Raw genomic sequence first — 142,867 nt, forward strand, 5'->3', positions numbered from 1 at the left:
ACTCTAACCTCTCCATTTCCACTTATGCTGTACAGTAAGTCGCTGCCTGCCAACACAGCAACCTCAACTAAACTAAAAAGTCTAAAAATTCCTCGGGCGGAGCGCCAGCTGTCAACAAAAGACATCATTTGGACTGAATGAGGCTGCTAACATTTCAAGGAGAAGTATAAATAGCTATGTGCTTAACATTCATTGTAGCAACCTGAAAAACATCAGTTTGAACAAAAGAGGATCAAACATTACTATTTACTAATACTATTTCTCCTGATTGTGGACAATGGGACAAATCTAAGCACATTTCCCAGAACATGGACACACCATCTCTGTTAATGTACTTGGCTCAGTAGGTCACCCATCACTGCCATCGGAGTACGGCAGATGTATCCCTAAACAATTCAAATGACAGCTGGTGTACAACATCTATCCTGTCTGACCTGACCTTTGGAGTCCTCAGTCACTCTGAGGAAAAAAAACATCCTGTTGTTAAACTCTATAAAAATGAGAGGGCGCGATCTTTACCGGAGTTTGACAAGTAAATCAGTTTTAAGGGGGATAGAAGTGGTGGGGAAATATTTCATCATCGTGACTTATGCTTCTACATCTGACAGGCATCTGTGAGTACACATGGACGTGCATGCATAATCGATTTCACTGCAGGAGCAAAACTTGCCACATGGAAAAGTGCACTTTAGAAATAGCACTCTAATATCACAAACAAGTAGATCCTGATCAAAAATCAGGTTGAGGTCACAAACCAAACACATTAGATTAACAAAAGCATATTTGGTGCAGTGTTTCATATAGGTGATCATACGAAACATGGACTCAATTAGTCAGTAGTTGTGTTTCAAAGCTAAATTGCTATGATATAAAGTGAAACTCCCCCAGTTTTACAAGTTAAAGTCAGTTTACTCGTCATAAGCGAATGTCTAACAAAAGATGTTGCATTATAGAGGGATACAGTATTTTGTTTTGTTTTTTAGCTTAACTAGAGATGCAACGATTAGTTGATCAGTAGAAAAGTAACCGCCAGCTGTTTTGATAATCAATTAAGCGTTTTGAGTAATTTTTTTAAGAAAAAAATGCTGTGGTTCCAGCTTCTTAATGCGCATTTTTTCTGGATTTCTTCATCTTCTATGACAGTAAATTGAATATCTAATCGTAATATGTCTAATATGAATATGGGTTGTGGACTGTTGGTTGGGACAAAATAAGACATTTAAGGTTGCATCTTGGACTTGGGAAAACAGTGATTGACATTTTTCACCATTTTCTGACATTTTATAGACCAAACAATTAATCGATTAAAAGAGGAAATTGTGTACAGTTTAATTGATAATGAAAATAATCATTAGTTGCAGCTATAAACTTAACGAGCAGGACTAAAACCAAGGATATCTTGGCCTCTGCTGCTTCAGTTTTGACCACATGCAGGTTTTTTTTTCCTGTCTCTTGCTAACAAATAGTAAACATTTTACTCAGAAAGCAGCTTTTTAAAAAATATTTTCTCAGTTTGGACTTATCAGACTAATATTTATGTTTAAATTCCAAACACAGCATTTTTCTTGGCTACGTGGTTAGTCAATTACAACTGACCAAAAGTGAATCTTAGGTTTAACCTTTCATCTTTGAGGTTTTATTTAAGCTTTTATTCAGACCTGGATAATCCTCTATAATATTTGAATATTAGAGGCTTAAAAAGCCTCTTTGACCTAGTCCACCTTTAAAATGTCTTTTAAATTTAGCCGTGGCTTAACACACATGAAGACAAATTGCATTTTTATCTGATGTTTTCAACTAAACAGGTTTGTCAAAAGTGCTGTAGTGAGCAGAAAACGTCAGAATCGCAGAATACATGAGAAAGGAACACACATACCAGAACTGCTATGTGTTCCTGTATGTCATTAGTCATTAGCAAGATAGATTTAGAATTAATGTATGTGTGTGTGTGTGCGCGCGCGTGTGCAGGCACATATGTCAGCCTGCAGGAACCAAGTAATGACAGACTAGCAACAACAGGCACAAAAGCCCCTCAGGCAGGGAAAGAAAGGAGCAGCTGGTGTGGTGGAAGTTGAAGTATAAACACCACGAACTGGATTTAAATAGTAAGACTGAGTCAGTTTCCAGGAACTGAGCTGATAGTTTGCTCCAGAGGCAGCTCAATGAATTAGAAAACGGAACTCATAATCAACTTGTACATTTAGAAAGCAGTAAGGAGTGAGTAAGACTGCAGCGAAGTGATGATGCTTTCTGATTCATATAAGTATTCAGGCTGTTACATTAATACATAATAAACTGTATATAAATCATGACTGCGAGGGGATATATGGTGAAAAATGTATTGTGGTAATCAATTCTCAGGCAAACAATTTCCTTAATAAAGTTTTCTAGGTCAGCAAAGGAGGAAATGTCTTTATCACGAAGACAGAGCTATCTGGGGTGAAACATGTTTTGGATGTTGACGTGACTGTCACAAGAGTCTGGATCAAAGAGGTTTGAACAGCCTTTCTGTTGGTACATGTGCAGCTACTGACAATTAAAGGAATGGAAAGAAAAGCTTGTTTTTTGAAGATAAACTGAGAATTTCAGCTTCTGTGTAATGAAGGACAGAAAGTGGCTTCATAGACAGTTTTAAGGTGTAAAATAAAGGATTCAAGTTTTGTAAAACTGGATATTGTCACCATATTTATCATATTCATCAATACACATGTGTTGCTGCATCATGATCAGAGCTGGAACAAATTGTTGATTAAAGGATTATTCCATCAACGGAAAATTAATCAGCAACTATTTAGATATTTGGTTAATTGTTTTAATTATTTTTAAGTAAAGGCGCCAAAAATGTGCAGGTTAAGTTTCTCATATGTGATGATTTAATACTTTTCTTTGTCATACATGTTAGTAAACTGATTATCTTTCAGTTTGGGGCTGTTGGTTGGACTAAACAAGACATTTGGGCCTTTTTCACTATCATCTGACATTTCATAGACAAAGCGATTAATGGATTAACTGAGAAAATAATCAACAGATTAATTTATAATGAAGATGATCGTTAGTTGCAGCTTTGAAACTAAAAGTATATGAAAAATTAGGGCCACCTCTGTGACTAAAAGTATGTAGCACAATTCAGTCCTTAAGCATTTAACTGGTTTCTAGTGGGAGGGGACCATAAATGCACCGCTGAGGCACAACTACCAATTTAACACAATCTGTTTACAAAAATCACTAATGGAAACCCGCAGTGATGAGGAACACACCTTTGCGATATAGCAGTCACAACTAAACACTTACATTATTTAACATCAAGGAAAGTTTGTACAAGGAAGAGGTGAAAAAGCTGAGTTTATGAATGGAATAATTTACACAAGTATTAGAGTAAAAGGTGTGGAGGCACAAGGAGAAAAGAATGAATGTGATACTCTCATGGAAACGTATGCTTTCTAATTTATAAACAGCTACTGGGAACCGTCTGCATGGGAAATGAAAATGCTTCCGTTAGGCATTGAAATATGGTAATGATGTCTGTGCATTTCTATCATCCCTCATAAAGAAAGGTTTACAATGAGACATCTGAAGGGGGTGAGACATTTTACTGTTGGGCTATTTCAATGACTGATACTCCTCTGGGACTTGTAAGTGCTAAACATACCAACAAGGCTGATGAATATACCTTAGCTAATCCAACTTTTAATGCAAAAGATAAAATCCTGGTGCCTCACCCAAATGTAATATCTTTCTGATTCATAAATGGACCATATTCTACATCTTGGATCCAAGAGCAGATGAAAACAGCTGGATCAGCTCGTATAATTTAGCTAACGGCACTTTTTAAAAATCACCATCTCGTTTAAAAGTAAGAAAAACCATTAACATGATTAAACATGGCGTCATTCAAGATTCAGGAAAATGCTTGAGCAGTGTTTCTTTTCAAGTCAAGTTTTTTTTTTTTTTCCTTTTGAGTTGATTCAAAAAAAAAAAAAAAAAAAAAAAAAAAAACAGTCCTGGACACATGAAAATGTTCTGGCAAACATACATCCACCCTGCTGAAAGTGATACCATTAATTTTGTGGCTGTTCAACAAAGACGCAAGTGCTGAAGCGCAATTGTAAGTAATGCAACAATGCTCCCAGGCAAGGTCATAAAGCTGACCAAGTGTTGGAAGGTCTCTGGGGAGGCTAACAATCTATATTCATTCACTGACCACTGTGAGGAGTCCTTAAATCTTATCAGAATGTATAATTAGCTGTTAATGTGGGTTCAAATGATGATGGCACCCACTTCAATCAACAGTCCAAAAACCTGTACTGACATTCGTGCAATCAAAGGGTTGTGTAGATTTTTTGGTGTTAAAAACATTCATAGTTATGTGACAAATATAAAAAATGGATGTTATCTTTGGAAATTAAAAAAAGAAAATAAATAAAGTTGCAACATGCTCATGTTTTCATTGAAAAAGTCCCACTCTGCAGAGAAACTCAAATTTAACACTTCACTTGCTTCTACAAGAAGTTATTTGCTTTGATAAATCAATAATTTTATCTAATGTGCCAATACTCAGGAGGATTTCCTGCTAGCAAACTAATTTGTGTGGACATATTAAATCAAATTGAGCATTTAATTGTGAGAAGACATTTGCTGTTATGGCAGTCCCTTCCCATTCAGTCACATCAACATTAAAAAGAGTGAGAAAAAAAGTGTTTCCACATTACCTGGATCTCTCTTGCATGGTATATGATAATCAGCCCCAGGAGAATGATTGTAGAAAGGCTTATCAGGCATTTTAGAGCTAATGAATACAGGGACTCCTGGAAAAGAGCGACAACACTAAAGCCAAACAACACACAACATCACAGCATAAAATCACATTCTTACATGTCAAACCAACTGTTACATGTGTGACCAAAATATACATAAATAATACACTATAATTCATCTTCTGCTGACATGTGATATCTTCTTCTATCTTCTATGGGATTCCCCTTCATGGTTGGACAGCAGTGGGCCTTTTGGCCTGTATGTGACAGGACAATGTGACTACATGGGACACTTGATAGTGAGCCCACACTTTTCTCGCCTTCTATTTAAACAGACTGCTTTAACTGAACACTTCTGGCCAAAGTTGTTTAATGTAAAGGGCTCGCTCTGTCAGCCACATGCCACCTAAATTAACTCTAGATACGCACCTTTCCATAGGCTCCCCATGAGAGTTCAGTCTCTATAACCATAACAACGATCCCAAACATCCCAAAGATTAAAGCATAGTCGCTGAGCCGCTTCCTTTTCTCAAACAAGGCCCTCCTGTGTCCGAGCTTTTCCCCAATGTTCTGGTTCTTCTTTTTACCCGATTTACCGCTGCTGTGGCTGCAGCCTCCCCCTCCGTCTCCCGATGCGTAAGGCATCAGGGTGGTGGAATTATTCTCCGGCTTAGATACTAAAGTGTCCGACGCATCTGCGGCGGAGATGGGCTGCAAAGGCTGGGACTCGGAATCAAACTCGTGTATGTTTCTGCGGGACGAGCTCAAGTTGCTCAGCGGCCGCATTACGCCGCCGTTGTATCTGCAGCTGCTCATGGCTATTTCATTGTAGGAGTTACTGTCTTTGTGGCTGCTGCCCAGGCTGCCCCGCTGCCGATCGCGGCAATGCTGCTGCTGATGGTGAGGATGATGATGTCTGGATGAACTACCATGACTAGAGGGTGTGAACTCGCAGACGCTGTACTGGCAACCTTGCCTCGAAGACGTTTCGGAAGGTGTCCTTAAAGTTCCCACAGTGGTCGGCGACGTCCCGCGAAAGACGAGGCTTTTTCTCGCATCACAGGTGCAGTTATTGCAGGTGCAGCATTGGTCGTGCTGCTTGCTGAGCCGATCCTCCCGCCCGCAGTAGTGCTGGTACTTACAGTGCTGGAACTGCTGCTCTGGAAAGAAATCGTTCTGCAGCTGCAATGGGGTTTCCATGTCAGTGCTGCTGTTTAAAGCAGCAGTCGGGTACCACAGAGCACCCGACGAAGGGCGTTATGGTACTTACGGGAGGACAGAGCCGCTGCATGAACAGACCCATTTCGGCTCCGGTAGAATGTGAGAGGAGCCTCCGATTGGGCAGAGGGGACCAAAACAACTGGCTCGACGTCATGAAAAGGTTGCAACCATGGTATAAGAGGCCCAGCCTTTTTTCATCAGGACTAACAAAAACTAAAAAAAAATAATTTTTTTTTTAATTTTGGGAGATCTAGCTGCACTTTTACACCTTTACATATTTTCTCACAAAGACCTGAGCTTCTAATAAAAACACTTCTAAAACTGCAGCCAAAAAGAGAGTAAAGAAAAGTATAAGAGGTGTGTTTTTCCTCTTTGTCTTGCTAAATATCACTTAAACCTCCAATACACCTCTGCATTTCAACAGATGTAATTTAGGTATTGCACACAACACCCGTCAGCCAGGCCTATTCATAAATTTCCTGACTGATCCCTCATTTATTGACTTCATAGGAAACACACGTATCACGCTGTCACCTCTGATTTACAAGATGCTGATTTCATTCAGCTCATTGGCCGTTGACCATGTGACCATGCAGGCCTGTAGCACCTATGGCCGGGGCCTGTGTCTGCAGCCACAGATTGATGTGACCGCTGGTGGCTGCGTTATTAATGGAGTAGAAGAGTTATATCACCCCGAGGAAATACAGCCAACTGCCCGAGATTGAGCAGCTGTGGAGGCATAAACCAAAGGCTGAAACCCAATCATCCACACGTCCTGGCGTTGCAGCAGCAACAAATTTAGTCTTAGTGCTGTTGGATATTGGAGTTATGTTTTTTTTTTATTTGCAGTGGGATTTTAGTCAGAGCTTGCACAGTTTGCTCATAAGGCTTTCTCTGCTTCAGTCGCATTGGAGATGTAAAGTTGTCTCTCGCTATATATTTCATCCTAACATCCTCCATGGAACCAGCAAACACCAACAGAATCTAAATACATGCAAAGTTGGACAGGACACATCATAACTGGAGTTTATAATATAGAAATGTTATATCATAGTGGTCTATTTGTGCTATTAGGAAACGTGGGAGCGGAGCTGTCCGTGGTCCTGAAACTCAGTCCATCCTGAACTAACTTTCAGCACCGTGGACAGCTCCACTCGCTCATTGATCACCACCAACCCTTTAATAAAACAATCTCTCTGCACAGGATCGCAATGCGCACTTACTCCTGATAGGCTGGATACACGTACCACGTGACACCTCCCACCGTCTTGAGGCGGAAGCCTCGTCTTCTCTCTCTGTGTGTAGAGTCCAATGAATGAAGGCAGCCCACATCAATTCAAGCCACATATCGCCAACAGGATAGACGCGCTCATCATATCCAGGCAGTCTCTGAGCCGTGTCAGTATGCTCCGGGACACGGTCACAGGACGCACTGCTGGAGAGGTTTTAAGAGTCATTTAAGCGCGAATTGTCATCTTTCTGGTAGCTATTACCTTGATGCATACATCCCAGTTATGTCGTTATTTTCCAGTCATCTTCCACCCATATCAGCCTGTATTTTTCCCACATGTACTGTGTGTGATGAGTTCCCCCGTGCCTTTGTTTGCCAGTAATTTAGTTAAAGGAACTATACAATAAAAATTATCTATCTATCTATCTATCTTCTATCTATCTATCTATCTATCTATCTATCTTTCTATCTATCTGTCTGTCTGTCTATCTATAGAATAAACTCATACTGACAATAATTGTTCCATTACAGAAGATCAAGATCAAAAATGATTGCAAAACAGTTCATATTCTAAAATGTTCATTAAAAATGTTATTATGTAAAATCAGTTTACCACTTTTGATATCTTTCAGAATTCTAAAAACTTGGAGCTGGATTAATCTTGTTTGATAGTCAGTATTACTGCTGCTGCTGCTGAGCCTTTAAAAATTGCATTCATAAGTCAAATTTCTCACATAAACTTTATTCAATCTGGTAAATCCCATTGAAATTGACCTCACATATTTAGAGGATACCCAACTTCATGTGGAAAATAATACATGATACTGAAGAACAATAACATACATCAGTGTACATCAGAGTATGGGAAAAGTAGAAAGGTATAAAAACATTAAAAAATTATGCCCTCAAACATGCTCAGGGGGAGCTGTGATGATCGTCAAAGCTTCTCATGAAGTCCCATGAGACTCTTAAAGGCAGGTTGTTCCATCCAAGTAATTTTTTCTCATCGGAGATTTATGATCAAAGTGCAGTTATTGGTAGAAGTGCATTCATACTGGTCATACACACACAATAATATTTTCTGAGGTTCAAGTTGATGCTCCCCCTAGTGGTAAAAAGGACTGAGGGGACCACTAACCTGGTGTCCTTTAGAAGGGACAAGTGAAAACAAACATCTAAAGGAAAACATCAGGAGGAGGGAGGAGACAACTTGTTATTCATAAATTTACAATCTGTCATTTTGGTATATCTAGTCTGTTTTCAGGATAGAATACCCATTTCATCAAGTTAAGTCAAGTTTATTTGTAGAGCACAGTATCATATAGAGTGATAAAAATGTAAAAAAAAAAAAAAGTAAAAAAACAAACAAAAACAAAACAAAACTGTAAAATTATGTTTATATTCGTATATTGGTTGTTGTCATTGGTTCAAGTGTGGTTTCTATCCTGCAGAAGGCAGTATGTACAGAAACAGACTTTCAGGTTTATGAATAAATACGTAGTTTGCATCAGAGCTGTGAGTGTGCAGCTCTCTCTGCTCTCCTTCTGATGTGTCTTGAAAGGGAAACATAATGCTGTCTCACACAATTACAGAGTCAGCACCACTTTACTCCCCACCTCCATGTGTTTACCTACTGGACTGTGTTTTGATCGTACTGACAAGTAGGTAGAAAAATGTGAAATGAGGGAAGTAGCAAAGCGAGCAGCCTGCTTAGTTGACAGAAACAGCCACTCAGGTGCTCAGGAGACATTTTCCTTTGGGTGAAGGTGGTGGTCCATTATAACCACAAACACTTAGAACACCCTTGATGTCATGAATGAGGACAGACAGGTGGAGGACCCAGATGCAGACACAGGGCAGCATGGGTTGGAGGAAAAAAGGCTTTAAAAAATCAAAACTCAAAAACAGGCTTACATGTCCAAAAAGCTGGCTGGTCAAAAACAGACAGACGGTGACTGAGACCCCTAAATGTAATACGGAGCGAATGAGGGCATAGGGAAAACACTGAGAGCAGAGCAGGGCTAATGCAGGGCAGGTGTGGCGATCAAAGTAGGCTGGGGAAGGAGTACAGGAACACAGAAGGGAAACACAGCGCAAACAGGCAGCAAAAACCCAGAAAACACAACAAAACCAGACAGGACTGCAACAGGACCTTGACAATCTTGATAGCTCCATCCCGAGAGTTGTGACCATTCTTTACCATCCTTCTTACTGTGAGTCTCTAGTATAAAAAAGCCTGTTTTACATGACACTTAAACATGAATCACATTGCTTGAAGTCTTATCATCCATAGTGTACAGTATGGTTTCCTTGCACTCTTGCATCTGCACCTCAGATGCACTGTGGCTCTGAAAGTTATTAATATGTCTTTTCAGCAATGTCACCACAACATTTCTTATTAGAAGAAACTTTAGTTGTTCGAAGAGCATTGATCGCTTTTAAATTCCCATGATGGTAAGGGGAGAAATTGCTTTTGTTAGGTTACTGTTATGCACAGAGGTTTCATTTTGCTTCAGAACTTGTTTTTTATAACTTCAAGGTCCCAGATGATCGAAACCACAGATGAGACTGTGGATGAGGGGGTCAAAACCACGATTGAAATTAAGAATGTAAATCATGCTAAAATGCTAAATGATGGTTTTGTCTTACACAATAAATGAGAGGACAGCAAAGCATATTGTCAACTGAGTCTCTGTTTAAGCAGGATGGTGAATAATTAATTGAACAGTTTAAATGATATGCGTTCATATGACTTTTGAGATCAACATTTCTCACTGGTCCTTTGACATCTGTCCACATCCTTGTCTTCCTAATAAAGAGAAAAGCAGCAGATATCACACTGATTTTCTTCCTCCTCTTTTGTGAATACATTTTCTGTATGGCTGTCAGGTGATCACTGGACCCTTAAATGATCATCAGTGCTATAAGATTGAACAACATGAGGCTTAATGAGGTGGCTGATGATGTCAAGAAACATCTGCAGCAAATTACAGCTGTGCGTTGTCTAAATGCTGTCCATTCGACCATCTATCTGTGTACTTTTACAGCACTTTAAAGCACTTCCAGTTGTTTTTGCTTAACTCTGTCAACAGCTGTTCTTCAGCCACATTGTTTTTCACTGCATCTGCTTTATGATCTGTACAGTTTACTGCCTCTGCCAATAGACTTGGATGGTTGTTTTGTTTTTGGTCCATTCTGGTGGTTGTGGAAGTGATTGAGTCCTCTTTAAAAACAACAAATATAACTCCTGAATGAATATATGTGCCACTCAACAGGTATGGGAGCAACTCTGTTGATGATGTTGAATATTAGGAGGAAAGCATAAATTTGTTATTTTTAAATTAAATGAAATTTTTATCTTAGTTGTTACCTAAAGACCGATTTTTATCTCTTATGTTTTGGTTTAAATTTTTTCTGACTGGTGAGATTGACCTCTTGACCTAAAAGACAAATACAGACACCATCTTGACTGCTGTTGTCAGCAGTGAGGGATCGTAACTCAAATACTGCACTTATGTACAACTCTGAGGTACTTGTTCTTTACTTGAGTATTTCCATTCTAATGATGGAATAAGAATGGAAATAGATATAGTTTTATTCCACTACATTTGCTTGATAACTATATTTACTAGTTATTTTTCAGATTAAGATTTTACATGAACAAAATAAGCTTATAAAATGCAATGTGTTGTTAAAGATTAAGTCAGTGGTGCCCAACCTTTTTGGCGTGACTCCTACAATAAAGCATTATCTAGTTGGGACTTCTTGTCACATTCCAGACGTCTCTGAGTAGTTGTTATTGTAGCAGCTCCACCAGAGGTGATTTCCTCTCTAAACTTCTCAGATGATTTTATCCAGATAACTGTTTAAAGCCCAGAACATAACAAAAGCAAAAACTGAAAGTGAAAAGTCCAAAAAATGAAAACAAAATTTGTTTTACAGAACTTAGTTTATTCTTCTTTCCTCTTTCATTAATCATCTCACAACCCCTTAGACTTATCTTGGGACCCTGTGGAGGGGGGCGACCCCTAGGTTGGGAACCATGAACTAAAGTAAAGTACATTTTGCTTTTAATACTTCTATACTTTTACTTAGTAGGATTTTGAATACAGGACTTTTCATTGTAACAGAGTATTATTATACTGTTGTTTTGACACTTTTACTCACATGTGAATACTTCAGGTTGTCAGACAACACAGCAGCCAACATTCATGGTCATGTGTGATGCCCATAAGTAGTGAAACTCCTTGAAAACAAATATCTGTGGCTGCCTTTTTGTTTTCTAATCGATGATTTTAGAAAGGCCTCAACTTCATGACCTGTGCTTCATCTACTGAGGGTCTTAAGAAGCTAGGAAAACTTTCTGCTCACAGATACTGTAGATCTTTTTTTGAATCTATTGACTACAGTCAAAACTTTAATGGTCACATAGTTGTTTGACAGTTTGAAAATTCTATAGCCAAATATTCACACCATGTACTCACAAAATAAATTATTAAAACACAGGAAAAGCACCTGAAAATGTTGAACTTTCGTTCTGCTGAAGTTCATGTCATAGCAGAAACTTATTGTTTATTTAGTGTTCTCAGTGTTGTGTGGTTCAGTACACTAATAGGGCTTTTTTGTTTTGTTATTATGTTTGTTTATGGCTGTTAAAAGGCTATCCACATAGCTATATTGCTATATATATAGCTATATTATATATAATCATTATATTTCTGTAAGCCTATAAGGATTTCATATCTGAACATCAGTAGGGATGAGCAGTTAAGGGATTTCTATACCTCAGTATTTATTTGCGTAACTTTTGTCACAAAAATACCTTGAAGGGAAAACTAGAATTTTGTTTGGGACTGTTATCTGGGTGTAAGTTATCTGAGGATATAATATAATATTAAAGTTTGTAAATATCTTTGCAGGCTTCCTTGCAGCTCAGTTGCTCTAGCAACACTGAACTTCTTTTTTTAATGTTTGCTCAACTTTAAAAAAAAATAGAGATAATGATTTACATAAAAACAAATTTCAAGTGGAATCAACATGATTCAGATCATCTAACTTAAACTAATTTTAAAAGACAAGACAAACCATTTTACAATTGTTAGACAAACTATTCATTTGAACTGTAATAGACAATTTCCTTATTTTATATATGACCACATGTAGGAGTGTGTTGTTTTCACATTATTATACTTTTAAGATTCAGTGTTTTGACTGAGGAAAACTGGAAGAACCAGAGTTTCTTGCATTGATGACTAATTCACTACCTGAGTAAGTCTACTTTATGCACTCACAATGGGGAGAAGCTCCCCAGATCATGCACAACAAACCATGGTCTAACCAATGCTCTAATGCTCTCACAGTAAATACAACATGACAACAATTGTGAGTCTCTTGCTGGGAGGTTTCCCCTCATGCCTATGTTGATGCCACAAAATAAACTTAAAACTTAAAACTTAAACTTTATCCATTCCTAAATCTATTAAGAAAAAAAATATTTGGTCAAACTCAAAACTTTAAAATCTTAAACTACAAACATAATAATTTCAGGCTTCTCCCAAGTTTCACCAAAAATCCAATGTGACTCGCCTCTGTTTGTGCTGGAAATTAATTGAACATGATTTATTTAGCTGAGAGTCATATGGACATCGGATACCTGACTTGAGTGGGAAACTTGCCCTCCAGCAGCATTCTGCACCTGTTTTCACTCCAATTCTTCCTCTAATGTCTCTGATACCTGAATCCAGAGGGCTTTTAGTCGCGTCACACCTGACAGAAGAGCCATTTGTGTTGAGCTGGAGATTTACTGGCAATCTGGTTTAAGTGCCACGCTCAAGGGCATGATGGCACGATATACAACGTGGGATTTTGACTCTCAAGTTTCAAGTTTATTTCCATGAGCCCACTGATATATTACTGCTGTGCTGGTTCATTTGTAAATATATCATTGGGAATGGGCAGCAAGCCTGCATACATGGGCAGGGATATGCAGCCCAACAGGTCAGTCTGTCTTGTTACGTCATACACAAGTGCTTTATGGCCAGAAGACTCTGAGGATGAATGTATCTTATAAAGTGAGACGTGTGTTTTCTGTCTGTTCACAGTGTGAGACTGCTACTCCACAAAAACATATTTGATATTTATAACATTTATTTTTATGAGCATCAATACTTTAAATGAATTCTTTTATGAAACTTGTTTTTCCTACAGTTGTTGCACCTTGTTTCCTTTCACTGGAGATTAGAAAATTGATCCGTTATGACTGGCACTTTGAGGACAGCTTTGAGAAGCTCTGCATGTGGAAGCTTTGTCTGTGTGTGTCTGTGTGTGTGTGTGTGTGTGTGTGTGTGTGTGTGTGTGTGTGTGTGTTTGTGTGTGTGTGTGTGTGTGTGTGTGTATGTGTGTGAGAGAGAGAGAGAGAGAGAGTCATTTTGGAAAGGTACAAATTATGGTTACATAAGCGTCTGTTACTGACATACATTCATACTCTTTGAACACTGGTTTGGTTTACTCCAAAGTCTGATATTTGTTACCTTTCCTTCCACTTTGAGCTCTTCTATTAGCCCATCACATCATCCAGTTACAGATGAAACTGCTTTTTCAACACACTTTAACAGACTCTTGCAGCTGGATGCAGTTGGGTCAAATAAGACGTCTGTCCCCAACATCTGTCAAGAGTTGGATAAAACCCAGAATGTTAAAGTAAGCTTTTCCAGGCTTGTTATCATGTGGGTAATTCCTCTTCAGTGGTTATGTTTAGCTATGAGCTTTATATTAAGAGATAGGTTCACACCTCGTGTCTCATAACAATACTGACATGACTATATGTAATTTCAAAGAGCAGTTGGTTACTAAAATCATTTTTTCTGAATTCCAAACTTATATGAGGCTTTGGTTATATGATTTGGTAACATCTCAATAAGGAGAAAGGAATTTTATGTTATAGTCTAACAGAGATCAGATAGAGTTTACTGCACTTCATGTGAAACTGCTCAAGACTGATTATAAAACAGAACTCTGGATTGAAAATGAATTACATTTCGATCAATGTTTTCAGCTCTAGAGAGATTCAGATGCAGATAACTAATCAGGTTTTTAGTGAGCAACAGGGCTCGGGTATGATCCACTTAAAAAAAAAAAGTTAATCAGCCATTTTGACTTGTCCTGGTGGACCTTTTGAAAACACACAGTTTAGTTTCTAAGAGCTAAAAAGTGAACTTCGAGAAGAATTCTGAAATAAGATTGTCTTGTCCATATAAGTGTAATGGAAGAGTTGATACAGAAGTCATGATTTGTTGAATCCACATGGCTTTCATCTTATCTTAACTAAATCTACATTTGAAAAATCTTTCAAATTAAACAGAACTTGAGTCCTGTCAAGCTGGAAACACTTAGTGTTTTTGTAAATGTTCAGCAGAGTTAGAGGAGAAGTTGTGAGGGAAACAGTTGGTACAAGTCACCCTACCTTGACTGGAGTTCACACTCACATAATGAGAATATAGTGAGTGTGTGCCTGAACCTGAAAAGCTCCTTGTAAAGTGAACCTGTGAGTCATTCATTATTCATCGTGATCAAGCGTTACCATGACTCTATGTCTACTTGGGAGGACCTTACGAGTTTGGCACGACTTCTTCAGTGTCTGTTTCTGCTGCCAAGTGTTTCTCTGATGGGCTGAAACAAAGAGTCCAGCCTCTGAGAAACATGCAGTGTTTGATGAGAGACACATGCTGAGAATATCAACTGTGCTACTGCCACCTCATGGCAAATTTTAAGTCAATGCAACAGACTCTGAGAGTGTTTTTTGGATGATAATGTGCTTTACTGACTAGTCACAGAAACAACTTTGGTGCATTAGTGTTGACTAGAAAAGTACTGACTAACCTTATTTATTGTCACATCCAAAAAAAATTCATTTCATCAAAGAAAATTTCATTTTGTTACACAAATTTTCACTTTTAGACAAAGTCTCAGCTTCCTTATCAACCTGTTTGAGATCATCATTCATGCAGAACTTTGTCTAGACTTGACTGAATACTCTTACTAACACTGAAACAGCATAATAAAGAAGTCAATTCATGTTGATATATAGAAAATATTGCTTTGTTACCAAAAGATAAAAATGACAAATCCAAGATTGACACTTTTCCAAGGTGTTGTTAACTTTTACTACATTTTATTTAACTGTGTTGGACATAAATATATATATATATTAAAATAAAAAGTTTGCAGAAATGGTGTTTAACACAAGACTTAATAAATGCTGGGATAACAATAAATGTCATTATGATAATTGTAATGGAAAAATAAATAACAGCTCCCATGAAAATGCTGAGGTGACATTTAGCATTTGTCTGTCTGTCTAAAAGAAAGTTTTGAAACAGTTTAGCAGGCTGACTTTATTAAAGTCATAGTCAGTGATTATTGTTGCACTTCCATTAAGCTAGGGGACTCTCAAGAGAGAGCCTCAAGTCTTGAGTTTACAGCCATTCAAGCCTCTGTGAGGCTGTGCTAAATGCTAACGGCAGGATGCTAACATGCTGATGTTTAGCAGGGACAATGTTTTCCATGGTTGCCCAACTGGTCAAAGCAGATGGCTGCCCACCTAGAGCTGGGTTCTGCTTGAGGTTTCTACCCGTTAAAGGGGGGTTTTTCCTTACCACTGCCACCAAGTGCTTGCTCATGGGGAAATGTTGGGTCTCTGTAAATTAAAGAGTATGGTCTAGACCTGCTCTATGTGAAAAGTGCCCTGAGATGACTTTTGTTGTGATTTGACGCTATATGAATAAAAAATGATTGACTGATTGATTGCCATCTTAGTTTAGGCATGCCAAAATTTGGTAAACACAAAGTTCATCTGAGGCTGATGGGAATGTCATGAGTTTTACATCTGCTCATGAACTTAAAGCAGCTGTAATCAATATTTTTCATAATAACTAGTATTATTTAATAATAACTAGCTGGTGAACATAGTGGAGCATTTAGCAGCTAAAGAGCCAGATATTTCCCTCAAGAGTTGATAGAGTCAAAAAACAGCTAAAAGAGAGTGAATATTGGACTTACATTCACCAGGTGGACAGAAACAGCTGGATGTGTAAATAAGCAACTGTTAGCTAACAAGTTCGACATATTGATGATGATATGACAGTGTTGTGTTCATGACTTATTTCCCCCTTGACCCCCAAGAGGCCAAAATAAAAGTTAATGCAGGTTTAAATATTAGACCTGATGGCACATTTCACTAAAACCCACCAGTGTAAACCTCATGGTGGTGCTAGATGAAAAGGCTGGTGATCACCAAAGTCAGTAGGTTTCATTATCTGGGGACCGGAGAATGGTTTATCTGGGGTCTTGCAGACTTACAGGACACACAGCCCTGACCCTTAACCCTAAACCTAACCATCCCCCTCCTAAACCAAGTGGGTGTATCATGTAGTAAAGTGGGTGTGTTGTGTAGATACTGGAGTCCGCGGAGTCCTACTTGGGGGACCCTGAATGTTTGTATGAAATTTAATGGCAACCCATCTGGACCAAAGTGTTGGACCAAACAACTGACAAACTGACCTTACCATCCCTAGAGTCACGCTGCTAACATGACTTCTAACTTTTAGTCCCTACGGTCAACCTTCAAAAACGCTGCATCCTACAATTCCCCACTGAGACCGTCTTTTCTTTAGACGCTTTCCTGCTTGGTAAACACTCATATCTTTCAATCTCCACCTCTACAGTTTGTGACGCAGGTTTTCTCTTGTAAATTTGTAGTGTCCAACCCTGAGTTTTTTCTCAGACTGCCTGCCCATTTGGAGCTGGGTGTGGTCTGCAGAGATATATACTTGTTAGATAGGGCTGTAGTCAAGAAAGCTCACGTAAATTGAGTCCTAGACAAGTCTAAGCAGTACAAGTCACAATAAAAAAAAAGTGCCAATTTTGTCTGAGAAAAATCATATTTCTTTTAATATTGTTTTAAAAATCATATTTCTAAAATCATATTATAAATAAAATGCTATTGCACATTGTTGCAAGCTAACCTTGAAAGTTTGAGGGGTTTTGTATTCAGGCTGTAGCTACCACTGACAATAGGAAGGTTATATTCTTGGGTTCATGTTCTACACTTGCACGCACATTACACATGGTCTTTTTACACTGATTATGATAATAATTAGACTCAACAGCTTAAACTTTGACTTTTCTCTGTCATTTCTTAGTAAATTGATTTTTTTTAAATGCCTTATGTTTACATGGAAGAAATAAAAACAGACTTTTTTGATGATCTGATACAAAAACAATAAAGCTCAGCTTAGATAAGATTTTTTAAGCATTGAATTTAAAGTGTCCTGAATCATTTTGCAACATCAGAAGGCTCCATAATATTAAACATTGGCAGTGATACAAACGTACAGGCCAGTCCCCACTAAGGAGGGATTTTTCACTGAAAAGCTGACTGTTTATTGTTTACCTCAGTTCTCAGGTCAGTGTCACACATCCATGGTATAAATTTAAAATAAGCTGTAGCTGTTGTGCAACAGCATATAATTGCTTTTTACTTCAAATTCTCATTTGAATAGCAGGAATGTGTCATTAATCTCCACAGTTCTTACTGTGTTATTACTGGGTTACCACAATGTAAGGCAGTCCACCTTTTGATCCGCACACTGGAGCACTGTGATGGACAGGTGGCCGGAGCTGCGGTCGCTGGTTTACAGGGAGCATTAAAGAGACGAACACACACAACTCTGTGTTTTGCTCACAGTGGGTGGTCTAACAAATAGACTCCCAGCTGCTCAAAATAACTTCCATCCAACAATAAAGTTGATAATGTTCAGCTGATTCGCAGTTGAACAGCTGGTCTTTGTTTACATTGTTGTTACTGAGGAGATCTTTGTTAAATGTGCAATGTAAGGAGTTTGGCACCACTGGTGTCATTTTGGCCTGCATTAACTGGCTGAATCTGCTTCGTCTAGGGACAGTTCTGTTTTTGAAAAGAAGGATAGAGGTTTTTATACGTTTTTACACTTTCACAACCGAGGATTTGGCTCTGCTTTTTCCTTCCCCTCTCTCTGTTCTATGTGGCTGTAAAACCAGTCATGCTTCTCATCTGCCTTCGTCAGGTGCAGCATATCCCCCAGTTCCCATTTACAATCAGTATCTAGCCATACTTTTCCCTCCTCAAACACAATGAAGCGCATCTTTATATTTCTCTCTCACATCTCAGTGCCCTAAATTTCCTCTCTTCCTTCTCTATTGTCTCTCTCACTGTGGCTCTGAAAGACTTTTAGCTCGTTCACCAGGATGTCTTTCACCTGCCTCATCAGACGCCTGAGGGAATTCAACCAACCAAGCACTTACGCGTAGTTTACACAGCGTGAGAAAGTCAGTCTTAGAGTTTAATTAATCAAGAACATCCAAAGGTAAAAGACAAACACAATAGTTCCTGATGTAATGCTGGGTCCTAAAAAATCAATAAATAATCTAAGTAAACAGTTTTACAACCTTTCAGATTTTGTCTTTTCTTTGACCCACAAAGAATCAGTCATATATATGACCAGGATGGTTCTTACATGCCTTTTTTTATCCTTCTTTCTATGAATCTCTTTCTGGAATGATCTGAATCATTCAGGAGTGGCTCTTAATGATTTTGCATGTTTTGTCCTCTGCTCAGCTCTTGTGGATGCCTCGGCGATCACTCATTATTGCAGCAAGTTTGCATAGTGCAGCAGCGTTGGTGTAGCATCAGCCCTTTTTATTTGAGTCAGGTTTACTTTTGTGTATAAATTGATACAGATGATATGTAAAATGGCTTACAATGCCTCTGTTTTTACGCAGTATCAGCCATTACTGCTTGTGTCAAGCTGTAAATAGAGCCTCTCTGGCAGCTGCAAGGGCTTTTCATCTCAGCAGGAGAAAAAAACAGCCCTCCTGACAGCTTTTTAGAAGTTTCAGTCTCTCAGTGGTCTGTCTGGAGTGTGTTGTCATCCGAAGCCGCCGCCTCCCGGAGACGATGCAAGACAAGCCGTCACCAGCTCCTTCCTGGAGGTCAGCTATGTGGCATCTGCCTGACGCAGAGTGATACTGCAGGAGGTTTCCGATTTGAGTTTGTGTGTGCCTCATTAGAAGCAGGTTTGGAGGATTTAGCCCTCACAGGCTGCAGATGAAGGGACGTGTCTGATTGCAGCAATTTGGTATCACACCAAATCCACCAAAAAGTTTTCAGCTAGTGATGATGTGTGCACAGTTATCAGAATAATTCAAGTGTTTTAGGACTGTGGATCCGTCTCCATAATTTGGCCTCGAAGGCTCCATGAATTTAAGTCTTTAATTTCTTTTGTAGACTGTAAAGAAAAGAGGTCAGTTAACAAGTAAAAGGCTGTTAAATTTTAAGGGGGTGTTGGAGAGGGCCAGCCCGACCTCTTTGTTCACACCTACTAGAATGACATAATCATCACAGATTCACAGTCCACAGGAACTTGACGTCACATTTTGGGGGGTCTATAAGAACGCCTGCAAGCTAAAATATTTAAATATGGATGCTTTATTTGGTTGATTGGAACATTAGAAAAAAATTTTCTAGTCATGTTTCAGGTTTTCATAGTCATGTCTGTGTTTCACTCAGTGCAAGTTTCCCAAGCTTTCGGACAGATTGCAAGACAATAAATAACTTTTTCAGTATCTGTCTGTCCAAAGTCTCTTAAAGTCATTGTGCAAAATCCTTAAGAAAACACAATGAATCCATGCAGCTCATCTACTTGCACTGATGCACATACACACAAAGTCCTATTGCATTCCCTCTTTGGCCTGAATAGAAAGTTAATAATTTCAGTGCAAAGTTATATGACTGCAGCACCGTTTTAAGATGTGAATGATTTCTAAAGACTCCAGACACAACAACAGCCTGGCTCCAGCTATGACACAGTACTTAACACTCTTGGTAGGTAATATTTCAGATTATTTTGTGTCCACCTCACATTTTTTAATTTATACATACAGTATGTGAATGTCAAGTTTAGGAATAAATAAAAATGCCCTGAGTGATTGCTGTAGCCTGCAGAACCAAGATGAGCATTCAGCATTAATAATTTAACATAGATGCTGACAAATGTAACCTCTGGAACATGTATTAATGAAGTTGAATTTGATGATCCAAGTTCTTCGATATCAAACAAAATACAATGTGATTAAAACTGTCCATATGTTCAATCTCTGCAGCTAGACTGTCCTGTTGTAATTGCCACCATTTTTATCTCTGGCATCGGTGGGACATTTCAGTATGGATTCGCTATATCTGTGATGACCTCCCCCTCTGCTGTAAGTACAACTGCTTCACAAAATTGTGAAAATGTCAAGAAACTTGTGGAACTATGCAAAAAGAAAACATCATCGCGTACATCATGACTAAATTGAAAATTAAAATTGAAAACTGTACTTGTGATACTTGCAGTTTATAAAGGAGCTGGTGAACCAAACATGTCTGCAGAGATACGGAGTCTCCTTGCAGCAGTGGCAGGTCTCTCTCATCTGGTCCTTCACTGTGTCCATTTTCTGCATTGGGGGGTTAGTGGGATCACTGGTGGCTGGTTTACTGATCTCAAAATTTGGCAGGTCAGTGCACATGAACAGAAAAGAAACAATTAATTTAGCACCTTCAAAGAAAAGCAAAATAAACCTTTCAGCTTTTTTTTTTTTTTTTCAAAATGATGGCTTCAGGCTCTAAAACAGAAGTCTCTGTTTCCTTATCCCACAGAAAAAAATGCCTTTTGTTAAACAATTTTGTGGCTATAATTGGAGCGGTGTTGATGCTCTTGAGCCAAACAGCCATGTCCTTTGAGATGATCATGGTGGGACGATTTCTTTATGGCATCAATTCAGGTGAACCTACAGCATGAGGAAACCCATTTCATCTCTCTTTCTTTTTTCCATTTCTTTTTAGACAGCTGCTCCATCACTCTTGGCTCCACCATTAACCCTACAGACAATCGATTTCTATTTATACTTGTGACTATTATATTTCAAAGTTCTTCAGGTCATTTGTCACCCTGTTATTGATCACTATTGACTCTCAAAATGTATGATCCCCTTGTGTATGCCTCTAGGAGTCAATCTCTCAGCTCATACACTGTACCTCGTCGAATGCACCCCCAAGAGGCTGCGAGGGATGGTGGGAGTTACAGTCGCTACCTTCATCTCGATGGGGAAGTTCTTTGGTCAGCTGCTGGGGATCAGGTGAAGTGTCCAGTGTCATATACAAGTAAAGGGTCAGGTGATGGTAGGTTCAAATGACAGCTCACATGTGTGGTGTCTTCTTTATAGGGGTGGGTGATATGGATAAAATCTTTAATCAAGGTATGTGTAAAATACCACAGTATCAATATATATCATGAAAGTGTAATGATGTAGTTTGATATAGTACATATTCTGGAAACTCAATCAATAGACAAACCATTTGTAGTTAGAGAACGTCTGTTTTGGGGTAATCCAGTGAGTTAGATACCTGAAACATTAAAGCTACACTCTCATGCAATAATGCTGTATTTCCAATATCACCACAAAGTGATCCTGGTCATAGATTGCTACATTGCAAGCACCTTACAGCCACCTCTGTAACAGTTATACAATATCTGACTGATACCTTTCGACTGTCTTTTGTGGAAACAAGTCAGGTTTATATGACAGTCACTGCAAAATCTCAAACAGGAAATCAACATTAGTTATTCCTGAAGACTTTATTTTGTAGATCCAATTCTCTGGAGTCCCAATTAAATAACATGTATGTTAAAGGACAGTTCAGATTTTTAGCCACGGTCAGTCAGGCCACCAGATTGGTCCAGACTGAAATATCACAACTATTGGATAGATTGCCATGAAATCTGGTACAAATATTCATGGTTCTCAGAAGATCAAGCCTACTGACTTTGTTGATCTCCTGACTTTTCCCTCCTAACCTTTAGCACCAGCATGATGTTGACAGTTTTTGTTTTCTCAGTGAAAAGTCTCAACAACTTTTGGGTAGGTTGCCATAAGATTTGGTACATGCATGTCCCTCTAAGGATGAATTGTAATCACGTTGGTGATCTTAACTTTTAGCACCATCTCTAGCACCATCATCAGGGTCAGGGTCAAATTTCAGATGTCTATGAGTTGTTAACAGCTCCAATAAATAGTGATTTTCCCCTCTAAACTTCTCACATGGTTTCATTTCAATAAATGTTCAACTGATCCAATATTTAACCAAAAATAAAATTCCAAAAACTGAAAACAGATTTGTGTATCAGAACTTTGTTTTTTCTTCTTTCCTCTCCCATTAATCATCTCACAACCCCTCAGATTTATCTGTTGACCCTTTGGAGGGGCCCGACCCCTTGGTTGGGAACCACTGGACTAGCTCCACCTCCAGCAGCTACAACAGTAACATACTGCTTACACACTAATGCTTCAGTACTAATAATTTAATGATGTCACATGTAATAATATATCAGTCAGAGGGGCTGGAATACTTTTACTTTAATACTTTAAGTACATTTTGCTGCTAATACTTATGTACTTTTACTTAAGTAGTATTTTTCATGTAGGACTTTTACTTGTAATGGAGTATTCTTACATTGCTGTATTGGTACTTTTATTAAGTAAAGGATCTGAATACTTCTTCCACCACTGGTTATTATCACTGATAAAAAAAAATGATGGCCCAAACTGCAAAAATAAGATCCCAGATAAAACCTTACAACTTGGTATCACTTTAAAACTAGACAAAACACTTTACCAGTTAGTGTTTGTCTGCATGCCATTATATTGTATTATAACAGCTACACTGCTGCATGATGTTAACTTGATTTTGTCCTTGCAGTGAGTTACTTGGTACAGAAGAGAGGTGGCCTTGGCTGCTTGGTTTCAACGGTTTCACTGCGTTACTTCAGCTTGTCACCCTGCCCTTCCTGCCAGAGTCTCCCCGCTTCCTGCTGCTGGACAGAGGAGACCGCCAGGCCTGTGAGAAAGGTCAGAGAAAACATCTTTGGCTTCAGGGGAAGTTTGTAATCTTATGCTTGTTGTGATGTTCAGTGGTTTTATCACCACTTAAATCCGCTGCTTTGTCATGCTCCCCTATAGCTTTAAAGAGGCTGTGGGGTGACAAGGACTACAGCAGAGAGGTGGAGGAGATGCTGGAGGAGAAAGCTGCCCTGCAGAGCGTTCGCAGCCACTCAGTTATGGAGCTGATTCAGAACCAAACAATCCGCTGGCAGCTCTTTACCATCATCGTTGCCTTCGTCACACTGCAGCTCTGCGGCATCAACGCCGTGAGTGATTTGTCATACACTCAATGTTCTTTTGCAGTTTGGTAAAATGTTAATTTCACTTTGGGATGCAGTGCATTCCTTTGCATAATCTGACATTTCACCTCTTTTTTTAGACAATGACGTGCAGAATCAATGGTCAGCACGAGGCCTGAATGTTCAAAACATGAGACTTATTGATTGTGTCCAACTAGTTCAAGTGTTGAATAATTTTGAGGCTATAAGTCTCCACAGATGTGTCAATATATTAGAAGTGTAGATACAAGTTATGAGAACATATACATGTAGGGCTGTATGGATGTATTTTACAATATTTAAAGTACATAATATTTATTTACTTTTGTAAACATTAAAGGTTCAGTGTGTAGAATTTAGTGGCATCTAGTGGAATGGACTTGGCAGAAATGGAATATAATATTCACCTGAAAATAAGAATCGTTGTGTTTTCGTTACCTGAGATTGAGCCCTTTGTATCTACATAGGGAGCGGGTCCTCTTCCACGGAGCCCGCCATGTCATAGAGCCATGTTTCTGCAGTAGCCTGGAACAGACAAACCAAACACTGGCTCTAGAGAGGGCCTTTGGAGTTTTTTGCAAGATTCTCCTACATGTTTGGAAAGTGAGGGGGAGGGGGGAAGGGGTATTTAGTTGGTTGGAATCTGCAACCTCACCACTAGATGCCACTAAATCCTACACAATGAACCTTTCAAGCCAAATGGATGTGTCTAAGTAGTGTGCTCAAAGGGAAAGTTTTAGGATGCACTCAAGAAACAAATGCTGGTGCTCTTGAAGAAATAAGGGTTAAAATCTTCAAACAAAAAAAGGAAATTTTGGATGAATGAATGAATGTAGGAGCAGGAGCAACATGGACGTTATAATATAAGGTTTTTATTAATTACTGGGCTTTTTCATAAAACAGAAAAAATGACCTTTCAGCCTTTTGATCTTTGAACCCTGATGAAGACCTAGCCTGCTGTACGTGAATGCCAAAAGTTCACTTTTACATTTTGGATGTGTATTTAAGAAGTAGTGTAAGTTTTTTATTTGTCTCTAGAGGGGCAGTTCATGAGTTTAGATTGGTGACATTTAGTAACGGTCAAACAAAACAGCAACAAAAAAATTTTCCTTAAAAGTCCCCTTTTCCAGCCAAATCACACCAGACATTTAAACATGCCTGAATGTTAAAACACTGCATATATTTACTTTCAAAATGAAAAAATGAACGCAATATCAATAACCCATTTCCCACTCTGCACTCAAGCCAATTAAAAAATGTGTGCATGTACAGTATATATTTAAAAATCTCTTTAATTTGGGGGCTTTACGAATAGACATGTAATATGGCTTGTTATCTCTCTACATTCAAATGCTTCTCCCCAGGTGTACTTTTATTCTTTTGATGTGTTTCGTGCGGCAGGAATCCAAGAGCACCAGTTACGTTATGCCGCCTTGGGAACAGGGCTGTGTGAGCTGTGCACCTCTGTAGCCTGTGTAAGTCCCATTTGACTCATATCCCATCATGTTTTATATCTGTTTTATGGCCTGTTAGCATCAGTGAATATTGAGAATAATATACTTAACACATCCTATAATAAATAACATAAAATAAATAATAACATAACAAAAAACATAAATGTTTGTTGTTTCTGGTGGATTTAGGAAAACAGTTGTGAAAAAAAAAAATTCCTCATGCTCTTTAAAAATGGTCCCCTTCACAGTTATATGAACCATCTGTGACACCTGTCCCAATGCACAGTTATAGCTCCCCCATGTGGTTGCGTAATTTTGTGCAATTGTTGCTGAATATCCTTTTGATGTTGCAGTTCATGATAATTGAGAGTACAGGCAAAAAAATGCTGCTGTGCAGAGGATACATGGCAATGTCTGCTACACTGGTTCTCCTCATCATCAGTCTGTACCTGCAAGTGAGTCAACACACCCCCAGCAGATGCTGTTCAAAGCATATTTCTGAATATTTTGATACCTAAAACATGTCATGTGTTGAGAGACAGCAACTCAAGTGACTCATAAACTCATGTAATCCAACAGATATTTTTGTTTTCCTCAGAGTCAGGTCTCCTGGATGCCGTACTGCAGCATGGTCCTCATTTTCATCTTCATATCATGTTTTTCTGGTGGACCTGGTAGGTTTATTACTCCAGATCTTGTCAGATATTTCAGTTTAAATAATATTTCTTTTTGAATAAACAGTGGTGATACCCCTATGTGTTCTTGACCCTCAGCTGGAGTTACAGCTCCTCTTCCAGGGGAATTGTTTACTCAGTCATTCAAATCAGCCGGCTACACCATTGCCTGCACCATCAACTGGACAGGCCTGTTTGTGCTGGGGATGATCTTCCCTATCTTAGTGGTAAGCACATTATCTTGATCAGATTTAGCATATTTTAAACTACAGGACAGTAGACAGACAGAATAGGTGAGACTTTGGTGATTTTATTCATTTGGAATGAAATTAAATGCATCACTCACACTGACTCACACATGCGCCTAAAATGCTTCCTTTCCAGGAGAATCTGGATTACTTTTGCTTTCTCATATTCCTGTTTTTTTGCACCATCTGTGGGCTGTACGTGTGGTTCAACGTCCCTGAGACCAAGAATCTGACGGCGCTGGAGATCGCTGCAGAGTTTCAGAGGATGCACTGCAAATCCGGAAAGTCACAGAGGAAACAATCCACTGAACAGACACCTGACAGCATCAAACCAGGCGAGACCAAATTGTGATATGTACAGATAGAGTATACAAGTTCAAATACACTATATACACTGGCAAAGATGAGTTTATATCAGTTTATATCACACTGAGGAGATTAAAGTGATTAAATGTGACTCAAGCTGAAAATATACAATATAACTGATATGGTCATACAATTTAATTATATCATTACTATCTCTCAGAAAACAATGTAGTAGTATTAGTAGCTATTGTTCTTGTCTATGTTTGACAAATGCTTCACCACTGCAACTGTATTTTAGTGTTTTGTAAGTCCATGTGCATGACACAATAACTGACTAACTTCTGTATATAAATGTGGACATGAGGCTGTTTTATGAAGTCAGCTGTGTGGACTATGCAATACTGCACCATGTTATTAATAAATGTGGCTTTACTGTATGGCTGTGTTCATCCTTGTAGTTTTAGACGAGGTTTGGTCATTGAGGTTAGGCCCCAGGCTAAACAGATAGGCATCACAACATCCAGGGTCCAGCTGCATAAACTGGTGGGGGGAGTCACATCAGTCATTCAAACATGTTAAAGTTCTGTTTTGCTTTGATGAGCTGTTCGGGTCACAGCAGGACTGCCATCAGAAAACTCCCACCAAACACGCAGGCTTGCAGCCCCGCCACATGTGCGCGCCTCTGATAACACAATCTGCATGTTCAAAGCTGAATGACTCGCAGGACGAATGTGTGACAAATGCGTAAAGCGAGAGGCTGGATGCGCGGAGGGAGGAGTTTCAGCCTGCAAATAGAAAAAAAAAAAGTCCACGCCTGCAAAATTTGGGTAAATTTGGCAATTTAAATGTTTGTCCGATAACTGACGGCCAAAAAAAAGTGCTGAATTGCAGACCGCTGAGCAGTTGCATGATAACTCACAGGAGAGATGGACATGAGCAGCCTAAACACAGCGGACGTAATGGACACAGATCCCAGCATCTCCTCTGGTGAGCCCAAGGTGAAGAGAGGCTTTGACCAAAAGTGAGTCAATTTGTTTCACTGTAATATCACACTCACACACACAAATATACTTCAGAGTTTACAACAGTGATATGCTGCTTTTTTGTGTAATTCCTTCATCAGTCACAACAGCCAGTCCAGCTCTGTATTTATTTCTACATTATTAACACACTGTTATTATTAATATATCATTATTTTAATTATGTTGACAAAGTAATTACAATTTAGACAATTAATAATTGTCATGTCCCACAAGACTCAACTACCTGAACTGTCTGACACGGGTTTTGCACCCTGTCACTTAAATATTTTAATCAGTTGCTCCCCTCTACAGTAAGCGCTTCTACATCAGACACACTCATTGCTCACCAGGTTTTATTTGCCAGAATGATCTCAGGAGAAAGACCCTCAATGCTCAGCAGAAACATGCTTAAAAAAAAACAAGAGCTTGCAGGTAAATTATTTACAGCAACCCTATATGTATGAACTGTCAGGGAGGGTTGAGACTGGATGGGCTGCAGATAGGCCTCACTGTCAGGGTGTCACTGATAAAGAGCATCTGGGAGCATGTGACACAGGAAACCATATTCAGTTTACAACAGTGAACACAACAGCCTGTTAGAATGACATCATGGATGCTTTTTTTGAGACTCTGATAATAATTGGCACTCAATCAACAAAGAAGAACAAAGTTGAGGGTGTGATAACATCTCTAGCCACCACCCAGCTCCAGCCCTGCCGAAGGCACTTGGGTGCAAGTAAAACCCCTGAAATGTTCCTGTGATGGAAATGAGACATTGAGCGACCATAAGCATACTTAGAATGTCATGGAAAAGCAATAACTCTTTGCTTTATGTCAAACCACAACAAACCATTCTCTTAGATGATTCAGATTATCTTAGATGACTTCTTCCCTCCAAGCCTTCATGAATGTAATGTCTTGGTAGGACTGATGCAAACAAGCTGATAAGCAAAGACCTGAGGGTCTCCTACAACATGCTGAACCGTAAGAAACCTCACTCACACAATCCACAGACATGGACTGTGCAACACAACAGCTCAGAGGTCTCGTACTCCAACATCTTTTCTTTTGTAGTCATGAGTCTGCACACTTCAGCTCTGTTGTTGTATTGTGTTCGATCACAGGGTGTTCGTCAATAGAAGTCTGACACTGGAAAACATCAAATGCTATGGCTTCGACATGGACTACACGCTTGCAAGTACGTAAAGCTGTCGCCACAACAAGAAGACTTTTGTGTGCAAAGTGTTGTGTCACCCTGAGGAATCTATTTGTGGTTCCTGCTTATATATGTGAAGTATGATTGTTATCATTTTATTATTATAGCTTCTGAACTGTCTCCTGAACCAGCTACACAGGATTAACTGGCTGTATGCTAATGATTTACTGTGTGCTTGTGTGTGTGTGTGTTTGTGTGTGTGTTTGTTTACAGTATATAAGTCTCCTGACTATGAGAGCATGGGCTTTGAGCTGATAAGAGACAGAGTGGTGTCTATTGGTTACCCTCATGAGCTTCTACGCTACACGTATGACCCCAGCTTCCCCACACGGTTAGTTCTTCACTCAGCAGCTGAGGATCAATGACACAATAAAGAAATCAATTCATCTGACGTTCTGTGGAAAGAGAAGTTAAAGTTCAAGCTAAAGTTTGGTGGAGCAAACCAAACATTTTTCCAGGTTTAGTGCTCCTATATTTTAGTTTATGTTATGCAGTTGGTGTCATTTATTAAATTTATTGTATTTACATTTAATAAAAATGAAATGATAACATAATAATAAACTTTATTTGTATAGAACCTTTCATACATGAAATGCAGCTCAAGGTACTTCACATAGATTTCATAAAAACATTTAAGGCACTTGACAAATCAAAGGTTGAAAACACACAATAAAATATAATAAAAAAACGAGATTCAATTAAATAGGCAAGGCACTAAAAATGTTATAGATGAGATTTAAAAGGTCTGAAGATGTTTTGTAAAGGAATTCACTGAAGCTGCATGTTGGATATTTATGGGCAGGCCGTTTTGGTCTTTAATAAGAGAAAGTTTATCTGAAGATTCAAGGTATAACCTCTTGAGATGAGGAGGCCCTTAGACACATAATACATAACCGTTCTGTAACACAAAAATAATAGTTCAGTTAAAGGAAGGTTAAAACAGTTATGATAAGTACAAAAACAGATATTGCTTCACATCTATCTATATATACCTATATATTCTTTTATATCTGCTTCAACTCTCAGTTCATTTCATGTCTGAATGACCTCTTCTTCTTCCTTCTCCCACCCTCAGCGGTTTAGTAATTGACACCAGATACGGGAACCTCCTGAAGGTGGATTCAAATGGGAATGTTTTGGTCTGCAGTCACGGCTTCCACTTCCTCAAAGGGTAAATGACCTTTTTTTTCCTTTACAGGATACAGTATAAATATATTGGCACATACTCTGTTACATTGCTATTTTATTATGGACAGCTACAACACCTGTGAGCTCATAAGGTGAGACAGACTGAATGAAGAAGGTACAGAAACAGCTCCCCAGGCGTGTTTGTTTGACAGTGATAAAATGATAATTAAAAAAAACGTCATGTTTAAAAGACAAAAAGCATTATAAAAAGTTTGCTTGCTGTCTCAGCAAACCCAGACAAGATATGCAGGATAAAAATGGTTGAATAAGTAGATTTAATAGAAAAAATATGTATATATAAATATATAAATACATTTAAAATACATTTACTATTTACATCTTCCTATGTGTAGTTCATTTATGATGCTGATTCAACCAACACACAAATATTTATTCATCACCTGACACTGTGAGGATTTTGGAGCAATTATCTGTGTGTATAACGAAATTGAAAATTGAAAAATGGTCCAATAAACAATTTACACAAGTGTCATGTGGAAACTTGAAGCCTCCAGTCCACAAACGCTGAGACTTTACAGTGAAGTAGGAAGGAAACATCTTGTGTTCAGCAATTCAACTTTGAAAATGACCAAAATTTACATATTTATAGGTTCTGTAATTTTTTAATGAGGGAGAAGGAGTAGATGGCATTTTAAGGATTTTAAAGTGGTAATTACACTTTTTGTTGAGGAAAAACCTTATCAGACACACATTATTGTTCCAAGCAAAGTATTTTTATATGTCTTAATACATGTCTGGAGGGAAATTAAAATGAAATACTTCTTCAACCACTGGTTATATCTCAAGAAAAAAATCAGAAGTGTATCATTCATTTTTCAAAAGTCAGATATACTGAGTGTTATACATTCAGTGGAAATGTATACGTTTTCACTTACAGGTTAAACTGACTGAAGTTACAATATCTTGGATCCAACAGTAAAAAGGGGACCTCTTTTTGTAATTTGACAGTTTCTATTTTGTGAAAAACAGCTGCAATCTACAGTTTCTGACTCTCACATTTTGATGCCATTCATACTTATTTATTGACAAGGGAAACATAAACAGCTAACAATGACTGCAGCATGACGGTCAGCTGAGATGAGCTGGCTGAATGTGGTTAAAAAAGCACAGCAGCAGATGAACAGAAATGCATCTAATCTGCATGTTTGTAGATTATCACAAGATTTCACACAGACATTTTTTTTTTTTTTTAATATTCACTGAAATGTAAAATCATTCACATTTGTTTAGGACTTTGGGATATTGGAGTCTGTAAGCTTGTGTGTCTGGATATGTGATATTCACCTGTATGTTTGTGTTTCACAGGGAAGACATTCACAGCTACTACCCCAACAAGTTCATTCAAAGAGATGACACCGACCGTTTCTACATTCTTAACACTCTCTTCAATCTCTCAGGTTAACATTTACTTCTACTTTTTGTCATTTATTCTATAATTTGTAAAATTAACATAATCAGAAATGTCAGATTTGACAATTACATTTATATATATTAATTAGTTCTTCATTTGTGTGAATTAAAACTAAATAAAAAGAAATATAAGTGTATAATCTTATATATGACATAAGCAGCTTAAAAGTGCTCATTAACTGTGTTTCCATGCATTCTGCAGAGACTTATCTATACGCTTGCCTTGTGGACTTCTTCACCAGATGCACCAGATACAAAAAGTGAGCCATAGTTTGACCGTTCCTCTCTGCTCTGAACCATTATAAATTAACATCCTAATTCTCTTTCTCTGCTGTTCATTTTCTTCCAGCGTCCTGAATGGTCACCACCACGGCGACTTGTTTATGTCTTACAGAAGCATGTACCAGGATGTCCGAGATGCAATGGACTTTATTCACGATACGGTGAATTGACAAAACATTTCTAATTGTGGCTTTTTGCAATAAGAAATACCGCAGATGTGTGTCTGTCTTGATGCAGGGAACCATACTTTGTCTGTAACGTATAGTAACTGTTACACACTTATCTGTGTGCTGTTTAGGGTACCTTGAAAGAACGAACAATCAAGAATTTGGAGAAATACGTCGTAAGAGATGTGAGTGGTAAACTGAACGTATTGTGCACCAAAATGTCTTTTAGCAAAAAAAGCTTGAATTTAGAGTAAATAAATGTTTTCTTTACAGCCAAATATCGATGCACTCTTGACTCGGGTTAAAGAAGTGGCTAAAGTCTTTCTTGCCACCAACAGTGACTACACCTACACTGAGGTGAGCTTCCAAACTTGTGTTTTGACATGACTTAACACTCAAACAATTTACATTTACAAATTGCATGAAAATGAAGAAACATGACATTCAAAATGACCAATTATTCTAACAACTTGTATTTTGCCTTTTTCATCAAGGCCATTATGAAATACCTGCTTGAAAATGGCACTAAGGTAAGCCAATTTTATTCAGAAAGTTTACGCTTAAAGGTGGCCTATGGAGTTTTATTGTAAACAAACAAAAGTGATGTTTACATTCATACTCACCAAAACTCATTGTACGTATCCTTGTGATCTAACAAATGTGTTGAATCCATTTCCTTCCTCATAAAATGTTGGCAAAACTAATTTTTCTAAGTATTTTAAATCCTGCATTGTTTACATCCATGTCTACTGGCTTGCAGTCTTCCTTTTCATTGCCTCTGCCAGCCACATGTAGATCAGTGGAGTAGTATGAAATGATTGATAGGACTGTATGTGCATGCACTCCATAGCGCAACTAGAGGTCACAAACTCCACAGGAAACCTTTAAGAGAGTCATGAGAACTTAACTTTGTTCTTAATTCCAGTCTGGAAATCAGAAAAAGTCCTGGCGTTCCTTCTTCGACCTTGTAGTTGTGGACACCAGGAAGCCGCTGTTCTTTGCAGAGGGGACTGTGTTGAGACAAGTAGACACGGTATGAGAAAGTTTTGGACGCTGTCACTTTACATATTCATGTTGAATCGCAGCAGGTTTCATTCATGTGTGGTGTATTTTTGACACAGGACACAGGGAAGCTGCGGATTGGGACTTACACAGGCGCCCTCCAGCATGGAACAGTCTACTCTGGAGGTGAGATTCACAATTACTAGTTATGTGTTTTTATTTAGATGTTGTTGGGTTGTTTTTACTAATTGTCACAGAATATTTACTGAATTAATAAGAACAGAACAAGAAGTTTGGAGGTTCTTTTACTATGATTAAAGGATAAGAGGATATCTACCCTAGTACAGTTATTTAACACACTAGGTGATTGTTGATATGTTCAATTTTGCCCTATTTTGACCATTATTAGGGTTTGGCTGTGATTTGGGTAAAGTTTTAGGACTAAATTGAGATTATGTTGAAAGAAATGTAATTAGACCTCCAAACAAATGCTCTCTCTCTTCACAAGGATAGATTAAAAAGATGTGCATGTGTTTTTATGTGTGCTCGTGGTGTTGATGTGTTTGTATTTTCAGGCAATTTTTAGTTTTATTTGCTTAGTTTCTTTTATGTGTATTGTGAATCAACGTCTGGTTGCAGGATCCTCGGACACTGTCTGTGATCTGCTGGATGTCAAAGGTAAGGACATCCTGTATGTTGGAGACCACATCTTCGGCGACATCCTCAAATCTAAGAAACGCCAGGGCTGGAAGACGTTCCTGGTTGTACCGGAGCTCACCAAAGAGCTGCAAGTGTGGGATGATAAGAAAAGTAAGAACAGGAGTTGATCTTGTCTTTATGTTACTGTGGTCATTTCTTGTGGATTCCAAAGTTTTGATGTCTGTCTTGATTTTTCAGGTCTGTTTGAGGAGATAAAACGTCTGGATGACATCTTAACTGAGCTTTACAAGTGAGTTTGTGTACATCTGTACCTTTTTCTTGCATTATGCTTATGCAGTGTTTTAAAGCCCTTAGTAAACAGTTAACTCATTTATTCTAAAATACTTGGAATATTATATATCTGTTAAATGATTCTTGATATTTTGCTGCTTCAGTTCATTAAACATTTACTAGTTTAGTTGTCATCACATGACCATTTCATTGTTCAGGCTCTACATGAATTATGAGTTAGTTTAACTAGTTACATGAAACAGTAAAGTATCTGATAATTGTCTTCTGTGTTTGTGGCCTGAAGACACCTGGGCAGCGGCAGTCGAGACTGTCCTGACATCAGGGCTATTCAGTCCAGAATGAAGGTGAGCTCCACATATTAAATATAATATAATATATAATTTGTTTTTTTAAGCTAGTTTAAGTAGTTTAAAGGGGAGGTATCATGCACATTTCCAGGTCTATATTTAAATTCTGGGGCACTACTTATATATCTTTGTATGATTTACAGTTCAGAAAACTTCTTATTTATCTTATACTGGCCTTTTATGCAGCCCCTCAGTTCAGTCTCTGTCTGAAACAGGCCGTTTTAGCTCCTGTCTCTTTAAGGTCCCCCGCCCCATGAGCCTGCTCTGTTCTGATTGGCCAGTTTCTGGCAGTAGTAGTAGAACTTCTTTTTCTCATTCTTTACTGGACATGTCAATTTCTCAAATACATCCATATATGTTTGAGCCCGCATCTGGTCTGAAATATACAAATGGACAGTGTAAAAAAAAACATGGAACAACCCTAGCAACAAAGGCTGTGGGCATGCGCTGATGATCTGATGTCATCATGAGAAGGAAGTAGAGGTAACTTTACAAAAGAAGCGTTCATAGCAGGCTGAAGCCCTGACTTATGACTTTCAGGCAGCATTTTTCATACGTTCATCTCAAGTTTTGGAACTCTGACCATGTTTAACATAGATATCCAACATTATAAATGACAGAAAATCACAAAAAACATGTTTTTTCATTTGGTTGCAATCTGCAACCTTACGGCTAGATGCCACTAAATCCTACAAAGTGGTCCTTTAAGAAATGGATGCATCAAATTTTGTTGCCGCTTTAACTACACTAGAGGCTCTATCTTTCTTGTTGCTGGGAACATTCAAACTCCTTCAGGAGCTTAACACACAACCTCACCACTCATCAAAACCTCACTTGAATGAAGGTGAAGGTTTGATTGTCCATTCAAAATCTACCTATTTCCCTTCATGTTAACAGCGCAGCAGTACAAAGAGAACTTAAATAACACATAAAATTATGGGAAATATATTACTAGGAAGCTGTTGGTATAATGCCAAATAATATTATAAAACTTTGAGAAAGCCTTATTTCAACAGAAACAGAAAGCATTAACCTGTAGGGCTTCAGATTGTTTTCTTGTCTTATTTTCATCTGTCCAGGCTTTTTTCTTGCTAATGTGGTTGTTTGTTTCTGCAGGTGCTGACTTACAGAATGGACATGTCTTACGGCCAGATGGGCAGCCTCCTGCGCAGCGGCTCCAGACAGACGCTGTTTGCCAGCCAGCTGATGCGTTATGCAGATCTATACTCTTCCACCTGCATCAACCTGCTGCACTACCCCTTCAATTATCTTTTCACGTCTCCTCCAGTGCTGGTCAGTTCTCTCTCAAAAGAAATCTGTGTGCCTTCATTGTTTATCACGACAGCCATTGTTCATCTGACTATCACTGACAACTCTTTCAGATGCCCCACGAGGCATTGTCTCAAAACACCGCCGACTTCACTTCAACAGAGCTCACTGTCAACCATACTGTCAAGACGAACATAAACTAAGGTTGCATAACTATCATGTTGAAATATTGAAACAAAACTGGATCTTTACTCTGAATCACAGTGTTAAATTAACATTTCTCTGTCTTGCAGTGCTGAAGACAAGATGAGACAGATGAGATGTGCTTCTATTTGACAGTTTTCACCTTTCCACAGCTGCCCATGTATGAGGGGTTTGTTGCAGTTATGATGTGCCTCCTTTATAACAAATGTGACTTATTGCTCCACCTGCTGGATGTGAATTGCTGTGCCATGTAACGTTTACTAAAAAAAAAAAAAAAAAAACCCAAAAAATATGAAGTTGAGAGTTTAGGATTGAAAGCAAAAGCAGACTCAGGGTTACTGTATATATGTGTGAGAATGTGTCTTAATCTGCTTTTACATTTAGTGCTGAATATGCACTTTAGGTTTTAAACTTTTACAAGAAGTCACATTACTTATTTGTTGTTTGTGAAAGTAACTTCTGTTGAATCGTTTCAATAAATCATTCATGTTATTTGTTGAGTTTTCATTGAAGTACACAACTAAACATGCTGGTGTATGTATCTGGCATTAGAGGATCCCAGCTAATATTCAAAGGCATGCTCATGTAGTATTAGTGGCTTTTTAGACTCTCCAGTAGATTACACAAACAGTTTTCATAATTACTATTCCTTTTGTAGAAAGTATTTCTTTTGTTCCAATAAAAACTGTTCACAATGAAGTCTGTGAATCATCCAGAGTAGCCAGGACACATTGATGCTGGATTTTTAAACTCTGTGAGCACCAGACACTAAATTAAACTCACCTCTGTTTTATTTGGATTGAGGCAGAAATATCAGAGACAGATATTGCAAAACTTGGTCAAATAAAACCAGAACTAGAAATACAAGAATTACTTTCTAATGTGTATTTGTGTCATTTGGGTGACTCAACCCATGAAGGTTTTCCTTCTGTACTACATCTGTAATCCACTGGATGGCAGTGAATCACCTCTGCAACAAACCTGCAAATAGATCATTGTGTGTGTGACCAGAAATGAGTCTAGATTGTGTTTTATTCACTTTCAAAACGTTTATTTGACTTCATTTTTGCGAAAGCTTTAAGAACAGTTTTAACAGTAAAATATGTGCTTTGAAACTTATTGGTTAATAATTGGTTATTAATGGTAAATACATCAGATCTGCTGGTAAAACTGATGCATGTTTTTGTTGATCTCCTAATGTAACAAATCTCATTTTGCACATGTCATGGTTGCAACAGATGTCAATATCAGGAGCTTTTAGCAGGATCTTCGCTCATCAACAAAAGCATTTAAATAATCAACTCTAACATGTACTCATACACTATGAAACAGACACAAACAGTAGTGATATGTTACTACAAACTCTGCATATCTTTCTTGTTCTTACTTTGGTTCAGACAGTCCTCTTCCCTTGATAAACCTTTATCAAGACAAAGCTGAGAGGGATACGGACTCTTCCTCAATGTATGATAACAGTGCTCATTTTAAGAGCTTTTTTTTCTCACATGAAATGATTGTCTTTCAGGGTTGAAATGTGCAGTACAGTTTGTTTGTGGGGCATCTCCTACATGTCACTTGGCAGAAACACTTTCAGTTTACAGAACTGCTCATATGTCTCTGATACTGATATCGGCACAGAGGAAGAGATATGAGAATGAGTAGAGGGGAGGAAGATGAAAAGTGTCACTAATCATTATGAAGCTTCCACTAATATTCACAACTAGTTTATAAAGTTTGGCCTTAAGTCACAGGAAGGAAAAAAAAACATAGTGTTATCAGCAGGATCAAGTGCTCAATTTGACTTTTGTACAGTTGTGGAATTGCTATCAAACCCTAAAAACATCTGGTTAGTATAGATATCTGCTCTAATGTGGGCCATCCCAACTTTGATAAGGACATACAGACATGATTCATATAAGTGTGTAAGAATCTATTATTTTCTGTCAGTGAAGTGTCTTTTGATTTCAAGACGCTCACTGTGTGCTGCTGCGTTGCGTTGCTCTCTCAAATTAAACATGGGAGGCAAGAACAAATTAGGGTACACCCACTGCATTTATTGACACCGCCTCCTTGTAAACACACAGACACAACCCACACACACTGGTTTCCTAGATGATTTCATTTCCTGTATCGGAGCTATTTCAGTTTATTTGGATTTCCTTCATCATTGTCTGCTTGTCACCTGGATTTATTGTTTTTTGTTTCCTTTTTTTTTTTTCATTTTAGTCATTTGGCTAGGATTTATTTTCTCACCACCTGCATAAATTCACAGCGTTTATCTCCCCTTCCTACTATTTAATCTGTTGTTTTTGAAATGTTTTTTTCTAACTAACTTAAAAGTTGTCTCCATCCTTAATTTGATACAATGCTTCTTTAAATAATCTTTCCTTGCTTATCTTCATTTTTCATAGTATTAATATAATAAACAATGAATGATTATGTCAGAGTCAGTCACCAGAGCTTCGATTCTGCACTGCAGCTCCTGTCCTTTGGATGGCATTAAACTGCCAGTCGGCAGCAGACTTGAATGAAAAAGAAAAAGCACATGTGGAGCAAAATGATCAGCCAGACTTTAACTGCTACCTATTTGTTTGAACATAGTCAGGACATTTATACTGAGGGCTCTGAATCTTCCACTACTCTTTTTTTCTTAGTCTTTATGTCTTTGGCTTTGATTGAGTGTTGAACCTTTGACAAGAGAAAGCTGAAATGGACTTTTGGTCACACACTTATCCTGACAAACATACAAGCACTCACACACCTTTTTTTCACTCTATGACCCCCCTACTTCCTTACAACACAATAAACACCACACTACATTGTGATATAAGAGCTGTCCTCTCACACAGAGGGACAGAGAGGTGTGAAAAGTATCGGTTTCTCTGTACTGTGGTTTCGAGCTTCAACCACATGTCACACTGCAGAAATATCCGTTGAAATATTTGATTATACCTTTAATCATGATATGAACATGGAGGAAATGAGAGGAGGTTGTTGAAGATGTCCCTGAACATGATTTCAATTTGATTATATCACAAAACATTTTTGGCAAAGGACATCAGAGTGATCCAAAGTGTAAATATGAACCCAAATACTGTGTGTTCCTAAGAGAGAAACTAGGTGCTCCACATCAAAAATATAAATCAGCTATCAAATTAGAAAAAAGGTGGCATGCCATCAAAGCAGTCAGCGTCTGTTGGGCTTCATATTTTATTAAAATATCAGCGCTGATGCCTCGGTCAGAGGCCTCCCTCAGTAACTTTTATAGACGTTTGCTATTTAAATGTAAAACCTATACATTTTCACAGAAGACACCATTAATCTCTCTTAACCTTTTCAACTTTTAGCTTTAAATTTCACTTTATGCTCCTATAAAAGTAGAAAAAATTCTTCACACTATATGACAGTATGTTCTGTATCTGCTTTTTTCCCAGCAACTTGACTCTCTACGCTGAGTGAAAATGAAAACCTAAGACATTTTTTATAGCTGTGCCATAACAACAAACGGACAATTTCTAGATGCATTAAGCATCATTTTTCCACAGTATTTGGTGCCTTTGGAAACTTCAGGACGTTCACTCTAACTTTGAACCAATCTTGCCTGCACATCATGAGTTTACAAGAGTTAATAAATGTATTATGAGTTGGTTATGAGGTTAAAAAAAGAGTATTACTGAATTATTTGTGTGAAGAGTTCGTTACTGAGTCAAAACGTATTTATGTATTTATGTATTTATTGAAAATGCAACAAAATCCACACCTTTTCCTACATTTGAAACAAGCAGGCTGGTATTAGGCTTTAATTATTTATATATTTTAATGTTTCAATGTAAACCTTTTTTATGGTGGAATATCATTCTTGTTTTTCCTCTTTTTTGTTTATTTTTCTTTGTTGTCTCATTCTTTAATACACCAGACTGTCTGGCATCAAGGTGTCAGAATGGCTATTTATCAGATTTTTACATCTGACAACCCATCAACTGATTTCTTTTAAACGTTATAATTTTCTTTTTTTGAATTTGTTTTACAAAGAAAATAATGACGAACAACTGAAAAGATTAATATAATTGTCTTTATTCAGCAAGAAGGCGACAGAGACAAAAAAAAACAGCAGTTTCTTTCATCAGAAACATTTTTATAAACCACAAAAAACAGTGAAATAAAAACAAATAGATTTAAATGTGTTTATTCCATGTTAATGTCACAGCTTTTCTTTTCTTTCCAACACTCTTTTCCAACAAATAATCTAGTACAGTGATTTAAAAAAAAAAAAGAAAAGCTTTATCAGCAGCAGTATAATGCAAACACACCCACTCATGAGCAGTAAAAGGAAAAAAAAACAGCAAAAACCGTTTATTTTATGTGCAGCAGTTAGAGTTAGTTGTGTTTTGGTTGTATTTAATGAAATGCAGATGGCATTAACTCATTGGCTTGTATTCTCTGTAGTTTAATCTGCACTGTGGCTTCTCGACCTCACGTTAAAAGCTGCTCAAAAAGCACCGCTGACATGTTGGGTTTCATTGCAGGATACTTGCTGCTCTATGCAGTCAGATAACTGCAGAAGCACCACCGTCCCCCATTCCACACATTCCAGGATTTCCCAGCAAGCATTGCAAGCAAGCCTAAACAAGTCACGTTCTTTACTCAGGGAGAATTTCACACAGTCAAGTGACTGAGGTCTCCTTTTGCTTCACAAATCCTGCCTTCCCTTCAATGTGCAATCACCAAAACACACTTTTACATCTCGTTCACTTCTCCTACAATTCAAAACTAGTTTTTTTTTCAGCCAGACATACATGATAAAGCTTTACAAACAGGCACAACACTGATGCTTTCACCTGAAATAGTGTACTGCAGTAGGGTGTGTCCCCAAAAAAAAAAAAAAAACCCAAAAGAAAAAACACATTTCCTTTCTATTTTAATAATGACTTGTGTCCTTGTGTGGCAGCTTGTAGCAGCAACCGCACTGTTTTTAAACATTTCCACCCAGAGAGGTCTGCTGACAGTCATCAAAACAAACAAACCTCTTTACTGTCTTACTTTAGGGTTCAAACATGAGGCACGCACCAGAGCAGTGACACCTAATCTCAACACAACTAGAAAGAGAGGAGAAGGCAAAACGCGAGGGGGGAGAGACAGAGAGAGAGAGAGAGAGAGAGAGAGAGAGAGAGAGAGAGAGAGAGAGAGAGAGACAGAGAGAGAGAGAGAGAGAGAGAGGAGAAGGCCCTACATTCCTCCCCAAACGTCCCCTCCCCCCATCGACCTGCTACCACTGAGGATGCTCAAAAACACACATCAACCTCTCCACCCTCCCCCTCCCTCTATTTTTTTTTTTTTTTTTTTCTTCATCTGCTAATTTTACCATCAGCACACTGATACTCTGTCACAGTGTTTGGTGTGATGACAAAACGACACACAGGTAAAGGAAAAAAAAAACATCAGGTTGAACTCCATTGAAAAAACTCTGGATTTAACAAAGAATTCATAGACGGTTAAATCTAGAAAAACTGAAAAATCCAGTTCAGACGACAGAAAAATATTCATTATAAATATATTTTGTTCACACTTCCTGCTTTTTTTGATGTAATTTAAGGCACCAGTGTTTTTACACTTCAATTTACATAATTAGCCACTTTTTTCATGGCATCTGTAATGTAAATTAAAAGGTGGGTGAATGAGGACTTCTAATCAATTAACTGTCACACAAGATGGGTAAAAATCTATATTATAGTTTTGGAAAAAAGCATTTTATCCTTATTTCTATAAAACTAAATATTACACAAGTGTGACTGCACTTCCTATACTTTAAATTTAGGTCACAAGGACTCATTTCGGCCTTCAAATGTAGGTAAACTCTCTTCTGTAAATACAGTACTGGGTAAACAGTTTTAGGAGGCTCTGCTCTCCGCCACCACCTGCTACCAGACATCAGTCCACTTCTACACAAACCCATTTGAAACGAGCCCTTTAGCACCAGTTTAGTGTGAGCTGAGGCCAAATGCTATGACAATACTATTGCACTGCTAGAATGGATGGTACAGTAGTGCAACATTGTCAAAGCAGCTGACCTCAGCATGTGTCAGCACGTGGACATGGGGACAGCCATTCTTCACTGCCAAACTCAAATTACATTTAAATAAGCAACAATGCTGTTTGTCTGGATGGACTGTTGGGTGTTTAAAAAAAAAAAAAAAAAAGAAAAGAAAAGAAAAGAAAAAGGCGGCAGTGAAATGCTCAAATTAGAATTTATCTGATTTCTTTGTTGTTTGAGTGATAATGGCTGTTTAGTGTGAGCTATAAACTCAATGCAAAGTTCATCTTTGCACCTATAATTTTTTTTTTTTTTCTAGGGAGTAGAGACATAGTTGTTCAAACACACACACACACACACACACATACACACACAATCACATTTAAGGACACCCTCATAGCTCCATGTGCAGGTTAAGAGTTAAGGCAGTAAAGGGAGGTGTGGGTCTCTGTTTCATCAGCCAATGCCCTTTTAATATTGCACTGCTCATCTCAATGTCCAGTAGTGCAACAGAAAAAGGGCAGTGGACAACAACATGGACACCATCAGCCTCCACTGCACATACTGACTCAACTATTCACCTTCCCCCCACCCCAAAAGATCATTAAAAGTACATTGATAGTCCTAATATCTGGATTATAATCTTATGCTCCTTTATTCTAAAATATAAGTCTAGTAAAAACTCATGTTAGATTAGAAAAGTACTCAAATCAAGCAAACTGGATTATAAAGTTTGTAACATTATAGTTTCTGCACAAAATCAGCTTTTTAGAGTTAAATTATTTACTACTTATCAGGCATCTGTGGGAAACAAAAGTTAGGATATTACAGTTTTGACAAAATAACTTTTCTGATTAGTGGAGTTAAATGAGCTTCCTAAATTAAACAGCATTGGTTACTCTCACCCTGGGAGAATGGGAATTTCCCAGCATGTGGGCCCATACTATTCTCTCCAGTGAATGACATGCATTCTAATTTTGGGGGAGAAATGGGAGGTTGGAGATAGAGGGGTGACACACTCCCAAAGCTTTCAGAGAGCTACAGGCTGCTAAACTCCACACCTAAACTACCAAAATGCATTTAGTCATTTCAGTATTTTTAATAATTCTTTCTTTAGTGTCCAATTAGAAAATAAACATAAAGGAGGATCCAACGAAATTAATTAATTTGCTTCTTCAACAGAAAGAACGAGAAACTTTACCAAAAAAAAAAAAAAAAGTTGCTTTACTCCATTACAGTGAAATTATTTAACCTTAAACTGTAGCAAATTCTACCACAAAAGCAAAGTAGGTCCTGCAAGTTTGCACAATTAATGCGTTGTTACACAATATACAGGATCTATACCATTAAAGGAAAAGGACGCTGGAAATATCTCGAACACCGTGAAGCCTTTCCCAGGCCGAATCCGTCTGATTATTCCGATCAAACACATCAATGTGTTCTTGTTGGTTTTTTACCTGTTCTTGAAAGCTTTACGTTTTCTCCGCCATACATCTGTGTGAGCGGCCTATAGGCCTCCTTAACGTTACTGGATCTGCTCTGCAAGCCATTCCTGCCAGCTCACAAGCCCACAGTACAATACTGACGACTTGTTAGATTGCACAACAGCCTATAGGCTGCACACGCACGCCAGCGCCGTGAAAATGTCCCCCTCAGAGACCTATTACACTACGATAACAGCCCAATAAGGTGCAGGACGCGTTTATCTGTCTGCAAGGCGTTAAATCGCGTCCTGATCAAGTTTTGAAGCGAGCCTCCAGATGCGCAGCGCACGGGATTGACTCAACTCTTATTGGTGTTTTCCTCCCTTAAAGTCGCATAGGCCTAAAGAAACACTCAATCTTCGCATCTCGGCCTTTGCAACTTCCAAGTTTGCACTCAGCTTCTGACAATTTACGCAAAATCGGCTACAACTCACAGTGGACACCCCTCCACCACCACCACCACCACCACCACCTCCTCCTCCTCCTCTCTCCACAACCACCTCCTCCTCCAAAATCATGAATAGTATCTAGCCAAGGGAGGGACAATCCGTTATAGGCAAGAAGAGAAGGAAAAAAAGTTGTCCATAAAACAAAGAAAAGCAACCCTCTCCACAAACCACACTTCACGGTCCGCCGCTTTGTGAATTCACGCCGTCGTGTCCTAAAAGAGGGACCGGGAGCGAATAAAGATCAAATCTGCGGAGCTTGAAGATTCAGAAAAAAAAATCGCAAGTCTTCCATGCACAAGCACACGGCCTCGCAGATCCGGACTCCATCTTTGACTACTTGACATTCACAGCCTGCCGGAGCAAATTCCTCGTTTGCATGCCTCCCACTGATTGGCCTCTTCTTGCGCTAGTCTTTGCTATATGATGAGCCATTGGTTTGGTTTCGGCGTGTTCAACATTTCCAGCGCGCACGGGATTGGCTGCGCGCGGGGAAGCGTCACGGCGCACAACGAATACCTGATTAAATGTGTCCCATTCACAAATTTCACATCATCTCTCCTCACTGTATCAGGATACGTGATCACTAATTATTTTATTTACTTTTTGGCGCAAAACCCCTTTTGTGCAATCACAAAGAGGATTATAATTAGCCTTTAATTGGCCTCTGGAGGGACAGTAATGCTATTCATTAGTTCAAATATGGACTAAGCCCGGTTTATCCATGCAGCGCGGACCAGGCCTACACTATTGATTAATTTGAAATAATCGATTTTTGTACAAAAATAGACATAAATTTCACTCTTAATTCCATTCTGTACGCCTTTAATTGCGCACTATAAGCAAACTTTATGAAAACTACAATGAAAGTAAACTAATAAAAGCCCAAAATAATTATACATGTTGCTCAGATATCACCGTTTGGGAAAGAATATGCGAAATGAGCATGTATCATGTAGTTTGTGAGAGATCAATTGTTGGATCAGATGTGGCTGCGGACTCGCACGCTGCTGGAGGCGGACCCAGTGGGCGCCTCGGCCCCTCGCGAAGCTTTGATTGACGCACAGAGAGGAGTAGCGGGCTGTGAAATTTGGCATTCCTGGCCAGAGGAGCTGAAATAATGGCATTATCCAGTGGGAGAGGGCCCACTTTTTACTCCCCACACACCCACCCGACCCCAGCCCACTCAGAAGGGATCTGATTGTGCAGCCAGTCGGCAAAAAAATGTTTGATGTAAGGCGGGGCATGATGGATCCGGTGAAGGTTTGGAGCAGTGATGCCCCCTCTGCCTCTCTGAGAGGCTTTCCGGTGACTCTCCTCAAACTGGACTGAAAGTGTCCTGTCAGAGGTTCTCACACAAAAGTGAAGCTCATTTCTGCAACTGAACACAGGGAGTCATTTTGTTGTTGATCTAATTATAACTTCTGATTTCATAACTCCTGCTAAAACTAAGTTCAAGCCTCCCTTTTATTATTCATAAACTAAATATAAAAGAAATACAGAAAACGCATGCTCAACAATTGCCTGATTAATTGATGAAGTAGGCTATGAATGTAAAATATAGATATGATGAACATCTAATGAAAATACACTGAAGATCATTATTTAGCAAAGAGGATAATGAGATGCTCTAATGTGGAAATAAAGTGAATTCAAATGTTCAATCTGAGTGAAAATAAAAAGCAGCTGTTCAGAGATGAAGTTCATATAAGTGCAAATTGAAATGCAACAATTTAAAAAAGCATTTAAATGAAGGAAATGATTCAGTGTGAATTTAGGACTGGGTTAAATATTTGAAATCTGATTTTACAGAAGCAAAAAAGAATCACAGTCTGCTTCAATATCTTTCCCAGTTTCCTCATGAAACTCCAAAATGTTTAACAGCAGAACTCGTATTACTTGATCTGCTTTTCCCTTCAGCAACACCTGTTTGTTCAAATCATCCCACCATAGAAAAGACACCGCAGGCAACAAAACTACTGTTGTACCAAAAGATACTCAAAGATTTCCCACCAGAATTGTGCAATTAAAGTGTCAGTTCATTTATATGTTCACATTTTTAACAAAAACATAATCTAATGAAAGCAGATAAAAAGATGATTTACTTATTTGACAAATTTTCCTTCATCTAATTTACAGAAATCCTCAAATCAGTCTCCAGTACTGTTATTATCTAGTGCTTTATATGTATTTAAGGATGTGTTAATACATGAAGTTCAATTGTTTTTAATTCAAATTTAATGTTAATCATTCTTTAAATAAGAAAAACCTCACTGATTTTGAACAAGTAGAAATTAATTGATGGCAAAACATTGAAAATGATTAATGATTAATTCTGAAATGTGCAGAAATCCACACTGGAAAGACACTAAAACAATTTAATGTGATTATTTCAAACACATGTTTTCTGGCTTAAATGCCACATTTGGCTTTTTTAAAAAGGAGTTTCCCAAATTCAAACATAGTGCACAACTGAAACAATTTAGAAATAATCAAATAATCATCACAGTAATTGCAAAAGTTATGACATTAAGTGTATTTTCCTGTTGTTAAAAATGCAACTTTAGCTGAAAACAGGCCTACAATCTGAATATTTATTTACATAAGTAGTAATACAATTCCTGAGATATCTGCTCATGAAATACTGTGAGTGCTTTCTTACCACATTTCATGTATATTCCTGTAGCATAAAGAACTAATGTTAAACCAACAAATGAGCAAATTTGAACATATATTTAAAATAAATTGTAATGAAGGGATTGAACAATTATATTTTGCAAAAGTGTTTCTTTTTGGTTGCATTTAAAGGTTTTTCTGCAAATCAAAAAAAAAAAAGACAGCAGCAGCTCAGACATGTAGGTTTAATCTGTAGGAAAATATAGGAGGAGCTATACAGTTCTGAAAAAAAAAAACATTTTCAGTACATGGAGGATTATGAAGTGTACCTTGTTGGAAGTAGATGAGGTAAACAGAGAAAAGAAAAAAAAAAACAGAGGCAAAAAAATTCATGCTTTGGAAAATGGTTCTTCTAAAAATGAGCCTGAGGGGTAAAGTGCCACAAACAACCACTCCCTGCTGCACGGTCTGACTTTAAACTGCTGCCTGTGTGAGGTGTCATGGGGGCTGAGAAAAAGCCTTTTAAACATGGGAGTTATTGTTCCCTCTTTTTTTTTTTCCAACCTCCCATCCTCCGAAAATGTACCTCCTTTCTTCCTCTGCCCTTTAACCTCTCCCAACCCCCATCCCTCCATCTCACGTCTCTCTTCAGATTTCCCCTCTCTCATCGGCCGGAGACCAAACAACCGTGATGGATCGTCATTGATAATTTCCCACCCAAGAAAAAAAAAAAAAAAGGTTAATGGAGAAGTTTTGGCAGTGTGTGGAAGTGGAGGGGGGGTGGTGGGAAATGTGTTTTCTGCTTCATCTTTTTCATGAAGTAGTAGTAGTAGTGGTAGTAGTAGTAGGAGTAGTAGACCCCACCTCGAGCACCAAGCCCCTGTGCACCATGTCTCTTCCAAACAGGGCTCCCCTCCCCTCCTCTCCTCCCCCCCCCAGCCCCCCCTCCCTCCCCCACCCCCCCCCCTCCTGCCTCCCTCTTGAAACAGATTCTATGGACTGCATGCATGACATTCCAGCTGTGTGGGTGGCACAGTCTTTTACTGCGTCTCCAACAGTACACAGGGCTCCTAAAGCACAACAGCAGAGGAACCTCGTCCCATGATCCATCTCCACATCTTCATTCGGGCGCTTTGGGATGTGCTCTCGATTCTACCTGTGAGACTTAGAAAAATGTTCGTGTTTTGTTATTTAAGGGAGCAGAGGATGTGTAAAACAAGAAGTCACCAAACGAGACATTTCTTTACTTCTTTGACTTGAAGCGTAACATCTTTAACACCTCAAAAAAATATTAGTGTTGCTTTGATGCTTCAAGACTTTTCCCAATTTTACAAGAATTGCTTATGGACTGATGAGATGTTTCAAAAGTCTCAGAGCTGTAAAAATAGTTATTTACAATAGATTTGAATATGCTCTATATCTGTGATTAGTGTTGACTATACCTTTTATGCAGCACAACTCCTCCCAAATCCCACATTAGTCTATTCTGATTTCTGTTATTGAAGTTTTATTAGAGTTTGTTCATAGGAGGTTCAACCTGAAACATATTAAGCAACACTAACACATAACATACTGTACATTTCTTTGTCTGTGAATTACGTTTTGGTAAACAAAACAGGAATATTGTTCATACATATCTCATACAACATATTAATCATGAAATAATTTCTTATTTGGTGTAACAGTAACTGTAAAAAAGGGTGATTAGACAGTTATGTCCGTATTTTGTCACCTTTCAAATGTGCAAACTCAGTTTGTAGGTTGTGACACAGGAAATTGTTGCCACTTCAATACTTTGCTACATACTGAGTTTAAATGAGGCCAGAAAGTCACATCAACAACTCAATTCGCTTTACAAAAAAACAGTTAAAACAACAGCGGAACTAACAAACAGTACAACTGGTGCATTATATGAAAGACAATTTTCAATAAATGGCATAGATAAAACATTTAGAACAAAACCAAGAGAGTGCAAAAAGGGGATTCAAACAAACACAAGTGTTGAACCAACCGGACGATTACTGTAAGTTATATATTGTAGGACAGAGAGGACAGGTGAGTTTTAAGTCTGGACTGACAAGGAAGGAGCTGCTCTGATATAAGTGGGAAGACACCAAGAAGGAGACAGAAAAATATTTTAAGGAAGAAAAGTGGTTGATTTCACTGTTATAATTTTGTTTTTACACATGCAGCAGTGTGGTTTAACAATAAGTAACAAATACAACGATTAAAATGTGTATTTTTACAAAATCAAGTTATGGAAATTGTTTAAATTTTAATCCCTCTGTTTTTAATCTTTTTTTTTTGCATTAGTTTAATCTTTAAACTGCACATACTAACTTGTGATTTCAATCTTGTTTACACGTGTCCTACTCATATGTATTTACCACGGTGTGCAGTGATAATTTAACTGATATTTTTTGTCACTGTATTCCTCCACCAAAAAGAAGACCCGAGCAGCAACCAATAAAAGAAGTGAACAAACTCCACTTCCTCAAATCGACACACTTCCACTCCACAACATCCACCATTAAATCAATTAGTCATGATCCCAGAGGATCACTGCAGAAGTTTATTGAAGCTCCAAATGCTGATCTCCTGTTGGGAGACATTGATTTTTAACCACCGACGATAAACAACAAACCTCATCTATAACTCACAGCCCCCCGGTGAAGTGTACACCGAGATTGTTTTTCCCCCTTTCCACCGGGCGAGTGCCTGAGCAGAGTCCAAAGGATGAAAAAAAAAAAAAAAAAGTCAACCCCATTAACTGAACTTCAGAGGAATTCCTCACTTTACATATGGAATGCACTTTAGGTCAAAGGGCAAAGGGCCAGAGGGGAATCCACCCGCGCCCAGGCAGGCAGGCCTTATTTAAACAAGCCTGGAATGCCTGGTTGGAAGAGAGCAGAAGAAGAAGGGGAAGGAACCTCTCTGCCATTAACATGAGCAGGGGCCACCGCCAGTAAATACCAGCACATTTTAAATTACCTGCACTGGCTGACTTCATGTGCTACTGACTCTGAAATTTATTATGAGCTTTTCCCAGTTATACCTTCACTGGGAATAAATGTCTGCCACTTTCATAAGATGTAATATCACTGTATGTGTTAAAATGTGTTGTGCAGGTACGGGATCCTGCAAGTGCAGGCGACCTCTTAAACATACACTTTCCCCGTTTTTTTTTTCTTATGTAGCTTTAAGATCGAACAAATGCATCATGATTTGAATCATATATATTCTCTAATGGTTTATTCTGACTCCTCGTTGATGTTTTATGAGGTTTATTCAAAGTGAAATATTCATAAAGAAGAGGCTGCACCATTCTGTAAAATGGAAATATTCTAGATATCTTTTGCATCATTTTATACAAATTTTCCCCCAAATTTACACCATATTTGGTATATTTAGCAACTTTGGGAACTCCACTAAAATTTAAGATAATAACATGCAGGTTTTAACTGTGTTTGGCTGCACAGCACAAATTTGTACTGACTGACCCACCTTTTATGCTGATGGGAATAAACAGTAAAAAAAACAAAAGCACACAGGATTAATGCTCTTTTTTTTGTTTGTTTATTTCATGTTCAGTTTCACGTAATATTAGAAAAATGCTCTCCAAAATGCAAATCAAAAATCTTGCTCTGAAACTGTTAATTGTGGAGTTCCTATCCCTCTAAATTTAAGCCGAATAGATCATTCCTGCAGCAGTTGTGATGGCTAATTGCAGCTTCCCTATCACCTGCCTGCCTAATTTCAGGATCAATACTAGTGGACCTTTTGAGCTCCTCTAAATACAAAACCCTGCATTCCAAGCGTGGGCCAACCTCTCCGTTTTTAGGACCATCTCGCCAGAATTTCCTACAAATGACATGCTACAATCCCCATGGCCGTGGTGGAATTCTGTCCACTTCAGGGCTTCAAAGCTGCAGAGGACTCGTCGGCCGGTCTGGCCAATAGGTGAAGAGGGGTGGACCCTGCCTGCCTTGACCTCACCGACCTTCCCCAACCCCAACCCCCCTCTAACCATCCCACCCAGTGTCCTGCTCCTCATCCCCCCACCTTCCACCTCATCCATCCATCCAGCCAGTGAGACGGCCAGTCAGTCAGTAGGTCAGGCTGTCCGTCTGTCTGTCTCTTAAAGTTTCTCTTTGCAGTTACAAGAACAAAATATTGAAATTTGGAGTCGAAGCTTTTCCTTTGAGCACAGAATGCACCTCAGTTGAACTTCACAATAGGAAACAATCATCAAAATTGAGATCAGTATTCATGGCGTCTTTTCATTTAACTGGCTGCTCATTTTAGCGTCCTTCTTTATGCTTTCCTCCATTCCTGTGTCTGCTCGTACACAAGCATTTATCCTACATTTGTCATTCTAATACACCTATTGTCCACAGACCTGTTATCACTGAGCAACTGAAGTGGATCAGACAGACAAAAGCCTTCATATCCACTACAGACGAGTACAACACAAGCGCAGAGAGAAGAACTCAGCATTTCTGGATGGTATCCCCGTTCTGCAGCAGCATCTCTATAAACTCTTGACTCAGCGTCTTTGGTCTGTCATTGAGGCAGCCATTTTCCCATGAATGCTCACGAGATCTCTCCCCGGTGGCCTGCAGGAACCAATTACCTCACTTTGATGAGAGCATGCCTTTCATTTCAGTTAACTGCCCAATCAAGGAATGATTTCTTTCTTTTATTGTTCTGATTCTGCAACTTCCTAAAGTCTCAATGTAAAAATATGAACTTTATACAGTTGTGGTTTGTCTGTGTTCGGGTACATTTAGCTGTAAAGACACAGCAGTGATGTTTAAAGATGGTTATTCTGGAAGATGAGTTCGTAATGTTGACTGTGATGTCTATATATAAAGTCAAAACATATTAATTGTGGTGTGTTTGAGTCCAAAAACTACACCAGGCCTTTCATAACTGTGATTTCCCTGAGTGTTTTCAGATATTTGTACTGTGTCGCCATCTGCTGGAGAAGACTGAACACTGATTTATGCAAATTGCCAGCTCATAGCATTACCCTCAAATACCACATTAAGGCTGCTAGGTAATGTTATTTGGTTTCTACAAATTCTTTAAGAGCATAATATTTCTCCCACAAAATTACACGAGACAAATTGGTTCCAATTTCAAATGCACACAATCCTGGCTGGTTTAAATGAGATATAACAAATTTATTTAATTTGAAAGTAGAACAAACAATAGATTCAAAACAACCCATTGGCTGTGGTTTTGTAAGAAATTATTTCTTCCTTTTAAACCAGACTTGACTCAGGAATTACTTTTTGTACATTTTGTGCAGTTTTGACATTATCTTTCCTTGCACAGTTGTCTCTAATGAGATGTCATAGTGACAAAAAATAAGAATACATGCTCATTTCAAACCACTTTAGAAGAGCCTACTATTTACTACATATTTTAAATTTAAAATTCCTTTCAGCCAATGAAGCTTCTTGAAAGTTAATTAAAGCTTGTAAGAGCCACAAGTGAAAAATTCCGGTTACTATATACTGAGTTTTTGGCAGCTCTGTGGATATTACAGAGAGCACTATAAAATAAAATGCCACTATTCTGTTCTTGTAGTCAGATGAAGATGCAGGTTTTGGGGAAAGATTTAGAAGAGAAGAAGAGTTTCATTCACTGGAATTAACTCACTTTATTGTGTAACTTTGTAAGGTGCCCAAACTTTTTGACACGCCTCAATTACTGTTTAATTTTTACTGTTTAAGTTCATAAAATAAAAAGTAAAAGTTTAACATTTGGCTAACTTTAATGTCTGTTTGCTGCAGGCGTTTTATTTTTGTCTTTTCACTTTTAAGTGTGAGATTCAGTATACAGGCTCTTCAACAAGTTTCTTACTTTTGGGAGCAAAATACTGATTTTAAGAACCTCCTGAACAGATGCAAATAAACCTTGAAAGGGCCACCTCACTTGATTTACACATTAAGTTCAGTTTATTGATCATGATCAGTACTTCTCAGGTTGTAAAAACTGTTGTATGATGTCTTCTTTTTTTACAAAGTTTGAAAATATAACCTGCTCTGGACACTTAAAATTTTAAAACAGAAAGCCTTCATTGCAAACTGGAAGTTTAGAATTCCAAAGATGCCATTCAGGTGCATTATGGGAAATGTAGGATCCAGCATTTCTGGAGCTTGATGCTTACTAGAGACTAAAAGTCAGGATATCTCAACCTTTGCTGCTCCCATTTTGACCATATTTTAAAAATCTGCATCTTGTATTCCCCCCCAATGCTGTACATGAAAGTACAATTCCAAATCACTGGATTAACCCCTTTAATAAACACCAAAAGAAGTGTGGACACACCGGTGTTACAGTTAGAGTCATGTTTATTTACAGCAGAATCCTGAACGAGGAGGGAAAGAACGGGAGAGGGCGGAGGGGAGGGGGGTTAAAAGGAGACAAAGTGTTTTAGATCGAGCGCTTCAGGATTCATGTTTCACTACACAGTTCTTAATTTATTTATTCACCATTTTTCTATACAGAATCCATTCAGCCGTAATATCGATGCACCAACAGAGCTGGAATCCTCTGCTGGAGGGGAGAAGAGGTGGAAAGAAAATTAAAAAAAAACTAAAGCACTAAAGAAAAAAAAAACTTTACAAAGAAGGGGGTAAAAAGAAATCCATTTTCTATAAAAAAAAATGAAACTTTTTTTTGTTGTTACCACCATGATCTTCATCAGTTATTTATATATGTATATATACACATATACGTATATATATGTATATAAATCTATGTATTTTCTCGCCATGTCCATGAAGAGGTGAAGGGAGTCTGTGGTTCCATTAAGTCCGAGTTTGGACGAGAGGCAGGCCGGATGTCCCAACCTGAATTCAGGTCCTAAAATTCAGCCTTTGTGAATCAGTCAGAGCTGACCAATCGCAGTCTTTCTGACCTGACGCCTTAGTCCCACCTGCTGACACTGCTCAGTGTAGGCCAGCTCATAGGTCCAGTGCCTTGGTGTCGGCCAGCAGAGATTCAAAACTGCAGTAGCCCTGTTAATGCAGTCTGAGAAATGATACACTTTACACTTAACATGCACGTCCAGATAGTAAAAAACCAACAGAACAAAAATAAAAAGCCAGCAAACCGAGTCGTCCGTATATCTCTCCGACTTCCTGCCGTGCGATTACTCTCACTTTTTCCAGTATACATTAGATATTAACTGACAAGCACCACAAAACAGTGGAAGGACAAAAGAAAAAAAAAGACTGTAAGACTGTCGGGTACCAAACTGTGACAGTAAAAACATCCTATGGGTTAGCTTTAATTTCTAATTTCCATTTTTCGTTTTCTGAAGGGCATAAAGTGATTTTCTCCCCTCCCCGGGTCCAAACAGACTATGTTATCTGATCACTCACACACACACACACACTTAACCATCCACCCAGACAACCCTATATCTGTAATTACACGTGGCTCTAACCACAGAACGTCTTCATATCCTACTGACCCTCATCTCTTAGGCTTTGAGTCCAAAATTTCACAATAGTCAGGTCTTCATCGACCAAGGTGAAACACTGACATTTATAAAGTTCAGACGAAGTAAAGATGTGCTGTTTGTTTCCATTGACTTGTCTTTTGTCAAAATATATAAAAACTGATCTAATATCAACCTTCTCAGACATTTATGGACTCGTGGAAGCTAAAAAGTTTAGTGATTCCATGAACATAATTTTGGGTGCACAACAGAAATTCAGTAGAAAACCCAGCATGATGCATGACGTGGTTTCATGATGAAAGTAACATAGCATACCTTCAAATTAATTCAACATTCATTTATTTGAAAAAAAAAAAAAAAAACACTGTGTACATTTCCACCTATCAGCAGAAAGACTGATAAAAAGATGAACTGACGCTTGTTTGTTTTCAGCAAATTATTTTACAAGATTAGACACAAACTGTTTCCATTAGACAGGTCATGTGTTTACGACAGTTTGATCCAACACGCCCAGGTCAATGGAAACCTGACTATTGTCACTGTTTTCAACATGTTCATGATGTCAAATTAAAACCAAGTAAAACAAAACAACTGTTCACTCATCTGTCTCGCTCTCACTCGCACACACACACACACACACACACACACACACACACACACACACGCGCACGCACGCATACTTTAACACTAGAGCAGGAAACTAACTTTTTCATCAACCAGCCACTTATGTTTTTTTTTTGTTTTTATTTTTTTCCAAAAGTCCACCAGCTATGTTTCCATCACACAAGCTAACAAACTTTAGAAAACAACCTCCGAATGATGGATGCTCGCCGGTCGACTCGCCACAACTGGCAGCCGAAATTTACCAAAGTTCGGCTGCTGGCTGGCGTTAGTTTCCCACCCTATTCAACATACTCCCAAACACAAATACAAACTCAAGATACCGCAAATACATGTGTACACATATATACAAATAGAAGCTGCCCCTTTGCAACATCAGGGGCGGCTTAACAATTTATAATGCATCATTTCTGTATATGCCAAGAATAAAACTTTTCTAAATAAAATACATAGTTATCTGTGGAGGGTGGGGAATGGGGACAGCAGATGAACAGAGAGGAGGAGGGTGGGGCTCGCAGGGAGTGTCCGAGGAGGGCGGGAGCGCTGGGGAGAAGACATTGTGGTGGGATGATGGACAGATGAAGAAAGCAGGGGGCAGGGGTGGTGGGGTGGGGGGGAGAGGGAGACGGATGGAAGGGGAAGACTCTTCTCCTTTTCTGTGTCGCTGTCGCTCCCGAGCACTGTCCTGTGCCTCTGCAACACTCCGCCTCTTCTCCGTTTGTTTAACTCGTTCCATAATAATAATATTAATAATAATAATGACCACGACAATGCTAAAAAAATATATATAAACCCCAGCCATGTCTCACAACCGTAAGTCCACAAAAAGGGGGGAGGCCTGGCTCTCGAGTTCATCTGAGTCGGTGACAAACAGAGATGCAAGAGGAAATTAAAGACGCAGAGAAAGAAGGAAAACGCAGAGAGAAGAGGCCTGACGAAATGGAACGGGCCATGGGAGGGGGAGTGGCACATGAGACCAACTATAGAAGAGGGATGAAGTGGGGGGAAAAAGGAAAAAAAAAAAAAAGGGGGGGGGGGGGGGGGATGTGGAACAAAAACAGCACAGGCAGGATGTGCTATAATGAAGAGGAAATAAACAGAAAAGAGGAAGCGGAGATGAAACGGGGAGGATGTAGGGACCAAAGATGAGTCGTGTTGGGGCGTTGTGATCCACACACTGGTGTCCTTCTGAGGGTTTTCACAGAAGATTGGCGGAAAGCATGAACAAGTGATGACAACATGGCCTCACTGTGAGTGCGCCCTCTCTCCTTCCCTCTAATTAAGGGTAAGGATCTGCAGTCCTCCCCCGCGCTGGTCGGTTATTCCCAGGGAGCATCATACCTCCAGGAAGCGGGAGCTGCTGGTCTTGGCGTGGAAGGGCTCGGACCACATGCGTCGCAAATCCCCCTGTGAACCACAAAACAATAAGAATCTCTCTCATTTGTACTCCTTTGTAGATATTCTTTCATACTACTTGCTGCAAACTTTGTTTTTAGGTCTATAAACTTGAAATTTGAATAATTATTTCCCAGACAATCTATATAGGTCATTGATAGGACATCAACTAACTTATTATAATTATTTTCATTACAGATTAATCTGCAGATTATGTTCTCGATCAACCGGTTAATCATTTGGACATAAAAATTATATATAAATAATGAAAAATGTCCTAAAGCCCAAGGTGACATCTTCAAATTGATTGTTTTCCTTCACTAACAGTCCAAATATATCACATAAGACAAAGAAACGCTGCAAATCTTCACAATCCAGATGCTGGAACTAGGAAATATTTGGCATTTTTGCTTGAAAAATGGTAAACAATTTCTCAATTGTCAAAATTGTGGCCAATTCTTTTTCTGCTGATCAACTAATCATTGCATCAGTTGTCATTGATGACTGGCTATGTACTGATTAAACTGCCTAATCTAAAATTAAGAGGGAAAAAAAGGCAACAACAAAAATCTTATACACTTTTAGTGGGAGGTTTCCATTTGTAGATTGTATGAGTAGATTACATCATTTGAATCAAGAATTAGATCAGCTGCACTGGTGAACCAAAATGTAAAAAAAAAAAAAATATAGAAACTGCAGGTGAAATTTTACTGAGGGAATCGGATCAGTCGACCTGAAATATTTATCCTTCTCTCCTTTTGAGAAAAGAACTATACAATGGTCTTTGGTTCAATTATAGCATTCAAGGAAACTGCTAAATTATGCAAAACTGCCTCAGCTGAACTTTCATCTCTTGCAAATACGTGACTGTTTGTGTCCCTCGCGCTCAGTGTACCTTCAGGTAGGCCATAGTGAGCAGAGGCAGCAGGGTGAAGGGCACCAGGTAGAGCAGAGCTGGCTGAGCAGCACGATGGATCCTGGAGGCCACAGTGGCAGTCAGCAGACCTGAAGAGACACATCAACCACATGTTAATGTTATAACAAGCTACTGAAAAGGAAAAAAGATGGGAAACCTGAGATTCAACATCGACATTCTGAAAGATTATACCTAAAAAATTCTGTTTAGATGCTTAGAAGTTTAGAAAATAAACATCTAAAACCACCTCACACTGAAATAAAACACATCTCGACCTTTAACATCCATCCATTCATCGATTCCTTGCTTACCCACAAAGTATCCGATGAGAGTGCAGTGGAAATAGGAGACGCGCTGCATGCGTCCGGACATGTTACCAGGGCCTGGGACTTCCCCGTTTGCTTGCTTCTTGTAGTTGTCATAACGCAGAACAAAGCATAACAGTAGCCCCGGCATCACGATATCTCCTATTCCCAGCATTGAGAAGTGACTTCCTGTGGAACTGCAAGAAGAGGAAAAGACATTGAAATGAGTTTGTAACTACCATGTAGTGTACAACATGTATGTCATTTGTATTTCAATACTTACTATGCAAACCTACGTCCTGATGAGGAGTCAAATTTTAATTAATTTGAGGTTAATGACAACTTTTAATTGTATTTAGGGGGGTTTACAGATATTTAGAAGGATGAACAAATGGAATTTTGTCTTGTTTGTTGCACTAAATAAAAAGTTAGGGGATCACAAAGAAAAACGTTAGGATTAATCTTCTGCTGACCTTAAATATCTGAATCAAATTTCATGATATGTCAAAAGTGGTCACTCTGTACCGAAGAGATGGACTGATTTCAAGAGCCATGTCAATAGAGGTGCTAAAAACTCAATTACAGACACCAGAGCAGAGAGTGATGAAGTGAGCAGCTGCAATGACTTAATAAAGGAAGAGTTCAGTGTGGAAGTGAAAGCTCAGGTTTCACAGCACAAAAACGCATAAAACAGGTTGGTCAATAGCCTCTGAGTGAAAGATCCTTGATGTAAAGATCAGGAACACAAACACACACACACTTCTTTCATGGTTAGGGTCAGTCTTACCTGGGAAAGACCAGTTTGCCGGGTAAGGAGAGGCGGGGGACGTCACGGCCCATCCCTGGCCCCAGGTGGAGCTTCCTGGACAGAACGTCTATGGGATTTTCAGCAGGTTGGGTGGCAACTTTGACCATCACATTACTATTGAAGATGTAAGCTGAGAAGAACACCTGGTGGGAAATGCAAAAGAGTAATTTAACCGGCCAGGTTATTACTTATTTTATCTGCTGTAAAACATGTATTCAATTTAAAATCATATGAAGGAAAGCAGGAAAATTCTCACTTTTGAGAAGCTGTGAAAAGTTTGGTATTTAAATGGTTCTGCTGCTGCTTTATCTAATTTCACAGTAAACTCACTCACTGCTTCAAACAACTTATGTTATAAAAAGCATGTAATCCCAACAAATAATTATGCATCTAATATTTGTCTATTATAGTATTATTCTGATTATAAATGGTCAGATGGTGGTTGGAAAGCAAAAAGTGTGCTATCAGGTTGCTTGACACCAAATATGTTGTAGATGAGAGCAGAAAATGTACCGTACTAGCCCGAATACAAGATGATATTTTATTCCAGAAATTACATTTGAACAAGTAGGGATTGACTTCTATCTGAGGAATAGACAATTTCATGTCCAGAAGATCAGAGATCATGTCTGAATGGAGAGAGGACTGGTGTAGGACCATTATGGACTGTTTGTAGCCTTAATGTTGCTAGGCTAGCAAGTGTAGTTAAGTCTGTTTAGAGTGTGTATTTTAGAGTCCGTCAGCCCTTAAAGTGTTTCATCAGCTCAGTTTAACTTACAGGAGCACCTGAAGGCTTGTGTAATATGTTTTCTGCCATGGGAGAAATAAATTCATGACGAGTGAAAATGAGTCTTTACTGCAGAAACGGATTGGGGTCCAAATCGTCTGTCAAGCAGCCAAGAATTACTGCTGTCACAGATGATGAGGAGCTCAAACAGACAGTCTGAAAAATGCTAACCAGAGAAAATAATGTTGACTGCTTCCAAGAGCCTGACGAGAGAGAGTGTGAGTATGTGACTGATAAACGAGATACACAAATGTGGGATTTATATTCTGCTTTAATGGAAGTATTTCACTTTTATGAGAGAAGAGGCTTCAAGGATGAGGACTCTCTTCTCCTTGGATTAATAGTATCTCAGGGAAACTTTCCCAACAGGACGAGTGTGAAAGTGTGTTGTATTTTTCCGAGAACAGGTGTTGGAAAAGTGAGGGTCGTCTTATTGTGCGGTGTCAGTTATGATTTGCTTTTGTTTTAATTTGTATGTGTGTGTTATAAATTGCTTTTGTTCAGTTTTAACATTATTGGTGACATTTCTTTGTGAAAGGAAAACCTCACAGAAATCTGTTTTTTTCAACATGTGGATGAAGATGTTTGAATCTGGAGTGAAACATATTTCGTAGAAGATGACAATTTTACCCATATGTATTACTCTTTATAAAAAGTAATACAAGCAACTTATTATTATATGAATGAAACAGATAATACATCTGAAGTAGCCATGTGCTCTAGATTCTCCCTGAGGGGAACCACAGATTGAGATCTAAACTGATCATCATTGTTCAGTGGTTTCATTAAAAAAAATCAAGCATTCCTTCCTGTCTCACTCACTAACCAACTGATACACACCCACATATTAAAATGATCATTCATGAGACACTGGTTCTCCTCGACTGTGGTGACACTTTTATTGCTAAGTGACCGTTGCTTTTGTGTTTTGTGCTGATCCAAAGTAATGACAATGGCAGCTGAGACTAATAAACCGCAGCTAAATCCACCGGTGGCAGAGAAGGACAACTAGCTTTATAAGTTTTCTCAACGGAAATTATGACATTCATAGTTTGGGCTCAGGGTGACAGCTGCAGTCCATTCTAGCGTGCTTGCCTTCTTCTTGGTGTTTAATCTGATTAATTTCCTTGAATTTCCTGTTTATGAAGGTTGTGTTTTTGTAGGTAGTTCTCTTTGATTTCTTCAGCGACAGCGGCAATCACAGCTATCAGTGCTAACTACCCACTTTCTTCCAAACAAGCTGCTGCAGTTAAATGTGAAATGAATCACTTCCTCGGCAGCAAATTACTTAAGCTGGCATGGAGGTACCAGCTCAGGGGTGTTAAGAACAAATGTAAAGGCTTTCATGAGTAGAAGGATATTATTAGTGGTTTTTAAGCTCATGGCAGTGTGTGTGTGTGTGTGTGTGTGTGTGTCAGTGGTGATGCTGGTGAAATTTGGGATGGTGTCATTTCTCACCCAGAACACATCATAAATGAGCAGTCCTGACAGCAGCAGGCAAGACACCTTCAGACTGGGAAGCCGTACGAAGGCTATCATGGCGACACACAAGCCCATGGCTAAAGCTGCGGGGAGGAAAAAAAAAAAACACAATAGTTAAAAACACACTTCCACATTTCAGCAGAAAAGGGCAGAAATAGCAATAGTTTATTTAAGAAACATTAATTACTGTGCACACAGGGTTAATTAATTAGACTTTTCTGAAGGAATTTCCCTGCTTGTGTCCTACTTCACTTTTGGGTGTGCGAGGTACGACCTGATGCGACACAAGATGGTGTTGAGATTAGAGTATATCAGACTATACATTATGTTTATTATAATGGTTGCACTGTGCACAGTAAAAGTACTGTGGATACTGTTGCATTTATTCTAACATTATTTTACTGGTTCCACAGCATGGACACAGAGTCAAGCATGTGTGGAAATCTTTTATGATTTTTACCATCTAATTTTGATTCTTGGGATCAATTCTAAATCAATTTTCCATTCAAAATCAATTCTCAATTTAATGCAGCTGCTACCAGTTTTATCTGTGCAAGTGTTTTTTTTTTCCATTTTTGATGATAAAATGCTACATTGTTCACATCATAGAAGACGCTAGTAACATGTTTAAAATGACTGAAGTCAACTGGGTCAAATAAAAAGAACTGCACACACCCACACACGCTCCTCTGCTTTGTCAATGTTTCACTAGAGACACCAACTTTGATGAAGAGCAGTTTGCTTAAATGCCAGTTTTATTTTCTACAGCAGTTGACTAACAACGTGAGAATATTTTTCCTGTGTTAGTATGCAGTGCTCTCCAGTAAAAGCCTGAAAATAGTGTTGCTAAAAGCTTCAGACTGTATGAGTCATGTTAAGTTCCTTCTTCCCCAGGAGAAGGTTAAAGCTGAATTTTGTCCAGACTCTTTTATAGATGATTGGAATGGTATTTTTCCTACAAGTAGCACAGTTAGCAGCTATGCTAACAGCACTCCACCCCACAGACGTCAATTAATTGTCATGAACACACAAATACGAACATATTACACCAGTTCTTAAATCTATTTACCAGATCCCAGTAAAGCACAGGATCAACTTCAAAAATCTGCTAATAGACTATAAAGCACTTAATGGTTTGGCCCCCCAGTATATCACTGACCTGCTCACTGACTACAGTCCAACCAGACCCCTAAGGTCAACTGGTAGATGTCGTCTAACTGTACCCAGAATAAGATCCAGGTCCTCAGAGGAAGCTTTTATATACTTTGGTCCTGCTGGTTGGTACAAACTACCAGATGACCTGAGATCAGTCACTACTGTTCCAACATTTCAAAGAAAACTTAAAACCTTTCTGTTTTCTCAGGTTTATGACAAGCCGATTTCTTACCTGAGTGTATGCGGCTGGATAACTGTTTTTCAACTTTTTATCATTTTTTATTTTTTCCATTTTTATTATTATAATGTGTGTGTGTGCTTGATTTGATGATCATTTTTAATTGTTGTATTCTGTATTTTTAAACTTTGCTTTAAACAATTTTATCATGTTAATCAATTGCTTTTACGCTGATATTAAGCAGTAAATGAAAAGTGCTATACAAATAAAAGTGACTTGACTTGACCTACTTTCATGATTAGGAGATGATTCTGGGCAGATTTTTTTTGATATTCCTAATTATTGCGACGTAAGTAATGTGAACCACAAACTGCTCTACCATTCAGAGAAATTTTTATCATGTGTACTGAACTCTGGTGAATGAAAAACCTTTGCTGCAGACACACTGACACAACAGTCATGACAGAGTGACGCACCGTCCATGAGAAGCCAGTGTCCAGTCAGCACCCAGATGAGCACCAACATAACAGAGAGGGAGAAGGACAGGAGCTCGGCCAGAGTGAAACGCCCACAGCAGCCAAACGAAATCCTGTAATAAGACAAAGTTGAGATGCAGTGACAAAAAATAATCATAAGAAAAAGTGACACACACACACAAACATTTATATTTTAGATTTAGATACATAGATGTAGCCTGTACAGCCTTTATCTGTGCACATGTCAAGATACACAAATTAACAACAACCAAACTGAGCAGGAAAGGGGATTTGGGTTGGAGGTGGAGTTATTACTGGCTCTGTAAAGCAGACAAAGGTTTACTGAAACTGGATAGGAATTTGTAACTAGAGAGGAGGTGTTCATATTGGTTATTGAGTGGGTGGGTTGTGTTTTCAGTGACTCCTTGTGTTTTATTATTGTGATGTGAAGTCCAGACATCTGAGTCAAACGGCTTTCACTCGACAAAATCCAAAGTATTAAACACAGCAAACAGCTGCACAACTTCCAACTTCATTGGAGAAAATGAGTTAAATCAAACTGAATGTGTTGGACACATCTAACAATTTAAAAAAAAAACAAAGTCTGACCCATTTTTCATTTATCAAAAATGCTGTAACCTTCAACAGCATGTAACCTGTAACATAAACCAATAAATATAAAACAGGTAGCCCCAATCTCCCCACAACTCAATTTCAGTCTTACTGGTGTTAAAAAATAAAAAGTTAAAGGGCTATTTCACCCAAAGCACACATATATTTTCCTTCTTACCCCTAATGGAAGTGAGCTATGCAGATAATTTTTGGTTTTAATGTTCAAAGTCAAGTGAAATCCACATTTTACTGAGACGTGACCATTATTGAACAATTCTTCTAGGCTGAATCACAGAGTGCAATTGATATTTATTAAAAGACACACAGAAAGAGAAGCATGCAGCAGGTTGACCAACAGACAGGATTTAAAAGACACAAAGAATCCACATGACTTTCTTACTTGTTCTGTGGGGAGCAGGGTCTGGTCAGATACTGGCACATTGGCAACAAGAGGAATGCAAATGCAATTGTTGCAAGAACTGAGGACAAGAGAAAAAAGAAATGCACGAAAAGACCAAAAGATTAGTACACCTAGACGGCTTGTTCCAGTCGTTTTCCGTCAGCTTTAATGGGGCAGCTAATGATCTTTACAGTTTAAATCATCGATGCAGCAAAGAGGCCTTCTCCCCCGTGTTTAATTACTGAATAAACATGTGAAAGCCTTATAACACTAACTCGTAAAAACTAATTTAATGTTATGTTCAATCGCAATAGTTACCTGCAGTGCAGATGGTGAAGACCACCTGAACTGAGTCAAAGAAGAAGAACATGACTAGCAGAGACACAGAGGCCCCTATGGGCAGGAACAGTGCCTGTGTGGAGTCTATAGTTTGAATACCTGCGAAACAAGAAACAATCAATTCAGAAGTTATCGCTTTAAAAACATGGGTAAAAGTAAAAATAGTGAGTGAAAAGTGCTTTGAGTAGACTTGCCATGTGAGTAACACTCACTGTTGTTTGTGTTGCTGTTATTGAAAGACCCCGTCGTGGGGTTACCATCTTTATCCTTCTCCTGGTTCTCACAATCCATGTTTAATGACCTGCAGGAGGGAGGGAAGAAAGAGCAGGAGGGGGCAAAGAGCAGGAGAGTGGGTTGGGTGTTAGACATCAGTAATCAGGATCTCAAAAGCATGCACACAGTAAAATTAGGCTGCCTCATATCAACAGTGACTGAACTACAGACAAAAACTCCTGAAAAGTAACGTCTCTTGGGCATGAGATGACTCATTTTTTTCCCTTTGAAGTCTGATAAAACATAAAAAAAAAACCTCTTTCTTTCTTCTAAGTTGAAATCGCAGCGTAGAATTGAGTTTAATTAATTTGTTAACAAGGAAAATAAACAGCGGGAAAAGCCACATTTGGGTGAAATGGTGAAAGAAAGGCTAAACTTTGCAGAGAGGTGGAGGTCTGTGAACTTCAGCTGAACTGTGGCTATATAATGAAACCTGAAAGTGTCTCACTCATGTGCGCTCACACAATATTTCCATTTACTCGCAGTTTTTTTCCTGCTCATATCTGACATCAACGGTGCTGAAAGTCGTCATAAAATCTGTCGTAAAAATAAAATATGCTTATAAAAAGTTAGGCGACGTGCATATTTCCATCTTACGGGCTTTTTTCATGCGTTTTGACATGTCACAGTAGGAAAAACACAAGTTTAAATAATAAAGTTAATTAGGCTGAATTCCATTTAGCTGCTTCAGTTTCAGTGTCTGGTATTATGTGTACTGGCTCACTGTCACGGCTTACTGGGAAACTTGGACTATGTCCACACTAATACACTTTCATTTTAAAACGATCTCTATTAACACAGGAGTTTTAGCACCATTTCAGAAATAATTTCCATCCATACTAACTATGCCTGAAAACGCATATCACATGACCATTCACGTACACTAGGAATACATGTGCTAGTTTCAACAGGAAGCAGATTGTCTACTCTGCTGTTGGTTGCTTAGTTGTAGAAAATACTACGGAGGAAGAACAGCGATGGCAAAAAGTAAGACCAGAAATTTCTTTGTTTGGATCGATGACAAGGTGGAACTGTTACTGAAAGTGACACAGGCGGCAGAAAACATAGATTGGGAGTCATCACATGATAAGGGCGTGACGAATCAGGGAAGGACATGTTGTGACCGATAAAACCAAATCAGAAAGTGAACGTGGGCATCTGCGTCAGCGTTTTCATAAGTCTCCGTTTCCGCCCGTCCAGACTAAAATGCATTCCTGGAGTTTTCAAACTAATACAAGGTCAGCAGTGTTTTCAAAAGTCTCCATTTTAGGGTTTCGAAAACAACTGAGTAGTGTGCACGCTAGGCATAAATGAAGCAAAAGTTATGCGCTTTAAAACAAAAACGTATTAGCGTGGATGTAGCCTTGAATAGTATTAGTAACACCTGTGCTTTTCCTGCTATTAAAAGTCAAAATGTCTGCTGTTAAAAGGCCTGTGACTGGTGATGTCTTGTTTAGAGTGCAAAGACTAGAATCCTTCAACATTACACTGTAAATGATTTTATCTCCTGACAGCAGCAGCTACAGACTACAATGATCTCAGTGCAATTTGATCTGATTGGTCTTGACTTCCAAATAATAACTACAATCCACCCAACAACCATAATGTGCTCCAGCCCTGATGGGTTTTCTCCTGCTATCACAGTTTGCCTGCATCATGAAGTGAGGACGGAGCATCGTACTGGCACTCGCCTCTCTACCTCTTATATCTGGATGACAGATTTGTGTCAACACAGATAGGTACAGTACAGTTTTTCTGAAAGAGAGTAACTTGATTGATTATATATCTTAATCAATAACAAATGGATGTGCAAAACATCAATTCAGCCTGAGGGGAAAAAAAACTACATTGAGCCATTTACTTGCTAATAAGGCTCCTCTAGAACAAATGCTTTTTGGCCAATTTCCTAATGCAACTAAATCCATCAAAACACCATTAGGCGTAGGGCTGGAGATTTTTTCGGTGCACATAATGCACCAAAATCAGGTTACACCCACTGCTCATGGGGTACACTTGGGCTGTGAGAGCGCTTAACACTGCAGAAACGTAAGTATTTCTCACTCACATTTACCAGAAGATGTACATTTGCACTAGATTGAATCCTGGGAAATGGGTATATAAATCAACTGAATGGCTTTCTGACATATTAACCATAACATACCAAACAAAAGATGTTTTCTTTAGGTTCTTTAAATTCTTGCAGACTTAGACCAAAATGAGAAAATGTAACTTGACCCTACAGGGCCAAGGCTTGTTATTATTATGGGGCAGAAGAGTTTGCAGTATAAACTATTATTTAAGAAAGTATGCTTTAGGCTATAGGTCTTGTTTATGCGACAAGCAAGATGTGTTCTGCAAGTCACTGTCCGCTATCCCTCTTGACAGATAATTACTTATTTAGTGACACTCACCTGAAGCTGCCATAGACGATGAGAAGGATGGAGATGAGGAAGGTGGACACCTGGCTGGAGTCAACTAGGGAGTACGCCCTAAAGAGGAGAGAGAGAGAAAAACACAAACATGTAAACATATAAAATTAGTTTTTTAAAAAATGCAACCACCTTTTGTTTCATACAGGAGACACGAGTGTGTGGCAGGTTTTTTTATCTGCTACGCAAAAAAACACAGTTCCCATTATGACTGTAATTTTTTACCATATTGCTGATTCATTACAAGTTGACGTGAATAAAAACACATTTGTTGTTTGAGTTCAAACCCAATCTGATGTGATCAGATTTCCTGTTATCCATCAGATAACATCTTTATTTTTCTCTGCGTGATTTTTTGGTAAGCTTCTTTGACTTTAATTTTTGTAATGAGGTTTTTAAACAAAGGATACAGGATACTGCTGTATGATTATGGACTGCACATTAATGATTTCTAACTGTGAACAAAATACAGTGACTCAGGATGGACCTGATGCTACATAAATCTATTTAAACTTGGATTATGAAACAAGAAATCTGAGCAGCAAACAACCTTGGAATTATTTAACAGTGGAGAACTGTGCAAATATCCCTTTCTCTGGGAATAAAGGTGATCCTCCTCTTTCTCTTTCTCCTTTATAATCCATTCAGCTGAAGAGTGCACAGCCATAGAGGCATACAAACCATCGGTCTGAAATCAAAATCCACATTTTATACCACCATACTGTGGAAAATGACAAATGGAGAGAAGTATGCAGCTGTAATTTCAGTCAATCATTTCTCCACTTTCGACAATCTCACATTGGTTATGGTGATTTTATCGCCACCAATTTGAATCTCTGCAGGCACACAAGTCACATCTCCCCTCCCAAAGTAGACAGGCAAAAGTATTTTGGCCCTGTTTACACCTGGTATTAACATCCGTCTCGGGTGATCGGATCACAAGTGGACAGATGTAAATACAGGTGTAAACGCACCCAAGACGCATTGAAATCTGATCACTCAGACCACATTCGGAGGTGGTCTGGACCGCATGTGGCCACATTTATTTAGTAGTGTAAACGCAATGCGTCCTGGGCCACATTGAAGGACCGCCTACTCAGCTGACGTCCTCTATTTTCCGGCAGACTAAACACAGGACCCTCCGTTCAAAGCTGTTAGACTTGTCCCGTAACAGGATAAATAAATTATTTTGTTTTTCATGTGAATTAAAAACGTAATCCACCTCTCGTTTTTTCCTGTTTTTCCCGGTTTCCCTCTTCAAATCGACAGTTAGAATAGAAATTAAACCATTAATTTTTCGCTTGTCTGTCTAAAAAAATATTTCAGAAGCTTAATGTAGCTGGATAGTTTCTTCTGTCCTGTCAAATCACGACAGTTTTTAGTTTTGCTGCGCTGCTCGACATAATGGAGCTCAGGATTTATCAGGAGGACGGTGCTTTACGCCAAATAGTCTCACTGTATGAACCGGACTGTGTGTGTAACAGATGCAGTTAATATAAATAAATAGACCTATTGCATGTGTAGAAGAACACAGAAAATTAATTAAAACTAAATCCTGACCAACCCTGTCGGTGTGTCAGAGATATAAATAATCAATGAAGTTATGCTGCTGTGTCTTGCGCGTAAATGCACACGCAGCTGCGGGGAGATCGCTGCATCTCTCTCTCTCTCACGACGTGGAATATTTATATATATCCTGAATATTTATCCTTTTTAATCAAACAAGTTGAACACAGCTTTGGACGAATAATGAACGAATTTGGTCTTTGAAAAACGGAAATGATGTCCGTCTTTATTTGCATGTAGAGCAGGGAAGTGAGATCCAATCACAAGTGGTCACTCAGGTGTAAACAGACATACTTCAAGCTGTCCACTTGTGATCGGATCACCCGAGACGCATGTTAATGCCAGGTGTAAACAGGGCCTTTGACAATCACAATTGTGGGGTGACGCAAATTTCAAGAAATCTTAAAATTTAAAAGCATGTATACCACAGCAAATGTTAACAAACAAGGCAGTAGATCCATTTTATACAAAGGTCAACTGACCTGTGCATCATATACAGGAACTGGGTCAGCACAGTTCAATATAACTGATGCACTATAATCACAATGGTCTAAATTATGAGATTTGAAGGATTTAAAATCCCTCTTGTTGACCATCTAAGAGAACACTTAATATAATGTGAGAAACATCTGGAATAAATGTATTTGTATCACCGCACAACATACTGTTACTGCACGCTACATAAAATGCTGCTGTGTAGCAGAGAGTTGAACATATTCTGCTCCCCTGAGAACACCGGCCCTTATAATTACACACAACAAAGCAAGTAGAAATGAGGGTGAAACAACTCGATAGTAAAATACGCATTGCAAATTTTGTTGTGTTTAAAAAAAGAACTGAGGACAAACAAGCTATTGATTATGAAAATCAATAAGGCAAATGTGATCCATACGGCTCACAACTGTGGTAAGGTTGTGATCTTTTGGTTTCTTCTGAATTTTAACTGAGCCTATCGATGTAATTTGGGAGCACAGGACTCACCCACAGTTTGAAAACAAGCATCAAATTGCCTTAGTTTTAAAAAGGTTTTAAAAACTTTTAATACAAGCAAGAGCACTTTGGTAAAATGTGTTTCTAATTGTTCTATTACATATTGTAGTAGGCTTTGTTATACACATTGTTTTACATGTCTTTTGCACAGCACCTTGCTTCTTTTATTCTTTTAAAGGCACTTCATAAAGTTCAGCTACTTACTCAAAGTGAGTACTAGTTATTATAAATTAGACTTTGTACTAGAATGTATATGATGATATGCATTAGTTGTGTAATACAATATACTCAAGACAACACAAGATCCTATCCTGAAACAACACACAGATGCACACAATAGCTAACAACAGCTAAAATTTCAACATAAGCATTATAATGCCTGAGCAATGCATCTGCCAAGATTCAAAATAGAAACCATGCAAACAGCATTCCTGCAAAAAGATCTGTCTCTTCTATACTACCTAGAATAGCAAACAAATATTTAACATTACAAAATACAGCAAACCAGTCTGGGCCTTCAGCAAGAAATTACTGAGATGATGCCACTAGAATAACACTGCAAAAAAAGGTTACTGAATGTTCCCTGTAAAAATCTAAATACCTCTCGGCCTGATAAATTTAAGAGGAGCTGATCAAGGACAACACAATGAAAGTCTTGTGTTCAGAGCTGCTGTTTAAGAGTATCCCTACACTTCGTATTAACCTGAAGATATATCAAATCATATACATAAGACGGTTGGCATCTAACTTCCTGTCTAAGAAAGAGAAACTGCGCTGTCTTGATGAACGATGAGTATGACTGAATCACTTTCCACATCAACCTCCTGAGTGTTTCTAATGCTATAATTTCAACATAAAGCAGCAGTGTCTCCGTCTCAGACAAATGTGTGACCAGGCTTCTAGTTTGCAGACCAATGCTGCATTTGAGCACCAAATTGTTTCCATATCAGTGATCTGGGGCTTTCACATAGTCTAGACATGACATGCAACCTTATAATGCAGGCTTTTTTTTTTTCTGGGGCAAACACAAAGCTGGTACTGTGAAGAGCCACCTTCAGTTGAGAGGTGCAGATTTGACCCCAATCCTGACCTGCCTGTCTCCTGTCAAACTCTCTGGCCATGGGAGAGGAATGCAGCCTGGAGTTACAAAAACATGCTCTGTCCCCAATAATGTCATCATCATCAATGCTTTACAGAGGTAATGGCATCAGAAGCTGCGTTTAAGTTCCCCCAAATGTCATCAGTGTCTTAAAACGCACCGATGCAACTATCACTGTCTGGAATCTATTAGCTATCAGTATATCAATCTCTTTGGCTAATTAGTTTTATTATCTCCGCTGGGTGTATGCCTAGAGGAGATCATGCGTTTGGTCGTGTGTGTGTGTGTGTGTGTGTTTGTCTGCAGCTAATCTCATATACTGCTGGACCCATCAGCCTAATATTTTTTTTGTGCACATTTATGACTGTATGCTCAAGGACCTCTCGTGGTTACAGTGATTCACAATGTCTGAAAAGCCTATTTTACAACACCATTCACCATGCTAAAAACAAGGTTACCTAGTCTGTTGCAGGCCACATTTATGGCCTTTGTCGTGGCTCAAAAACTGACATCCATAGAAAAGTTTGGTCTCATGTTGAACCGGAGCATCTGCAGATTAATTCCATACCCGATATGTCATGATCCACTCAAGTAAGGCATGATACTAGATGAATGATGTTTTGTTATCTTCACTGCCATCGTGACTGTAAGGTAGACACAGCTGGCGGAGATCTGCACTCTTCTTGTTTAACATACTTATGTGCAGATGCTCTTAATATTGCCTTTCAGCGGTATGAAAACAATCATGGGCTGCATCCAAAAATCGCTCCCTATATGCTACCTACTGCACTACATTTACCCACCTGAATTCTCTATAGTGCTCTCAAAAAAACCCACACACAATTCAATGAAAAAACATATTGTGCATGGCAAGTGTACTACATGTTCTAACAATCCCACTGCGCAATGTGTCGCATGTGATAAATGCGAAATTGGTCGTGTGACACTTTAACTGGCTGATATTTGCTTATTGGAGATATGTTGTACCAATACACTGTGTCATTGTTTTTCAAACTCTCATATTGATATCGGCCTCGAAAATCCAACATTGGTCGTGCTTTACTCATGCATGTCTGAAATCTGAATTTACAGTTCACTATAGAGTCAAAAGTTTGGACACACCTTCCAATTCCCTTGAATGAGAAAGTGTGACCAAACATTTGACTGGTAATATCTATATAGTATAGGTAGTAGTGAATTAGTGGAGGAGAAACACAGCTATGGTATACTGAGGATGTCAACACACAGAAAAGAGGAACAATGGTCACAAGTAGAGCCTGCCAACACTGACTGAATGACACTCAACAGGACACTTGTTACGTTTAAAGCTAAAAAAACAACAAATATTCACTGAAAGCAACTCTATTCTTAATCAGTAACTGCGAAGCAAAAGCTCCATGTTTTTGCTGAAACTACCAACACAAACTGAAATTTGAAATACAGTGTTTGATACATGTTTATTTATATTAACTACTATGTTGCTGTTACTTCCCCTTTAGCCAGGGCCGTAACAGCAACATACAGTTAATATAAACAATCCTTTCCAACATGAATCATGCAGACTGTATTTCAAATTTCAGTTTGTGTTGGCTATGCCAGCAAAACTTATTCACTGAAATTTATGTTTAGTCTAGTATACTGATATGAACAGATTTGAATGTCTATGTGATCACTGGTACAGTTCAAGATATAAATGGTATAATACCTTTACAGGTAAGCCTTGGCTGTGGGGCATGAACACAGAGGATGACATGTTATCACCATCGTGGTATGAATAGGGCTCATAAAGTAATGGATTTGGTTTAGTCAAAACAGATTAATTCATGTTGATAAGATACACTAACAAGGCACTAAAGAAAGTAATATGTATAATTATGTATCGAGTGCCCTGCTGAAATATCAGGCCCTGCAACTGAAAACTGTCCTGTTCTGCTGGCATTCAGTGAATACTAGTTTTCTTCCGAGTACTGGCAGAGAAAACAGCCCTCGCATAAAAAGACTCAGCGCTTCAAATCATTATTCATTCTGATGTACATGTGACACAGGAATTCACAGGCTTCATTGTGATGTTTAGGGAGGAAAAAAAAAAAAGAAGCAAGAATCTCCTGTCTCTTTCATTCATTCAGTAGTAGGGGAATGACTACAGGGAGTCTATGAGGGGAGGGGTAACATGTAGTTCACTGTGGAAACAGGACACCGGGACAATGCTGCAACTTGTAGCTTTGCCCTGTTCTTGTTTGTCCAATACAGGGCTCTACTTAATGACTGAAAAACACTCTCCGCAGGCATCGTCTTTACAGATGCGTCAAACTACAATAGGGCCGGGTTTACTTGACCCAAGATGTAGGTCATAATAAATGCCTAACATTGTAGCCAATCCAAATATGACACCCTACTCATATGAGTTTCTCTCCTTTGACCTAAATGGGTTAAATGTATAACCAACAGTTCAGCTTCAAGTGTTGAGAAAGTGATTAAGAAACTGACCTTGTTCTTCTACACACAGACACTAATGATGTCACTGCCTCACTGTCAACACAGCACGCAGATAGACAGCTAGTTGAATTTACCACGGACCTAATTCATATTCTAGTATCGAACTGGTTCGTCTGAATTCTGCGCACAGAAGCCTGTAGAACATGGGTGAGATAGATGAATGGAACATTTAAAAACAAAATACAATCCCGGACTGTTGAGGGCTGGATGGCAGCCCAAAGTGCCATAAGACGTCCTTGTTCGCTGACAGACTAGGTTTTCAAATAACACAATTCCAATACCGACTTCCATCAAGCCAACTGCATGCATGACTTGACCACTAAGGGCTAGGTCACCAAGTGACAATGAAGACTTTTGCAAATGCTGCCTCTGCCTGTGAGGCGTGGCTGTTTGAGAGACCAGACATAATTACTCGGGTCTGTCCTCGTACACACACACGCAGATACATCACTCCAAATGAGAAAATGTGAGCCCCTAGCACATAGCTATCACACATGTATTTGTATTGTGTTTACTTGTGCTGTAGTATACACAAGCTTGCAGTTGCCACTGGGTGGAGTTGCCTCTGGACCTCCAAGAGGGAATTATCATTTATCTCTTTCCATTTTCTGATCCAATTATGAATGTTATGGGCTAAATCCTTCAGGAACAAGAATGTAATTTTTGGTCAACTGTGACCTTTTTGCCTCCATTGAAATAAGTGCACCTCCCCCGCATTTCTGCTCTGGTGTGTGTTTACACCCTTCTATGGAATTTATTTTGTTTGAATTTGTGTTGATAAGGGATCAACATTGAAAAGATTGATGTGGAGAGTGTGTGAGGTCCTGCTTTGGGTTTGTCTGTGATGTTACCATTACATGGTCCACGTCTCAGCTCACAACCTGCAGCATGATGTTGTTAGAATTTAGGTGACTGAAAGCCTCGGCTTCAATATTCAAGACAAGTTAGGCTATTGTCTCTCCATATGAGAAAGATTCAGGCCTTTATGTTCTGAAGGCTAATCTTTGGACGCAGGCAACAGGTGCTTCAGTAATCCGTCAGATTCAGACAGGTCAACGTGTGCTCTAATGCTGATAGTGCAGCATTAGTTGTGTCAATAGTCATACTATAATATCAGGAGACCTAAATGTGCATGTGGGACAGTGTTTACTGTCATTTTTGTTCTTACCACATTAATCAAATGCTGCTTAACACTAGATATTACTGTCAATTAAGTAAACAGAAGTCAACATTTTAAACATCCCGTAGTTAATGAGATGTGTGAATGATTTGTTGATTAGTCTGTGTCTACAAAGGCAGAGCTTAACTCGGATTTATATTGCAGATAGTCTAAATAATAGGATTTTTGGATTAGATCTTAATAACAGAAAAGCATTAAACCTTATTTCTAGAGGTAGAATACCATTTTTAAAAAAAACATTAATAAAAAGGCCAAAGAGAAAATAAAAAGACACTTTTGGACTTGTGGATGTAGTCGATGGATATGCAGCCAATGTTTGATATATATTTCTTTATTATTATCTGATAGTTATTTATTTGATAGTTACATTAATAGCGCATATCGAAGTGATTTAGAAACTTCTGTGGTACCAGAAAATAATTTCTGGATGATATCCTACAGTAATCTTAGAAATAGTTGGTTATACACTACAGCAGGTGACTTCAGAGAAGGGGACAACACCATGGTGTCAGTATGTAAAAAAAAAAAAGGTCAATTTGATATGGGACAACAGAAATAAAACAATAAAATCTCTTATTGTTGTTGGCAAATACAGAAGAACGTAAACAAAACATACAACTTCAGCCACATTTGTAAGAACCACAATACACTGCGAACATTTTGCAAGGCACCTAAATTAAACTGCAGTGATGTGTGTAAAAGGTAGCCTCAATGAGGCGTCACAAAGACACTACAAAAAACTGTTGAAATGTGCTCAGATTATCCTTGAATCCCAGAGTGAACAGGGATTACTGAGTGTTACTGAATATAAATAAGACTTTCTTCACACATGGACAGCATCACCTACAAATCATTCTTCCATACAATCAAAAGAATTAACTGTGAAACATTTATGCTAAAACAAGCTATTTAATGATCAGTCAAATTACTGAAAATGAATCCACTTTGATGAACAATTAACCATATAAGTCATTCATCAGGTAAAAATACCACAAGAAACACTGCTGGTTACAGCTTCCTGTGGGTATTTGCCATTATATTTGATATTCTTTAGTATATTATAGACTAAAAACTATTTGCCAAGAATAAACTAAAATATGTCTAGGAAACACTGTGCATATCACCAAGCCACATTCTCGACTTTTGGTTTGATATACGGGGTTGCTGCTGCATTAACACAGGAAAACACGACCTACACCTACACTCTACAATCATCACAATCAAAAATCTCTGTGTATAGGAAAATGTTTGGTTGAAAGGTTTAAATGTTACACCAATACAAGCTGAGCAATATCAGACCCATACTGAACTGAGAGCTGAAAGCCAGTTGATGCCTTTGTTCACATATGTTTTATAGATAAGTGTTATCCTCTACTTTACTTCTATGATTGTTTGCTTGTGTTTCAAGACCTTGCAGGTAACATCTCTTTATTTGAATTCTACTAGACGTGATTATACTAGAGCTACACCAGTATTATAAGTCACCATGCAAAGGACGGTCTCTGATTCACAGTAAAGGGATGAGAGAGCCTCATACTTTGGCGAAGCCAGCATTCTCCTGATAGTCATTCCTTGTTATTCTTCAGGAGACCATTTCAATTTGACACTTCCTGTAAACAGACAAGTTTGCATACCCATCATTATGCCCTCAAGCATTTCTATATTACTGCGCCACTCAAAAAACTAAAGTTGTGGTGTAGTTTGACCACAGCACACCAGTAATTTTCTCACAAGGAATAGCATAAGACATCATATTTACCTTTGTTTGCTGTCATAGTTGTAATGCTTCCCTCTTTCCTGCCTTGCCACATCAGAAAGTCCTCTCTTTCTCAATCATAGTCTAAACGTTCCTCGGACATCTGTTATATGAACTTGCCACATAATCACACTCTTATAATGTCCCCTGAAGATGATATAGATGGGACGCTTTGGCTGTTCAACAATCATACAAAAAGGCACATGGCAATCTGGGCGAAAACAATGGCTTCAGCGAAAGTTACCATAAAAATTACACAGAACGAGGGCCAATATTTGATAATGTCTCCTTGTGATGGCAAAATTTAAAAAGGTTAAAGACATTTTTTTCCATTCCTTAAAACTATGCAAGATATAATAGGTAGATAGAAAAGTGGCACACAGTTTTTAACATGTGCCTGGACAGACAAGAAAAATGAAATACTATATGACACACATATAGGTCTGCTCTCACCTAACACGTCTGTGTGACTGTATATCACTGTGTGTAGTTCAGGAGGCACAATTTCACCTAAAATGTGATGGTTGGTAAGTGCTGAATTACACAGTATGCCCTGTGATAAACCCCAAAACTGAAAGTGAGGAAGAGAAACTAGGAGAGAAAAACTCCAGTGACACATGGATGCACCAGTGTGATGGTAACAGAGTAATGTACTGACGGTTATCGATCAAGCCAGCAAAGCTAGCTGCTGCTGCTGTAATGGCTGTTAAAAGTAGCATCAAACTACAACTTGCCAGCTTTCAAACAAGACATCTTCAGAAGTTTATATTGGCCGGTTGGCTATCACAAGGCTAAACAAGGCGCACTGGTGCTTACATATTAGTAATTTATCTAGTACAGTACAGACAACAATATAACAACTGTAAAACTAATGGCAAACAATGGAACATACAAGTGTGCCAACGCTGCTGAGCACAGCACCTTATCCAAATGCCTGTATACACATATATCATTTCAGGTCTGTGTCTTCAAATACCTGCTTTAGTCATAATACAATTAAGTACATTAATGACACCTGTGGGTGCTTTATGTAATGGCTTCAGTACTGAAATGCAAAATTGGTGGGTTTTTTTGTTTGTTTTTTTTAAATGCTCATAGAGCAGAACTGGTCTTTGATTATGTGAGAGGTGACATAAGTCTCCGTAGGTGTTTGTATTTCTGATGGGAGTTGGGGTTGCATTCAGGATCCGAAATAAACACCTGCCAAGCGCCACATGCAGCTAGTTTTTCTGATTGACGAGTAAATCTCAGAAAGCTATCAGCCGCACTGGCGGGTAAATGTTTATACCAAAATAGTCATGTAATGAAATATCTGGCATGATGGCTCAGAGGAAATTACTCATGTTTGTCCCTATACAGTGTAGACACATGCACCATACACGTTTTTTACGCATGTCTAAACAGTGCCGCAAAACTGCTGGAGCACTCGAGACAGTCTGAGGTGAAGGAGCGCCAGCCACAGACCGTCTCGAGCACTCCTAGCTCTCCGCTAAACTGTCACTTGCCACAGGTCTACTGCTAGCTACAGTTAATTAAATAGATATTATGTGGGGAGGAGTAGGTATATGTGACACAAAAAATATATACTTCGCCGGTGGATTTTTTTCATTTAACAGTCCCCTTGGCAGGTAAGACAAAAGGTTAATTTCGGTGTATTCAACAGTTCAGGATGTAATGTAGTATGGAGTTAGTCTAGCTGCTCCTCTCCTGCTGAACAGCGACAGAGGCAAAGGCAGAATAACAAAAACAGACAAAACTGGCAGAAATAACATTTTCAAATGATTCTTATGTTTGTTGAAGATTGACTGTGCTTGTGCTATTGGGTTTAGCCTGATTGAAAGCTGCAATATGTACATTTAAATTACAGAAAACATAGCAGAGCATCAAGTATAATTTTTGTAGTTTTTTTACTTCATTACAGCACTGTCAACCCAACAGAAACGACACAATCCACATTTCTCAACCAAGCCAAATTCTGTGTTTCTAGAGTTTCACTCCGGCATACACATGGAATAAAATAATATCATTTTGAAGATTTCAGCTTCAGTCTTGTCTTACAGCCTGCACAGCTATAAAGGCACATAATTGCTCACAACTTCATGTCTCACCTGAAACAGATTCAAATTTACGGGCAAATATGGAAAAGTAACTAGTCATGTGACACCACTGTAAAATTGCAGATGACTGTATGTTAAAATGCAGCGTAAAAACGTGTGTGAAAATTTTTACCACACTGTTTGTCTGAGTGAATGCACGCTGTAGTGATAAAAGCAAATGTGACTTATCAGTTTGGTTGCAAAGTAAAACTGTTGCCAACGTAAACAAACTATATGACTGCTTTTACTTATTACATTAACACAAGCAACTACACACTCAAATTTCATTCAAATAGGATTTTTTTTCTCTAGGTTGGCATTGGGCGATTTTGAAGGAAAGAACAACATTTTGGGAAATAAGCATGTTGGTTGTCCTAACAGGCGATTAAACAATTGATCTTAATTTTATGTCAATGTACTCAATGCGAAAAATGGTCCAAGACATGTTAAGCCTAATGTAACACATAAGACTAGGAGCTAAAATGATACAATACATACATAAGACAATTTTGAACCTGCTGGAAGATGCAGTTATTTTTTTTATCATGTATCCAGATATAGATCACATGTCGATACTAGATGTAAATGAGGCCTTAAAGTGCATCTTTAAAGTTTTTGTGTCCATAGAGCTGGTTTCCTGTAACTGAGTTCTATCAGCTTAGCACAAGCAGTTTGATTTCAATGTAACAATGGTCACAACCATCTCGTTGTACGTCCTTATCCATCAACAAGCTTAGTTACCAACAAGCATGGCAAACATTTGATTACCAATCATCCTTTGTAAAATATTTTCATCTGAATAGGACTCAAGCAAACATACAAAGATAGAAGCCGTCCTGTAAGAAAGGTACTGCCTGCACACTTTTGCAATGAAAAACAGAGAACATCAAATTCAGTTTTGATCAACTCTGTTGTGAATTTTAGACATAGCCCTCTTATTTCAAATTTGAATTGCAAAACAAACACATGTACGAAAAGATTTCCATCACATATTATTCCCAATAAATTCATTCACAATACATTACAACGTAAGCAGGCACCAGGTCATTGTTTTTCAGTGACTACCTCAGACAAGCCACTGAGCCTCTCTTGGGATAAAACTCTTAAAAATCAACATTACTAAACTACTATTAACTAAACTTCATAAATATTAAAGGAGAACTCTGGGAGGAAACATCTAAACCTACTAGCTCCTAAACAATGGTTATCAGATTAAAATTCCAGATTAAACTACTTGTTTTCTACATGCTTAATATTCATAGTTATAAAGAAAATCATAACAGTTCCTGACCTTACAGAACAAACTCCTGTATCAATATGCCAGATTAATTAGATATAAGATATAAGAATAATAAGTGAATCAATAATCAATGAATTGACTGTGCTGATAATAAAAGTTTTGGCCTAATCCTACATTTAAATGGAAATTTTGTAGTGGTTGGCCTTCTCCTCCCTAAATATATAGCTTTGTGACAGGATGTTTATTAAAACAACAATGACACAAAGTCACTCAGCTGACACAATTTAAACACAGCATTTCCTTCAATGAACCTAGTCTGCTCTTAGAGTCATTAGTGCTGAATATTCATACAAGAAGAGGATGCTGTTCTAATAATTTATCATTACAGACACTCAGCCCGTGTTGCTGGGATCAAACAAGCATAATTTAGCTCAAATTAATTAGCTAGGCCTCAACAAAGTCAGGTCATTTTCATTCATGGGAACAACGCATTTCAGTGATCACATCATCTGTTGTCTGGTTTCGTTTTTATCTTACCATGTACTAACATGCAATTATAATGTTAACCCGGCTTCTGCAACGATGATATAACGATGATTTATGACAACCTGTCGTGTGTCACAATGCCAAGCTCAACCTGAAACTGGCATTTTAGGAACATGACTGCGATGCCAGTTAGCTAGCTTAGCTCCACGGCAGAGCCTTTGTTATTGTGTGCAGCAGCGGCTCGACGATGAATGCTAGCCATTTTATATCAGCTAACGCTAATTTGTTGGCACAGCTAACCCCCACTAATCAGCTTGACGCCGTCGTACAACGTTGTCCTCACTGTGCAAAAAAATACTATGTTTTTTTTCATACAGTCAGCGCTGATAATATGAACGACAGAATCAATCACCAACTGGCTAACCCAATAAGCTTAGCACGGTTAGCACAGCATCAGCTGGTGGAGCTGATTAGCCGCTGCTAGCTGAAGTTAGCTGTTAGCATTATCAGAGCTGCAGGGGGTGGGGGGGTATACTGTCTGAGTGACATTTTGCTCTCTAGACTGTGATAAATGCACCAGAAAACGTCGACGTGAAAAGCAAAGTGTGTCTGTGAATTGCCAGACATGTAAATTCATTGATTTAGCGTCATGTATGAACCAGACTTGTCAGTAGCGGCAGCTAACGTTGGGTAGCTGCTGCTGGTAGGTAGCGCGACGTCTGTGCGCACTCACCAGGATGAGTAGCCCTGCTCCGCCATATCGCCGAAAACAGTGGGCTCCGCGACAGATTCAGGTCCCAGTGACAACCCGTTGGGACCTCGGGAGACGTTTTCTGCTTTTCCTTCACAATCCGACGTCCTAGCAGTTACTTTTAGGTGACAACATGGTGACACATCCCGGCGGCAGCAGCTAGTAACCACCAGCTGAATATCTTGCAATTGAAATGGGAATGATGGTTTGCTATCGTTAGGTGGACAAGACAAAGCACCCCGAGAAAAAAAACACACTGATGTTATTTTCGTCGTTTTTTGCTAATGTCCTCCCGTCACCCCAGCCGAGAAGGCTCGGTCTTCCAACGATGCTACACCCACTGTAAATCCATATTCAGCACGATGTGTCCAGTATAAAGTCGGATATTCCTCAGGTCTGCACCCCTAGCTGTTATGGAAGACGTTCAGCTTTGTTTTCTATAGCGAGAGTCGCGGGAGCGCGCACAGTCGCCCTGCTGTAGAGGTTTACAAGTAGGACGCGCGCCGAGACGCTTCTGTGCACATAAAACGCTTGCAACGGTTTCTCCATTATAGCATGTAAGTTATGTAGGCTGTAAACATGACGACATTTCATTCACTGCCAAATTATTTCATATCATCACGAAACATAATTTGAAACGTTGACAAGACTAAATACTGAAAAAACCTACAAAATCAGACTAATTACATTAATTGTTAAAATGAGAAACGGGCTGCAAAAATATCATTTTGTGAACAAATTAAAAGTGAATACTAGGGTTTACAAAAATGTGCTTTCGGTCTTTTCAAATATTATCTTGCCAAAAAAAAAAAAACAATCGGTGATGAATAGACTCAGGGGGCTCTATCATAAAAGGTGGTTTGCAGATTCTTCTGGATAATTTATTGATTAAAATCTGTAACACGTCGTTTTAAATTAGTTCATGCTCCAGGGTCTGAAATGGGGATTTCATCGTCTATTGCTGGCAATAAGATACAGTAAGACACAATTAAACAGGAAAACACAGTAAGACCAAAAAAAAAAAAAAAAAAAAGTAAATAGAAGATATTATTGTTTTGCAATAAGCCAATCAATTAAAACCAAATGTTAAGCCTACCTATTTTTTTTCCTTTTTAATATTTTGATTGATATACGTATGAATAAATGTTTGATCAGTGTGCTAACAAAAATGCTGGATCCAGCAAATGATGGACTCTGGAGATGATGGATAGAAAGGTAAACAAGTGTTCCAGTGCTGCCATTAGTCAAACAGAGCAGAGCCCTCATTAGCCTGGTAATGGCAATTGGCAGTGATCGCACAAATTGCTGGATTGAGCAATGAGACACATTCTTGTACAGGACACACACACCAAGTTAAGATAAAGATAAAATGTTGGCTGTTGTGTAGAATTTTTTGATCACTCGAAATTCCAGTTCCCTCATTTTCTCTTGCACTTCTAAAGCTTTAAGTGAGAGCTCTTTTTGCCAATCACTGTGCTGTTATTGCATCTACACACACCTCACAAACTTCAGAGACAGGACATGTCCTGATTGTTAACATAATGTACATACGACCAATTATGCAGCTGTGCCTACAACTTTATTTGAAATAAGTATACAAACATGATTCCTCTATACGCCAATTGAACTAAATCCCCACTGGCACCCCTAGAGGCTACACTACAACCCGGAAGAAATAACATAATGATTTTTAGCCATGCTAGCGGTATGGCTCCAGGGATGGTAATGTGAGTTGATCAGTTGGTCGGTTCACCGCTTTAGTCCAAATTTAAATATCTTAAATAACAACATGACATTTACCATGAAATTTGGTATATTCATGGTCCCAGGAGGGTAGATCGTAGTGACACTGGTGATCAGCTGGCTTCTCCTCTAGTTCCAGTATGAGGTTGACATTTGTGGGTTTGAGTGACATGTCTCAATGACAGTTGGACTGATTCCCATTAAATTTTGTACAGACATTGATGTCCCCATCAGGTTGAATTATATCAACCTTGGTGATCAGAGCAAAATGTGCCTATTTGAGTTTGGTGATTGTTAAAAAAAGGAAAGGTCAGGGGGTCGCCACAAGCATTAGGGTTCATCCTCCAGGGACTATGAAAACCTACAGAAAATTTCAGCCAAATTTAGCCATTAGTTTTTATTTTATGTTTATATAATTGACAATTTAACCTGGAGGTGGGGTTAAATGAGCAGTGTCCAAAGGACTGGTCAATACATTTAATGGCTATCTGCCAACTAGCTTTAAATGTTTCTTGTGTTCAAGTGGAAATGTTGGCATGATAGTGAACAATAGGATACATTGTCATGGGCTAAAGCGTTGGTCAGGGGGAAATTTTTATCTAACAGCAACATTGGACAAAAGATCATGTCTACAAAATCATTTTGAATCACCCACTTGAGGCTCTTAATATGGTATTCATGCAGAATTTGATGGAACTGTGGCTAGTATACTGAAATATCTTCCTCTGGACTTAAGTGTGGGATGAATGAACTTACTACTTACTTTGGTGTGTCAAATAAAAACCATGGCGCAGTGTAAATAAAAAGAAGCCTTGGGTTGCAGTGATGCATGCTTGACAGTAGCGGAGCATGAGCCCATATGGAGTTGGTCAAAATGACATAGTTAAGGCCACAAAGGCCAGACAACTAAAAACCACAGCTGCATCGCATATGGAAACAAAGTCAGGACTTGACCTGACATGAGATTTGTGAAAATATACCCTCATTTTACAATGTGTGCAGAGACTTGTGACATAAATGTGGAGAGATGCTGATTTGAGAGTATGTTGGGGCATGAACATAGAATTTTATGAAAATTGAGTTACTACACATTTAAACACCAGATTAAATGTTGACAAGTCTCAGCACTTACTTTCAAATCTAGGTACAGATTCACATATTTTACTACACATTTTCAATATTGAAGTCCTCCATTTTATGATATAGTCATGTGTGGTATAAAGAAAGCTAATTGTCAGCTAATCATGTGCAATCATTTTCCTTTTTAGATCTCTTTGTATAATACACATATACTAGTCTTGTCAATACACGGGGCTGTGGGCATAAAACTGATTTTATAAGAAAGATTTTATAGTAATTTACCATCTGTCTAACTCACAAAGAAAAACCCTTGCTTTTCCTTTACTTAATTTCCACAGTTAAATATGTGTATTGATCTGAGGTAAGTTTTACATACCTTTAAGTCCAGTGGAATAAATAATCGTGCTTGACAATAGAAAACTTTCCTGTTAGGGCTTAGCTGATGCCAGACGAGACAGTGTCTTTCCTGTAGATAGAGATGGCATTAGGGTTTAGAAAGGGGTCAACAGGATTCCCTCTAGCCAAAGAATGCAGGGATTACAAGAGTCTCCAAAGAGCTGCGTTTCTTACAGATTATGTACAATCTGTCCTCAACAAAAGAGCCACATTTTCAGATACAGGAGCAGAAGTAGCCAAAAGCCATTCAAGGGCAGCAAAGATTTTTTTGTGTAGCATCCATTAACCTGCACTCAGCTTGTGACACAAAACTGGTGTTACCTGATGTCAGTGACAGTTTAGCCTTCTACAAATAAAAAAAATGGCTCGTCTGTACTTTCTGTACATTCTGCTTCAGGGTCCATTTGAAAACACTCTTTGCCCTATCAAATCTTTATAGATTCCTGCTGGAGAGATTTTTTTTTATCAGGAGAAGCATGGGTGTTTGCACATATGTCCATGGTTATGCATATGTGTATGTTTTTGAGGTTTGTGGTTTGTTTGTTTGTTTTGTTCTTTTTTTGTCTTCTTGTCCTTTGTCCTCCTTTTCTTATCTTGTGTTTCTATGTTAGTTGATTACTTTCTGGCATGAATTCTCAGTATGAATTGTTAATGTGCTATGAATTATTACTATTTGTTACCAGTAGTTTGTATTGTTTTTCCTGGAGGAGTCTGAGGAGAGGGTCGGAGTGGGTGGGGTTAAGAGAATATTTCATTTTTTTTCTTTGTCCCATGTCTATCTATGTTTAAAAATAATTTAAAAATATTCTCAAAAAAGAGATGCAAAGAGGCAAAATAACACTTGAGGAAATTAGCCACCTGACACTGCAGCATCTATCACACTGAGCTGATCTAAACAGGAATGAACGACTTGCTAACCTGCTGCCCACTATTAGCAACATTCAGTAAGCCAATGAGCAGTTAAATGTTCTGTGATTTTGTAGTAAAAAGTGCCAGGAAAGTAACACTACTTCAGATTTCACAGAACCCCTTAATTATGTAATTTAGTGCACATGATAATCATGTGTGTCACTTTATGAACTGAAGTAAAACCTCTGAATAGAGCATAGGCCTCTTTTACTGTACATATATCTGTGGAGAGTCTTTGTGTACATTCTTAGAAGTCACAACTTCACAACAAGGAATATCAAAGATGCCAGCAGGGACATTTAATTGTGGCTGTGGCCACATATTTCAGATGGATCCAAAAGAAGTTCGTGGAAGTAGCTGAGTAGATAGCTACACAAAATAGAAAGCCACAAATTGGATTTCACTGGTGGTTTAAACATCAGCTGATAGTCTCAACCAAATACTGAAGACAGAGGGTATGCAGTTGAAAAACATATTCACTATTCTGGCTCCCACCATGTCTTCAACTATGACTTAGATTCCTGTACAAAGAATATTAAGACATAGTGTAAAGATGATAAAGGATGTTTAGAAAGTAGATAGATAATTATATTTATCCTTTCTTGCGTTACAGCAATTACATGCGTTACAGAAATATTTTCCTTGAATCAGTTAGGGATTGCTGGCCTGAATTTTGGTATTATTATTATTTATACAAATGCAATATGATGACATACATTTTAAAAACTCAGCTAGTTGTGCACAAGTCTTATATTGATGTCAGCTACATAACGACTCCAGAAAGATCCTGCCTCTAATGTAAATATCCGTATATGGCATATAAAAAAGTAGATAAGGGGATGACTCACTACTGTGTATTAAGCGCACCAAAGATAAGCATGGGGTTTAGCCATCACTAAGTAAATATACTGTATGACTGACCTAAAAATCAGTCATCAATTGGCAAGGCAGTACATAGGGTTGGCCACTAGATGTCAGTCTTTATTTTGAGAACAGCAGAGGAGACACACACACCAGAGCCAGTCATGCAAGACCAGGCACTTGTAAAAAATGAAAAAAACATTTATATTCATTACCAATTTGTTCAGGTATTTCCACTTTTCCACTCTTGCCACATTTGATTTTCATGTTCAACTTCGTATTCACCATTATTCAGTGATGTAAGAAGTCTTGTTTGGATAATTTGAAGAGCCTGGTAACAGCCGGGGTGTACAAAGATCCTCACTGATAAAACTTAGAAGATTGAAATAGTTATAATAGTTAACATGATTTTATGTTAGCAAGTTGCATCATAGTAGCAAGCACTTACTTTTAGGGCTGGATTTATTTTGTGGAGGACTTGCTAAGTGATGGTGGTGGGATGCAGGAGGATTTTCCCAAGACTGGGGTGCTGTTTCTGGTTTTGGACTGAAATAACGTTGGCATAACTTCAATTCAAAACTTAAGCTTCTACACGTTTATCTAGGTCAACAGGAGGAGTATATTTATCTACTACTTCACGCATAAGCATGTTGCGGGTATAATAGGAAATACACACACTTCACTTTAACATTTTATAGTTCAGAATAATGACCGCAGTGATATTATCGCAAAAGAGAGTCCTTTACTATCTTCAGTTGAGGAATGGAGCTCATATCTCATATCAGTGGTTGCACATCCTGTACACAGAGCAGCCCTGCTAAATGCTTCATTTCTCTAGCTGATTTAAAGCACCTGATTACACTTCTGAACTGATTAAATGGGTAGACTGAGTACACTGTCAGTATTGTTGTAGATCTGCAGAGAGCTCCAACCTCCAGGTCATGTGGTTGTGAGAAGGGAAAACCTTTATGTACTGTACTATTTCTGTTAGTTTTGCAAGGCCATTGCTCTGTAAATTACTCTTTACAAGGATCCTAATCTAACAACCTTAACACTAAGAGTACAATCTGCACACACTGTGTGTTTTGGTGGGAATGAAATATTAAGAGAATGCAGCGATTAATTAATTGGGTATTTTGATATTTGCAGTGTTGCTCTTATAACTTTTCATCACTGCTGTACCTCATGGCACTCAATCCAGTCAGTAATGCACTTCTTTTTTTTTTTTTCTTTTTTTTTTTTTTTTACAAAGGTTGCCACTTCAAACACCAGCCTGAAGTAAAAGCAGCATGTTTGTTTTTATTGTATTGCAGTGACCACTCCAAACATATCCTCAGGGTCGGATGTTTGGACTAAAACATGGGCTTGAAGCAGAAATCGCTTTGGCAGAATACAGTTTGTGGTTCTTTTTTCTGAGATTGTTAGATGCTCTGTGCAAAGCTGACCTTTGAGGAAGGCTAATTTTCCTCCTGCATGATGCACTTATGCCACAAGATTGCCAGGTGTTTTGTGACATGCCTCCCACTCAGCCAGGTATTATCCCTGGACGTGGATCACAATAATAAAAACACCAGTGACACAGATTCCATGCTTGCTGTCAAGGACACCACTGACAAAAGCAGAAGCAACTTTCACTTTTCTGTACGATACGCTGTTCTCAGCCGCGAATGGCTTTATGCTGGCCTCTTTTCCTGCAGCAAGTTTTAGTTCAAGTCTATCCAAAAGTTGTCATTGCAGATAAACATTGTTAAATGATGATGCAAATGTTTGATAAATTAAAAAAAAAAAAAAAGAAACGTGTTGGAGTTTGTAGATGGTGGTTGAGACAGGAACTCCGCAGCCTCTCTTTCCCCTTCCTCTCAAGCAGAGTCAGGGGGTGAACGCCTGTTTGAAGCTCTCCCCCTGGGCTCCAGGGTTCTGTGGGATCCGGGTGTGCTGACACTGTTAGCACGCCTGATATGAGAGCCTGATCAAAGCTAGCTCATTCTGCCTGACCGATTTCCACAGGATTAAGGATTAGGGAGACAGGAAGCTGGGAGAGGCACAGAGACAATCTGGGAGAGACAAAAAGGGATGGTGAGGGTTATGGAGAGTGAAAGGGATGGAGATATGTTGAAGGAGACAGAAGGGTCATAAGGCACTGGCAGGGAACATCATGAGAAACAAAAGACATGGAATAAGGGCATATTGGCGTAGTAATTTACAAAACAAAGAAACCAGTACATCAATAAGTAGAACAAAAAGAACAAATTCTACAAATCACATTACAAAGAACAATATAAAATGCTTTACTGAGAGTGATTTAAAAGAGTCTTTCAGATGTAACGTGTCTCAGCAGATCTTGTGGGATCTCAGACAGCAAAAACTTGGTCACCTCCAGGACCAGGTTGTGCTGCAGCTCATGAGGTGTTAAGTATGATACTGTGTGTAACCAGGAGACCAAAACTGCTGTGCTTTGATAGTGAAATCTTGAAATCAATTCTGAAACTAACAGGCAACCAGTGTGCATCTGCTTAATGGGGTAAAATGATCCTCTGGTCTTTATTTGGCAAAAAGCCTCGTTGCTGCAGTTTTGCAAACAGGAATCTGATTTAAATGGGAATAGAGGGAACAACAGTACTTTAAATGTAACAAGATGAAGGCGTGGATCATGTTTCTTACAGTCCAAATCATAAAAAAAGGTTATTTTGGAAATAGCTTCCACCTGAAGGAAGCGAAGACTGAGCTGCTGGCTCACTTTTATCAGCAAACATCAGATTCAAAGGTCACATCATGACATCACAATCTCACAAAAAATATTCTAGTCATGTCAAGTCAGCCTTGTTTAAAGGGTCTGTAATTGCTGAGGGAAAACCTTTCAAGAAAGAAACTGGTTGTTATTTGACAATATGGAATATCATCATCATCACCTACTGTATCAGAAACTTGATTAATATCTACTTTGTATTTCTATCAGCCAACTTGATGCGTGATGATACAAGAGAGGACAGATTGAATTCTTTTTAATTACATTGAAACACACATTGTGGTAATTCCTCTTTCACACCTGATATCATCAGCGTTTATAGTCACAGGTTTGACGTTTTTCATGTGAAACGTCAACAACAGCTATTGAGCCTCAGTGGAAACACTGACATATTTCAGGACCAAAACTTATGTATGCGCTGTCTCCTCTGAACTGGCACTTTCTTTGTATCTTGTTTTCTGTGTCCTGTTGACTGTCAGTTATTTATATTTGATTGATGCAGAAGGGACGTCCCAGTGTGGGGTTTTGGTGGTTTTGTGGCAGGTGTTTTAACAGTTTGTTATTGCACTATTGACTGTAGTGTCTGTTATTTCCTCAGTTTTATTTTTAAGAAGATCAAACATTTCCATCTGCACTAACGTTGAAACTGAGAGCTGATACATTTCTGCAGAATTAAATGACAGTTAAAGAGGAAGAGACTGTTTGTTAAGATGAGTGGATGTTCAAAGATAATTAATGATATACGTTGAATGGGGATAAAGAGACGCGGTGAGAGAGAGAAAGTGACGGAGAAAGAATGGGGACAATACACCACCTGCCTGCCTGACTGGATTAAAAGGGCCAGATGACAGGTCAGGCAGAGGCAAAGTTGTTCACCCCCACCAGATGTGCTCTTCCACTGGCCTATAGCCGATTAATTATCTCACAGTTCATGACACCGGGGTTGGTGTCCTGGCAATTACATTATACTACACACCCTGAGCAACCTGATCTGGGGATTTTTTCCTGCTGGACAGTGTGTGTTTGTGTATGTGTGTGTGTGTCAGGAGGAAGGGTGGAGTCTTTTAACACACTGGTGGCATCCATAATGACAAAGCGATACTTCGCATCATGCGGCGCTGCGATCATTATGTTTCAGTGTGCTCATGCATGTGTTCTCTGTAGCTGCAATCAAGCAAAACACATTCTTTTTTTTTTCTTTTTTTGGATCTTCCCAGAGATTATCAAGAAGGGGAAGAAACACATAAAAAGAACCACCCATTCACACCCCGTGGCATGCTGCCTCATTTGCCTGAGCCTCTATCAATTCTTGCTTATAGCCAATAGCAATAAAGGAAGTGGTCCCACTGTCACAGAAACAGTTGGCACGGAAACAGCACATTACACCATCGTCCAATCCCCCTCCCATTCCTTTGTCGTCATTTCTCCCCTCCCCTCCCTTCCTCTCCTCTCCTCTTTGGTGCCCTCCTCCTCCTTCCCTCTCTCTCTATCTTGTATGTTTTTTCAGTCATCAATGAAATCACAACCAATCCTGCTGCTGGCCTGTCAGCAAGCACACAATACCTCAAGAAACACATCTACTCACTGTATCACCTCCATTCTAGCCAGTAGGGCTCGGATGCTTTAATAGTCAAAGGATATTTTATCATTATAGCATGAAATAAAGATACACTGGATGCTGTAGCTCCTCCATCAAAGCCTGTTTTTCCCCCCTCTCTCTCTCTCTCTCTCTCTCTCTCTCTGTTCCTCTCATGATTTAATCCTGACCATTTCCCCCTTCTCTCTCTATCCCTGCTGACTCCTCCCTCTATTTCTGTCCTGCACTCCCTCTCTCTGCCTCTCTGTCTCTGACACACTCAAACACACACACACATATATACACGCCCTCCACCCCCATCGCTGCAGTGTCTCAACTGCCTTGGAGCAAACAAGAGAGGATATAGAACACAGACGTTAATAAGAAAAGAGAAAGAGGGGCGAAGAAAGAGAGAGAGAGAGAGAGAGATGTACGTGTATGTGTGAGAGAGACCCTGTGAATATGAAGAAGATATGAAGATGAAGCAGCAGGACTAAAGGTGGATTGCTCAGAGCCTTTCTCTCCCTGCAAGGGCTTGTCTGCAGTATCCTTTGTAAATGGATGCTGGCTTGTGAACACGGTAAGCCTGACTACTCTCAAACAGACACACAGCTTCTTCTTTTTTTTTTTTTTTTTTTTGTAATCACAAGGCTGGCCTGCTTTGGACACAGAGGAGGAGCAGGACGCTATTTCATTATAAGCATTCTGTTCTTCTGTTCTATGTGGTACGAGTGTGTTTTCCTGATGAAATGGGGAAGGTGATGTTCAGAGATGGCACCAAGGCAGGCAGCTTGTCCAGTCCCCTCCTCCACCCTGCTAGCTCTGTGCCAACAGACGGTGCTATCTTATGCTTGCTTATATTTGACTCATCATCTCCCCAGAGCATCCTCGGTCCTTACAGAACGCTTTTATCTGAACGCAGTGCTTAGTTTGTGTAATTACTGTTTGTAGGACAAGTGGATGATGCATCAAAGATGTATGTGTGTGTGTGTGTGTGTGTGTGTGTGTGTGTGTGTATGTTTGCATGTATGTCTCTGTGCTCTGTCCAGGCCATAAGCTATGAAATGGAAAGAGGGATACGAGAGAGTAAAAGCAGCATCACACACAATCAGGTGTTCAGTACTTACGGCTGGCTTTACGAGACATTGAATGTGAATGTGCAGTGGGAGGTGTACAAATCCCACTGAGCTTGGCTCTGCAGGCACTGGGATAAGCGGGCAAATTGTGGCCCGACAGCAGCACAGTAACGTTGTAGGATTTGCCAGTGAAGCTTGCTGTCTGCTGTTCTATGGGGAAATTTACATTGACGTTAATTAATAATGTCAAACTGGATTTATTTGTGTCTGGCTGTTTATGTGTGTTTATGAATGTAAATTTTAACAGGGAGAGGGGCAAAGAGGGAGAGAGAGAGAGAGAGAGAGAGAGAGAGAGAGAGAGAGAGGGAGAGAGAGAGAGGGAGAGAGAGCGGAGCACGTTCATTACTCAGCAGGCAAAACAGGATGATTTGTGACATTTTCTGTTTCAACAATCTGATATTTTTTAACAGGGCATTATTGTAGTTTTTTTTTTCAATGGGGGTTGGGAACAGTTGTGTAGCATCAGGAGAGCATGTGTACTTGCGTGCACTGTATGTGTGTTTGTGGTACATGCCTGAGAAAGAGAGAGAGAGAGAGAGAGAGAGAGAGAGAGAGAGAGAGAGAGAGAGAGAGAGAGAGAGAGAGAAAGAGAGAAAACCAGTGCAGGGAGGGGTCGAGGGGCTAGGGGGGTTTAACAGTAGGGAGGCAGATGGGGCAGAGGGGCGGAGGTTGATGCAGTAGAGAGCAAGAGAGAGAAAGAAGGAAAGAGAAGATTTGGAACAGATTGGATGAAAAAGAGGGGGAAAAGACCGTGATAATTTCACGGCAGTAGAAAGACAGCGCTTTTCGGAGCATGTGACACAGAAAGAATGCTGGATGTGTCTGTGATAGTTCCACCGGCAGCAGCAGCTCACACAGAGGCCATCAGACATCAGTGTATCAGGGCAAAAATGGTGGATAAATCCAACCATACCTTGATATCTTGAGCTCTACTGATTCCAAAATGGATCAGGATAATAAGATTGATACTTTTGCTGACCCCCCCCCCCCCTGTAATGTAATGCCTGGTTGGGGGTGGTGAGAAAAAGCAAAAACTGGATCGGAATATTGATCGCTGTCGTAGTGTGACGCTGATAGATTGCAATAAGCCTTTATGGGTAGCTGTATCTACTGTAAGTGTATCCTATTCAAATAAATGTTTAACATTTAGGAATGCAGATTAAGTCATTTTTGCAGCATATATGCCATGTTTTTTCATTATGAGTATTGATGACAAATAAAATGAATATCTGTATTTTTCAAGTAGCAGATGAGTAAAAACACTGTAAATTGAAATTGATTTAAGTCAGGGCAATACTGGTTTCATTAAGGCTTTAAGATGATAAGTGATTTAAGGTGGTCACCAAAGTCTGCAGATTCTTCATTCTTCATGATACTATCACAAGAGAGGATGCATGCCATGTTGTTGCTATATAGGTTACTGTGGGCAATAATATCTCAGCCTGAATCAGAACTGGGTGTACGACAGTAAATGTTTTGCATGTATGCAATATTTTCAGGGATGCAAATAGGTAAGGGGTAAAAAAAGGTGAAAACATTGCAAGGATAGAAAAAAGCTGCCACAACTACAGTCACAAGACTGTCTCTCAGTCAGAGAGAAAAATTTGAATTATGCTCGCTTTACTTGCTCATTTCTAGTTATTTTTCCGTATATTTGCATCTGTCTGAAAACTAATTCTGACAGCCATTATGAGGTAAAACAACCCTTCATGAAACACATACAAGCAGGAGCTGATAACATCAACAAGACAAAAACAAGAAGAGGATGTTGGGAGTTTGCTCATAGTTCTTTCTTTATTAACGCCCTTCCACTATCAGGCATGTTAGTAAAATTCATAAAAAGCTTGTATCTAGTCTATATGCATAATAACATATGACAAGTAACATAAATGCAAACGTGAATTCAAACATTTGTCTTTGTTATCTATAATAGAATTACAAAACTGAAAAGATAATGCTATCACCAAAGAGGAAATATGTATCAAATAAACTAAAGAGTCCGTTATTGCTGTGTAACACTTCATCTTACCCATATTCTGGTGTGAGTTTTGAGGTAAACAGATATGCAGCGACATGAGAACTACTGACTTAGCACTTATAGAAATCAAACTGTTTGTCATTTTGCTGTTGTTTGTTGTTTTGCTGTTGTCATGGTCACGCATGAGACGCCCTGCAAGACGCGCATTAGAGGTTCTCAGGGTTTACATGATAGAAGGCTCCAAACCACATAATTGGAATGATGTGCTCCAAACCAAGGATTTGTATTGCTGGAGTTAAAATGAACCAATTCTCCTCAGATCTGCATGAGTCTCGTAGGTGACCTATTTTGATCTCAAAACGGCCAATTTCACCAAAAGGTGAGGAGCTTGCATCTTTGATTTTGCAGACAGAGTGTCTTTGATGATTCTCTCAATATCAACTACTACAGTCTCTTTGGTTGGACACCTTTAGAACACAAACCAAGGTCACATCCACTGTGAGAAAAGCTCTAATCAGCTCTGGAAACTGCACCAACATCAGATTCCTTTTTCACTTCAGCTGTAAAATTTTCACTTCTCCTCTGCAACATGTTAAGAAATGTCAGCGATGACTTTAATTTTAAAGGATGGACAATGAGGTCCAGTGTGAAATATATAGACTAATCACATGCTTATGTAATGTTGTCGTCATCAAGTTTCACACACAAACACACACTGAAAAATGTCGCCATTACCTTCATGCAGAAGGTTTGATTATAATGTTGGAAGAAATAGGATTTGCTTCCGTTGTGTTGTGAAGTGTGAAGTATTTTTACTAAGCGAAATACACAACCCTCAACATGAATTCATAAATCAGAATACACATTGCATAAATGAAGCACAAGGCCTCCTCCACGCAGCACCGATGCTTTCATTTCTCTCTTTTTCTTGAAATGGTAGTATGCAATGTGCTGCCACTCAAGTGACCTTTCTGTATATAAAAACGGGAGCAATAGTGTGACAAAACCTATGCTGAGTTGACCTCCTTCCACCTCTTTTGTTACTTGCTACATCCACTCCACTGGGTGACATAATGGCAGGGGACAGCAGGAACAGACTTGGTTTTAAAGTGACAGTGGCTGTTAAGGTGGCTGCTCTTGCTCTGAGGAGGCCAATGTCACCATCCGGTGCACTTTTAGCCATCTTTAACCTTGTAGGTGAGCACACCGCCGACGCGGACAATTAAACTCAGCTCTATTACAATTTAGTACTGAAGGGGCCAAGAGTAGTTCCCTGGGCAGCCTACTTAATAAAATGATTAATCTAAGATGTCATTTATGTCCTGGAGAGGGAGCAGCAGAATTATCACATAACTCTTATGCATTTGCTTTAGTAGTTGTGAGAATTCACATGGAAATTTTTATCTTTAACACTATGTATAGGCAATGAATCATCCTATGAATCTGTAGAGGGAATATGTCTCCCTAAGGTGCAGGTCTCTCAGTTGCTTTGTCACTCTGTATTTTCAGACAGGGCATTGCTCTGATTCAGCTGGCTCAGCGTTTGTGTTTGTTTTGGGTCTTTAATCCTTGCCAGGTACTGGGACAAAGTGTCATCTCCACACAAACGGCTGTAAGTAACTGTTTGGCAGCCATTTCTCTTGCTGATGTATGTAGAGAGGACTAATAAATTACTTAAAGCCTCTGTAAATTTGGTTTGAATAGTAAAGACGCATATATGATGTCAAAGTTGAGTGTATCATTAAGCATCCATAAAAATCTGACTGAAAATATACGTTCATAACTATTAGAAAATCTAGTTTCAAAAACAGCTCAATTTGCGGTTTAGACCATTTCTCAAGACTGTGTTGGCATGGCAGATCACATTTTGATTGACATCTCCCTGGCTGCTGGCAGGTACTGCGAGTTGGTCAGTGGTTGGTTTTGGCTTGCCCGTTTTCAACATGGCGGCCAGGTCACAAACTTTCTCATATTACAGCTAAACAGCACACTAAAATGTGTTTCTGAAAACATTTGAGGCGAGAAATAGGCAATGCAGTAACAGAATCTTGATTCATATCTGATCAGCACTGCTTGGTTTCACGGTTTGATCTGAGTTTCGTGAGCTGTGTGTTATGGGGCTGCTTTCTCTCTGTTTCACAGCACATTACTGAGAACACAAAGGGAGGGGGGAGGAACATGAAATGATTGGTTCACTGAATTAATTACGTAATTCTCGTAATAAATGTCCGAGCTTAACCACGCCCAATTCAAACCCGATAGCAGGAAAGTTTACAAAAACTTAAATGACACTATATCGAATTTGGATTGAAACTAATCTCCAATATGTTTTAGATACTTGTGTGTACATAAGACCCTAAATTACATAGTTAGAAGGTTATTGTGGATTTGGGTTTCCAGTGGCAGTAAAGCATCCTCAAGAAAGGCTGTCAGTTGGATCAAACACAATCTCAGGGCGGGGCTCAATGAATGAGTAAGGATTAAGTTATCTTTTGGTGTTACATAAAACAACATCAGCTCAATTCATCCCTCTTTTTCTCTTTGCCCTCCTTTCTAATCTTTGCTGGTAGTCACACACAGGAGCCTGTCTGTTTTCCTGAGGCCAGCGAGTGAGAGGGCCTTACTTCCAGCACTCAAATCTGAGAGGGCAGAGCAGAGGGGACTAACAGAGCAACTTTGTGTTCCATTGCACACACATAACAGCGGTCATATGACAACAAGGAGGTGGTAGAGAAGGAGGGAGGGGGGAGGGTGGGGGGGGAGATGATGAGGGAGTGCTATGGCCTGCTTACCCACTGGTGAGGGATGTTGGTCTGTACTGAGAGAAATGAAAGGGGCGTGTGTGTGTGTGTGTGTGTGTGTGTGTGTGTGTGTGTGTATGCATGGATGGACGCACGTATGCATTTTGTGATATTATTGCAGGCCTTTTGGAATACAACCAAAAATAAAGCGTGAGCGCAGAGCAATTAGCTTGTTTTGATAAGGGTGTGCAGGTCTGCAGTTCCAAGAAAATACCTGAAAGTGGAATGAATGAAGCTGGTGGTGTACGTAGGAGACTTATACAGTCCACTGGCATCCTTCATATCTGCTTTTACCAGTACGTTTTTACAATAAATAATAGATTATGATATTGTTTGCGCTGTGGTCTTGTAGAGAAGTCAATTCTGATTTCCATTCAGATTTTCAGTGTTTAACATGCAGTACAGATTGTCTTTCTGTTTGAACAGGTGACACTTTCTCATAATTTTTCTCATATCGCTGCTGTGCCCACACATTCATCCTGTCAACACAATACAAACTGCACTGGTATTGTTATGTGATAAGGGCTTGGTAATAAACCAAGAATATATATTTAAAAAATAGATTTAGCTTTATTGGAAAATGATTACATCATTTGCTGTAAATCTTGCGTAGTCTCTGCAGGTGCAACCACCCCGCTGCAACAGATGGGATATTTCACTTTTTAATATTTCTTTAAGTAGTTTATTTCACTGATATATTGTCCCTTTAGTTTTTATTTTGTATGGTTCATCAGGTGTTCATTATATTGTTGCATCAACAGCAGCATGAAGTATTTTCCTTTTCCTGTCTCAGTTATCAAATCACCAACTGCAGATAATGTCTGTGGGCTGTAGAAGCCTGAAAGTGTCTGTTACCCACAATTTCCTTCTGTTGCAGAAAGCGTTTATCTTATCTGTCATGACCCAAATGAATATTACGCTGGAGTAAGTGTTTGAATGCAGATTAGAGTGCTTATATTACTAACCTGAATTGCGTTGATCTATGTGATATACGCTACTGTGAGAGAAATTCTTTTTGCGGAAAAAATATCTGTTAACTATGCACCAGCAGCAAAACTATGTAACAGACACATATCCAGTGGCTGACATATGCATAGATATACACTACCACACACACGCGCAAGACTCTAGTGTCCACCTTGTGCCATCTTATCCCTTCACATCAGACAGCCTTCCCCTAGCTCAGCCTGTGCACAAACATGCCATTGTCATCACTGGCTGGCCTTGTGACTCAGTGTGACCCACTGGATTGGAGAAGGGGGAACACAGCCATCGAGATCAGGAACGTTAAACAGAGCATTATCGCGAAAAAGCATCTAGCATACAGAGACCCCTCTCCTCCTCCTCCTCCTCCTCCTCCTCCTCCCCTGCCCCTACCCCTACCCCGTCTCCACCCACTAAACGGCCCACTGTTTTGGAGGAGTAGAAAGGAGAACACTGCCCATCATTGTTTTCCATAATGAATGAGTAGTGTCCTCACATGTGTACAGTATACAGGCATCTTTCTCTGAAGTCCGCATTCAGTACAGCATAACAGGAAGTGATAACACGAAATGTTGAACAAACAATTGTGAGAACTAAATTAAGAACTGCATGTACCAGGTTTGAATATTATATTATATATAGACCTTTTGACGCACTATTCAGTTTACCAGCTTATGTTGGATTTAGCTTCAACTCCCAGATGATTTGGTAAATTCATAATGAATATATCACGGGAAAATATGGCATGCTTTCATGCATGTTATAGGACATATGTATGAGCTAAAATCACATCCAGCAGACATGGAGCAACAGTAGCAAGCATTTGAAGTTGTGTTTCTGGCCACTTGACAAATTTTCTGTATGTCCAATATTTATTCTCCTTTTAGCTCCGCTTTGATGTCCACCAACTCTTGAGATAAATATCTGGCTGTTTAGCTGATTAATGTTCAACTTTCCTCTCCAGCTAGTTGCTAACTTTGTCTGTCCGCCATTTGGTGCTGAGCACGTAGCATACATTGTGTTTATCAGAACATGTTTGCCCAATAAAAAGACTTTGTACTGATGAGAGTGTCTGTAGCTCAAATGTACAGTCCATGTGTGGGCATTAAACCAAAACAATGAGCTAAAAGAAGCTCAAACACTCTGTAGGGCTGCAGACTTGGATGATAATTCTCCCTAATTTAAGCACAAGGAGCAGCTTTTTCACATTAGACAAAAAATCAATTCATTTTTGATTCCGTGCAAATATAAAAAATGATTGATTCCAGCATTTTCACTGAGGTACGGAACAGATCTGGGAAGTTTCTGAGTTAATCTAATTGCATTTCATTATTATTATTATTATCAACAGCTGTACTCTAAGCACAAAGAACCTTTTGAACTGATTATATGTATACCTCAAGAGCTTTGATCATAATACAGTAAATGCTTCAATTTTAATGACTGAACAAAAGGGCGCTGATTTACCTCAAAACAATCAAACAAAACCTCACTGCTTCACCTCTTGTTACAAGAATCCTGGGTAACCCTGTAGATACAGCATCACCTGACACAATTTGAAGCAAAGCTGCAATCTTCCATTAGAGGCTCTCAGACACCTCCGCCCAGGAGTCGTCTGGTAAAGAAATCCCAAGCGTGCAGTTGCTGACAGGCTCATTCTTGAGACTCTTTGACAGCCCATTTAAATGTGTCTTCAGTAAATGCGGTCAACCAGCTATCCTTGTTCTTGCTTGCTCAGTTTTCACTCAACAGTCCAATCAATTCTCAGGAACAGATGACATACAAGTGGTCATAATTAGTGTGGGATTATGGATTGGATTATTACAAGAAAATGAAGGCTAGTCTGACATATTTACACAAGGATCAGAAAGTAAATGTTGTATAAAGTATTGAGAATGGTGCTCAATATCGTGCTGCCTGCGTCCTATATCTCATATGATTCTGACGTAGAATTGGACAACCACAAAGCTCTGACTCATCACAGAGAAGAGGCCCCTCTAGGTTTGAGTACTTCATTTATCCCATTCCACTGAGATATGCACAGCAAAGCATGCGTTTTGCTTTTTACTAGCAACAATACACACAGTATATTTTTTCAGGAGAATCACATGATATAGCATTATCTACAGGATCTGTGCTAGCAACTGGCATTGGGGTGACATTGATCTATCATTCTGCTGCTAGAAGCATGAAATTGACTGTCTGCTTTTTGTCCCAGATTCCACAATGTTATAGCTGCAGCATATCCAGTGTATGAATTGCACACAAACACCATTCAGTGTTGTGCCATACATATAACCCATCCATATCTCACAGCTTCCGCTTGTCCTCCGGCAAGTCACAAATCTCTCTCTTAACACATTCATGTTCATGATCTGTGTTGTGTGGCTGGATTTTCTTTTTAGCGTGTACCACTTCACTTTACATGTGATTCAATACTAATTACAGTAAAGAGTTACTGTCGTTTTATGTCAGTCTCACTTTATATCTTTGGCTTTTGGAACTGGAACGAAACATCTAACCTGTTTGCTACTATTACTAATCAGCTCAAAACGTCATTACCCATTTGTGAGCATCTAGTCATACAGTACAGTAAATTCGGTGTGGTAAAAAGATTATCAGACGTATTGGAAGTCGTAAAAGAACAACATCCCTATTTTATTTGTTTAAGATTCCCCCGTTTAAGGGTGGAAAAAGGATTTTGACAGATTAAGATTATGATCGTTGAAGTAGCCAGTTCCATTTTATCAGGAACTCTTACTGTAACTCTCTTGTATTAGCTGAGAAATGTAAAAATTCTTGGAAACCTTGCCAAACTGGTAACATCTCCAGCAGGCCTTCAATGAGCTCTAGCAGAACTGATTCAAGACTCCTCTCGGCTCTACTCTGACGCAGTAGTCCTGCTGTATGCACAATGCAGAGCACACAAAGAAGCAAGTATATTTAAAAAACATACTTATATGAAAAAAGTAAGGTTTTATAACTTTTTCTCCTGGCTATTTTGTCAATAGTGCTGTCTGTAAAGTATTTTCTTTGTTTCCGCAGGGCCAATTTCAATATATTTTTTCAGATTCACATAACCCACTTTAAGTTTAGAGTTGACTGAGAAGTTTTAATATCATGTCATCAACTTTTTTGAGTGATGAGAAATATCCTGGTTTGTCTGGATCAAAGCGGCAGCCCTTAAAAAAAGCTGTTTACTGTTCTATCTATTTTAATTCTTCATTATTTAGCCAATGCTCTGTCAAATTGGTCAATATTGACACCGACAACCAATCAAATACAATAACCTTGCCACAAATCCTTCCGTTGTCAAGTTTATAATGGATTTAATAACTTTTATAATATAACTTTTGTTGACACTGTCACAGAGATGTTGATTCAACTCTATGGTCAGTTTCTCAGCTGTACCTAGTTGTGTTGCTAATATAATGTAACAGATTTTGTATGAAATGCGTCTCATACACTAACCATATAGATGTATGGTGATAAATTAGTATGAGGATGACTGTCAGTGACCCTTATCATGTGCACACATGGTAGTTATTACAACATACCGTATAATTCTAAGATTTCTTTCATATGGGTATTTACCTTGCACCAAGACTTTCTTGGCATCTAAAACTAGAGTAGCTAAAAGTGAGTTTGAGCTTTAAAGACTTGATTTGAGTCATGTGTAGTCTATCAACCACAAATATGCTGTGGTCCACAGTATTTAGCATAATACTGCAAAGATTGAAACCTCATGTCTTCAATCTAAAATTACAAGAGTAAAAGTAAAATACAAGATTTCTTGTTCATAGAGACTTGTACTTTTACGTATGTCAGGCTGTAATTTCTTGATTTCAGCTGATGTTACTGACCCACTGTGTCCATTTTATGATAGCCTGATGACTTTTTTATAAGACTTAAATTTTTGTCATTTTGCTCCTTATTCGGTTGGTTTTATTTATTTCAAAACATGAAATTGTTTCAGTTCAAGCAAACTGTAAAATTGTTTGATGAATCTGTCAGTTGTTTCATTTGCTTCAGTTTTCAGTCACAGAGCAATGAAGAATGCTTTTGTGGAGTTTTATTTCTTTCAAAATATTCAAATTGAAAATGAGAAGTCATGGGAATATTTATGGTTGCAGAGCTTTATTGAGAAGGCCAGAGCAGCTAGAACATATCTGCTCCTGATTAAATATTTACAAACCTCCCGTGATTACAGCCTCAAGACTATGATTGCTTTATCACTGACCAACCATGCAGCACTAATATATATCAATATTCAATATTTTACCCTCACAAAGACATCATTTTGTGATTTTTTTTTTTGTTGGCAGCACACTGAAATGAAACTTAGAGCTGCACTTTCAAAAGGACTGCTGTCCTTGTGTTTACCGTTTTTGCAGTTGCGAATGATATTCTCATGTGTTTCAACTGTCAACAGTGTCATTACCAGAGTTTAAAATTCCCATCCCTTTTCAGAGAAATGCTAACGTCCATGGAAATCGTGTGTGTAGCACCGATGCTCCGCTGTAACATCAACAGTTTCATCAGCAATGATCTATAAAAACTGTGAATGTCACCCTTCCCTCCACCTCAGGATCAGGTTACAGGTGTGCAAATCCACTTCAGTGCATTTTTTTTTTTTTATCATTTCACTTCATCATAATGCAAATTCACAGTCATGCTGTTTCTCTGTAAGTCTTCTGTCTTTTTTTCCCTGTTACATTTCAAATCACTGCCCTGTGTGGGAAAAATGCCAACAATCATGTCTACCTGAAAGAGGATTAGTCTGCCCGAACATCCGTTTAGCAGATTTTCAGTTATATATGCCTTCATTTGGGAATTAAACCTTCCATGCATTCCTCTTTGTTTTGTTATCCACTGCTGGTCAAAATCCCTTCTTTTACTTAAACTCTTAAACTAAGCCCTGTCTATACCGAACTGTCTCATCTGTAACCTTGTGGTTGTATAAATTGTGGAAGACAACAGTAGTTGAAGAAAGCATGCACATTGATCACTCCACTAATGCATTGCTTATTCACAGCCTGTGCGCCAACAAATAAATTAATAATGTCTCTCCAGTAGAGCGTCTTGTCTCGCTTAGAGGCCCTCTCTGCTCGGCTAGGCAACTTTCTGTCCCAGTGATCTCACAAGGCTGTATTTTCATTTTTTTTTATTTTACTACAACATATTTTTATCCGCTGATTTCTATACACCTCTTAGTCACTCACAGCACAGTTGGTATTTCCTCAAAACAAAGAATCCAGAACTGAAAAATCGCATACGGTTAGTCTTGACAACCGCCACAGAGCTAATAAATATCCGACACGGCCCAAAGGTTTGATCACAGTTTCACTCTAACTGCTTAATCTTGACACAATAGCAGGACTTAGTACAGATCTGGGGATTAGCTACTGTTTCACTCCTGGGGTTTTGGATATTATTGTTAAAAATCACTTTGCTAGATTCCAGTAAGACTCTGACACTGTATATGGATACTGACCAGACAGCCTTAAGTCTCTCAATAGCCTCTTCTTGTCATGCAGCCAGGGGAAAACTAGTCAGATGCAAGAGGCTACCTTCCAGCTACTTAAACAGCTGCCTTTGGATGAGAATGCATAAGCACTGTGCAGCTGATCATTAGGCATGTGAGCATTTTTTTTTCTGTGTGCATGTACTATAATGTTAGTTAGCTGGAGGGACTCTTGGTGCTGCTGGAATGCTTCTTTATGTAATGCAAGCATCCATCATTAAGATCAGTTAGACTGAGATAACATTGCACTTTTTATTAGTATTTATACATATTATTTATTACACAGTGCAAGGCCTGTTGTGAAAATGCATGAATGATGGTGACACACAAAATTCAATAGGCCGGCTAACCCGTTGGGCATATGGATATGAATTACCGTACGGTCATCAGAGAGTCACATTTCCTTAGCACCATACTGTTCTGAATAGTCACACTTAAATTGACCATACATGTGTCTTTTTGTATAATCCTAATGAGAATAATGAATGTAGCAGCAGCAGTGTTTTCAGTCTCTTTCTCAACGCAGGTGCCAGTCCCCAGGTTGCTGCTCAAAAGTCCTTGGCCTTGCTTAGCTGTGATGAATGGGCTATTTTCTCGATTTAGTTAGTTTTGATGTAAATGCGTAGTGGTTAAGTGGTTGATAAATGGAAATATGATTGCTTTCTGGTCCCCTGCTGAAGACAACAATTTATTTATGACACAGATGTTGTAAAGTACAATATTCCTCCCGCTGCCTGTCCACCGCAGGTTTACTCTAACTGGAACATCTCATCCGATCCCCTCATGAAACGCAAGCCTGCTGACCACAGCACTGACACACACACCTGCACACCTCATTCATAAACCATTGAAAGATGACTAAAAAGCGCACCTGTGCCTTTCACCTTTTCTTTTTTAGCATCACACATTTTTGCTTTTCATTCATAAAAGTAAAACATTTCCCTGCATCTGTTCTTCTTCGCACACCTGAGCACAAGCGGGCCTCGAACACATCTATCAATCCCATCGTTACACATTACACCAAAGCGCCAAAGCATCACCTGGTTTTCCCATTCTTCTACTGACATCATAGGCAGTTTAATTTAATTTGATTTAAATCATGCGTCTTCAGTGGCACAGTGAGATTGATTTCACACCAACACATAATGGATTTAACATGCTTGCTTGGCTTTTTCAAATGGCTGCTATGAGATAAAGTTGAATGTTATATGCTTTTACAATAGCTCTACTGACCTGGAACTCTCAGTTTATTGTCACCATTCACCGGGCGATGTGTTCACTGAGCCTACAAACAGATGAGACTACACCAGCCAATCTTTTATTTCCTCTTTTTTTAAAGTTATATTTTTAAGGGTTGTTTGAATAAAATCATTATGACACTTGATTATTAACCACCTAAATGATTTAACTGGTCTCTCATCTTCTTGGACTAGAAAGCTAGAAATAATCCACACCATTTAAACACACATACTTCCTGTGTGTGTTTAATTTTCAGTTTCATATTTCTATCTGTGTGTGTGTGTGTGTATTCACAGTTTGTCCAAACTATTATGGCATCTGTAAATACAGTGTAACACATTTGTCTTTTAACAAATTTTGTGCCTGAGCAGTAACATTGAGCCTCTGATGGATTAAAATCACCACTCAATCTAATGTGATTGACCCTAATTTTAATAGCATTTTTGTGGCCTCAACAGCTGCAGCAGGAAAGAGAACGTTACACAATAGAAACACATTGTGGCTACATGTAATCATCTCTAATAAAAAGGCATGATTGTAATTATTTGCACCATGGTAAATTAATAATAGGAGGTAAGCACCTGGGAGAGTGATGGAGGGAGAGCTGAGGGGCCGTGTACAGCAGGAGCTGTGAAGGAAAGACAGCAGAGTGAAAGGGTTCGGTCTCATCTTGTCTATCACATTACCTCAGCTCTCATGATACATCAAGATACTGGCCTCTCTCCATGGCCCCCATGGCTCTGCCTCCGCTCACTTACTCTTAAAGTGACACGCCTCTTCTTTGTACCAGAGCCAGCACAGTGTGTGATAGCACAGGTGTCATCGAACTGAAACACTTTTTTTTGAAAGATGGTTGGAAGTATATATGGATAGATATGAGTTACCATAGGAGGTAAGCTGGGAAATGTGTCCTTATTGAGTAAAGATGGTGACACTGCAGGCATCATGTGGAACCTTGTTTTGTTAGACTTATCAGTGATTATATATAAGTCAGGAATCCATTTGTTGTTGCTTGCATTCAGGGCTATTTCAACTTTGAATTAGACTATGTAATTTGTTATAAAAAAAAAATTATGCATGTCTTCATTCTGTAGGCGCTTGCTTAATTAATTTTTGTTTATTTTTTGTTGAAAATTTTCAAAGTTCCAGGCATTTCATCCTGCTGTGTTATGCTCTAGTTGTTAGGATGTAGGTAAGCAACAGACTGCTTCTTTGTATGCAGTGTAATAGCATGGGGAATATTATTAATAAGAATTTAATGTGATAATAATATACACTGATTTTCCACTGCCGGCACACTACTTCCTTCGCAATTATCTAAAGTGGCATAACTTCAAAAAGTGAAGAAATGCGGGTGCTGCATATTTTCTGAAATAGCAAATTGAAAAGACTTCACACGCAGCTTTAATGTGTTTCATAGGCTCTCGAAATCAGTGATGTGCATTAACCGGTTTGGCTGGCTATGCCATTTTGAGAGGGTAGTCAGGTGCCTGAAGCCAGGAAACAATGCTCTCCACTCTGTTTGTGTTGTGATGCTTTGTTATGGCTTTGTTCTGCTCTGTTTGTCCTTTCAGTCTTTTGAAGAGTGGACCTCACTCACTGAGCTTTGACAAATGCTCTCTCGCCCTCTCTCTCTCTCTCTCCGCGCTCTCTCTCTCTATCTGACAGGTCTGCAGAGTATAGTTTCGCCAACAAAACTAGGCCACAGTATGATTTCACATTTGTTACTCAGCCAATAGCATGCAGTCTGTTTCAATGTGCATCTATTTATCACAGAATCCCACAGGCATTCACTGCACCAAATTCCTTTTGCTTTAAATCTATCACATACTTTAAGACAGTATTTTATTAATGTCCCAAAACTTATTAGAATTCAGTATTTGTTTTAATAAAGTATAAGTGCTACCTCCTGAAGAGATAATATATAAAAGTAGGAGCAGAATAAAATCAAATATTCCCAGATATATCTTTATTCTGTTTCTGATCACAGTGTAGCATTTGAAGGATATCAACGCAGATGTCTGGTTAAGGAGAAGAGGCTTTACAGCGGTATGAAAGCATGAGAGGCACCTGCTGGCTTGAGCCTGTTATTTTCCACTGAGATAGTAAATAAGCATTTCACCTGATGTTGTTTTGCTGAACAGCTCTAAGAGAGAAAGGCAGACTAAAATGAGGACGACCAGAAGTACTGGGCTGTAGCGTGAAGAGCGGAAGATGCTATTGGTTACAAGGAAACGCATTTATCTTGTTTATCCTGCATCGGCTTCCTTTCAAATTGTGGAGTTTGTTTTCCTAAGCCTGTTTCAATGAGTATGTTTGACCTTGATTGTGTATGTAATGACTGTATGTGTGTGTGCGGTGGTGTTAAATGGGTAGGCGTGGTGAGCTGAGATCTACCTTGGCTCAGTCTATGGTAACACAGGACTGCAGATGGAGAGGGTTGGGGTGTGTGACTGTTAGGAGCAGAAAACTGTGTACACAATATAAAGGTAGCATGGCAATGGTTGAATGGGAAGTGTGCAGGTTCGTATGCATGCGACTGTATATGCTTTTATGGCCAGTCAGTCATTTTCCATTTGATGAAGAAAGGTAAAGTATTTCATTTGGTATTTTTATGTAATAGTTCAACAGTTTGCTTATTAGTTTTCTTTCCAAGTGTGAAATAAGAAGATTGATATCACTGTCATGTCTGTGTGTTCATGTGGTGCTAGAGCCAGGAGGTAATTAGCCTAGCTTAGCATAAAAACTGGAAGCAGGAACAAACAGCTAACTTGCCTCTCTCCAGAGTTCAAAAATACACCTACAAGCACCTCTGAGGCTCATTAATTTACACATTGTATCTTGTTTGTTTAATCTGTACACAAATAGAATTGAAAAAACGACAATTTGTGGTGCACAGTTCCTATGGCTATACCGTGGGTTGCTAGATTCAATTGATGAGCACAGGTTCTGGTACAGGTCTTTATACAGGCACAATAGTAACACACCAGGCAACCTGTGGCAACAAGACTCCAGGAAGTGACTACATTCAGGTATTGTTAGCCAGGCTAGCTGTTTCCTCTTGCTTCCAGTCTTTATGCTAAGGTAGGCTAATTTCCTTCCTGGCCCCAGGTCCATACTTAACACACCCACGAAAGTGGTATCATTCTTCACATCCCACTCTCACAGAGAAAGCAAATAGGTATATTTTCCAACTGTTGAACTATTCATTTAACATACAGATTAATGATGGGACTGAAAGGGATGAAACTGGTCTTTTTTCTCTTGAAACTGCTATTCATTTCTCTCTTCTGTTTATGTGTTGGCAGGCTCAGAGGCCTTCAGTTGTCTGGGAGAAATCACACCGCAGAAGAAACAGAAAAGAATTTATCAGGAAGAGCAAGCGAAACAGGCCAAATATCGAACTGAGGTGGATGGTTGCAGTAGCCAAACAAGGGCGACGCACCACAAGAGCCATGTGGGAGGAGAGTGAGGGGGTTTTCCTATTCGCACTCATCAAGCCCAAACACTTTCTCTGCTGACATACGTGAACGTTCCTCAGCCTTCCTCCAGAGCTCTTCCTCAGGGGGAGCCCCTGCTATGAACCCCAGCTCCCTTGGCTTCAGCAGGCAGTCCAACCTCAGTGCCAGGCGCTGTGTGGGCATCCCACAAGTCTGGGTTCTGCCCACACAGGACTCACAGACTGCCCCTGAACAAAAAGAATGAAATACTCCTGAGTCACTCCTCTGCGAGGTGGCTCTCCTGTCTAGTGTTAAATTGAGCTGTTGTGAAGTTTTGTCTGCCTTTTCCCCAACAAGCTCCTGTCTTTAGTGATAACCCTCTCCACCAACTCTTCCACCAGCTCCTTTTGCTGTCACCACTTCATTATAATTTGCTTTCCCATCAAGCAGCAGCACGAGTTCCTTTGTGCTTACCACGTGGTGGAGGACCATGGGATGCCGTCAGAGCTCGGAGGAGAAGGAAGCAGCGCGGCGCTCGCGGCGAATCGACCGCCACTTGCGCTCAGAAAGTCAGCGGCAGCGGCGTGAGATCAAACTATTGTTGCTGGGCACCAGCAACTCTGGCAAGAGCACCATTGTCAAACAGATGAAGATCATTCACAGCGGAGGCTTCAACCTGGAGGCCTGCAAGGAGTACAAGCCCCTCATCCTGTACAATGCCATCGACTCGCTCACGCGCATCATCCGTGCCCTCACCACCCTTAAGATCGACTTTCACAATGCTGATCGCGCCTATGACGCTGTGCAGCTCTTTGCCCTCACAGGGCCAGCTGAGAGCAAGGGAGAGATCACTCCAGAGTTGCTGGGGGTCATGAAACGTCTGTGGGCTGACTCAGGGGTCCAGGAGTGCTTTCAACGATCCAATGAGTACCACTTAGAGGACAACACTGCCTACTACCTGAATGACCTGGACCGCATCTCCGCACCTGAGTATATCCCTACTGTAGAGGACATCCTACGATCCCGCGACATGACCACCGGCATTGTAGAGAACAAGTTCACCTTCAAGGAGCTCACCTTCAAGATGGTAGACGTGGGTGGGCAGCGTTCAGAGAGAAAGAAGTGGATCCACTGTTTCGAGGGCGTGACCGCAATCATTTTCTGTGTCGAGCTAAGTGGCTATGACCTCAAACTCTACGAGGACAACCAGACGGTAAGAAAAGTCTGTTTTAAAGTGCCTTCACACTCATTTTTCATATTTTCACTCACAATGAATGTACGCATATGCACACATACGTATGTGCACACTAACATGTTTGAAGAAGGACAAGGCAGATATCAATCCAATTCACAGAAAATCTATAAATATTCTCTCTTATTAAGTTTTTACACCATTTATGAGAAGGGATGCAATATTTATTTCCTAGCGTGGGATTAGATAATCTAAGTGGTGACAATATCTCTCCCTGTGAAATAGATATTACTGATAATCTGACTAACTTGGTAAATAGATTATGTTCTATGCAATTACTTTCAAATTATAACTGTTCAAAGGAAAAGACAGTACATTTAAAAATATATATATTTTAAAATATTCACCATATCTGTTGTTTTTCATATAGTGAATAAAGGCAAATGCTAAGAGGTATTAAAACTATCAAACAAGTGAATCACATGATATACAAGTATCACTTCAAGTGATTTTCTATACAATGGCTGTGAGAACACAAGCCTGTTCTGCAGTGTCACTTCCTCTCTGTATATCCTGTCTTCAACACAACCACCACACTGTGGTTACACATATACATGGATTACATTTGCCCTTGTCAACATTTTTTTTAAGAAAGCAGCTGTTTGAAAGAAATAATTTTTGGAAACTGTGTTAATACTTCTGATTGAGGTGATAGTTTGGTATTTTTAACAAAGGGAACTGCTGAATATTTTATTCCAGCTGCAAAAATTAGGAGTTAAAAATATAATTGTTTTCCAAGGTTTATATTGCCAAGGTTAGTAAATCCAGTATGTCCATTATGTCCAACTTTTTCATTTTAAATTACTTATGTTTACTTTCAAATATGATCAAATTAATGACAGCAACTTGCTCAACACATGGACACACAGCTGTCTAATGGAGACAACTTGGTGGGAACAATTGCACAGTCTTTAGCTCACTGATAGATTACTTAACCACCAAGTTGCTATACAGCTTATCACTTCAAGTAGGAACACAGAACTTGAACAAATACGTGCAGAGTAAAGTTCATTCTTGACCTTGGAAACAGTAGTCTGACAAAATAATCTTGACTCAAAGTCCACTTACTAGCTTTTTTTTTGAGAGAGAAAGAGAGAGAGAGATTGAGAAAAAGCTACAAAGGTCAGGTCTTAAAGTGCAGGATGCAAATATGTAAAACTTATAAAGGTCTACCCAAATTTAGGTCAGAGATTGTATGTATGAGTATGAGCTTTTCTGTGTGGAGAGCAGGCTCTTTGAATTGAAGGATTGGTAATGGAAATTTAACAGAAAGCCAACCATGTTTGTCTTCTTATCATCTCATTTTCCCACTGCAACAAGCTCAAGTTTTTAAGATAGAATTGCAAAGGACAATAAAATCCCTACACAGCATCCGAGACCATTCTGTGCGTTCTTTTCATCCTTTTACTCTCATTCTAAATGATATGACTAAATGACATACCACAATTCTTCTACAATCCATTCAGTTTTGTTTAATAAACAATTTGGAAGGCCTTATCCAAATTTTATGGTCCTTATCCAAAGTTCTTTAGCTGGGGGCATGAGTGGACTGACTTTGTAGAAATGGATGAAATGCATTCACTCTGCCTTAATGTCTTAACAAACAAAGCTATTTTTAATCTGTCTGAATGAAAAGAGCAGTCAGTGTTAGTTATCTCCTCTTCATGGTTTTGGAATTTGAACGATTTCCTATCCATAGCATGTCCATTTCCTTATCAGAGTGTTTTGGAATGGTTGGGTCGTTATTGCTTGTTTAACTGCCTATTTGATAATGGAAGGTCAACAATAGATACTATTTTACTTTCTTGGTCTAGATCAGTTATGAGGGGCCAGTTATTTTCTGTTTCCACAAGCATTACATTTTTTCCCGAAGACGCTCCAGTATCCATGTTCACCTTCATGTCTTCATACAGTCTTGACGAGAAATAACTCCACTTCATTCTTTTAGCTGAATTGGCCTGATAATTCATGGGTTACCCTGATAAAACAGGTTGTACACTGTGCCAGGTTGGAACATGAAATCAATTAGTTTTATAGGTTAAAAATAAAGTCTGAGGAGAAAGATGCAGTATGGTGTTAATTGAGTTCACAGAATGAAGTGTGAGGCTGTACCTGTGAGAATTAGCAGGTTGTGAAGGCACTGTGTAGCAATGGGAGTTCACAGGTGCCAGAAAAAAACAACTTTTATGATTTCCACATAGGGGGGAGGAAGAACAAAGCAAAGGTTCAAAAGTACCAGAAAGACGTCCTGAAATGAGAGCAACCATCCTTTATCAAAGAGGCATGCAGCACACTCCTTGGTGCAAGATGCATGATGCAAGATGCTAATACTGATATTTTTGAGGTTGGTTTGCTGCCTTTATGTTTTCAAGCTAAGTTAAAGATCTGTTTGAACATACCAACAGGGTGTTTTCAGTTGGTCCATGTTCAACTTGTGAATTAGATTAGAATAAATCAATCACATTTACTGACATTAATGCTAGCTGGCTGTGACATGCTGCCTTATGTGATTCAGATGAAACTCTTTCAAAAAGCCTGTCTTTGTGTTCCCCTTAGCTGCACTGACACAGAGATTCATCAAACATCAACTGATCTGATACATTCTGTTCAGTTTATATACATATATATATATATATATATATATATATATGTATGTATATATGTATATTATTTTAGATATGTCATCATTGTCTGTATGTTGAAGTCACAGCTGGTGTGTTTGAGATGAGCACACATGCTCCGTGTTGTTCTTCATCACAAGATCAATGCTGTTCACATGTAGACATGCTCTTTCATTTCCTTGCATCTAAGCCACTTAACCTTTTCATTATGAGGGCTTTTAGAGCCTATCCCTGCATGCAATCAGCGAGAGGCCAGGCCTATCACTTAACCATCTTTCTGAGAGGTGACAACCACTGTTAGATCATGCAACTGAAAGAGTACCATAAATGACTCAACCTTTGACTGTAACCATTTCTAAACGGTTACAGTCAAAGTTATGGCCATGTGCATGTTCATTAAAGGATATGGCTGCTGATTTTCTATATTTTTCTTATTGTCAACAAATCTCATGTGCAGAACCAAACCAACAATGAATTGATCCTACTTAAAAGTATTGCGTGTGTGTCCAAAAACTATTAAAAACATGTCAATGAGCTACACTATTGCACTGGGTGACATGTAGAAAATTTCCAGCAATATCCTTTAATGGGCAGTTCAGTTGCCAAAGTTGTGTGCCAACAATTTTCCTTAGCTAAATTATTTTTCCATGGTCTACCATCTATCTGTCTCTCTCAATTGCATATTGTTAGAAAAGCTTCACATAAGTTTACAAGAAAATTACACAGGGCACCATTAACACAAACATGTCTGTAGTTAAATTAGCATCAAATCCAAGATGCAGGAAAAATGAACATTTTATAGGTGAAGCCAGAACTGTAGTAAGCTGAACCTTATGTAATTAGCTATTTCATTATTAAGTAGGTGGTCTTATAACAGATGCAACAGTGTATGTGTGTCCCCATTTTCTTATTCATATTTCTCTACTAAAGTATGGTTATATTCATGCACAATATTTAATGGATGAGTAGAACATAAATATGGCAGAAATTTGCAGAAGTGTGTCAGAACTCAGGGCTGGTAAAGCATGACCTACAGGGAGAATCCACACACACATATTTTAAACTGAATATCACAGTATCCATCAGCTGTGTATTTAGTTTGATGCAATCACACCACAATAATGCCGAATGAATTTGTAAATTTGAACCCGTCATTAAAAGGGTATTCATACACTAACATGGAAACAGTGAACTTATCTCATTAGGATGAGATGTTGCAGTTATGATGCACGAGCATACGAATGGTGGCCATGCAAGAAATCAGGCATCACCCTCATAAATCTACAGGACCATCTGGCAGACAGAATGATGCAATAGCAACTCAAAATATCATGTTCACTGTACACCTTGTCTAAATGTTACTGGATTGAGTGCAGGTATGTCTCTGTGGTTCCTTCAACATCTATAGAAGGCTCTACAGCAGATTCCTGCAACCTGGAGCCGCCCACTTCCATAACCACTGCCAACTGAAACAACACTGCTGAACAGCTGTTACCTAACACATAGTCTAGCCTTTACATGCTCAATGCATCTGCAATGTGAGAAAGAGAAGAATGTTTCTATCTGTGTCTCTGGTTACAATTTTTATATCACAAACCAGCTGACGGATATAACTGCAGTGAAACCCAAATTGATTTCTGTTACATTGAGTTATGCATCAGTTATGATTAAGGTTAGGTGCTCCATGAAATGAAGGTCAGTACAATGAGAGGGTGAAGGATGGGTTAATTAAGCTGACCCCGAATGAGATGCAAAGAGATAATTAATTATTCTGACACGCTACTCTAGAAGAGAAAATAAAAGTAAAATATGTGCAAAAATACTATTAGTAACCAGGCAAATATACCAACAACATATCAACCGTTTAGAACAGGGGTTTTTAAGATCTGAGACTGTGGGCCTCCCCTCAGACAAAACTCGGAAAAAGTCCCCCCTTAGTTTACTTGCTTAGTTTTGCTCAATTCCTGGATGCCTATGGGATCATGATTGTGTTATTTGATCCCATAGACACTCAACAATTGAGCCAAGATAGCCTGATATTGCTGTTTGACATACTTCAGACTACATCAAATACATAAAAAAGGTCTGTCTGAAGGCATTTATTTGTTTCTGACTATAGGAAAGTGGAAAAAAACAGTAAAAATCTCCAAAACTACTGTATCTCTGAACTATCTCTTTAACCAAATCACACACATGTGGGCTATTCTATGTGATCTCTTTTTGTGATCTCCTAATGTAATATTTTTTCACTTCTCTTCACTGAGCCTCCCCTGAAACTGTTTGGAGCCCCCCTGGGGAGGCCTGCCTCCCACTTTGAAAACATCTGGCTTAGAATAAACAAGTCACTATATAATACTTACAGACTACTACACAAAATATGCTACTAACACTCAGACAGTTGTGCTGATAGCAAAAAAAAAACAGTCAGCTAGCATGCTCCAATTAAAGACAAGGCAACAAGTTGACATGCGCCAGAAAACAGACACTGATGATCAACTAGAGAAAAAAGGCGTCTAGTACACAACAGAATATTAGGCAGACTGATCTCAAGGGAAATGTACATATTTCTGAGAAAACAACGTCATATTTTTCATCTAATCAGTAAGAAAACAAGACAGCTGTGTAGATTCTTGATAAAGAACAAAACATTTGACCACATCCTTGCCTCAAAATTTTGCAAAATACATTACTATAATGTATTATGCATTACTATACCCTCAAATACCTACTAAAAGGCCACAATTTTGTATTTATTAGGTAGTACAGTAGAAAAACTAGATTTAACAGCTGGATGCACAGTGAATGCATGACCTATGCAGAGGAAAAGTGTACATGTATTGGTTCTAGCCTCCCATGAAGTAACATCTTAGAAATCTCAATTAGCAGTAAAGCTTCTATTCAGTATATATAATTATTGCTAATTAATGATGCTTTTACAATTAAATGTTAAGGGGAGCTGTGATTTTAATTAGTTTTAACTGTCTAGCAGTAGAGGTCATTTCCCTCCAGCATCAGTAATTTTTATTCTTTGTCTCAGTGAAAACTGACTTCTGGTAAAGAGACTTCAACCCAAATAAAAAAAAAACTTCTTATGAAAACAAAACTGTGACATGAAACAATCCTTAATCACAACACAGTCACTGACTCAACTTTACGGACAAAAGGTGACTCATCAATTTCAGTTCAAGTGCAACTCTGACTCATCTGTTTCTTAGTCTAACTTGCAAGTACTGCATTTCTGTGAATCAATGCTGCGTAATGCTTGATGATGAGCATTTTTGAATAGAGGCTCTATGAATTATGTCTTATCTAATGAAAGGAAGTTGAATCACACAGCCAAAGGTGATGAACCAAAGCTTGCTGTTTGTTGGAAAATTCAGTTTCAACTTTAAATTTTTGCATCAGATTTTAAGTGCGCACATAAACTGTATGGTGATCTCTGATTAATGGCTCTGAAAACAGTCTGTATACATGTACAAAACCGTTTGATTTGCTTTGAAGGTCCTCATTAGAGGAAAGCGTGTTGTTTTTATAATGATGGCTTGTCGTGTCCAGTGTTCATCTTAGTGATATTAACCTTCAAAGCCTTGATTCAGTGTCACAAAAGCAGAAAACAAACTTCGTCCAACCAGAATGACACCAGTTCAGTTTCAACGCACCAGCTCACACAAGACAGAAAATACACCATAATAATTACAGTACAACATTTACCCATCAACCCATTCCCTGATGCATTTTCCCCTGTCCCATCCCTGTCTTCATAATGAATCAGTTGCCATGGTTACTGTTGCTTAGCAACAGGCCAGTCAAATGCTCCTAATCCTGCGCTGTTGACAGTGAGCTGTGACTAGGGAAGGGAAGGGGAGAGGAAGGGAGGGGAAGGGAGGGGGAGTTGTACAGCAAACAGCAGCGCTGGAGAGAATAGATATGAGGCGTATATGTGAATGCATGCATGTATTGTGCGCCTGTGTGTGTGCTATGAATGTGTAGTGCAGTTTTATATGTAATAGCTGAGGCTGAGCAACTGCAGTGAATTCTGTGCGCATGTGAGGTGAAAATGAAGAGCGTAGATGAGAGGTTAGCTCTTGTTTAAGCTTGTGTTGGCCAAACATCAAGGCGGACACTGAATGCAGTGTCAGCTCTATGTCTATTGTTTCAATTATTATTTTATTAATCTTTCAAACAGGATTTAATGACCTGTCACATGAAAGAAGACTGGAAATGAATTAATGTAAGGTGTTTCATGTTTTTATGTCAGAGTTTGTCATGTGCACTTTTCCTTTTGAGCCACAGCGAAGATGACGCATGAACTGAACTGAATGTAAAATTACATTTTCCCTGAACAGTGACTTTCTAAATCACACCGACAGTCCCTTCACAAACACACAGGCAGGTGTCAGGCTGCTACATGTATTCAGGAATATTCCCTCGCTCAGCCGCAGAATCTTAACCGACTAATGGGTTATCAAAGGCATTACTATCATGTAATTGATTCGCTTCATATGACATAATGGTGTTTTGAAAAATAGCTTTCTAGGAAACAGAATGAGACTCTTCAAGGACACACAAATTGAAAAAAAAAATCATATCATGTTTTTTTGCCAATATTTTCCTTACCAGGCTATACACGCTTACGTAGGTTTCAATGTATCCCCTATACTATAGCTATTGTATTACTAAATGGTAATAGCAATGCACTGTGGTGTGCAAGTGTATTGACTCAATGTTGAGTGTTACAAGAATGATCCACGGTGACCTCCACTTCACAATCTGAAGGTTTAGTGCTGCACACAACTATCCAGGTCACATGTATTAAGTTAGCCCATCCATACAAGTCTCTCTTTATGCATCATGGTATAACAAAGCTTTTATTTGTGATCGTTTTAGGACGGCAGACATTGCATTACTCATGTCATAACCAGACAAATACACAAAATAGTTTAGTTAGTTTATATGTGATTAGCACATAATGAAAAATGTGATCCCGATGAGAATCTAGCACAAGAAAGATATGTAGAGCTGTAAAGTGTTTGTTTGTTTTCACGTCTAAACCCTGCAGTGTTGCTGCTCACAGTAACAGAGACATTAGTAATTAAAAGCAGGGGGGGAAAGGAGAGGGAGCAGCCTGAATAATGTAATTTTCAGGTACAGCAGAAAAAGCATGGTGACATAAAAAATCATCTGGGTAGATAAGTGCAGAGCGCCCCTTCTTGTAAGGCAGTGACTTTTAAAATGAACCTTAATGAATTAGGATGGGGTGGCTTTCACACTTAAGTGATTTGTATTTATGGGAAACAAAGCAGTGACACTGGGATGAACTTCCTCATTAATACTTAAGCTTAATTAAGGCCTGCGCCTCTGGAGTACTCTGACAGGAGGAGGTGAAGGGGAAAGCAGTGTGTGTGTGTGTGTGTGTGTGGGTACGTATGTGTGTGTGCGTGTCTGTGTGACGGTGGGAGGCAAAGGAAGGGGGGGGTCTGCATGCTTTAGTGCTCCTGGGCGCTGCTCTTCCCCTCCTCCCGCTCCCACATTAAGAAACTCTTACTGTACAAGTGCTGTAGTGGCCAGGTGAAGACACTAGAGACTCCCTGGGCTGTCTCCTGTCCCGCTCTCATAGCAGCAGCTCCTGTTTTGACACCCTGGAGAGAGGAGGACTGAGGTCAAACAGCATGTCAGACTTTGTGTAGTGTACTATGTTTAGGGGCCAGCCTTAGTCCCCGAGGATACATACTTTTACAGAAAGGAGAGATTATGTTTCAATCTAATTGGGTAACATGTGAGAAAATGGGAGTGAAAAGGAAGACATATGGCTAAAAATGGAAAGAGCCGTTTTAACCCTTCAGTGAAAACCTGGGGTCACTGACTGATAAGACAAAAAGGTCTTTTTGGAGAAAATGCATACAGTATCCAATACCTTGTTTGCAATATTTGGGGGTCAGACCTTAATTTACTTCCATTTTATTTTTGGGAATGTTTTTTATCCATCAGAGATGTCTTTATTATGCGCTGCTCTGTCAAATTTGACAAACTGCCTGGAAAAACTTTCTTCTATTAAAAGCTAGTACTAGTTTGTTTTGCGACTAATCTATATTAAGGCATTATTTTTAAGTGAAAGCATTTTAATACTCCCATGATAATTTATCATAAAGAGGCAGCTTTAACGGATATGAATAATCCAACATGTTTTTTTTTCTTCTTAACTTAGCTGCCGTAAAAGCATTTTTTTGGGCTGCATCTAAGGGTTACATGCAACTTTTGGTTTCTCATAACTGTAGTCTTTTCATCATTTTCCAAAAATAGTGCACTTACACCACTGAATAACCAGGGTTTACTTTGAATCTGCACTATGATTGTCTAATCCTTCACTATTCCCCTCAGTATCATTTTTTTCATGCTGTGCAGATCTTGTGATTTGCTCAGAGCATCATGTTGTTTCTGTAACCTTTTAAACAACAGTCTTCCATCTGACAACCTCCCAGTCACAAGCTACTGGCCACTCGCCACACGCCAGCAGCTGCCATGAACAGATCAACTTTCTTTTTCTTTCTTTTCTCTTATACATTAAACGTCACATGAGCACAAACTGCGGGGAAGTGCACAGAGGCATACATACACAGACTTTCCTCTTCTGTACGAAAACCAACATAATTTACCACTGTTATTTACTGTAAATAGGGTATATTTTAACACAAAATATTTTTAAAATGATTTGAATTCCCATTTAAATATATATTTTATAATGTCCTGTCTTGCATATAGTGGGAGCACATGCAAAAAAGCTAAATAATAAACAAGTTACATTAAAAAAACATGTTTGAATTATGGCACAGTGTTTAACTTGTGGTTGAATGCTGATGATCCAGTCACACTGTTCATATTTTTGTTTCTGATGCAAGTCTTGCTGTTACTCATCTGTGCTCTCCTCTTACTGTATCTTATGACTAACTAATTTGACTACAGGACATGGCAGCCATCACTGATTTCCGTTATACAGTTGTGAAATCCATCCAAGAATTTTACTTCAGCCTACAGGAATTTTGGAGAAAGAAATGTGACACCGAATGTCGGTCCTTTTGGCTGTAAATGACAATGCACCAACATTTAGAAGAGTACAGACATTTATTTCCATTAGTTTTAAAAAAAAGTAGATTTTAAGCATCTAAATGAATCATTAACAGTAGCACTGTGCTGTAGCACGAGTTAAATGGAAGAAGTTAAAGTTGTTGTTGTTTTCTTTATACAAGCGAGTCCCAGTTGCAGAGTGATTCTGTTATGATAGACTATATAAGGTTAGAGCAGTCTGTCTTCAGTGTAAACAGCCTGTCGACATGGTCTTTGTCGCTGCTTGCACATGATTCATCCAAAATATCAGATAAAACAATTATTGTAATATTTACAATTATACCTCACAACAGAGTGAGATGTTTCTGTATAATAATAATTAAATAAAATTAAGACCAAACCTATTCTGTATGACTGATAGTTTCACATTTTTTGACTTGGAGAAAGTGAGAGGTGGTAAAAAAAGAAGTAGCTGTTTCAGTGGAGAATGTGAGAGTTCAAACACAGGCCTTCATCTGTCTGAGTCTCAAGTCTATGTTGACATAACAAAGAACGCGTACCTTTGGCTAGTCAAGTGGATATATGTGACATGTGCTCCATGACTTTAGACCTCCTCTTATCTTACTGTCTTCATTTTCACCCTAATATCTTGCCATGACCTTAAATGCTCCAGTTTTTTTCTCTTCCGTTGTGCCAAATCACATGATCTTGCTTGTGTGAATGAGGTCTGATTGTGTAATGAATTGGATTGATTTGTGCTGTTCCCTCAAAGTAAATACTACTCTTTCTTAGCTCTGAAATCCTCGCGGTCTGATCCTCTTTTTTTTATTTCCTTTTTTCTCTCCACATCCACACAGAGCCGCATGGCCGAGAGCTTGCGCCTGTTCGACTCCATCTGCAACAACAACTGGTTCACCAACACGTCGCTCATCCTCTTCCTCAACAAGAAGGACCTGTTGGCTGAGAAGATCAAACGCATTCCTCTGACAGTGTGCTTCCCTGACTACAAAGGTCAGAACACCTATGAGGAGGCAGCTGTCTATGTACAACGGCAGTTTGAGGACCTCAACCGCAACAAGGAGACCAAGGAGATCTATTCGCACTTCACCTGTGCCACTGACACCAGCAACATCCAGTTTGTGTTCGACGCTGTCACGGACGTGATCATCCAGAACAATCTCAAGTACATTGGGCTGTGCTAGGACCTGATGTTGGGTTGGGGGGGTGGGGGTGGGGGATGGTGAAGCAGGCTGCTTGGCAGCAGTTGGCCTGCCATCAGGCTGGATAAACAAAAGGCATGTCAGTCTGCCTGATGGTTTATCTCTTTGAAGAGTTGCAACAGAGAACTGCAAAGGAAATGAGGTAGTAAGATGGTCAGGGATGGATGATACTGTAGATTCAGCTGTTTCAGTTGAAACAACAGAGCTGATGGTCAAGATGGGATTTTTACCCAATGTGTTTGCACTGAATATGAGTATGCAGAGACACCCAAACACATGCACACACACGCACACACACATACACACACATCATTATGTTTGCTCACACACAAAATCTATGGATCAACAGTCAAGCACTTGTTTGACAAGACAACACTGGAAATTTTAGACAGCTACCCCTACCTGCCTGCCAAACCTGAGACTGAGTAGTAGGTCTTTACTGGTGGTTTTCGGTTAATTTTGTCTCCTTTATTTTGTTTGCCTGAGAAAATTAATGCTGCTTTACAAGAAGAATTTTGACATAAATCAATGTTCTCTTTTTGGATTTTCACCCTAACAATGGTAAACAATGAGCGCACCGGATGAGACATAGGGAGAGCCTGTATTTTTGGGGAAAAAATAAATTGTCAGTAGACATGATGTCACAGGGTTTCTGCCTAAAAAAAGGAAACTGCCACAGTCTAAAACTGAAGTGAAATATGTTTTCTACACACTATTTCTGTTTTTCCCCACCCTACTCTCTAATGTTGTTCTTTTCCTCTCTTTCCTTTATCTTTTTTGTGCTTTAAAAAAAAAAAAGATCATGTCTCTCAAACCTGCTTTTTATAGCGGGTCACTGACTTATAATACCAGGAGAGTGTTATGTTTGGTAGAGTCAAAAGTATTCTTTATGATCATTCCAGTTTCCAGCAAGAGACAACAAAAACAGTGCCAAGATCAGTTTGTAAATAAAACCAGATCCCATCGATTATGTTAATTTTTTGTTCTGTTTTGTTTTTATGGACAAATACATTAAAACATGCATGATTTTGTTACTTTGGGATACTAATATATTTTCTTTGGGATTATGTTCCTCTTTTCTTAGGTTTAAATAATATATTCCCAAAAATATATATAAAAGTCAAACACTGTGTACGATTGTACAGTTGTCAGAGAGGAATCTATTGAAAAGAGTTATATCAATATATAACAGTGATGATAATGTTATGATAATGATAAAAAAAAAAAAGATGATGATGATAGTGGTGGTGATGATTGCAATGATGAGAAGGAAAACCTCACTACAAAGCTAGCATGAGAAGAGATAGTGAATCAAAGGAGAACAAGACTGTAGAAAAATCTAAAAACGAAGAAGCAAACCGGGAAAATTCAATCTTCCTTGCATTATCTAAGTGAAAATTGTAAACAGTCAGTCAGTATGATGTGTAAATATACTGTAAGGTACACTCTTTGTTCAAGCAAATGAAAATAAAAGTTGAGTTGGGATACTGTAAGTGAGATAAAGAGAGAGCGAGAGAAAGAGAAGGAGGAAAACCCCACTCCGCTCCTCCTCTTACCCTTTCTTTTCAGTTAAGAGGGTGACGCGCAAACAACTCAGCTAAGGGCTTCAGGCTTGACTTTATGGGATGTCCACTTCAACAAAAGACAAAACAATTTAAAAAGAAATATAAAAAGGACAATAACTATGAATAAAACAACTTATGCAAATTTTCATGGTGTAGTAAATGTGTTTTTGGGTGGTCGTGTCAAAAGTGCTTACAATGTGTTTGGGATGGGAATGTTCATAGACAATGGACTCCTGTTGCCATAAACATAATCTGTCTTATACTTTCGTAATTACACTGCGTCAAATGATTTGCAACCTGGAGTGGAACATAGTGTCCAAAATCCTGCTTCTATCCACAGTGTCCAAAATCATGACATAAAAAGTGTTTGTCCCCGGTATACAACGTAGCTGCTGGGGCAAGAATAATTTGGACATAAAGTATGCAATTAAGTTACTCCTGAGTGAATCTATACAATGCTGCGATGTACAGATTCCACTCTAATTAGTGTATAAACCCCAACTGACCCTAAAATTCTGCTGAAGGGTATAGGGGGTTTCTTTTGTTTGCTTATTTGCATTTTTCAGTCTTTAAACAGTTAAATCGCACATTAATCATAAAAATTAGTTTTATTTTATGCAATATTTATGCAGTGAAGTTTTGGCAAATCTTAACTACTGCATAAACAGTGAGTAGGTGTTTATGAACATGTTCAGAGGAGATAAGTAACATGATGATGTTTCTAACCACCAGGCCAGCCTGTTACCTATCTGTTATACTCATGGGTTATGAATATTTTTCACGTGTAAATACAGTAATAAGGCTTTCAGTACATCAGACATATAACATTGCAGTACAGTGTGGCTGATGATTTTTTTTCCTGTTATTTTTTTTAGCTTTATTTACATCACTGTGTGAAAAAACGTCTCCAAGTCACGGGGGTAATCTTTTGTGGATTGATTTAAGCAACAGTGGGAATTTGTTTGAGAGATGAACATAAATAAAATCCACTGCTGAGAAGGGAGAGCTCTGCTGAAATCATGCCTTGTGACTGTCATGTTGTAGGAGTTGGTGCCAACAATAAAAAATGACTGAGTTACAGGATGGGAAAATAGCAGCTAAAACAAAATAAAAAAAAGAGGAATTCCTCTATTTAATCATTCAAATAGATCAGGAAGTGACTTTAAGTGAAATTTTATGGACAAATTGGTCAGCAGTGGGGACAGGGTTTTTGTCCAGACTGTTTTGTCACAAGGTGGTGCTGAACTACTGATGTTAAACTGATAAGACTGAAAATTCACCACCTGGGAGTAATTCACACAGGAGTCAATTAATGAATGAAATTGCAAGGAATTAACACAAACAGTAAATGCAGAAGACTGAATTTATTTTCACTGTTATAGTAAAGAATGAGCACAAATATTCTAGATAATCTGGCCAATACTGTCTCTCTGATAACATTCAATTCCCAATTTAAACAGGGCAAAACTATAATAATATCGTTTAACTGGAATACATCTGAGTAACAGTATTTTACTGCAGAAAATGTATTATACAAAGAAGAAAATGTGAACAAGCCTTACACTGAAAACAACTGAATTCAAGCTGAAAACATGTACAAGGACATCAACCAGACTATATGTAAGCTGTGCACGCAGTAGTAAAATATGTATGACTCACAGAATCACATTAAACTGTGACCAAGTGCAATAAATGCAGAGAAGTTCATACATGTGACACTGATACACAGACAAACAGACAACGTACAGTTTCAGTAAGAATATTTACTCATACGGTAAAAGTCAAAATGCATAAGAACAATATGTACTGCAAAAAACACTTACTAATGATTTCCATTAATACTGTAACAGACTAACAAGTCCTCCAAATTAAATGACTACGTAGGTTGTTTGTACCATGAAACTCCAGAATGACCCAGTAAAAGTGAGGTAAAGGAATAAGACTGCGGATGTTGCCAGGATTACGAGGAACATGCAGAAACCACTTTGCTTCAAAAAATATGACAATGAGCAATGATTAAAAAAGCAATTTTGTGTATTTATTTGGTGCAGAAATGGTCCAAGGTCTCAACATTTTGGGATAACTTTAGTAACATCGTGGTTAACATTATGTTTAACAGGGTTCATGTGACATAATGCTGTGGGAGAAAGTTGGCAAAGTAAATCTGCCATTTAAAAAAGATAAAAAAAGAAAAAAACGTCAAACAAGGACACACAACCAAACTGCTAACCTGACACTGAGATATGGAGGAATTGGGTAAAAAGGGAATAAAACACAAATATAAAGATAGCTCATGATGCAATCTGTCCTGATATGAACTACAGGTGAAAAACATGTTGCTGTAATGTTTGGGAGCTGAGTTCACAAATACTTCTTTCTTTACTTTTAGATTTTGGAAGCATCAAAAGAGCTTTGTCCATAGATGTGAGATTCAAACTAGGGCCAGGCCAACCTCAGATTTGTCATCAATATCAAGAAATTCTATCTAATAAGGAGAAGGGTTTGAGGGCATTTCTAAATTATGTAAGTACTTCACAAACAACTGTGGGCACAAATAGAAAATTCTTGGCCCTATGATGACAGTTCTGAAACAATAAATATCTATTATCCCTGGCATGTCCCACCATCCCAGTCTATTTATAGTCCTCCTTAATCATTCAAACAGTTAAAAAGAATAGAAGGATAGAAAAGATGGGTCTCCATGCTGCTTCTTGACCTTTTTCATGTTGTTGACCAGCACTTACATACCTCTCCATATTAGCCCCCCCCAAACTGGTTTCCTCACATTCCCCCCATTAGGTATATCTTGTGATTTCTCTGCTTCCTCATGTCCTCAGTTCCCCTCCCTGGACCTTCTCCCCTCTCCTCAAAGCTTGTCTATCTCCTCCCACTTGCTCCTTGGCTGTAAACTGCCTGGTGACTCAAATGCACAAGCCTTCGGGCAGCTGGGAGAAAATTCCACAAGTCTGTCTTTCTTGGAGGAGTTTTAGTAACTCATCTCCTCTTTCTCTGCCTCTATCTGCTGGCAAATCTGCCATTTACGGGCTTTACGTTCCACCCTTCTGCCTCTGACCCACAGAAGCTTGTCTCTATCCGCTCCTCTCATCTCAGCCCTGCTCAACTTACTCCTCCCTCCTCTGTTCATTTTACAAAAAGAGTGATGACAGCTGAGGCTCATCCTCCAGGCTGCCCTCTGGTCACTGTCTCCTCCTCTGACCCCTCTAACATGAGCTTAATGTCTCCCTCAACCAGTCCTAAATGAAGTCCTAAAAACAATTCCCATGAGCAGACTTAACTTCTGCCCTCCTGAACCCACTCCCTTCTCTCTCTCTCTCCCAGACCGTCGCTGCTGATCTGCTCTACTTCCTGACTGATATCATCAACCCCTCCCTGACATCTGGCTGTGAACCATCTGTCTTCGAGTCAGTTAGAGCCACTGTTCTCCACACAAAACCGTCCCTTGACCCGTCTGACATCCATTATATAATGTTGTTAAGCCTTTCTTTGGCACTCCCTGCTATCACTGTGTGTAGTTTTATCTATCTAGAAACTGGACTTGTTAGGTACAAGTCCAGTTGCAGCCAGGCCAGTGAAAGACTAAGAAATTCAGTATTACCAATATTGAATAATCTTAATTTAAGCTTTTTGTTTGTTTGTTCATTTCTCAACGTGATGGTCCAAATTAGTGGCTTTTTTAAAGGAAGCTGTGCTAAAAACACAGTGGTACACATTACATGTCTTGGAAGTGTAGTCAATATTATATTAGTAGTTTTATGAGCAATAACCATATTCAGAAGCACTGCTGGCAATTGCTTAGAACAAGTTCAAGAATCAACTATTATTTCTCAAATTATAACCAGACTAAGAGTCTACAACCATGTAACAATAGTATGCTAACATGCCCCTAACATACTAAGCTGGAATAACATTTACCAGTTTAGTGTGTTAGCATGCTAATAGGTAGTAATTAGCACTAAACACAAAGCACACCTATGGCTGATGGGACTGTCCTTAGTTTTGAAATAATAAACCAAAGTATTGGATTGGTTAAAATTTTGGGCTGTTGGTAGTGCTAGATGAAAAGTCTCGGGATCGCCAAAGTTATTAAAATTCATCCTGCGGGGGACATCAATGTGAACTTAGTGGTGAGGAAATGTCAGGGGATCAATCATCAAAGTCAGTAGAATCATCATCATCATTTGGGAACCATGAATGTCCATACAAAATTTCAGATATTTCAGTTCAGGACCAAAGTGGTGGACCAACTGACTAGCTGACCAACAGACTGGCATTGCCAACCCTAAAGCTAAAAATATCTAACAATCCACAGGAAAGCATCCTATGGTAGTAATCCGATGAGGATAAACACCTAAAATGAATTTACCCTGCGAGGCAGCTGGATTCATAAGATCACGACATCACGCAAGAATCCATCTTGTGTCAGGCTTCAAGCTATGTGCTTGTGTCCAAACCACCAGTGATTTGGACCAATCAGCGTCCAAAGAGGATTCTCATGTGATCTCTTGATCTCGCGAATCCAACTGCCTCCAAGGTAAGACGATGATAGACGGTAATAGACAGATGATTCATCCAATCACCTGCCAAGTATTTTTTGAAAGTGCCTGTCCTTTTCCAAACAGTTTCCAAGGACGACTTCTGAGATGGTTTTGTGTAACAAACCATCTGGTGTGTCAGGTCAAAAATGAATGGCAATATTGGTTTAAAATCTAGGTCTACTGTTGCCTCCTGGTTTATACGTGCATGAATGTTACAATCACAGTGATGTGTGTTGTGCAGAAATCATTTCTTTTTATCCACTGCCAATTCAAGACCCTCTCTGCAGGCTCTGTTGTCATTTTGTTAGCTCTCCTCTTGTGCCAGCCATATATGCCAGAAGACTGCCAGCCCTGCAGACAGTGAACACTCTATAGCCTTCCTCTATTGGCAAATACAATGAACATAACATCTCCATCAGCTTCTCAGAAAATGCCATTTGTTCTGATGTGGGCCTCCTCTGTATACAGCAGTAGAATGTATGGCCTAGCAAGATAACTGCAGTGGATTTCAAGAATTTGTTATGCTGCTCTGATGAGCAAAACCAAACCAAGCCCTCCTTGCTGAAGCCTGGATGTACTGAAAACAATGGCCTATCTTACCAGGCCTTTGGTGATGCCTAAAGCCTTGATCAAGTCCATCTCACGGTGCTTTTGGGTATCAGATAAAAACGTGCCAACATTCCTCTACTGAAGCAAAGGGTATGACTGCGACTGATTTTTAACTCAGCAGTAGAGGTTGGGTGGGATGGCAGGCCAATATAGACTGAATCATACAAATAAGAGGGTTAGGGCTCGGTCACACCAGCATTTATAGATATCTGACCAAAATCTATTCATTTCAATTGAATCCCTATGATCAGTGGATTCACTTGCAGAGGGTTGCTTACTCATAGAGTTAAACTTTTTTTCAACTTTGAAAACATAAATATGTGCCATCCAGCATCACTTATTTTATGAGGACACGCAAATTTCCTGGAGCCAATTTCTGGTGTGAGCAGGCACTTAGACTTCAGAGCTCACTTGAGGTGTGAACAGCTGAGTAATGTTAGAAAAAGAAACCAATGGAAAACTAGTGGTACACCATCATGTAACAGTTTCCATATTTTATGGTACTGAGCATTAGGCATGATCAAACCAGGCTCTTTAGGGGCCAGGACTCTAACTTTATACTAGGGCTGCAACTACCAATTACTTTCATTATCAATTAATCTACTGTGTATTTTCTTGATTAATCAGTTACTCATTTGGTCTATAAAATGTCCATAAATATTGAAAAACAGCCGTTAAAATTTCCCACAGCCCAAGTTGACATGTTCAGATCTCTTGTTTTTTCCAACCAACAATCTACAACCCAAAGATATTCGGTTTACTATCATGTATGACAAAGAAAAGCATAAAATTCTCACATTCGAGAAGAGGGAGGCAGCAAATATTTGGCCTTTTTGCTTTAAAAAAGGACTGAAATGATTATTTGATTATTAAAAAAGTGGCCGACTAAATTTCTGTCAATCAACCAATCTATTAACTGACTAATCGTTGCAGCTCTACTTTACACTAATTAACATTGTAAATTTACAGACATTTTTGCCCTGTCATACCTTAAACTGTTTTCTCTACAATAAACAAGACCACTTGCAAGCAAACACAAGCAAATACATAAACTAACACCCTCAGGCCTGAGTCCAACCTCAGTGCCATCTGCAGTGTTGGGCTGGACTACACATAATGGATAGACTGTCCAAACAGACAAAGAGGCTCAAAGTGTATTTGCAGTCACACCAACACACCCAATATGGGCAATAGGAACACTGATTACCGGAATGCTGGAGCACTACTGTATTGCTTTAACATACTGGAAATGAACTAAACAGCAGATTAGATAATACTGTGTCACTGTTATGCACAAGTTACTGTGGTAGTAGATAATGGGTTCAGAAATATCACCTCATGTGTCCTGGAAGTACCTTATTTTCTGTGGTTAGTTTTGGTCAAGTTATCTGCTTATCAGTTCAGGACAGCATGACATGTGGTTGTTAAGCTTGCTCAGGAGGTGAAGCTGAGGCCTACTGATTTCTTGTAGTGGTGGCAAATAAAAAGCACCTAACTTCCACTGGGTCTCTCCAGCCTCATGATGCCTGCACTTTAAGTCCAGTCTGCTCTTTGTTAAGCAAAGGCTGTAAAAAGCCTTGTCTTGGCACAGTGATTTTATGAACAGCTTGCTCTCTAGTGAAATCCAATACTTCTACAGCTCTAAGAACTGTGGAGGAACAACATGTTGTCTGTTCACATTTCCTAAATGCTAGCTATGTAATTGCCATAATTTGTGGCTGGTCAGTGGCAATTACTGTACCTACAAACACTTTTTAGGTGTGTGGATGTTGGCCAAATGGCCTGCAGTCATTATCAGGGTGAGTACAAATATACTGACTTTAGTGACTCCACCTGTCATTTGCTGTGCTATATAAATTTCACAAACACACACTGTATTTCCCTTATTGACAGCATTTGAGGCTCCAAGCATCACTTGTCACATCACTTTCACATGAGCATGACCCTGATTTGCTGTGGTCCTCTAGTAAATCATTTTCATGACTGACTGACATATTGACTTGCATGTGCTTAAAATCAAATCACTGGCCTGCCCTTGTTAAGCTTATACAGCACAGGGAGGGGTTAAAGCTGTGAGGCAAAAGTTGCTCTACATTAATCACAGATTTCCTAGTCAAAGTCATAACACCCTTTTAGTTGTTGCCCTTCTAGAAACTGTGTGGGCCATCCAGATGAAGAACTTACCTCCTTCTTCTTGATCTAAATTTACTACAATACTACTTTTTGTTTGGTTAATTTAGCTGTATTGCAAATTGGGAAACAACTGAATCAATGCATCACTCTAAAGGATAAGGCTGGTGTCATTCTATATTTTTCCATCAATGTGTTTGTCCATCTCTGAATACTTTCTGACTTCTCTACCCAAGCCCACTGGTTCATACCAAAGATGGCACAAATACATAGTTTCAGTCATAAAGTTATTAAAAAGAGGCTTATTAGGTCCTTTACACAGGTGAGCACTTTAGTATTTATCAAATGTTACTCTAACAGGAGTAAATAGTGAAATTGTTGTGGACTATTTTAAGCAGTGGATTAATACACATTCATTTTTAATCATTTTTGAACAGATGACATAATGACCATGGGCCTCATAAGCCAATTTTCTATCCAATAGCACAAATTTTAACAGAGTTTCCATAAAATCGTCAAAAGAAAATGTGTGTTTCCATCCACTACTGTTGTACAAATATTAGGAGTTGAACAGTTGGTAGCACGTCCCCAGATTCACCAGTCGGGTGCCATTAAACCATTGCAGAAGAAGAGAGAGGACTTATACACAATTTAATTGTACCTCTGATGAAGGACAGAGAGAGTTTCACTATTTTTATTGTTTCTCCACTGCAGTGTTTCCAAAATTTCATTGACCGGTTTAAGAGGGATGAGGTATACTACCCCCCTTTGCAGAACTGGCAGCAATGTTATTTGAACTGTAGGAGCCCTTTTTGGTCGACTACAAATATTTAACATTAGCAATCAAAATTCTTCATACTCTCTCCTGAACAGGGTGACCAGAATAAAAATCCTATGTCCAGGTGAATAAAATAAGTTTTGAATTGTGAATAATTTCTTTTTGATAAATAACTAAACCATATAAATCCTAATTTTCATCCACATCAGGAACACAGCTGCAACTATTTCCCAATTTGTCTTCTATTTATCGCTATTTCCATGGTGACCATCCATTTCGTGACCCCACTTAAATACATGATTCATTTCCAAGCTCTGTAAGTCCTTTCGTTGTCATATGTTCCATTACTTCACAAAGATCACAAAGATGCGATTCAGAGGAGCAGTCCACCTATAATTAATAGCCTTACGGGCTTCTAAATTCTGGGCAATCTGCCCTCCTGCCATACTTTATTACACCAGTCTAAAAATGCCTCTAATGCTTTATCACTAACATGATCTAACCTGACCTTTTTCATCATCGAAGTCCTGATTTATCCTCTTGTAATAATAATAAAAAATGCATTTATTACAGACTCCCACTTGAAACAAATAAACTTTGTTTACTCGTTGCTTCCCATCCATTTCTTTCTTCTCCTGACATATTCACATGGATTATATAGTAGAGCTGGAAAAAACAGATTTTCCCATGCTTCCAAGTTATTTTTTCACAACATAACTTCAAATTTCAAAATCAGATCTGTGGTTCCCATATGCTCCAAAACACAGCTTTTAATATAGTAATTATATATTTTGTTAATTAAACAAAGCTTGTTTTTCTTGATCAAAAATCCAATTTAAATCTCCATTGGAAATCTGCTTTCTTGAAGCTAATCACCAGGTAAGTCTTTAAAAATAGATACTTAATTACACAACAGATTTGTCTGTAAAGGCCTTTTCTGGCCTTAAGTGCAATCTGTATTTTTTTCCATAATTCATAAATTTTTTCTATTTTGCTCCAAAGCCCTGAGTATCAAACATCAGAGAGCAGGGAATAATCAAACATTCTTAGTTACATTCTTTTATTGGTATCTTACTACCAAAGGTGAATGTCAATAAATACAACATTTATTAAAAGAGTAATGCAACAATTCATCATTGCACTCAGCATCGTCAGTCTTACAATGGACTTTTTGAGACAAATAGTCTCAAAATTGATGCACCAGAACCAGAGATATCATATTTTTTTTAATCCACACATTTCTTATTCTTGACAAAACCTGGCGCCTACATTACCCACAATACAACTCAACCATGGACAGTTCAGTTGTAGAGTCTGGTGTGTTAAGCTAGTAGAGGCTAATGTAGCCTTGAGCCGCTAGCCTCAAGCAGAGATGCAGAGTAGGCTGCTGAAGTCTGGTAACCTCACTTCTTTTTAACTCTACACCCCTATATTTTTTGCTGATAAATTTACCAGACTTGCCACAGCTCCCTCTGGGGCAAAAAAAGGCTTTATATAACTTTTTCACATATGTAGTAGCACTCCCCATGACCTGTAAACAGCCTTTGATGTGTGAAATCAGAGTAGTTCCCCTTTAACTACAGTTTTGAAGTCGCTTATTGGTGCATTTCCATTTTGAGCAACTTCATACTTCTTCAGTATGGGCTACACTCATCCCTCCATCCATTCTCTAAACTGCTTATCCTGTTGAGGGTCACAGGGAGCCTGAGGCTTTCTAAGCACACATTAGGGAGAAGGCATGGTACTCAACCTATTCACCACTTTCTCTACTGTTAAGCACCTTAATTAGCTCCACCTTCAGCATTATCACCTGTCCTTTTCCCACCACAGCCCAATTCTGATCCACAACTATCCCACCCACATCTCCAACACTCCCTACAGCCCTCACTCAAGTCACAGATCAGTTTACACACAAAAAACCAAAATTCTGTCAGTTTCTATTATATTCACCTTTTGTGTATGACACTGAATATCTCTTTCTTGAAATGCTATTTTCAAAGGTCATTTAGTCACCTGTAAAGGAGAGACTGCAGATCAATAACTTGACTATCATTTAATTCATTTTTCAAGGAAAAATGCTAAATATTCATGTGGATTTGCTGCTTTTTTGTCTTATGTGATAATAAACTGAACATGATTTTTGATTTTTGGACTATTTGCCAAACAAAAGAAGCAATATCAAGATGTCATCTTGGAATTATATTGAAAATGGTGAAATATTTTACTATTTTCTGACATTTTAGACCAAACAATTAACCAAACAATTTCTCTCTTGTCTGAATTTATGGATTACAGGGTTTTTTAGGCTGGATTACCAACAAAGTGGACTAATATACTGGGGTCTCAGGCCCCCAGGGACCACAAAAGCTCCACGAAGGTTTACAGTGTGCCAGATGGTTCATGGTAATATAACTGATTATTACAAATAGGCCTTTTTTACAGCAGACATTTTGATATATCATAGCAGAAATAGCACAGGTGTAACTAATAAAATAATGACAGCTGCATTCCTTATTGTTCGTGCTCGCTCAACATCCCATCTTTTGGGAGGCCATCGTTAAGCCAGTGTTAACAGAATTAGTTCCACCTGTGCACTTCCTGCAATGACAAATCAAAAAGTTAAAAAAAAAGGCAAACACAATGAGAATTACCACCTAATCTTATTATTTTGGTTTGTGTTATTTTGTTCTTACAAGGTGCACTGATTAGAGGTATTGATTGGAGAAAAATTACAATTAAGCTGCCATGTAAAGTCTGCTGTTTGCACTGATGGGTGCAAAGAGTACAGTCTAGACCTGTTCTATGTGAAAAGTGCCCTGTTGTTATTTGGCGCAACTATATAAAACTGACTTGACTTGAATTGATATAGGTACTTGATGGTGACAGGAAACATCCTGTAGACAATCCACAGAGAATGAGAGGAATAAGGGGGATCAGGTTTGCTACAGGGGCCCCCAACATGTTAATGTAGTCATGCAGCCTTTGCATTGGCCATTTGTCTTTCAATGTAAAAATGATCAAGTATTTTAATGACGTAACACCATGTTTTAATGCACAGAACAACAAACTGAACCAAGTTTAAATAACTTTCCATTCAAAAGTAGGTTTTCTGATAAACAGATTGTTCAGGGGAAATATTATATTCTTATTAAATTTTTGATTTATTTTTGATTGATATCACTATTTTCACCTCCATGTTCAGGAAATGGAGCAGCTTCCATTGAACTTTGATGTCTTACGATGTGAAAAAAACATGTATGTATCTTGCAAAAGTGCAGCATATTGACAGAGGAAACTTTGTTATTATGAAACTAGATTTTGTGATTAAGTGTGCAAACACATTGCAGCCCATATGTGATCATTTAGATACACCCTGGTTGTTACAGAAAGACCTGTTAAGAAAGACCAGAAAGATCTTATATGAATGCATAGATAATTGAAATTATAACTAAAATCATAAAACCACATTAAATTTAGGGTGCTTGGTTAATCAAACTATTCAACATTTATGTATAATCCACATCATAACGCGTAGCACATGTTGCTACAGTGGAGGTTATATAGTATTTCACTAATGGTAAGAAATTCACCATTCATTCAATGGCAGGTGAAAAGCAAGTTTGGGTACATACTGTATGTTTTAGGTTCAATAGAAGCACTGCCTTGGTTTAAAAGGTTGTGTCAGACACCTTGAAAATAATTCTCAAATTAGGTGATATTTCCCAAAGAAAAAAGAGGTGGGGTAGAGCTTTAAAAGGAGGAGGCATAGAAAAAGTTCCTGTTTAGAGAACATGAGTGAATTTCGTTTAAGATACTGTAGTTAACAGACTGAATCAGGGTGACTTTGGCAAAACCATTACACAAGTTATCTCTTATACTCTGACTGGTATGACAAAGCAGTAAATGGTCTCCTGACTATGATGAAGTTTACTTTTTCCTTTGTTGACACTGTTGATTTTAGCTGCATGGAATAAAAAGATGTGGGAACATAGTTTTACCCTGTTTTGTAGGGTATGTTACACTGCTCTTTTTTGGAGTTTAGAAAGTTACTGAGATACAATATATGGCAAACTCATTGGTTAGTTGTTGTTTTTTCTTGTAAAGTTAAATGTGTTGTTTGAGAATACTTTCAATAAAGCATGAGCTAAACTTCAACTTTCTGTTGTTAGTCCATGCATGTTAATTATGGCAGTCCTGGCTTCACTCCTGGCTCCACGCTTCAGTCTTTCAGTCACTCATTCGTGGGCTTTTCTTGGAGGTAACTAGTGTTGTTATGGAAACAAAGATTTTCTCTTACTGTTAGCATTAGACACTTCTAACACCAGGAAGATGTGTTGCATGTTTCTTGACCACCTGACAGTTGACTCTGTTTGATATTTCTGCATAAAGACGTTGGGCAGTGTTTTCCACTTGTTTCCACTTATGGGGAATTAATTTCCTTCATAGCAACAAAACAGAGGACAGGGGAAAAAAATCCCTGTAAATTTAACTGAACCTTTCTGGACCCTCTTGGGACTAATTAGCAGGCAGACTACAGCCAGACAGAAACTTGCAGGCTAAAGCTACAAACTCTTAAAGTGCAATCTCACCCCATCTGTTGTTGTGGTACATGTTGAGGTACATGTTCTCAAATATAACACAGTCCACATTTCTTAAAGGCAGTTCCCAGAAAGAAAAAGATTGGAGAATTTGACACACAGGGAAGCAGAGTGCATAAAGATATTCAGAATATCTCTCTTACTTTCTCTGATGCTGAGTTGCCGCACAACAGTACATCCTCTGAAAGGTAACCCCTGACCTGCCATTTAAACATAGATATGGCAATACTTGATTGAATGAATCAAGATTGAGATATACTGTATGTAATGATAGACTTCAAACTAAGTGTATCTTGTAATGTCATCTTATTTTTGTGTTACCAGAGCTCTTAAAGTGTCTTCACGCCTTCACACCTTAAAATCAGTGACGCACCATACTGGCAGTGCTGTACTACTGTGCCACCTTGTGGATACCATATTCCTTAAAAGTTTCTTGTATGGTGCTAAAAAACTAAAACAGAAAAAGTGATATTTTTTCATAGTTCTTCATCTGTGCAGAGCAGACAACACCAGGAAAGGTAACATTAAGATTTAGCTAAGTATACTATTTGTAATGCAATCCAATGTTTGTCTGCCTCTTGATAATCTCTCCCAGCTCTTTGTCACTCTGACACTACACTGCTCATGAAGGTGGACTACAATATTTGTCTAATACAATACAATACTTCACTAACAACTCTGATCACGATATTTTGGACTTCCAAGTTCATCACAACCTTACAGAAATTATCTCACAAGACCCATCTTCTTTGTTACACACTCTAAGGCAGTGAACCCCAAACAGTAACAACAGGGGAAAAGAGCCAAGTTGAATTATATTGAGATCATATTGTCAAGTAACTCTTTTATATGTTGCTATTATTTTAGCCTAATACTATTATGTCTATTATAACTAATGTTGTAGTTTCAACTTTGTCTCGTTTGTTTTGTTTATGTTATGTTGTATGTACTGTATATGTTACATGTTCTACACATCAGCCCATTGTTCTTTGTCTGTTCTTGCATATTTTATCTCTTTTTCTATCTTTGTTGTATCTGTCAAGTCACTATTTAGAATAGAGAGGAATGGAATACAACTTTATTGTCCCCCAGAGTGGAAAATTGGCTTTGGCTCACAGGGCAAGAAAAGAATATGCAACATACACAACCAGTAGAACATTACATAAAATACTGTGGAGCAAGACCTGCAGTTCAGCTTTTTGAGTTTAATATGTTGATTTAGTGTTTTGTCTTTGCGCCAATTAAAAAAAAGAAAAGAAAAGATAACATTGTCAAGAGCATCAGCTGCATGTCTCTACTGCATGTTTCTCATTAGTATCTGTTGTGCAAATGAAACTTTCAAGTTAAACTTTGCCTCAACTGCCAGAGTTTTTAAGACACAAGGCAATATATTGGCAATAAACTCAAGAGTAAGATGGGTTTCTTTAAATTTTATGTTTGACTGATTCACTTTTTTCACTCAAAACTCAGTGAAATTTGTACTTTACTTTATTTTTTCTTAATAAATCTTACCTGGATTTTGACAGCCAGGCCAGCATCAGAGCATTTTTGTTCGCAGATCAAATCAGATTCACAGGACTTTTTCTCAGCAGACATTTTGGCTTGTTGTTTCAGGAAAAGCACAGGTGGAACTAACACCTAACAAAATGACATTAATGATATCTCTGCTTCAGCAATTACTGCAGTGAAATGCAGCTAATAACAATGTTGGCAGTCACACCTGTGTTTGATATGTCAGAATGACTGCTGTGAAAAAGTCTATTCCACTTTAGTTTCTCACCCTTCAGTGGAAATCGGCGCTTTAATGAGTTGATTCCTCCCTTTTCTGTTACCGCCACAGCTGACGGAGAGTAGTTGTTAGTTGATGAAGGACCGAGTCCCAGCACATACCAATGGGGGCTGAAGAAGAGCATTAGACACACAATGACATCTGCTAAGTCCCAGCTCCCACAGTTCTGCTCACGTGAACCCCAGTGTGATCAGAGGAAGGGGGGCATCGTATTATGGTTTTGACGTACAGGGGGGCTTTACCTCTAATGACTGCTGCATGGCCCATGTGCAATTTCCAGCTGATCACCCTGAAGCGCTCCCTTCACCCGTGTCAACTACCCTGTATGACATCAACAGCTCCCTGGGTGAAAACCCTTCAGTCTTTGTCATGACTTGCGGTTACAATGCCCCTCTGTTACTGGACATGGAGCCGTGCCCAGACATTGTGTTGTGATTACAACTCTTGAACTACTGTACATGAGTTATGCTGACCTACAAGTGAACTCTACTCTCTACTATTAGTTGGTCACACAGTAGATAAATCCAATAATTTAGTCAATCTATTGATACATATTTGCTACTTTGAAAGTGAGCCTTCTCAAATCAGGATGTGATTTAAAAGACTTATGTCTAGTTTTTGTTAAGCCAGGCTCTTCTTATTCTTTTGATTCATCCAGATACTGTATGCATATGAGCCACTAAGGAATTAAATATTTTATTTAATACCTAGTTACCTAGTTTAAGTATTATTGTGTAAATAACCATATGATTAATAAAAGCAGTTGTCACTCATGCACATGTGCAACGAAAAAAATCAGTTCAACAACCCAAACATGATTATTTATTGTCTTAACTGGATACACAGTCAAAAAACAAAGTAATGCAACAAACCAATAACATTATGACATAGTTTTACAAAAATATGTTTAAAAATAAGGTTGAAAGTATGTTTATGCATTTAGCAACTAAATGCACTAAATGTACTTGTTGCCCTCTATAGATGCCCTTTCCAAAGAGAGAAAGTCATTGGGTATATTATGTTTTGTTATCATTTATTAGTTGTATACCAATGATTGATTGAAATTTGTTATTGTAATATGTTGTAACAAGTGCATGCACTAGGTGCTCACCACCAGAACAGTGACAGCTTATCACCAGAGGGGTCACCAACATCAAGATTAATGTAAATTTGAAACCTGTTCATTTGCTGTAAAATAACCAAAGTACAAGTTTTTTTCCCCTTGTTTTAGCTGTTTTACAATGTGTTTTTACTGCACTTTCTGATAAGGTAAGATGTGATACTAACCCATTCTGGTCATATTCTATGCTAAACAGGGGTCCATTATTGTACATGCTAATACAATTTAACCACATTCTCATTTGAACAATTTCAGCACTCAGCAAATACAGCTCCATTGATTCTTTGATAGGTGTGCGACCAAATCAAATATGGAATGTCTTGTTTAAATTACCAATGTGTGTGTGTGTGTGTGTGTGTGTGTGTGTGTGTGTGTGTGTGTGTGTGTGTGTGTGTGTGTGTGTGCGTGCGTGTGTGTTCAAAATTTGAGAGCTGAATGCACATGACTGCATTCACAAGTTACATATTGGGAAATAAAACAGACAAATAAGCAAACTTAGACATTGTGAAAAGAATGATCTCAGTTTGTTGGCTTTTACTCTGAATAGGCTGCTGTTATAATAAAACCAAAGCACAATGTGTAGCACTCACTACTGGTGCTGAAGTCATGAGATAAATACTGTCTATAGGTCTGCCTTGAAGGCCAGGCCTGCAGGCATGTTTAGCTGATTCAGTCCATGGGCCCCTCTGCCAGAACTTCCTGAATCATACAGATATGTAGACACAGGGAGAAGCTCATAAGACACAATTGTTTCTGTGTTGACCACAGGAGCCTCAATCGCTGCTCTGTTTGCCAAAGACAACTGCAATATATTCACACATTTTTATGTAGACTACTACTGTATAGGCACTGAAGTCCTGTAAGAGATCGATGCCTTGCACTAATCAGTCAGTGTTTGTTTGTGGTCTTGCTACCCTGGGATGTGATCGACTCTGTGTTTGTGTTTTAAACACCAACCAGCTCTTGCCAGGATTATTATACTCAGATTCCAGTTTTGGTGAACACAGAAGTAAACTGGGACACGCAAAATCAAAAAACATCAGAAAAAATCTGGACCTGTCAGGAGCTATTAGAAGGCCAGAGTCTCCTCTTGGGTTTAAAATCAGGGCTGAAATCAACGAGTGTGACTGAGCCTTAATCAACGCAGAGCACTGGCCTCATTCCAGTGATTGATTCTCATTCAAGTGAATATTGATTGTCCCCATTTAGAGATTTTAAGCAGCCATTTGTAACAGTACCAGTCTGATAACTCTCCCATCCCATCACTCCTTTATATTGCTCCCTCTCCTCACCATCCAGGCATTTAGGTAGAATGCTGTGGTGGTAGTTGCTCTGTCACTGTAATGGTTTGACATGTTTGATGTGAACACAAATAACAATGTTTACACAAGTATTATACCTTCTCACCTTTTTCCTTACTTCTTCTTGAGGCTGATTTCTGAATAAATGTGAAACCATAAGTGCGTTTAATTTCCTCCCCTGGGGAATAAACAAATTATGTTGCATCTACATTTTTTCTTTCTGATTTGGGGATAATGCTTGAGATGGCATTTTTGTGCAATCCAGTTATTGGTTGGTTTTATATTTCTACCATACAGTATAACTATCATGTATCCAATTAATTTCCTTAATGCAAGTTCATTAACAAAAGCAAACACATTTTCATTCCTCTCTCTCTAGTTTCTCCTTTCCTCCTTCCTCACAGCTTCTGGCCGTGACAGAGCACTATAACCTTGGACACCGGTGTCAGCATTATAATGATAAATAAAGCTGCAAGCAGCCAACTCACTGAGTCGAAGCGGTCTGGTAACACTGGGACATAGGTGGTGAGGAATGACGCAAATGTTGAAAGTAAATTGGATTCTGGGCTTACAACAGTGGGCTCAGTAAGGCTTAAGTGAGTTTATAAGATACACTTAATGGAATTCAATACAACAGCCTTCAATAAACAAATCACTGTTAATTTAATGCAAATTAGATAGCAGTATTTTTTGGTTGATGTTTACTCAAGGCTATTAACACATTGGTTAATTACTAAATTGCATTCTTAATTACAGCAGGTTATGATTAGGATGTCTAAATAAAGTAATGAGGGCTCTGGCTCAGTGTGATGCTACTCCTTGTATCTAGTTTAATTGTTTTTTGTATCCATCACCTGTCCCACTGAGGTTTTGTGGATGCGCTCACGACTACTTTGTTTCATGATTTGGATATTTCACATTTCTAAGATGTATTGTTTAGCTTGTGTGTACAGATATGGCTCAATTAAAATCTCAATGGGTGTTTTTGGGTGTTTAATCTCCAACCTGTAACTGTGCAGTGTGTTACAGGTGTGGTCCTGCTCAGTGGACGTTTGCCCCGTCTATCATTACATTAACTACCACACAACCTATAAACCCTCCATATGACCAAATGAAACAAAGAGTAAAATACTAATTATCACTCTCATATCATGAAAAGTGTTCATTTTCTTTATTGAACCAGTGAAAATGTAATATTTCAGTAACCAATGTGTTCTTCTGGGTTGCTGTTTATAACAAGACTTTTAATAAACAATTTTATGTTAATTTCCCAATGCCAACACCTGTTAAATGAATGTCCGTGCAGACAGTACACACATCATGTTTCACTGGTATTTTCTTGCAGAGCAAATATATTATTAAAGGCCTTTGAACACCCACACAGGTGTTTTTAATTCCTCTTGCTAATTAGACCTTTAGTCAAGGTTGGGTGCAGCGATGCTAGGAATGTCACATGAAAGTCATAAAAATGGTAACATTATAAATTGTCCCACCCAAACAGCTGCAGCAAAACTATCAGGAGAGTGAGAGAGAGCTGTCAGTCACGTACAGTCCGTTGACACCCACACAGTCTTGAGAAGAGGCCTAATCAGGCTAAAGTGAAGATACCTGTGTGAATGGGCTTTTTGACTCACTTTTTGAGTGAGATTTGTACCCTTAAATATCTTTACCTTATTTACAAGCTTTAAGTCGCCTTATTTCAGATTAGTTTCACTGTCCTATAGAGACACCTAGTGGCTGCTGCTTCCTTTATACCTGTACGGTATTTATTGTTTTATTTTTTTTCTCCAGGAATCATACATGCCTTTCTTTGGAGGTGGTTTAACATGAATCATCATTATGGCAAGTGATTCTGTTGCACCCTTCCCAAAATACTGGCCTTTGATTAATAATTAATACACAGATAAACACTTGAGTGTTATGAGGATAAAGAGTTAAGTTGTTGTTGTGAGTGGGGTGATGTCGGGGATTTTTTGTTTGACATAGACTTCCAGTGAATGAGAAAATATTTCCTTGTTGGCAGAACTTAATATTTTAAAATTAGTAATCTATTTATATTTATGATTCAGTATTTCCTTGATTACTCTGCTATGGTGTTAATATCATTTCGTCTGATGCTCCAAATATCAGTGGGATTTGTTATCAACAACCGTGCATATTGCCATTTTACTCATTGACAGAGGTGTCAAAGTCAGTGCGAGAGGGCAGTGAGAGGGCAATTGGGGACTATGTAACAGAGGTTTCATGGTAACACGATCTTCTACAAGGAGGCAGCTGTTCAGTTGTGAAATATCTTAATTTCTTAATTGCTGTTTGACGAAACTTTTCTAATTTACTGAAATTGTTTATAACTTGATTGTAAGTGTTGGAATTGAATTGTAGTGAACTGATTTGCACTGCTGATGGAGTTTATCTGTAGGTCCTTTGTTTTACGAGAATTCCTCTGTTTCTTTGCTCAACATATTTCCTTGTTGGTTGATCATTAACAACATTATTTGCTGAAAGGTTAAACATTTTAGCACATTCATTTTCAAATCCATATTCATGAATCAACTATTTACAGTACATTTTCAATCAAACACAATATCTACACACACAATACACTCACAATATTTGTTAGATGAACACACCCCTTTGTTTTTCTCTATCTATCTATCTATCTCTCTCTCTCTCTCTCTCTCTCTCTCTATCTCTATCTGTCTCTCTCTCTCTCTCTGTCTCTCTCTCTGTCTCTCTCTCTCTCTCTCTGTCTCTCTCTCACTCTCTCTCTCTCTCTCTCACTCTCTCTCTCTCTCTGTCTCTCTCTCTCTGTCTCTCTCTCTCTCTCTCTGTCTCTCTCTCACTCTCTCTCTCTCTCTCTCTCACTCTCTCTTTATCTCTCTCTCTCTCTCTCTCTCTCTATCTCTATCTGTCTCTCTCTCTCTCTGTCTCTCTCTCTCTCTCTCACTCTCTCTCTCTGCTCCCCATCTTTCCCACTCTCACATAAACCCACCTCCACCTGCCTGCAGGACCAAAGGTACATTAAGTGTCTTTGACAGGTGCGTCAGTCAAAGAGGAGCGATTTCACCAACACTCCTGTTCTCTGGTCACCCTCTCAGCAAAATGTCTCATGATTATTTTGGATTCTCCTTTATAAGGAGCAATGCGAGAAACGGCACAACCACCGTGGCCCTTAACAATGCAGCAGATATATCCGTCATTGTGGTTTATTTTGTGGTTGTCTTGGCTGTCGGAGTATGGGTGAGTTGTTCAACCTTTTCGTTGACCATTATCTAAATCCTTGTTATATTATGTTATGTTATATGGTTGTGAGAGTTGTAGTTTAGTTTTCGGTCTTAGAAATTAAACCGAATTCTGTTTGTATTGAGCCACAAAAGGAAAATGTAATGATTTATATTTTGGAGAATTCAAAATAATAATTATATTTGCTAAGATAAGAGGCTTCTCAGTTGTTTGTAGCATCTTTACAGCAGCACTTTGAAGTAAATGAGACACATTTTACATTTCAGGTTGCAAATATTTATTTAAATAAGATTTGCTGTATGTGTGCAGTCAGTGATAATGATGAATTGTATGCAGAGATTTTGTGATGTTCTTCCACTCTTTTGTTCACTGTTAGTATGCAATCATTAACAAATATGCAGTGACTGTTGGAATAGTGTGTGAGAGTCTGCAAATGCATTCAAGGATAATCTAAAATGTCCCCCTCTGTTACAGGCTATGGTCCGCACCAACCGATCCACAGTTGGTGGCTTCTTCCTTGCGGGGAGGAGTATGGTGTGGTGGCCAGTGAGTATCTAGCATCTAGCTGCTCAGAATAACAGACAAACACTTACTTTCATGCTTATTGAGATTGAGTTCTTTCTTAATCTTCTTAACTACAGTAACCTTGAAGCAATAAAGTAGCATTATGGCTCATGATAACAAGTTTTTATTGTTTTGTGATAACTGGTAAAAGGTGTGATGCAGTGTTTCATGAGCCTTTTGTGTTAACATCAGCATTTTATAGAGTAATAACATATTAATAATTGTGTGCTTATTCATTATACTGACAACATGGCATATCATAAATGCATAGTCAGCTGGAATCTTCTTTGTTATAATGATTATGATATTTGTTATTCTTTCTTGTAATGAAATTCACCCCCCAAAAAAAGTTGTGAGACTTAGAAATTATATATGTATGTTTTTACAAATATAACCATACACTCCACAGATCGGAGCGTCACTGTTTGCCAGCAACATTGGCAGTGGACATTTTGTAGGAATAGCTGGGACTGCTGCAGCTGCAGGAATAGCCATTGGTGGATTTGAATGGAATGTGAGTAATCAAAGTAGTCTGATGTGCCAATTATATCATTATCATTTCTTACATAAATGTGTTTCTAACCTGTGACACAGATATTATCAGTTTTCTCTGTTAGGTAAGCTGATAAATCTGTAGATTACCCACAACAAACACAGAAGTCAACTTCATCTTTAGGTACTTCTTAGCAAATAGCAGCACTGATTATTCATGTTTGTGCTCTTTTGTTTCAGGCTCTCATAGTGGTCGTCATTCTGGGATGGCTCTTTGTGCCCATCTACATTAAAGCTGGGGTAAACAGCTCTGTTATTTTCATACTGTTATAATGTCGGATCTCTATCTTAAACATGGGCAAAATTCCAAAACTTACTAACGTATGTAAAAATTCTTCCTGAAAGTCAAAACCCAGGCCTCGGCCTTCCTCCTTGTGATGATGTCACATTGTTCAGGCACGCCCATAAATGGCCATCCTTGTCCATCTTTAGCCTTTGTTGCTTTGGATTTCGGCTCAAACATGTAAAGTTGTTTTTGAGATGTTTCCATTTTGAGTAAAGACGTGGAAAAAGAAGTGAAATCTAAACTACTACTATAGTTTGTTTACATAGTGTCCTGATCAGAGAGGCAGCTCCTAACCAATCAAAACAGAATGGGCTCATTAGGAGGGGGGCTTAAAGAGACAGGAGCTAAAACAGCCTATTTGAGACAGGAAAAAAAACTGTAAATCATGCAAATATATTGCAGCAGAGCCCCAGAATATAAATATAGACCTGGAAATGTGCATGATATGTCCCCTTTAAGAGCTCCCCCACCGAGCAATGAACTCCCAATCAACTGGGAGGTAACAAAAGTAAGTAAAACAAACACATAACAAAGTAAAACTCTCATGTGGATGTGTTTAGGTGGTCACAATGCCTGAGTATCTGAAGAAGAGGTTTGGAGGACAGCGTATTCGCATCTATCTCTCTGTGCTGTCCCTCTTCCTGTATGTGTTCACCAAGATCTCAGTAAGTCGCATCTTAACTCTCATGCCATATTTCTATTTCAACATTTTACCAGTGTCGCATGCAATTGATTGAAATGACACATTTTCTCCTCTCTGCTCCACTCAGGCAGATATGTTCTCTGGCGCCATTTTTATCAATCAGGCTCTTGGGTTGAACATCTACCTAGCTGTTGTCCTGCTACTAATGATTACTGCGCTGTACACCGTCACAGGTCTGTCCACTTTGGATACACTCACTTCCTTTTCCACTGAAATCACGGAACATTGTACCTGTTTACCAAAGTAAGAGGTCTTATCAACTTTATGAATGTCACCATGAGTCACCTGAGTCTTCTCAGGGCTATAAGTAGAGACGAGACATACACACTCCCTCTCCCTGGTTACTTTATCTGTGGTGTATTATTGTGGTTAATTACCCATGGACTGTGATAAGCAGCAATTGGCCTTCTGTTGCTGTTTTGTAACAATGCATCCACACCTGTACTTTAGTGTTATAGGATGAGCAGTGGAAAAGCACTTACATAACACCACTTAACACTGAATACCTAATTTGGTGTAATAAATTGGATCATACACACAGTTATTTTGATTGTATTCTCTCCATTAAGTTCAGTTATGTGCATTACAGGCAATGATTTTGAATGCAGAATATATAAATTGATGGCATCACATGTTGTATTTCAGGTGGACTGGCTGCAGTGATCTACACAGACACCTTACAGACTGTCATCATGATTGTTGGATCATTCATCCTTATGGGCTTTGGTAATGTGTTTTTTTCTTTTTTTTATTCTTTTGCTGTTTTGCTTTTATATCGGTTATTACAAGAGGACAAATCACTGTAAATTAGTCTAACTTACACACTTGTCCACAGCTTTCCATGAGGTGGGAGGTTATGAAAACTTCATGGACCGCTACATGACCGCCGTCCCTGCCATCACGGGTAACATCAGTGAAAGCTGCTACGAGCCTCGGGCAGACTCTTTCCATATTTTTAGGGATCCGATCACAGGAGACCTGCCATGGCCTGGCCTGGTGTTTGGACTCACCATTCAGGCCACCTGGTACTGGTGCACTGATCAGGTCAGTCAAGCAAATGGGCAGCACTGTTAGGCATTTGTGTGACCACTTTTACTGGTGCTATCAACTATCAGTAGTCATAAAGACAGACTCATTCAGTTAATCCCTACATATTTGTACACACATTTATGCACCTTTATCTTGATTTGTTTTTGCCAGACAGCACAGACATGCTTTTATTTAGACCTTGGTGTGACTAGACAGATAAGAGTATATGTCTAGTGATATCTTGTTTTATTTACTGTCAACAAAACCCATGAAAGTCCAAGACCAACAGTGAATTGATCCTACTACCAAGTATTGCCTGTGTAACCA

The 142,867-nt window shown here is 38.7% G+C and overlaps 6 protein-coding genes across 12 annotated transcripts in view; 4 read left to right on the forward strand and 2 right to left on the reverse strand.

The window, feature by feature from the left end:
* kcnn2 (potassium calcium-activated channel subfamily N member 2) overlaps nt 1-6,137 on the reverse strand; it is a 23,798-nt gene extending 17,661 nt beyond the window's left edge. Inside the window, exons 1-2 of the mRNA XM_067574911.1 lie at nt 5,184-6,137; nt 4,710-4,805 (exon numbers count right to left, since the gene is read on the reverse strand). Coding sequence (XP_067431012.1) covers nt 4,710-4,805; nt 5,184-5,954 — 867 coding nt within the window. The 5' untranslated portion in view covers nt 5,955-6,137. The remainder of the gene's footprint in view (nt 1-4,709; nt 4,806-5,183) is intronic.
* Nucleotides 6,138-20,016: 13,879 nt separating this feature from the next.
* On the forward strand, nt 20,017-26,617 carry slc2a11l (solute carrier family 2 member 11, like). Its single transcript, XM_067574581.1, has 12 exons — nt 20,017-20,125; nt 20,404-20,502; nt 20,636-20,796; nt 20,939-21,063; nt 21,288-21,417; nt 23,039-23,187; nt 23,299-23,486; nt 24,863-24,973; nt 25,306-25,407; nt 25,551-25,626; nt 25,726-25,853; nt 26,011-26,617. Exons 1-12 carry the CDS (start codon nt 20,057-20,059, stop codon nt 26,224-26,226), a joined length of 1,554 nt encoding a protein of 517 aa, XP_067430682.1. The 5' UTR covers nt 20,017-20,056; the 3' UTR covers nt 26,227-26,617.
* Nucleotides 26,618-26,701: 84 nt separating this feature from the next.
* nt5c2l1 (5'-nucleotidase, cytosolic II, like 1) lies at nt 26,702-36,237 on the forward strand. Of its 5 annotated transcripts, XM_067574578.1 has the most exons (19): nt 26,710-27,201; nt 28,128-28,186; nt 28,327-28,400; nt 28,632-28,749; nt 29,494-29,589; nt 30,933-31,024; nt 31,240-31,297; nt 31,387-31,480; nt 31,618-31,671; nt 31,760-31,843; nt 31,981-32,016; nt 32,412-32,519; nt 32,608-32,674; nt 33,128-33,298; nt 33,386-33,437; nt 33,723-33,783; nt 34,903-35,079; nt 35,169-35,259; nt 35,349-36,232. In XM_067574578.1, exons 3-18 carry the CDS (start codon nt 28,382-28,384, stop codon nt 35,256-35,258), a joined length of 1,377 nt encoding a protein of 458 aa, XP_067430679.1. In that variant the 5' UTR covers nt 26,710-27,201; nt 28,128-28,186; nt 28,327-28,381; the 3' UTR covers nt 35,259; nt 35,349-36,232. The 5 variants fall into 5 exon arrangements, with proteins under 5 accessions (XP_067430681.1, XP_067430676.1, XP_067430677.1 ...); XM_067574580.1 differs by lacking the exon at nt 28,632-28,749 and having other exon boundaries at nt 26,702-27,201; nt 35,349-36,236; XM_067574575.1 differs by lacking the exon at nt 28,128-28,186 and having other exon boundaries at nt 26,702-27,201; nt 35,349-36,233.
* A 15,943-nt stretch (nt 36,238-52,180) lies between these two features.
* sppl3 (signal peptide peptidase 3) lies at nt 52,181-79,620 on the reverse strand. 2 transcript variants are annotated; one of them, XM_067574097.1, is made up of 11 exons: nt 79,132-79,620; nt 65,472-65,549; nt 62,982-63,088; nt 62,767-62,886; nt 62,449-62,527; nt 61,437-61,549; nt 59,604-59,710; nt 57,338-57,501; nt 56,557-56,747; nt 56,225-56,334; nt 52,181-55,341 (listed from the first exon to the last, which is right to left on the reverse strand). In XM_067574097.1, the coding sequence occupies exons 1-11, from the start codon at nt 79,155-79,157 to the stop codon at nt 55,270-55,272; spliced, it is 1,167 nt and encodes a 388-aa protein (XP_067430198.1). In that variant the 5' UTR covers nt 79,158-79,620; the 3' UTR covers nt 52,181-55,269. The 2 variants fall into 2 exon arrangements, with proteins under 2 accessions (XP_067430198.1, XP_067430199.1); XM_067574098.1 differs by having other exon boundaries at nt 63,000-63,088; nt 79,132-79,619.
* A 9,126-nt stretch (nt 79,621-88,746) lies between these two features.
* Nucleotides 88,747-120,975, forward strand: gnaz (guanine nucleotide binding protein (G protein), alpha z polypeptide). Of its 2 annotated transcripts, none has more exons than XM_067574382.1 (3): nt 88,747-89,040; nt 105,431-106,775; nt 117,355-120,975. In XM_067574382.1, the coding sequence occupies exons 2-3, from the start codon at nt 106,053-106,055 to the stop codon at nt 117,697-117,699; spliced, it is 1,068 nt and encodes a 355-aa protein (XP_067430483.1). In that variant the 5' UTR covers nt 88,747-89,040; nt 105,431-106,052; the 3' UTR covers nt 117,700-120,975. The 2 variants fall into 2 exon arrangements, with proteins under 2 accessions (XP_067430483.1, XP_067430484.1); XM_067574383.1 differs by lacking the exon at nt 88,747-89,040 and adding an exon at nt 104,526-104,711.
* Nucleotides 120,976-139,160: 18,185 nt separating this feature from the next.
* The window catches only part of slc5a1 (solute carrier family 5 member 1), a 9,406-nt gene continuing 5,699 nt past the window's right edge, over nt 139,161-142,867 (forward strand). Inside the window, exons 1-8 of the mRNA XM_067574707.1 lie at nt 139,161-139,403; nt 139,881-139,952; nt 140,380-140,484; nt 140,703-140,762; nt 141,369-141,473; nt 141,579-141,684; nt 142,157-142,237; nt 142,347-142,555. Coding sequence (XP_067430808.1) covers nt 139,266-139,403; nt 139,881-139,952; nt 140,380-140,484; nt 140,703-140,762; nt 141,369-141,473; nt 141,579-141,684; nt 142,157-142,237; nt 142,347-142,555 — 876 coding nt within the window. The 5' untranslated portion in view covers nt 139,161-139,265. The remainder of the gene's footprint in view (nt 139,404-139,880; nt 139,953-140,379; nt 140,485-140,702; nt 140,763-141,368; nt 141,474-141,578; nt 141,685-142,156; nt 142,238-142,346; nt 142,556-142,867) is intronic.

Source organism: Thunnus thynnus, chromosome 19 (assembly GCF_963924715.1).
Source record: "Thunnus thynnus chromosome 19, fThuThy2.1, whole genome shotgun sequence".
NCBI lineage: Eukaryota > Metazoa > Chordata > Actinopteri > Scombriformes > Scombridae > Thunnus > Thunnus thynnus.

Bases quoted from the DNA above. Each gene is read 5' to 3' on its own strand.
- sppl3 (XM_067574097.1), bottom strand. From the start codon at position 79,157: ATGGCGGAGCAGGGCTACTCATCCTG. The intron at 63,089-65,471 runs GTGAGTGTCACT...TCCCTCCTGCAG, and splicing joins ATCGTCTATGGCAGCTTCAG to GTCATTAAACATGGATTGTG. The intron at 57,502-59,603 runs GTGAGAAATGAC...ATTTCCCACCAG, and splicing joins TCATTTATGATGTGTTCTGG to GTGTTCTTCTCAGCTTACAT.
- slc2a11l (XM_067574581.1), top strand. From the start codon at position 20,057: ATGATTTCTAAAGACTCCAGACACAACAACAGCCTGGCTCCAGCTATG. The intron at 21,418-23,038 runs GTGAAGTGTCCA...TTGTCCTTGCAG, and splicing joins GGTCAGCTGCTGGGGATCAG to TGAGTTACTTGGTACAGAAG. The intron at 24,974-25,305 runs GTAAGTCCCATT...TTGATGTTGCAG, and splicing joins TGTGCACCTCTGTAGCCTGT to TTCATGATAATTGAGAGTAC.
- gnaz (XM_067574382.1), top strand. From the start codon at position 106,053: ATGGGATGCCGTCAGAGCTCGGAGGAGAAGGAAGCAGCGCGGCGCTCG. The intron at 106,776-117,354 runs GTAAGAAAAGTC...ACATCCACACAG, and splicing joins TCTACGAGGACAACCAGACG to AGCCGCATGGCCGAGAGCTT.
- nt5c2l1 (XM_067574575.1), top strand. From the start codon at position 27,107: ATGGACATGAGCAGCCTAAACACAGCGGACGTAATGGACACAGATCCC. The intron at 31,672-31,759 runs GTGAGTGGTAAA...TTTTCTTTACAG, and splicing joins AGAAATACGTCGTAAGAGAT to CCAAATATCGATGCACTCTT. The intron at 33,784-34,902 runs GTGAGCTCCACA...TTGTTTCTGCAG, and splicing joins CTATTCAGTCCAGAATGAAG to GTGCTGACTTACAGAATGGA.